Genomic DNA, 144,179 nt, shown 5'->3' with positions numbered 1-144,179 from the left:
GTTTGGGCTGAGTCTGGATAGGTCCCCATGCTTCCGCTTGGGTTGGATGCTGGCTCGTCTGAGATGGCCTTTGTTGGGCAACTGGGATTTCTTCTCCATGTCTCGTATTTGCATCAGGCTAACTGGGTGCATTCTCATGATAGTGCAGGGGTATACGTTTGCTGGTTGATGATGATGATAATGATTGTTGCTGGAGACTGAACCCAGGGACATTCTCCCTCTGAGCTACACCCTTATTTTATTTTTATTTTGAAACAGAGTCTCATTAAGTTGCAGAGGGCCTAAGTTGCTGAGACTGGCTACGAACCTGCAATCCTCCAGTCTCAGCCTCCCAAGTACTGGGATTCCAGGCAGGTGGCACTACAACAGCTTACTGGTTTGTTATAAGGGCTATTACAAAGGAGACTGATGGAGAGATGGGTGGAGCAAGGCATTTGGGAAGGGGCACAGCGCTCCCAAGCCCTCTCTGGATGCACCACTCTCAGAGACTCTCCCCATGTTCAGCTATGGGTAGCTCCAGATAACTTAATAACTCTTATCTAGGAGGAGGAGCCTGTCTCATAGATCTCTGCCAGCTGCATCGCCCCTTCCTTAGTAAGTATGGCACCTAGTGCATGTGTTAAAGCATTCGAGGGTGCTCCTCTACTATATGACATTTCAAGCCATGACAGTGATCCTCAAAGCCCTTCACGATATAGCCATGGCTTCACGTCGATGTTATTTGACCCTTGCCTTCCTTTTCAATCCCACCTAATTCCCTCCTGTTCCCCCAACAGCCCCCGCCCCACACACACCCTAGGCCCTGCCCATGCTGTTAACCCTGCCGGAAGGCCTCCCTCTAGCCCTTCTGTTTTATGCTTGAAAAATTCCCATTGCTTCAAGACCTGGCTCAAATCCCTTTGGAAAGCTCTCGCCAACTGTCTATACCCTTCCCCTGTGTCATCTCCTGCTCCTCTTTCTTACAGTCCTTTTCTCTCTCCTGCCCTCCTTCCATCTTTCTCAACAAAATACCCAGAGTTACCTGGGCACGGTGGCTCATGCCTGTAATCCCAGTACTTGTGAAGCTGAGACAGGAGGATCACAGATTTGAGGCCAGCCTCAGCAATTTAGGAAGATCTCACTTCAAAATAAAAATAGGCTGGGTGTGGTGGTGCCTGCTTGTAATCCTAGTACTTGGGAGGCTGAGACAGGAAGATTGTAAGTTCCTGCCCAGCCTTAGCAATTTAGTGAGGCCCTCTGCAACTTAGACCCTGTTTCTAAATAAAGAATAAAAGCTCAGATATAGACCGCCCCTGGAATCAATCCCCAATACCAAAAGAAAGAAAGAAAGAAGGAAAGAAAGAAAGAAAGAAAGAAAGAAAGAAAGAAAGAAAGAAAGAAAGAAAGAAAGAAAGGATTGGGGTAAATTGCAGAAAGTGCTGGGGTTGCCGGGCGTGGTGGCGCATGCTTGTAATCCCCACGCTTGGGAGGCTGAGACAGGAGGATCGCATGGGTTCGAAGCCCGCCTCAGCTACTTAGTGAGGCTTTCAGCAACTTGTGAGACCCTGTTTCCAAATAAAATATAAAATAGGTCTGGGAGTATAGCCTGGAGGTAGAAAGCCTCTGGGTTCTACCCCCAGTACCACAAAAAAGAAGAAGAAGAAGAAGAAGAAGAAGAAGAAGAAGAAGAAGAAGAAGAAGAAGAAGAGGAGGAGGAGGAGGAGGAGGAGGAGGAGGAGGAGGAGGAGGAGGAGGAGGAGGAGGAGGAGAAAGTGCTGGGGTAAGCCTTGGGTGGTGGCACATGTCTGTAACCCTAATACTTGGGAGGCTGAGACAGAAGGATTGCAGGTTCAAGGCCAGCTGCAGCAACTTAGACCTTGTTTCAATTTATTCCAGGGGCATTCTACCTCTGAGCTACACCCCCAGCCCTATTTTTTGTTCTTTATTTTGAAACAGAGTCTCACTAAATTGCAGAGAGCCTCACTAAGTGGCTGAGGATGGCTGCCAACCAGCAATTCTATCTCAGCCTCCTAAGTACTGGGATTACAAGCTAACATGCCCGGCATTATTCTTTACTTTTTTGAAACAAGATCTCACTGAGTTTCAGAGGGCCTCGCTAGGTAGCTGAGGCTAGCTGCGAACCTGCAATCCTCCTGTCTCCGCCTCCTAAGTACTGGGATTACAAGTGTGCACCACCACACCTGGCTTGTTTTACATTTTAAAATAGAAAGGGCTCAGCCACACATGACAAGGTGTGGTGGTGCACACTTGTAATCCCAGTACTTGGAAGGCTGAGATGGGAGGATGGCAGGTTCTTAGCCAGCCTCAGCTACTTAGCCCTCTGCAACTTAGTGAGACCCTGTTTCAAAATAAAGAATAAAAAATAGGGCTGAGGGTGTAGCTCAGAGGTAGAATGGATTCAATTCCCAGTCTCAGTCTCTCTCTCTCTCTCTCTGTCACACACACACACACACACACACACACACACACACACACACACACACACGAAAGGGCTCAGGGGTAGAATGCCCCTGGGTTCAATCCCAAGTACAAAAAGAAGGAGGAAGAGGAGGAAGAGAAGGAGGAAGAGGAGAAAGAAAGAGAGAAAACACGGAGTCTCCAGGGTCCTCCAAGTGAAGAGCCAAGGGTAAGAGTCCTGCCACAGGTCAGTGATGATGCTTTAAGGAGCGCATGTGTAAGCCGGGTGTGGTGGCGCACACTTATAATCCCTGTGCTGGGGAGGCTGAGACAGGAGGATTGTACAGGTTCAAAGCCAGCCTCAGCTACTTAGTGAGGCTCTCAGCAACTTTATTTGTTTCCAAATAAAGTATAAAATAAATCTGGGAGTATATCCTGGAGGTAAAAAGCCCCTGGGTTCCACCCTCAATACCACCAAAAAAATAAAAAATAATAATAATAAAATAAAAAAATTAAGAGCACATGTGGAGCTGGGTTTAGTGGCACACACTTAAAATCCCTGTACTTGGAAGGCTGAGACAGGGAGATTGCAGGTTCAAAGTCAGCCTCAGCAACTTAGTGAGGCTCTTAGCAACTGAGACCCTGTTTCAAAATAAAGAAATAAAATAGGGCTGGGAGTATTGCTCAGAATTAGAACGCCCCTGGATTCCATGCCTAGTAATGCGCACACACACACACACACACACACACACACACACACACACGCAGCCCCAGCCTGGCACTTTGCTGATGCTTAGATGTGTTGAACCAATGAACATGTGTTGAGCCAATGATATCTGTAGTGAATTGAATTGTGCCCCCCTCCCTTCCCCCCCATAAAGTTTAAGTCCTATCTCATCCCATTACCTGTGAATGAAAGTGGCCTTACTTGGAAATAGGGTCTTTGTAGATGTAATCAAGATGAGATGAGGTCATCCAGGATTGGACAGGCTCTAACCTGATGGCTAGTGTCCTTATGGGAAGAGGGAAATTTTTTAGTTTTTTATTTTTTTGGTGGTACTGGGGGTGGAACCCAGAGGCTTTCTACCTCCGGGATATACTCCCAGACCTTTTTTATATTTTATTTGGAAACAGGGTCTCACTAAGTAGCTGAGGCTGGCTTCGAACCCGTGCGATCCTCCTGTCTCAGCCTCCCAAGCGCAGGGATAACAAGCATGTGCCACCACGCCCAGCGGGAAGAGGGAAATTTGAGCCAACAGACTCACAGGGAAGACAGCCATATGAAGAGACGTGAGTGGTGCAGCTACCAGCTAGCCAATAACACAGTTGTCAGCAGCCACCCAAGGCTTGGGGGAGGCAGGACTGAGTCTCCCTAGAGCTTTCAGAGGAAGCAGGCCCTCTGGACATCTCAATTTCAGACTTCTCCAGAATTGTGAGGTAATACAGTTGCTTTATTAAACCACTCTTGGGCAATTCATTGTACCAGCACTAACAACTGAGTAGAGTCCACATGGGAATCTATTTTCCCTAGACCCCCTAGGTCACATCTTCCCACCCAGAGCCCCAGCTGCTCAAAACTACCTGGCATAAGCAGAGGGCCACCTCCTCATCTGACACTAGATGGCGCCAGTGGGCTGGGCCAACCTGGTTTCATGGGTACCAGGCCCCTAAGCAGAATCCTGCTTCTGCTTCCACACCGGCCTGATCCAAGATGAAGGTCAGAGAGAACTTCTTTAAAAGACAGTGTCTTTTGTCCTGTCAGAGAGGAGAGTGGGTCCTTTCTCTGGCAAACTGTCCTATTTTCTGAGGCCTCGGCACTCTGCGGCCATGGAGGGCACCGTCCTTCTGGCATGGACTAGTCAGAAGGCGCTGAGGGCTGGGGCCTGCGGGACGGAAAGGTTTGCCTTGAGGCTTTGGGGTGAGCCAGCGCTGGACTTCCTGGGTGGGGGAATGCAGTGGGGAGGGGAGGCAGGTGGAGGATCTCCTCTATCTACCTGGTCTTGGGGTTTCCGTTCCCAACTTGAGGCTCTCGTCAGCATTTCCATCTACTAATGCCCAGCTCTAAACTCTCAGTCCCTCCCGTCAAATCCTTGCCAGTCTCCTGCATCTCAGAGAGCCCACCCAAAGTATGCCAGTACTTTATTTTATTTTATTTTATTTTATTTGTACTAGGGATTGAACCCAGAGGCAGTATACCTCTGAGCTGCACCTCAACCCCTATTTTATTTTGAAACAGGGTCTCAGTTGCTGAAAGCCTCACTAAGATGCCGAGGCCGGCCTTGGACCTGCAATCCTCCCGTCTCAGACTCCTGAGTACCTGAATAGGTGAATAGGTGTGCACCAGTGAGCCCTGCGTAGTTTTAAATTTTGAAATAGTCTTGCTAAATTGCTGAGGATGTCACTAGACTGCTGAGAATGGCCTTGACACTTACAATCCCAAGTACTGGGATTACATGTGTGTGCCACCACGCCCAGCGGCGAGTCATTCTTGATACCTCTCTCTCTCTCTCTCTCTCTCTCTCTCTCTCTCTCTCTCTCTCTCTCTCTCTCTCTCCTTCATCCTATCCATTGCCAAATTCTGGAACTCTGCCTTGAAAAAAGGTCTGGGGTTAGCCCACTTGTCCCCATCTCCCCTGCCAGCCCTGGGTGAAGGGATAAGCCCCTTGCTCCTCCAGGTGTGGTCTGCAGCACAGAACTGGTGTGGGGAAAATGCAGAATGCAGAATAAGGACCTGCATTTTGTGTGTGTGTGTGTGTGTGTGTGTGTGTTACTGGGAATGGTATCCACGGGCATTCTACTTCCAAGCTACACACTCAATCCTATGTGGAACCCAGGGGCTTTCTACCTCCAGGCTATGCTTCCAGACCTATTTTATATTTTATTTGGAAACAGGGTCTCACTAAGTTGCTGAGAGCCTCACTAAGTAGCTGAGGCTGGCTTCGAACCTGTGCGATCCTCCTGTCTCAGCCTCCCAAGTGCTGGGATTACAAGCGTGCACCACCATGCCTGTCTTATTTCTTATTTTGAAATAGGGACTTACTGAGTTGCAAAGGGCCTACTAAGTAGCTGAGGCTGGCCGCGAACCATGATTCTTCTGTCTCAGCCTCCCAAATGCTGGGATTACAAGCGTGTGCCACCACTCCCGGTTTAGGACCTGCATCTTAGCAAATTCCTGAGTGACTCCTGAATTCTTGTGCTAGCATTCTGTGCACCCACGTCTACCCTCCTCCATGCATTTTCAACACAGTAAAAAAGAACCTTTGGGCCAGGTATGATGGCTCATGCCTGTACAAAAAAAAAAGTAAATAAATTTTATTTGTTCATAAATTAATCAGTCTAAGAGATTGTGTCATAGCAACAGGAATGAATTAAGGCATAGAATTTCCAAGTCAAGGTGCATTGTAAGTGTGTATGTGTGTGTGTGTGTTGCTAGGGATTGAACCCAGGGCATTCTACCTCTGAGATACACCTTCAGCCCTATTCTTTATTTTTTATTTTTATTTTTTTACGGTGCTGAGGATGGAACCCAGGGGCATTCGACCTTCAAGCTACACCTCCAGCCCTATTTTTTAATTCTTTATTTTGAAACAGGGTCTCACTAAGTTGTAGAGGGCCTCACTGAGCAGCTGAGGCTGGCCACAATCCTGCGATCCTCTTGTCTCAGCCTCCTTGTACTGTGATTACAAGTGTGTGCCACCATGCCTGGCTCTATTCTTTACTTTGTGTGTGTGTGTGGGGGGGGTACTAGGGATGGAACACAGGGGAATTTTACCTCAGAGTGACATCCCAGCCCTATTCTTTTTTTTCTTTTTCTTTTTCTTTTTTTTTAATGGTACTGGGGTTCCTGGAAGCCCTTCTACCTCCGGGCTACACTCCCAGACCTATTTTTACATTTTTATTTGGAAACAGGGTCTCCTAAGCCAGTGCGTGCGGCTGGCTTCGAACCTGTGCGATCCTCCTGTCTCTGCCTCCCAAGTGCGGGGATTACAAGCGTGCGCCACCACGCCCGGCTCCCAGCCCTATTCTTTATGTTTTGTTTTGAAACAAGGTCTTACTGAGTTGCAAAGGGCCTCACTAAGTAGCTGAGGCTGTCCACAAACCCGGATCCTCCTGTCTCAGTCTCCCAAATGCTGGGATTACAAGCATGCACCACCACGCCCGGTTTATTCTTTACTTTCGAAACAGGGTCTCACTAAGTTGCTGGGGGTCTCCCTAAATTGCTGAGGCTGTCCTCTAATCTGCAACCCTCCTGTCATGGGAAAACACAATAACTTCTATAGGTTCTTGTCAACTTGTCAATCAGAGATAAAGGCAGAGGTTTTACTTAGGAAAAAATGAGAGATTTGAGGGGGAAGGAAGGCCATTTTAAGAGGTGGAGAATGCCAGCTGTGGTGGCGCACGCTTGTAATCCCAGCACTTGGGAGGCTGAGACTGGATGATCACGGTTCACGGACAGCCTCAGTACTTAGTGAGGCCCTCTGCAACTCAGTGAGACCCTGTTTAAAAATAAAGAATAAAAAATTGGGCAGGGGGCGTAACTTGGAGGTTGAATGCCTCTGGGTTCCATCATCCCCAGACCGCCAAAAAAAAAAAAAAAAAAAAAAAAAAAAAAAAAAAAGAGGTGGAAGAGCTTCTGCTTTTAGTTCTTTTACAGAACTTCCAAGAGTTGGTGGGTGGGATCCCACAGTGGCGGTCTGGATTTCCTCTTGATCTTCAGGTTCCCCTGGCAATGGGGAAAGTGGAGGGTGGCTGGTCTCCAGACCTTTGTCCGGTGGGTGGCTGGTCTCTGGACTCTACTAAGCAACCCAGGCAACTCAGGTGGGGAAAAGAGGCCACTGTGATTAAGAGCGCGGGCTCTGGAGGCTTCTGCCTGAGACACACCCTGTAGGAGTTAGAGATGGTGACCTTTCCAGATTTTAAAACTATATTCTCCTTTCCTTCCCGATTTGTCTCCTTTCTACCTAAAATTTTATTTCTTCTATTCTACCTCCTATCTCAGCCTCCCAAGCACTCGGATTACAGGTGTGCATCACCTTGCCCAGCTATGTTGATTATTTTTAATACCGCTCATGAAAAATATAAAAACGTGTCAAGGGAAGAATGTTGTAGCTGTGCCTAACTACTCTCTCTGTCTCATGTTGTGCCCTCATGAAAACAAAAAAAGGGGTTAATGTGTGACATCAAAATGGCCGCCTGGCTCTTGCTGGCAGAAGTTTAGTTGCAAAGTAGTGGGTGTCCCTTCTGTCTGTCCAGATGAGCCAGTAAAAGGGCCTGTGCCGGGGACTTGGACAGTGCAGGAGCCTTCTGACGACACGAGCCGGCCGGTTATGACCAGAAAGAGCGACTCTCAGTGCTTTTTTTTAGTAGAAAATAGACTCCTAGACAGGAAGACTCTAGGGTGTTCTGAAGTTTCTTTCTCATGATTAAAACTATTAAAATGTAGTCTAACTCAGAAAAGAAAGGCAATTCTTTGTGTGTGTGTGTGTGTGTGTGTGTGTGTGTGTGTGTGTGCGTGTGTGTTACTGGGGATTGAACCCAGGAGCATTCTTCCTCTGAGCCACACCCCAGCCCTATTTTACTCTTCTATTTTGAAACAGGGTCTCACTAAGTTGCTGAGGCTGGCCTCAAACCTTGGATCCTTCTGTTTTAGTTTCCCAAGTACTGGGATTACATAAATATGCCACCACACCTGGCTAGAAAGGGCATTTCTTATTTGAGCAGCTCTTAAGACAATCATGTATTAGATTGGAATTGTAACTGACTTTTTTTCTTTTTTTTTTAACCTGCAAAAATGGCAGTTTCTTGAGGTTCCTAGTTTAGATGTTGCTCCCTTTTTTCTGGCGAGTCTTTATGGCCTGAGAAGTTCTCTTCTTCCCACTTTACCCACAGCCTCTCCTTCCTTCCTCGTCTCTCAGGATCCAGAGCAAGCCACATCTCCCCTGGGACTCTGTCACCCCCCAAGGACAGGAGCTCCACCAGGTGCTTCGCTGCTCTGGCATTACAACCTTTTGTTTCCTTTCTTCTTTTTTATTTTTTATTTTTTGGTGGTACTGGGGGTGGAACCCAGAGGCTTTCTACCTCCAGGCTATACTCCCAGACCTTTTTAATATTTTATTTGGAAACAGGGTCTCACTAAATTGCTGAAAGCCTCACTAAGTAGCTGAGGCTGGCTTTGAACCCGTGCGATCCTCCTGTCTCAGCCTCCCAAGCGCGGGGATTACAAGCGTGCGCCACCACGCCCGGCTCTTCTTTTTTATTTTTTATTTATTTATTTATTTATTATTTATTTTTTGGTGGTACTGGGGTTCCTGGAAGCCCTTCTACCTCCGGGCTACACTCCCAGACCTATTTTTACATTTTTATTTGGAAACAGGGTCTCCTAAACCAGCACGCGTGGCTGGCTTAGAACCTGCGCGATCCTCCTGTCTCTGCCTCCCAAGCGTGGGGATTACAGGCGTGCGCCACCACGCCCGGCTCTTCTTTTTTATTTGAATGGGCTAAATATTGTAGCTTTTATTGTTTGTATCTTTGCTTTGGTTTCTTAAACTCTGCCTTAAGTTTTAGGTCGCTGAACCAGGTGTGGCAATGCACACTCGTAATCCCAGTATTTGGGAGGCTGAGACAGGAGGACCACAGGTTCGAGGTCAGCCTAGGCAATTTAGTGAGACTCTGTTTCAAGGTTAAAAAAAAAAAAAAAAGTAAAAATGGCTGGGTTGTAGCTCAGAGTTACAATGCCTCCGAGTTCACTCCCTAGTACCATCAAACAATAACAATAAACAAAGAGTTTTAGGTAGCTGTTTAATCTCTTCCCTATTAGTCTACAAACCCTTGGAGGGCAAAGACTAAGTCTTACCCATTACAGTGCCCCAAGAACCTAGTATCCAGCTTTGTATAATGTCAGATAAAGTTTGTTGACTGAATTAATAAATGTATGAATAAAGAAAGGATTGAAACAGGAGTGTGGAATGGCCATCCCACAGAGAGGCTCTGGCACCAAAAGTCCCAGTCTTTGCAACTCAGCTGTCCTAAGACCTCTAGAGACAAATCCCAGACACTGGGCAGCCCCAGGCTCAGTATGTTTGTTTTGAGACACTCCCCAAGTCCTTCCAGAAGTTCAGCCTCAGCCGGCAAGCTTAATCTACAAACCGCTGCCTGGCTGGAGGCAGTGCTACTGCTCCCCAGCAAGCTCCACCACGGGGGTGTCCGTGCTTGCCAAACCCTGTGCCGCGCAGGCTCCCCCAGGCGTAGGACGTCTAAGCTGTACAGACAGGCTGCTCGGGACATGTCTATGTTGTGAAAGTGCCTTTTCTAGCAATGCCGGGGTGTCGCGGGAAATCTGCAATGCCTGGCAGGTATTTTCCCACGGGGTGTGAGAGGGGACACTCCCTGGGTGATGCTCCATGTCACCAGCCAGCTTGGAGGAGGTCCAGTGGGGAATGTCATGGCTTACCCCAAGGTCACAGTCAGGTGAACTTCCCTGGTTGGTAGTGAAGAGAGAAAAGCCTAGCAAGTGCCCCTAGCTCTAGGTCTTTGGGGGATAAAGGAGGCCTGAGTGTCAAGACCATCCTCCAGTGCAACCCCTCAGAGCGAGTCGGGCCCAGAGAACAGACAGGGGCTGCATCCTTTCACGGCTCACCAGACCTTTCCAGGGACCCAGGACCCATCCTGACTGCTGAGACAGAGTTGAGTGGCCAGACTGCAGGTGCTGCCATTCTAAACAGGACCGTGTTCTGACTTTGGGAATTCATGAGAGGGATGCTTGGGGCAGGATAGGGTAAGATAGGGTGAGGTACAGAGATGTTTCCAAAGAGTAGGGACCAGGAAGGCCGGGACAGAGAAGAGGCAAACTGGAGAGCAGCATGGGGTTCAGGTGAGCTGGCGTGGAGGTGCACACTGTAATCCCAGTACTCGGGAGGCAGGACAGGATTGCAGGTTTGCAGCCTGCCTTAGCAACAGAGTGAGGCTCGCCACAACTTTTAGTGAGACCCTGTTTCAAAATAAAAAATAAAATGGGGCTGGGGGGTGTAGCTTGGAGGTAGAATGCTACTGGGTTCAATACACAGTACCACAAAAAGAAGGAGGAGGAAGAGGAGGAGGATTCAGGGTACGAAGAAGAGAAGAAGAAGAAGAAGAAGAAGAAGAAGAAGAAGAAGAAGAAGAAGAAGAAGAAGAAGAAGAAGAAGAAGAAGAAGAAGAAGAAGGAAGGAGGAGGAGGAGGAGGAGGAGGAGGAGGAGGAGGAGGAGGAGGAGGAGGAGGAGAAGGAGAAGGAGGAGGACAAGGAGGAGGAGAACGAGGAGGAGGAGAACGAGGAGGACGAGAAGGAGAAGGAGGAGAAGGAGAAGGAGAAGGAGGAGAAGGAGGAGAAGGAGAAGGAGAAGGAGGAGAAGAAGAAGAAAGGAGGAGGAGGAGGAGGGGAGGAGGTGGAGGAGGACGAGGAGGAGGAAGAGGAGGAGGAGGAGAGGAGGGGAAGAGGAGGAGGAGAGGAGGGGAAGAGGAGGAAGAGGAGGAGGGGAGGAAGAGGAGGGGAGGAGGAGGGGAGGAGGAGGAGGAGGAGGAGGACTTATGGTTGTTCAGGGTGCACACAGAAGAAGGAGAAGGAGAAGGAGAAGGAGAAGGAGAAGAAGAAGAAGAAGAAGGAGGAGGAGGAGGAGGAGGAGGAGGGAAGAGGAGGAGAGGAGGGGAAGAGGAGGAGGGGAGGAAGAGGAGGGGAGGAGGAGGGGAAGGAGGAGGGGGAGAGGAGGAGGGGAAGGAGGAGGGGGAGAGGAGGAGGAGGAGTTGTTGTTGTTCAGGATGCACACTTGGATTCAAATCCCACCTCTTTATCACCCATGTGGTCTTGGTTTGTACTTGAATCTTTATGAGCTTTAAGTTCTCCACCTTGCAAGAATGGATGAGTTGATTGAAAAGAATCTTTTATTTTATTTTATTTTATTTTGGTACTGGAGATTGAACTCAGCCTTCTAAGTACTGGAATTATAGGCGTGTACCACCTCACCCAGCTCAATAATATCTTTTATTTGTTGTTGTTGTTCCTAAAGATTGAACCCAGAGGCATTCCACCGACAAGCTACACCCTCAGGCCTTTTTATTTCTTTTCATTTTCATTTTTATTGGTTTCTGGCACTAGGGACCGAATCCAAGAGAATTCCACCTCTGAGCTATATCTCAGCCATATATATTTATTTACATATATATTTATTTACTTATTTATTTTGAAGCAGGGTCTTACTAAGTTGCTGAACCTGGCTTTGAATCTGTGATCCTTCTGTCTCACCCTTCCGAGTACTGGGATTATGGGCATGCACCACTGCACTGTTCTTAAGAATAATATTCTTAGGGGGGCATAGTGGCGCACACTTGTAATCCCAGCATTCGGGAGGCTGAGACTGGAGGATCACGGTTCGGGGACAGCCTCAGCTACTTAATGAGGTTCTCTGCAACTTAGTGAGATCCTGTTTCAAAATAAAGAATAAAAAATAGGGCAGGGGGTATAGCTCGGAGGTCAAATGCCTCTGGGTTCCATCCCCCAGACCCGAAAAAAAAAAATTCTTAAGGCATCTTACCCCTGCCTGAGACCCTCATAAGTGTTCAGCAAACAATCAGGGAAGGGCAGGGAGTGGAGGGCTGTGTGGCAGATGCCCTATATCAGCATGCCCCATATCACTCTCTTCCCCAGACCAATGTCCCTACTGGGGCACAACTGTACCCCCCACCCCATCACCTCTCTTCCTCAAGACAGACCCGAGACTCTCCCCGTGGGGACTGGACTTCTTGGCTGCTTGGGCAGAGTTGGAGCAGGGCCACTTCCCGCAGCAGAGGGGAAGGCTGGCCAGCCAGCTCCAGCCATGGGTGGTCCACCCAGAGTCCCTCTCTGTCCCTTCTCAGTCCAGGCTCAAGGGAATGAAAAGGGCAACTCCTTTCAGCAGGGGCCTTGGACCCCCAGACCAGGGGCTTCTCCAGCACAGCCTCTAGCCTGAGGAAAGTGGCAGTCCCAGCTCCCTTCTCTCTTGCCCGCTTGGAATACAAGAATTTGCTTCTTCCAACCCAGGGGTAGAGACTGCCTGCGGCCCAATGGGCAGCTCCCTCCTCTGCCCTTAGGCCTTCTCTCCTTGGTCCAAGCTGCAGATGAGCCTTGGCCTTGGGCCCAGAGGTCTAGCCTGGAAGAGGAAAGACGGGAATTAAAATGAAAGTATTGAGCTGGGCATGGTAGCACAGGCTTGTAACCCCAGCATTTGGGAAGCTGAGACAGGAGGATCAGGATTTGAGGACAGCCTCAGCTACTTAGCAAGGCCCTTTGCAACTCAGTGAGACCCTGTTTCAAAATAAAGAATAAAAAATAGGGCTTGTGGTATAGCTTGGAGGTAGAATGCCCCTGGGTTCCATCCCCAATACCTGTGTTGCCTCAGATCTTGGGCTCTGGGATGCATCGCTCCCCACCCTGGGGCTCTGTCTTCTCCTGCCTCCCTTCCAGCCCTTTCTGAAGGAACCAGGGAGGAAGAGCTCTGCAGGTCAGACAGACAATTTAATCTGCTCACAGGGCCTCCTGGAACCCAAGGAGGTTCATCCTTCCAGCCCCTCTGGCCTCCCACAAACAGGGTGCAGCAAGTGCTCCCAATGCAGAGGGAAGCTGGGCTGGAGAAGAGATGGAGCAGCACTCAAAAGCCAAGCAAGTGTGTGGTGGCGCACACTGGTACTCCCAGTACTTGGGAGGCTGAGACTGGAGGATGGCAGGTTGGAGGTTGGCTTCAGTAACTTAGCCAGTCCCTCAGCAATTTAGTGAGACACTGTTTCAAAATAAAAAGGGCTGGGGATGTAGCTTAGAAGTAGGATGCCCCTAGGTTTAACCATCAATGTGAAGAGAGAAAAAAAAAAAAAAAAGGCCAAGCAGAAGAGTGGGCTGGCCAAGGGCGATGGGATGGGCGCGCGCTGGCCTGGACAGGGGCCTAGAATTTCACCTCAACTCCATTATCAACTGGCCATGTCGCCTTGGACAATCAGTCAGTGAGTGACCACACACATCAGTGTCCTCATCTGTAAAGCTGGACATTTTGTAAATGACCCCTGGAGGCTTGTGGCTTCTTGTCTTTCCTGTTCTGGACACTGAAGAGGGACTCACTGAGAGTTAAAAAAAAAAAACAAAAAAAAAAAAAACAAGATGCAGTCATTCAAGCCATCCTGGTAGAGCTAGTGAGCTGGGTGCTGTGGTTCTAGCGACTGGGCTTCTGTTTTTCCGTCATACGGAAACCTGAGCGTTGTGGGCAGTTTTCTTTGGGGCAGGTATTAGGACACAAGGGCTGTGAGGCAGTCATGTTTGAATCCCAGCTCTCGTGGTTTCAGAGCTGTGGGATAAAGCTTCCCTTCACAATTTCGAACCTGTTTCTTCTTTGCAAAGTTAGGATTAATCACAATACCCCCCCCACACACACACACACAACACACACACAGACGGAGGTTGCAGGGACAGGGGATTTACCGCAGACCAAGGGCCTGGAAGTGCCTGGTACACAGACAGCACTTGGTGGATGCTCTGTGCCAGCTATCTTTGGCTTCTGGCGCCCCCAAACACAACCCCACCAGCCCTCCCTGAGCTCCTGCCCTCTGACCTGTGCCTCAGGATAAGCAGAGTGTTCCGTGTTGACTCAGCCCTCACTGTTTTCTTCCTGAATCCTTAGTATTTGGGGAGCCATCACCACAGTTTTTCATCCCCCCACTCTTGCTCCAGGACAGCTGCCCTTTCCAGAAGGCCATCCAGAGGTCTGCGTGGCGAACCCAGTTCAAACGCCCTCACTGCCCTAATGGGCTTCTGCCCTGTTGGAGTCTCTCTTTGTTGTGGGTCCCGGCTTTGCCCAAGACCCCCCCACCCCCGACAGAAACACAGACAACACTCACACAGGCCCCTAAGCTTTGGGGACCATGTCTCTTTATGTTCTAGAACCAAACCAACCTTAGATGGTTTGAGAAAACTTAAGTATCAGATGTTTTCTTAACATCAAGTAGGAATGAAACCTATCGGGAAACTTTGTCAGGAATGAGTGACTCCGAGTCTCAGGGGTCACAGCTTCCTACTTCTTGGCTGTCTAGACACACTTCCTCAGAAACTCTGTGCACTGGGAAGGAGAATCACTGCTGTTTTCCCTTTCCTTTCTACTTCATATTGTAGTTATATTGTGCGTGGATATACAGAAGTCTGTAAACCCTTTGAGGGCATGTACCCTTCTACCCTTTGTACCTCTCAGGGAACCTACTACTTTTTTTTTGTACTGGGGATGAAACCCTTCTACCTCCGGGCTACACTCCCAGACCTATTTTTTATTTTTATTTGGAAACAGGGTCTCTTAAGCCAGCGAGGCTGGCTTCAAACCTGAGCGATCCTCTTGTCTCCGCCTCCCAAGTGCGGGGATTACAAGCGTAAGGCACCATGCCCAGCTCTCCCAGACCTATTTTATATTTTATTTGGACAAAATTTTATATTTTATTTGGGTGTCACTAAGTTGCTGAGATCCTAAGTAGCTGAGGCTGGCTTCGAACCTGCGCAATCCTCCTGTCTCAGCCTCCCAAGTACTGAGATTACAAACACACGCCACTATGCCTGGCTGGAACCTAGCACTTTTTTTTGTGTGTGAAGCACTGGAATTTGATCTCATTGGTGTTCTACCTCTGGGCTATATCCTCAGCTCTATATTTTTTATTTTATTGTAGTGCTGGGGATTGAACCCAGGGGCATTCTACCTCTGAGCTATACCCTGAGCCCTATTTTACCTTTTATTTCAAAAAAGGGTCTTGCTAAGTTGCAGAGGGCCTTGCTAAATTGCTGAGGCTATCCTCAAACCTGCAATCCTTCTGTCTCAGTCTCTCAAGTACTGGGATTACAGGCATGTGCCACCATATCCCAGCTGGGTTTTAATTATCACCTCAAATTTGGACTTCATGATTTTCAAGATGACTTTGTGTGTGTGTGGGGGGCGCTGGGGATTGAACCCAGGGGCATTCTACCTCTGAGGTACACCCCCAGCCTGATTTTTTATTCTTTAGTTTGAAATAGGGCTAAGTTATGAAGGGCTTCACTAAGTAGCCGAGGCTGGCTGTGAACCTGGATCCCCCTGTCTTAGCCTCCCAAGTACTGGTATTATAAGCGGGTGCCACCATGCCTAGCTCAGGATGCCTTTGTTACAAACAGTAAGTAACATATTTTATTTTTTATTTATTTATTTTTTGGTGGTACTGGGGGTGAAACCCAGGGCCTTTTTCTACCTCTGGGCTATACTCCCAGACCTATTTTATATTTTATTTGGAAACAGGGTCTCACTAAGTTGCTGAGAGCCTCACCAAGTAGCTGAGGCTGGCTTTGAACCAGTGGGATCCTCCTATCTCAGCCTCCTAAGTGCTGGGATTACAAGCGTGCACCACCACACCTGGCTTAGTAAACATACATACATGTATGTATGTATGTATGTATGTATGTGTGTATGTATGTATATATATATTTGGTACTGGGTGGGGGAAACCAAGAGGCTTTCTACCTCTGGGCTATACTCCCAGACCTATTTTTTATACTTTATTTGGAAACAGGGCCTGAGTTGCCTCCCAAGTGCAGGGATTACAAGCGTGCACTACCACGCCTGGCTTCGTAAACATATTTTAAAAACTCAACTTCAGCCAGGTATGGTGGCACAGGCTTGTAATCCCAGCATTTGGGAGGCTGAGACAGGAGGATCTGGGTTCACGGCCAGCCTCAGCTACTTAGGCCCTTTGCAACTCAGAGAGACCCTGTTTCAAAATAAAGAATAAAACATAGGGTTGGGATAAAGGTATAGCTTGGAGGTAGAATACCCCTGGGTTCCATCCTCAGTACCGCAAACAAAAAAAACCAAAACCAAACCAAAACAAAAAAATAATCTCAACTTCAATTCAATTTTAGGCATGGTGGCACACACTTGTAATCCCAGTATTTGGGGGCTGAGACAGGAGAATGGCAAATTCACAGCTAGCCTCAGCTACTTAGTGAGACCTTGTTTCACTAAGAATAACAAATAAAGAATAAAAAATAGGGCTGGGGGTCTAGCTCAGAGGTAGAATGCTCCTGGGTTCAAAAAACTCCAGAAAAATTAAAACACTCAACTTCAGAAATAATGGAAAAGAGTGAATTAAAACAATATCATTTTCTTTTAACTAGTTTATTAAAAAAAAAACCCCACAAGTCTCACTACTGGAGATATTGTAGGAAATTTGGAATAACTACTTGGTGGGCAATTTGAGATACATCAAAACTCATTAAGAGATGGACGTGGTGGCATATGCTTATAATCTCAGCACCTGGGAGTCTGAGACAGGAGGGTTGCAGTTTGTAGACAGCCTCAGCTACTACTTAGTGAGGCCCTTTGCAATTCAGTGAAGCCGTTTCAAAAATAAAATAATTAAAAATGGGGCTCATGGTGTAATTCATAGGTAGAATGCCCCTGGGTTCCATCCTCAGTATGTGCAAAAGAAAACCAAAACAAGCCGGGCGTGGTGGCGCACGCTTGTAATCCCAGCATTCGGAGGCTGAGACCTGAGGATCGTGGTTCGCAGCAGCCTCAGCTATTTAGTGAGGTCCTCTGCAACTTAGTGAGACCCTGTTTCAAAATAAAGAATAAAAAATAGGGCAGGAGGTGTAGCTCAGAGGTCAAATGCCCTGGGTTCCATCCCCAGACCCGCAAAAAAAAAAAAAAAAAAAAAAAAGAAAACCAAAACAAACAAAAAAAAAACCTTTCTCTTTGACCTAGCAGTTTCATTTTCAGTACTTTATCTGAAGGATATAATTTATAGATTTCTTAAACAGTCTTGAAATCCTAATTACTAATATTATATAGTCATTAAAATGATTGATGATTAAAGACTGCAAAAGTTTTTTAAATTTATTTTTTGTGGTACTGGGGATTAAATCCAGGGACATTCTACCTCCAAGCTATACTCCCACCCCAATTTTATTTTCTACTTTGATACAGGGCCTTGCTAGGTAGCTGAGAGTCTCACTATTTGGTGAGGCTATCCTCAAACCTGTGATACTCCTGTCTCAGCCTCTCAAGTATTGAGATTACAGGTATTCACCAGCATGCCTGACTTTACTGCAAAGGTTTTTAAAAAATTCATTAGCTGGGTATGGTGGCACCTGCCTGTAATCCCAGTACTTGGAAGGCAGAAACAGAAGGATTGCAGGTTCTTGGTCAGCCTCAGCAACTTTAGGGAGACCCTGTTTCCAAATAAAAAATAAAATATGGCTAAAGTTGTAACTCAGAGGTAGAATGTCCCTGGGTTCAATTCCCAGCAAAACACACACACACACACACACACACACACACACACACACACACACACAATCACAGTACTTGGGAGGCTGAGACGGGAGGATCACAGGCCCTCTGCAACTTAGGTCCTGTTTCAAAGTACAGAATAAAAAAACAAGCCAGGCATGGTGGCGCACGCTTGTAATCCCAGCATTTGGGAGGATGAGACTGGACGGTTTGCTGACAGTCTCAGCTCCGTAGTGAGGCCCTCCACAACTTAGTGAGACTGTTTCAAAATAAAGATTAAAAAAATAGGGCAGGAGGTGTAGCTTGGAGGTCGAATGCCCCTGGGTTCTATCCCCAGTACTGCAAGCAAGCAAACAAACAAACAAACAAAGCTGGGTATAGGTGTAAGACAGAGGTAGAATGTCCCTGGGTTCAATCCCCAGTATCTAAAGAAAAAAAAAATCACAAAAATACTACTAAAAAGCGATCTTTTATAAGAAGTTATACATAGGCATATAGAAGAAAAACAAAATATATACAACATAACCAGTAGTAAGTGATACCATGGGTGATTTTAACTTTCCTTCTAGATACCTAAAGTAAATATGTGTTACTTTTGTGTATTTAAGGGTACTTGCAGTTATTGGAGAGATTGCTATTTTTTTTTTTTTTTTTTTTGGTGGTACTGGGGATGGAACCCAGGGGCATTCTACCTCTGAGCTACACCCCCAGCCCTAATTTTTTATTCTTTATTTTTGAAACAGGATCTCAATAAGTTGCAAGGGGCCTCACTAAGTATCTGAGGCTGTCTGTGAACCCCAATCCTCCTGTCTCTACCTGCTGAATGCTGGGATTTCAAGCATGTGCCACCACGCCCAGCTGAGATCGCTACTCTTTGTTCTGCAGCAGGGCAGGAGATTCCTTTTCTCTTCAGCCATATTGTTCACACTTAAGTCAACAACTCAGAGGGCCTCTGTCCCATGGCTCTGCAGCTTCTGTGGGCCTTGTGACCTCTGCCCCTCCTTGCCCATTGGCCTCTGAGGAAGGCAAGGGCCCAGGAGGACCTGGTGTGGACAGTCTCCCTTCCCCATTCTCCTCCCCTGCCTGTAGGGCGGGCATTCCATACCTGCCGGTCACCTGTCTGCACCTGTTTCCAGGGACAGAGGAGACCCTTCTGTCACCGAAATCAATGACACTGATATCTATTTTTTTCTTATGGAAGAGTAATGCCTGTTGCCCTGTGGCTTATTTATCATGTTTTACAAGGCTTAAATCCTCCACCTGGATACCATGCTGGGCAAGAGTGTGTGTGTGTGTGTGTGTGTGTGTGTGTGTGTGTTACTGGGGATTGAATCCAGGGGCATTCTATGTCCAAGCTATACCCCCAAGCTGTCCTTGAACCTGCAATCCACCTATCTCAGTCTCCCAAGTACTGGGATTATAGGTGTGTACTACTATGCTCTGCAAGCCCCATTCTTTACGATTTTATTTATTTACTTTTCTTTTCTTTTTTCTTTGTGGTACTGGGGGTGGAACCCAGGGGCATTCTACCTCCAAGCTACACCCCCATCCCTATTTTTTATTCTTTACTTTGAAACAGGGTCTAAGTTGAGAAGTACCTCACTAAGCAGCTAAGTCTGGCCATGAACCTGTGATTCTCCTTTTTCAGCTTCCCAAGTACTGAGATTACAAGTGTGCTCCACTACGCTGAATGTGCAGTATGTTTTATCCTCCTAAATCTACTCTTCTAGGTGAAAGCGCACCCACACACACAGCAACACACATGCACACCCCTTCCTAATGCCCTCCTGGCGCAGTGCTGCCCTCCATCTCTGCTGGTGAGGGCCCTCTCCCCTTGGCCGCTTCACTTCTGCTCCCTTGACCCCTAAGCACAGTCAGGTGCTGTTGTTTACCTTTGTCATGTCAGCCCCTCACACCTCAGCTCAAATGCCATTTCTCTCAGGCGTCTCACTGCCCCACTCGACCTGTACTTTACACACCCAGGTTGTATCACTCCTGGCACACTTTGAGGCTGTCCTCTGCACATTGAACACCCCATGCAGGCCCAAACCACCTCTACCTTGCTGCTAAATCTCTGCCTGAGCACAGTGGTTGGGATCCTCAAAGTACTTGAACCAGAAAAGAGGCAATGGGTTTCCACTGCCAGGGCGGACCACGCCCCTCCCACCAAGGCCACGCCTTTCCCAGGTCCTCCCCCACCCCCAAGCGCTTCATCCCTCAGGACTGCTTACCCACATCCACTCTTTTCCATCTCCGTTACTGCAAAAGCCTCTGGAAGGATCACATCTCCTACAACTGCCTTCATAAGAACTTTTTATTATTATTATTTAGAAATGCAGTTATATACATAGAACAATTAAAATTAAATTAAACTTTGTACAAATATTAAAATACTATCTTCACACCCACTGCAATGTACAGGATACCAAAAAATATATATATATAAAATAAAATAAAGCAAACCCAAACTGATTGAGTGACATCCTGCACAGTCAATTATGCATGTGTTGTTCTAAACCATTACATAAGTACCATTCTGCAAAGGATCCCAGATCTTAAGCCTGGGCAGGTGTAAGCGCTGCCATGCAGCCTGCAACTCTCTCTCCACCCTGCTTGGCAACCCGGGTGCTTTGCCCTGAACCCCCTGGGGCTAGCTCTGCTGATTGGGAGATGGCTCAAAATTGGGATTTTTGTTCAATATTCTACTGGAGTTTCAAGTGGAAACGAAGAGTCACTTCCCAGCAAAGCCGGGCCTGCCTCCTTTTCCCTCTCTAGGAACCAGCTACCTCACCACTCAGCCCAAACATCTGCCAAGAACAATACTCTGCAAGCCTTGTAGGAGACCCAGCAGGCCCCATCAGAGAAATCCCATCTCACTGTCCTTGACAAGCACATTTGGAATTAAGCTCTGAAGCCCATATGCCGCTTCCTTCTAGCCCCTTTTTGATCACTGAGGAGGGGAGAGAAAAGGAGTTTGCAGTATATTCCACTCTCTATGCAAGGATGCTCCCCAGAAATGGAAGCAACATGTTATGTCGGAAGCAAGTGGTTGGGAGCTCAGCTGGGACTGGAAAGGAAAAGGTTGCGTGTCACCCTTAACTCTCCCCAGCCACTGCTCCCGAAGCAGAAGGTCTACCCTGTCTGTCTTGCTGCCTGGCTTCTCCATGAAACTTTAAAGCTGGGAGTGGGAATAGGAGGGCAAGACGAATGGGGAAAACAATATTCACTTAAATTCTGTTTGCAAATGGAGTGCTTGTCGAACGTACATTGAAATGCCTTGTAAAACCAAACAAACTCATAAAGTGGCCAGGACTTGGCCCATCTCACAGTTCATACCCAGTGAAACAGGAACACAGCACACAAAATACAGAAATGGCAAAAGACAGTCTACCTCCTAAGCTAAGGCAATGGGAGGGACGGAAATTTTAAGTGATTTCCACCATAGTCTGGCCCTTGAAAATCGCTAACATGTGACTACAGTCACTAGGATATAAAACCCGCACTGAGTCAGCTCAAGTGTGCAAAAAGAAGAGAGAACAGAAAGAAAAGAACCTCTTTCTACAAGTGCTTTGGTGCTGAGCTCCCCCTGGACTGCTGCAGGACTCCCCTGGAGGCAGCCCAAGAAAGCAGGCTGTGCTTGCCGCCTCCTCCCCTGTGCTCCAGGTTTCGGATGCCTCCTTCCTGGCAGCCTGCGCCCAACTCTGGCCCCGTCCCTAGCCAGGCCCCATCTCCAGGCAGCTGCAGAGTTCCCAAAGCCCATTAAGAAGAAAGCCCGGGAGCTCCAGGAACAGCAGCAGCTGGCTGACACTAAGGGCTGCTTTGGGGAAAGGACGTGACTGCAGGGAGAAGTGGTCCCGGGCCCCAGCTGCAATGTGGGCTGGCCGTGGGGCCGGCCAGGGCCCGGGCTGAGCTCCTTGCTCTCACTTCTTTCTACCAGGTGGCTGGCCAGATGAAGACTCACTTGGTGAAGGAAGGGCGTTTACTTTACCAGGGGCAAAGCCAGTCACTGATGTGGCTGAATAAACCCCAAACAAGAAGTATAATATCTTAGGGGCAAAACCCCAGAGTAACTAGATAGAAAAGGGTAGGATCTCCCATTTAAAAAAATATCTTAGAATTCAGGTTTTGGAAGAGTGGAAAATGAAAGCTGAAGGCTCAGCTGTGAGAAGTCAGCCCCGCCCCCACCTCCCCTTCCTTCTTCTGGAGAAAGACCAGGGTGCTTAGTGGGAGGGGGAAAGCCAGGTTGTAAGGCGGCTGGGTCCTTAGGTGGCCCATGTTGGCAAGTGCCAGCGTGCGGCTAACCTCCCTCAGGCTTCAGGCTTCTAGCTCTAGCACCTTCTCAACTCATTCCCTGGCAAACCACACCTGCCTGGGCTTTGGGCAGAGCAGACAGGGCTCCAGGGCAGGGGAAACGGAGGAGTGGCCAGCTGGCACCGCCCTTACCCTGAGAGGAAGGAAGACAGGGGTGGCAGGAGTCCGGGCATGGCCGGGAGTAAAGTGCATTGTGAGAGTGGAGGCTGAGGGTGGCGGGCTGGGAGAAGGCCATTCCCCTATCTTGGAGGCCACTCAACCTGGAGCTAACCCTGCCAGGTCAGGTACTGAAAATACATTGGGCTTTATATTATTTTTACCACCCCAGAGATGCTCAGGGGAGGAGCAGAGGTACAGCACAGGTTCAGCTTAAAAGTTTTCCAGCCCCAGTGTTTCGGGGGGGGGGGGGGAGCAAAAGCAAACATTCCTTAATGCCACATCTATCTTTTGAAGACAGTAGCAGCCAGGCGGAGCTTGTCCGTCCAGCCTTGTTAGCATTCAACAAAAGGGCCAAGAGAGGCCCAGGCAGAAGCAGCAGGAGCACCCCTTCACCAGCACCCCCAAGGGACTGCACCCCAGGCTTCAGTCGAGGGGCCTTGGAGCTGGGCGCCTGTCTGCCCACCTCAGTCAGTAAGGCCATGGGTACGCTGGACCATTTCTCAGCCCTTCCCTTGGGTGCAGGGCAAACAAACAGGGGCTCATCAGCCATGATGAATGAGGGGTCCAGGGAGGGGTGGAAGTAGGAAAAGTGGCTGTGTAGCAGGGAGCAGGTCACTTCCTGGGCACAGTTACTAAGGCACGTGACCGTGGTGGGGAGGATCCTCAGGACCGGGCTGGAGCTGCCTGCAGCCACCCGGAGTCTTGGTCTGTGCCTCCCAGCCTCCCCTCCATCACCACAAACCCGGAAAGGGGAACCTGCCCAGACTGCCAGTGACCAGAAAGCACTCGATGGCATCTCGACTCCCCTGCCCAGGCATAATGTCCTCAGAGCCTTGTGGTGGCAGGGAAGCCAGAGATGCCTGGGATAAAACCCAGAAGGCAGCATACAACTTCTCCTTACCTGGGCAAACGGAAAACCCTAGGCCAAGGTGGCCAACCCAGAAGCAAGAGCTTGCATATGAGAAAGACAATCACTGTCAGCCACCTTCCTTCCCTCCCTGGGGATCTTCTGGGTGCTTCTTAGAAACTCTCAATAGGACCTGGAGCCTGAACCTGAGCTGGACAGCTTTGGCATGATTTTCCAAATCCTCCATTTTTAGCCAAGGAAATGTGCCACCAGGGTCAACCCAGGAAAGCCTAGGGGCCCATGCTCCCACCCCCATGGGAACCACTACTGCCTCCAGAGCTCTTACTTGATCTGTTTCTGTGAGGGGCAGCGGTGCCAGCCCAGGCCAGTCACTGAGTGCAGGGGCAGCAGCCACTGAGCCTGTGGACAGCAACACACCTGCATGACAAGGGCCCAGGAGGGGCAAGGGAAGGCACGAGGGAATGGAGCGGCGGGCGCTCAGGCCACACGGGCCGTGAGGCTGCCTCCAGAGGGCTGGCTAGAAGAAACCCAGAGGCTCAGGGAAGGGGGAGTTCAGTCCAGCACATTCAAACATGTCCCCAGCAGATGGGAAGGCTGGGCCAGGCAAGAAGCCAGCTCTTCCAGCTGTCCAGGCAGATGGTGAGAATCTTCCTTGAGTTTCCAGCGAGGTGGCCTGTGGCCTTCAGAGACACAAGTGGCTATTCAGGTGTCCAGATGTGGTGGCTGGAGAGTAGAGGTGCTCAGGCCCAGGAAGAGAGGGAGGAAGGGCAGAGAGGACCCTTGCAGAGAGCAGAGCAACTGGTGGCAGCCCTCAAGCTTCTTTCAACAGTGGGATATCTGCAGGATGATAGGGAGAGAAAGCCCAGTGGTCACCAACGGTGGCCTCTCCGCAGCACTCCTCATCCCACTGCTCCACCTCAGGGGCCAACACGGAACCCCTAGTGGAGAGACAACACCCCACACATACACTTCTGGCTAGTCAGACATTCCCTTTCTGGCTCATCTCTCCCACCATCTGTGTGATGAAATCGGAACATTCTGCCTGGCATTCAAACTCCTTCTGTTCCCACCAACGCAACTACTCCTCTCTGCCTTTGCTCTGATCGGGTCCTTTCCATTTCTTTTTTAACATCTCCCTGCTGGGCCACAGAGTCCTGCTTCACCTTAAAGCCATCCACCAGCTGTGTGACCTTGGACAAATCATGTCCCCTCTGGGTTTCAGTCTTCTCATGTCAATGTCAAGCTTCTGCCTTTCACCAGTGATACTCTTAGTTCCAGACAGGCATGGCCTGCTATGACTCACTAGGTGACATGTCTTTTTTTCTGAACCCCTCATTTTGACAAAAACCTTACTATTCCTGGTTCCATTATTTCTCTGGTATAGTGCCTGCCGTCTTCCAATTGACTGATGCTCCACGCAGCAGAGGGAGTACTTTCTATGTCTTTGTGGCACTCACTCCCCAATTCTCATCCAGCCCCAAGTACAAGATGGGCTCACAAAAATGCTTGTTCAATACACAAAGCAGGTACATGAGGAAGAAAAGTGCAGGCTCTACCTCAGCTCCTTAGGGAAGAAGAGGGCTGCAGTTTACCACCAGACAAGTGTCCTAACACGCATGGACGACTGTCTAGGGGGTCACTGGCTTCCATATCCAAACCTGGGTCAACTATTTAAAAGTCCCTTGCCAACCAAGAAAAGAAAGAAGGCAAGCTGGTGATAGGTGGGAAACCACAACCATGATCTGTGTTCAAGAATTCCCAACTTTTTTTTTAATATTTATTTTTGGTGGCACTGGGGGTTAAACCTAGAGGTATTCTACCTCCAAGTTATACCCCAGCCCTATTTGTGTGTGTGTGTGTGTGTGTGTGTGTGTGTGTGTGTGTGTGTGTGTGGTACTGGGGATGGAACCCAGGGGCATTCTACTTCCGAGATATACCCCTAGTCCTATTTTTCTTTTTTTTGGGTGGTACTAGGGTTCCTGGAGACCCTTCTATTTCTACCTCCGGGCTACACTCCCAGACCTATTTTATACTTTTTATTTGGAAACAGGGTCTCTTAAGCCAGTGCGGCTGGCTTCGAACCTGTGCGATCCTCCTGTCTCTGCCTCCCAAGCGCGGGGATTACAAGCGTGCCGGCTCCTAGTCCTATTTTTTATTCTTCATTTTGAAACAGGGTCTCAACTGAGTTGCAAAGGGCCTCACTAAGTAGCTGAGGCTGTCTGCGAACTTCCCAAATGCTGGGATTACAAGCGTGCACCACCATTTATTTTTTATTTTTTATTTTTTTGTGGTACTGGGGTTCCTGGAAGCCCTTCCACCTCCAGGCTACACTCCCAGACCTATTTTTTAATTTTTATTTTCAAACAGGGTCTCACTAGGTTAATGAGACTCTTACTACTTGCTAAGGCTATCTCTGAACCCGCGATTCTCCTGCCTTACCTTCCCAAGTACTGGGATTACAAGTGTGTGCCACCATGCCTGACTAAGAATTTCCAACTTTTAGACATTCACTGTACCACAATGCCCAGGGGCAGGCCATTTCTTCTCAAGCTCTCCGAGAGAGGTTTTATAAGGACAGAAAGCATCCTGTTTAAAGGGAAGCCTCTAGGCCTAGTCTATCTGCATTCTGAACTACACTGGGGTTTCTCTTAAAGTTGTATTTTACAGTGACAAGCGTAAGCCCAAGGTAAACTCTCCAGGCTCTGGCAAAAATGTCAGGAGGCAGTAATTTCACTCAATGGCTGGTTTGCCACAGAGGAGCCAGAGTGAGCTGGGAGGCAGCATGCACCGTTGGGTTAGAAATGCAAGTTTTGGAGCCAGAACAATCTGGTTTCAAATTCCAGCTTGGTCATTTGCCAGTAGGCAAGTGCCTTACTCTCTTCTTGGGTCTCATCTTCCCCATCTGTAAATGGGGACAGTAATAAAATACCTACTTTTCAGGATTATAGGAGTACACCTATCTCATTACACCTCCTGTAAGGAAAGTAATGAGCACAATACTTACTTGGCACTCTCCTGTTTAAAATCAAGTAGCTGTCTTCTCTAGAACGGACTGGTTCTTGTTCCTATTCTCTCTACAATAGAACCCCAGGCCTCCTTGTCATTCCAGGAACATAAAAATTACACAAGGACAGATTCCATCTGTCTACCTTTTGATAAAAACCACAGCCCTGTGGTTATGAATAGTTTCAGAGACTCTAAATTATCAAAATTCATAGCCAGCTAGGCATGGCGGGTACACCTATAATCTCAGTACTCGGGAGGCTAAGACAAGGAGATCATGGGTTAGAGGTCAGTTCAGCTAAATTTAGCAAGACTCTCAGCAACTTAGCAAGACAGCCTGTTTCAAAATAAAAAAAAATAGCTACACTCCCAGACCTTTTTTTTTTGTGGTGGTACTGGGGTTCCTGGAAGCCCTTCTACCTCCGGGCTTACACTCCCAGACCTATTTTTACATTTTTTAATATGGAAACAGGGTCTCCAAAGCCAGCGCGCGCAGCTGGCTTCGAACCTGTGCGATCCTCCTGTCTCTGCCTCCCAAGCGCGGGGATTACAAGCGTGCGTCACCACGCCCGGCTCCCAGACCTATTTTATATTTGGAAACAGGATCTCTTAAGCCAGAGAGGCTGGCTTCGAACCTGCACGATCCTCCTGTCTCTGCCTCCCAAGCGCGGGGATTACAAGCGTGCGTCACCACGCCCGGCTCCCAGACCTATTTTATATTTGGAAACAGGATCTCTTAAGCCAGAGAGGCTGGCTTCGAACCTGCACGATCCTCCTGTCTCTGCCTCCCAAGCGCGGGGATTACAAGCGTGTGCCACCACGCCTGGCAGGTTTTTTGTTGTTGTTGTTGTTTGTTCTTATTTTTTTTTTTTTTAAGAGTTCTTTAAAAAATAAAAAGGGCTGTGGATGTAGCTCAGAGGTACAATGTCCCTGGGTTCAATCCCCAATACCAAAAAAGGAAAAATAAAATGAAATTCATAGTCACTAGGAACAAATCTCCCTAGATAAAGTCGAAAGCTTTTACCTACTTGGTGTTCTGAGTTTAGCAAAATTCTGTTTTGTAGGCTAATACCCCAGGCATTATCTTTGCCCAAAATATACCAATTATTCAAGAGGACCACAGTCCTTCACTCCCAGCAGGACTCTAAAGATCTCATAATTCATAGTCAGCAAAGACCACCTACCATCTGTGTACTCCTCCGATGTGAGGGATAAAAGGCTTTGTATGTCACTGTTCTCTGAATCCGCCGCCTCTTTGTGTGCCAGTCGGCTATTCCCTGAGCCGGCCACCCAGGAAGAGGTGGTTGCCTGATGCACCATCACAGTCTCTGAGCCGCGGGAGCCCCAGGCTTCACACAGTCCCGACTGGCCTGGGGCCTCGTCTTCTCCACCAGCAGGGGAGCAGGCACCCTGGCCCTGTGGCTGCTGCTCCCTTGGCACACTCCTCCCACTGGGCCCAGACCCTTCTGACAGCACAATCTGTACTCTGGGGTCAGCGGGCGGCAAGCAGTGACCTGAACTGCCGTACACAGCCTCCTCGTATGAAGGGAGTGCAACCTGGACTCCATCCACCATGATGGAGACCTGGTCCCCTGACACCCCCTGGTCACGCCTGGATTGGGAAGAAAAAACAAAGAAAGAGTCAGAATAAAACCACAAATAAATATCATAATACCAACAAATGTCCTCATTTTTGAGTACTTCTTAGATAGCAGGCAAAACACTAAGCACTTTAAACACTTTACAGGTCTGGGGGTGTAACTCAGTGGGGGTAGGGTACTTGCCTTGCAAGTATGAGGCCCCAGAGTTTATTCCCAGTAAAAAAAAAAAAAAAAAAAAAAACACAAAACCATACCCAACCCAAAACCACTCTACCATACTGGATCTTTACTTGAGTTATTTCAGGTAGGGACTCACCAAGAACACAAATATGGTTCAGAGAAGTTAGGTAACTTGCCCACAGTCACAGAGGTGGTAGGAGAACCTGGGATTTGAATCCAGTTCCACCCACCACCCACTTCTAGAGACTGTGTTTTGTTTCGTGTGCGTGTGTGTGTGTGTGTGTCTGTCTGTCTGTCTGTGTGGTTCTGGGGACTTAACTCAAGGGCATTCTACCTCTGAATTACATCCCAGCCCTATTTTATTCTTATTTTGAAACAGTGTCTCACTACCTGCTGAGGCTGTCCTCCTGTCTCAGCCTCCTAAGTACTGGGATCACAAGTGTGCACCACCATGCCCAGCTATTTGTGTGTGTGTGTGTGTGTGTGTGTGTACGAGCACGCGTGTAGTACTGGAAAGTGAGTCCATTTAAACAATAAGCCATAGCCCCATCCCTTTTTATTTGCTGGCTTCAAAATTATGATCCTCCTGCTTCAGCCTCCTGAGTAGCTGAGATCACAGTCATGTGCTACCACATTCAGCCCAAAAACTGTATTCTTAATCTGTGTACATATAAGTACCTGAATTTCTATGCAAAAGCTAATAGCCAAGAGATCTAGAAATAGAGCCATTCAGTACAGCTAGTGTAAGAAAAGCGATAGTAGCACAGACCATGAATATACTAAAAACATTTCACTGTACACTTTCAGGTATAGGAATTATATCTCCGTAAAGCTGTTAGAAAGAGAGAAAAAGGGGAGGGAGGGAGAAAGAAGCACTGTGGTCTTGAAATGGGATACCGGCAAGGAACTCAAGAATTTTGTTCTTTCAAGTTGACCACTTTTGCCCCTTTAAAAGAAGTTTCATAAACTTAAAATCAAACTCTGCTGCCGTAGAATGCCCAGGGTCTACCCAGTCACCCCTGCTTCTCACCATTCCAAATAATGGACCTGCATGGAAATCACCGCTTTGGAGAGGACTTCCGGGAAGATGGCGACCGAGAAAAGCGGGGCTTAAGAGCCCCGCTAACAACCAGTCTCCATTTCAACAAAACCAGCGCCTTTCATAGCCAGAAAACACCATCACCAGAAAAACAAAAAAACCACCAGGCTCCAGAGAGAAAGCGGACTGAGAACAGAGCTCAGGGCCACAGAGGAGACACACGCGCCCGAGGACGCGGCAGCAGCGCCATACTGCCGGCGGCAGTGGCGAACTCAACGGACGGCTACAGCAAGCCGAGGTGAGCCGCTGCGGAACAGCCAGGCGGGATCTTTCGGCGCAGAGAGCATTTAAAGCTCCCAGTGACCGAGCTCAGCACACGCTGCAGGGATTCAGAGTGGAAATCAAAACCAGAGAAGAAAAAATACGCCAGCCTCACGGCCGAGGGCGTGGCAGCGGCGCCATATTGTTACCGGCGGCGGCAGCAGAAGTGAATTTAACGAGTCCAGTACAGCTACATCTGCGTACTCAAGAACAGTGAGTCAAATTGCGGGCCACAGAGGAGAAATCCCAGTACTGTACCTCCTGGGACTGGACCCAGTGAGAGAGTGGTGGTGGCAGAGATATCACACCATAGGAGAACATGCAACCTGGCACCCCCCATAGTTTAAAGCAGCCTCTATCGACTCCCTGGGTCGGAGACTCTGTGATACAACCCAGTAAAGGAGTAGTGAGGTCTGAGATAATACAGACTCGAGATCCAGAGCACCTTAAGTGAAGCCATAGTGACCCAAGGGAAGAACCCAGAGAAGGCACAAACCTCCGAAATCATGGGAAAGAGGAATAACACTGGAGTAATGAATATGCACAACCCCACAACACCAGAACCCGATAAAACAGAAAATCAGAGATTTCTAGAAGATCAAATCAGGAAATAACTGTAGAAATAATAGAGGTGCTTTGAAAAGAACTCAGAGAGAGCCAAAAAGAGATAAAGGATGCAATTAATGAAGTAAAGGCCTCAATTCAAAGCACAAACAACCGATTAGACCACATGGAGAACAGAATCTCGCTCTTAGAAGATGAGCAATCCAAAAATGAACGCATAGTTTCTAATCTAGAAAAAAATATCCAACAGCAGGAATCTGACATTGAAGAAATATGGGCCCTTCTTAAGAGAGCTAACCTAAGAATAATTGGAATAGAGGAGGGAAAAGAAAGTGAAACTAAAGGGATCAACAATCTCTTCAAGGAAGTAATAGCAGAAAATTTTCCAAATATAGAGCAAGAGGTTGATACACAGATCCAGGAAACTTATAGAACTCCCTTTAGACAGGATCGGAGAAGAGGATCCCCACGCCACATAATTGTCAAAATGACCAATGTGGAAGCCAAGCAGAGAATCTTAAAGGCAACAAAAACAAAGGGCCAAGTGACATTCAGAGGCAAACCAATTAAAATCACTCCAGACTTCCCAAACCAAGTCATGAGAGCCAGAAGGGCTTGGAGTAACATATTCCAAACTCTGAAAGAAAACAACTTCCAGCCAAAAATTTCCTATCCAGCAAAACTTTCTATCAAATTAGATGGAGAAATAAGAAGCTTCCATGACAAACAGAAACTGAAGGAATTTATGTCTTCAAAACCAGCACTAGAGAAAATACTCAAAGAGATTAACTACAAAGAAGAAATAGGTAACACTCACCAGAACCAGAGAAACAAGATTTTCCATCCAACAGACAACTAAGATTGGTTATCTGTGGAGATTCATTACTTATGTTAGTCTTTTACCTATCTCTAAAGGGTATTGTTTGCCTTTATTGTTGTTAATTTTTAGGATTTCTAGTTGGAATATTAATATACCTTCAGATATAGCATTTGGAAATATTTTATCCAATTCTGTTAGTAATTTTTAACTCTGTTTACATTGTTTTTGGATATACAATTTTTTTTTTTATTTTTTAGGGAGTTTGTATATTCTTCTGTTGCCTGTGCCATTGAAATCATATCCAAGAAATCACTGCCTATTTCAATGTTGTGAGGTTTTATGACCCAGATTTTCTTCTAAAAGTTTATAGTCTTAAGATTTATATTTAGGTCTTTTATCTATTTTGAGTTAATACTTGTATGTGGGATTAGGTAAGGGTCCAATTTTATTCTTTTCCATGTAATTATTATTTTTCAACAATATTTAGTTAAAAGATTATTATTTCCACCACCAAATGTTCGTGGAAACCTTGTCAAAAATAACTTGACAATATAGGGAAGAATTTAGCTCTAGGCTTGTATTTAACTCCAATGGTTTATATATCTGCCTTTAGAACAGTACTACACTGTTTCAATTATTGTAGCTTTATATGGTTTGAAATCAGAAAATATATATCTTCTAGCTTTGTTCTTTTTCAAGATCGTTTTGGGTATCTAGAATTCATATTCCATATTAGGATAGATTTTTTTCTGAAAAATAAATATATAAATATATGATAGTTTCACCTAAAAAAACAGAAAATAATATGCTCTGGTAAGAAAGAAAGCAAAAAGAAACATTGAAATGTTATCTTTAAATCATCAAAAGCTTGGTATCAGACAAATGAAACTGTTATGTGAGATTATCATTTTTAATTTTGCATAAATTGCTATAATACTAGATGTCAACCACTAAGCCAACCATGGGAAGGAGGGATGGGGAGAGAATGGGGTGGGGATCGGGTGGGGGCTGACTGGGCGATGTGTGCATGTATGTCTACAAAAGTTTGTATCCCACTATGATGTATGAATATAGTGCACCAATAAAATAAAATTAAAAAAAATAAAAAAATAAAAAATAAAAATTGAAAACACAAAAAAAATAAATAAAAATGTAATTTAAAAAAAAAAGAAATCACCGCTTTGCTTCTTATTTTAATAGTTTTACTCATTACACACAAATACTATAGTTTAGGTTTGCATGCTTTTGATCTTTATATGAATCAGATATGGTGTAAATTTGTGTGTGCGGATATGTGCGTCTTTAGCATCTTTTACTCAGTATTATGCATATCACTCACACACACACACACACACACACACACACACACACACACACACACCTTTATTTCTGAGCCATTTGAAAATAAGGTAAGGATGATATGTAGTGTGTACTTTCTCAGCACTTCCTCCTCTCCTGGATAAGTGCATGAACATCATATCCCCCAAATTTAACACTGGCATAACAATGTAATATAGATTTCCCAAACTGGCCCCAAACATATCAATTACAGCTGTGGTCTTTTTTGTTTTCATTTAGGATTCACTTAAGAATTTTGTACCAGTTGGGTACAGTGGCACAAGCCTATAATCAATACTTGGGAGGCTGAGATGGGGGTGGGGGTTCAAAATTTCAGGTCAGCAGCAACTTAGTGAGACTGAGACCCTGTCTCCAAATTAAAAAAAAAAAAAAAGCCGGGGTCATAGGTTGGGGGCAGAACGCTCTGGGCTCAACCGCGGCAGCCACCACCCAAGCAGACACACGGCGCTTGCACTGCATTCAGTTGTTCTGTCCCTTTCATCCCCATTATTTTAGAGCAGTCCACTCTAGTGTTTTCTTTTATGACACCGACATTTTCTGAAGTCCAGGCAACTGCCTTGCAGGATGTCCCACAACCTGGATGTGTCTGTTTCTGCAGAACTGGATTCAGGTGGATTTTGCCAAGTGACGCTGTATCCCTTCAGCTCATTGCACCTGGCACCCATCATCTGTGGCCAGACCATGCTATTGTTCCTTTACAGCTGTCAGTAGCCCTCAATTTCCCTACCTGCACTTGCAGATAAAATCTGTGCTACCTAATTCAAATGACATACACACTGTGAGGATAAGAGAAGCGGCACCCTTAACAGTGCTCAGAGGTTTCTGGAAGGAAAAGAAACTTTGATAGCAAAACGGGAGAGAATGAATACTGATATTTGCTTGCCTTCTGTTATTTAAAATAAATTTTTGTTGTTCTTGCTTAAATAGTAATGTGTACATGGTACAAAATTTAAATTAGGTCCATAATGAAAACCAAATCCCCCTTTTACTCTAGTCAGGCAAGAATGAACTGGCTGGTTACTTTTCACAGACTTGCTAGTTGTGACTCCCTAACCTAGATGAAATGTGGATTAGACTGGTGTGACTTCATATGGAAAAAGATGACTCTTTGAAGTAGAGTCCCCTTCAAATTCTCTTTATTCTATTAATAATCTTTAAAAAATAGCCGCGATTCCTCTCCCTCCAAACAAAGCAAAGTAAAAGGAAGAAAGAAAAACCATACACAGTACAGAGATTAAATTTAGCCTGGTCCTTCCTTGTCTCCAAGTTCCAAGCCTAGAGTATTTCACAGAATGTGGTTCAGCCTGGCCCACCATGCTTGTGGGCTCTAACAGTGACTGGTACAGGGCTGTGAATGAATACACAAGATGCACTGTGTAAAAGGCAGTGAGGGATGATGGTAGGAGGGGCATCTGGGAGAGCCCTGACAACCTGGGAGAGAAAGTCTGCTGGTCAGGGATGCACCCAGGATCACCCCACGGGGTGAAGAGATTTAGTTCAAATCTCAGCTCTGATGTCATCTAAAGATATGACCTTCCACTTCTGACTCAGTTTCCTCATCTGCAATGTTCCTATGAAGATAAAGATAAGGTATGCAAAGCATCAAACAGTGCCAGACACATCGACAAGTCCAACACATGCCAGGGTCCTCCTGTCCCCTCCCCAGAACAAAAAGACTATTGGAGGCCAGGAAGCCACCAGCTTTCCTTGTCCTGGCCAGCACTACACACACAGTGAAGCCTGCTGTCTGCCCAAAGCAGCATCAGAGGCACCAGGCTCACCTGCTGTGGTGGAAGGACTTCAGCTTTGGCTGCAGCAGCACAAACAGCACCACGAGGAGGAGAATGAGTGCCACAGAGCTGGCAGTGGACGCCACTATGGACAGCGTGGGGACTCCAAGTGATGTGTGGGGTTCTTTGTCTGTGAAAACAAGCCCTCGTCAGAAGCATTTGTACCCAACACAAAACGTGGCCCCAAAGCGGATAGTCAAATGCTTCCTGCATGGAGGCAGAGAGACACAGTATGGCCAGGCCTCTGCAGGAAGATAATGTACACATGGTGCTCCTGTGTACACATGGTGCTCCTGGAAATGGACCATTTTCTTCTATTTCATGACTATAAAATGTCTTTCACTTCTAGCTTTTGGGGGCAGCCTGACACCTAAACTCAACCCTGGAGAGCTTACCTTTAGGAACCACTCTGATCTTGCTCTCAAGAGTAGGTTAATGAACATCAACCATTAAATGGGATATTGCCCCACTACTTGAGTTCCACTCATGTGACAGGATAGTTTAGGGCTGAGCCGTACCAAGCCTCTGTTCTAAGGTCTCACAGCTTTGGTTGTAAATCTCATGCCAGTTCCTACCCTTCTCTGGGGTGCCATAGGTTAACCATGTTCTGGTCTAAAAGGCCAAGTATAAAACACAAAGGCAGTCAAATAACACACACTTTCCTTCAGGTGGCTGGATTTTCCTGTCATGCAAGATAGGAGGAAGCAGATGGAAGAGGGGGCTTCTGCCCAGCTGGGCTGTAGTAGCTCCATAACTAAGTAGTTCATTTCCACTCAAGGAAAAATGAAAAAATAGTAGAGAAGGTGTTGGCATTGTGCTGCTGTGCTAGCAGAGCTCGGTCAAAGGTCACCAGAATTGGCAAGGCAAACAAGAGGTCCTGAACATCAAAGGGGCTCCACAGAGCAGGGCAGATGCCTCAGTAATGATACAGAGCTCTGGGTGGCTTGGTGGAATGCAACGGGACATGCAACAGCAACCCCAAGGTCTTCCATGAAGACATGAAATCCCAAAGGAAGGGAGGCCTCAGGGCGTCAAGTGCTACGCTGCAGCACAGGCGCCCTCGGGAGGCAGCCCCAGTGACTAGGTGAAAAAAACAGCCCACAGCACCCCTTCTCATCTGCAGACTGACCCTCATTGAGATGGCAGCTAATCTCCATGGCCGGCTTCCACTCGCCATTCTTACACGTCAGGTACTTGTAGTCACCCTTCAACACGTAGCCTTCTGCACACAGATACTCGATGACGCTGCCAGATGTTAGGGGGTCTCTGCAGGGCCGGGGGTGGCAGATGTAGCCACCATTCTCTGGCTCTGGGGGCAAGGGGCACACTGTAAAGACAAGAGAGAGTGATGAGACTTTCAGTTGGTGTCTGCTTGGTGATGCAGCTCTACAGGCCCCAACAGGAAACACACGAGGACAAAGAGTCATCCTGGGAAAGACTGCTGACCAAACCCACTGACAGAGGGGGAAGTCCACTGACAACAGGAGGCCTGGCTGCCTGCAACATCCTCCTCTCCCTCCCCACCATGTCTTAAGAGAAGTGTCTATAACTGTACGGAGACTCTGACAAAGTCTTGGACCTGCCATGGTCAAAACATGGTTCTAATAAAAACCTACTAACATGATAAGAGAGAGAGAGGGTGAGAGAGAGAGAGAGAGAGATATCAAATACTGGTAGCTCATGAGGGATTAAATGTTGTCCTTGTTTCTGGCATCAGTGGCAGAAAGGATAATAGAAATGTGCATTCTCAGGCTGAGGGGATTTCTGATGGGTTTCCCGGTAGGCTTCCCAACCCTGTGCATCTTCTACTCCGATGTGCATTGCTCATCCCCATCCCATAGTAAGTCCCACACTTTTCATCCACATGTGAAATCATCTAGTTTTATTTACTTATGCATTTTTTGGGTACTGGTGGCCAAATCCAGGGGCAGTCTACCTCTGAGCTATGCCCCCGGTTCTAATTTTTTTTCTTTTTGTGGTACTGGGGATTGAACCCAGAGACATTCTACCTTCGAGCTATACCCCCAGCCCAATTTCATTTCTTATTTAGAATCAGAATCTTGCTAGGTTGATGAGAGTTTCAATACTTGCTGAGGCTGTCCTCAAATCTGCGATCCTCTTGTCTCAGTCTCCCAAGAGTTATAGACACATGCCACCATGCTCACGTGAAAAGCATGTAGTTTATAAAAGCACCTCATCTCCTGCCTTGCTTATTCGTCCTCACACCTCTGTAGGACAGTCATCACCTCCCTCCTTTGGATATTCTCTTCTTCAAGACACTGAGGCCCACACAAGGGGAGTGGCCCTCAGCCAGATTGTAAGGCAGACAGACCTGTGACCTGGGTCAGGTCCTTATTCTACACCTAAATTCTTTCCTCCAGCAGATGCTGCTCTCTCTTGCCCCACGTGCAGGGGGGGTCGTGCAAGTGTGCACATCCATTGTGTACCCTTCACCTCTTCGAACTGGTCGGCTGGAGAGATTGCAAGTGGGTTCCAGATATGCTGTACTAATAAGTCAGATGACAGGAAAGGTCCGAGTCATCCTCAGGAGGAGAGGGATGGCCTCTTAGATTATGTTTGAAAGACCAGGTGAGGGGGAAGACAGGAAGACCAGCCACCCTGAACTTCAACTTTTCAAATATAGATAGACCAAAGTTTTCCAAAGGAAATTCAACCTTCTGACCATACCCTATCCCCCTCCTAGATATTACAAAGACTTCTGCATGAGAACTAGAATGGTCATTTTCTTTCTGTTACTTCCTCTAATGGCCTGGAGTGACTGGGAGTCCCACTACAGTGCCTGATTCCCCAAGATGAGGTGCTGGCTCTCATCCCAAGGCCCTCACTGCTTCTCCCCAATATACCGTCCTCCATTAGAGAACACTGTTAAGTAGGCTGAATGCCAGCTGGGCCAGGATAGATACCAGGTAGAAAGAAGGGCTACAGTTCCCTGGCTTTAAGCCACACATCACTGGAGATGGGGAAAAAGGACAACATCTTCTTTCATTTATTCATTTATTATTGGTGGTGCTGGGGATCAAACCCAGGGCCTCACACATGCTAGGCACACACTGTGCCACTGTGCTATACCCCTGGACCTACCACATTTAAAACACTGTTAAGCCGGGTGTGGTGGCACACGCCTGTAACCCCTGCGCTTGGAAGGCTGAGATAGGAGGATCGTGCAGGTTCGAAGCCAGCCTTAGCTACTTAGTGAGACCCTGTTTCCAAATAAAATATAAAATAGGGCTGGGAGTATAGTCCGGAGGTAGAAAGCCCCTGGCTTCCACCCCCAGTACCACACAAAATACATACATACATATATACATACATACATACATACATACATACACACATACATACACTGTTAACAACGTTAGGCTGAGTGCCAAGGGCTCCAGAAATCTGGCAGCTTCTCCAAAGCTGGGAGGTGAGCCCAAATACTCCCCCCGCCCCCATAAACCCCATGTTCTTGAAGGACTCTGACTCTCCAGTCTGTCTGGCTCAAAGTTCCCGGGAGGGGAGCAGATGCAAAGACTCCTGTGCTGCTCCTTGGCTATAGCCAAGTGTTCAGAGAGCTGGCCAGCAAACTGCTTTGACCCACCGCTTTCCCTCTTTTGTTCAGGGCAGCAAGTCTGCTACAGACCTCCCTGACTTATGCTGGCTCTCCTAAGACTGTGTCTAATTGGTTCGTTTCCTGGGCATAATTAATGCTGAGCACTCAAGCAGCTCCTGAGAGCCGGCAGGACCCACATGTGCAGCTAGTGTGCTGGGAAAGTGGCTCTCAGGGGAAGGGCTGCGGATTTTAGCGCCTCCCCCACTCTGCTGTGTATTTCTGCTCATATACTCACAGAATGTCACACTAGGTCCCTGGGTCACATAGCATACTCATTTTATAAGTGAAGAAAGTGAGATCTACAAAGAAGTGACTTGCAATTTAATTTTGTTTCAATTCAACTAATATTTATTGATTATTGTGTAGAGGTCATTGTGCTATGTCTCTAAATTAGCATAAAAAGATAAGCTCCTTTGACACCAAATGGCAACATATCAAATAAGTGCACACATGCATTTAAAAAAATCATTTGCAGCCGGGCGTGGTGGCGCACGCTTGTAATCCCAGCATCTGGGAGGGTGAGACAGGAAGATCATAGTTTGCAGACAGCCTCATCTACTTAGGTCCTTTACAACATAGTGAGACCTTGTTTCAAAATAAAGATAAAAAATAGGGCTGGGGGTGTCACTTGGAGGTAGAATGCTCCTGGGTTCCAGCCTCAGTACTGCAAAGAAAAAAAAAATCATTTGCAGTTAGGCATGGTGGTGCACACTTGTAATCCCAGCATTTGGGAGGCTGAGACAGGAAGGTTGCAGTTTGCAGACAGCCTCAACTATTTGACGAGGCCCTTTGCAACTCAGTGAGACCCTGTTCAAAATAAAGAATAAAGAAATAGGGCTGGGGATGTAGCTCGAAGGTAGAATGCCCTGGGTTCCATCTCCAATACCGGGGATGGGGTTTGGGGTTTGGGGTTTGGGGAGAGGGAATAATTTGCTTTATGATATCTGGGATTCCTGTTTGGGTTTAAGGACATTATCCCTACCGAGAGGTTATAATTATACTCTCCAATATTTTCTTGTAACTTTTTAAAAAGTGAGTTTTGTTTCTGGGGATGGAACCTAGGAACATTCTACCTCTGAGCTATACCCTATGCCCCCCCCCCCTTTTTTTTGGTGATACTGGGGTTCCTGTAAACCCTTCTACCTCTGGGCTACACTCCCAGACCTATTTTTTTATATTTTTATTTGGAAACAGGGTCTCTTAAGCCAGCAAGGCTGGCTTCAAATCTGTGTGATCCTGTCTCTGCCTCCCAAGCGCGGGGATTACAAGCATGTGCCACCATGCCCGGGCCTATTTTTTTTTTTTTTTAATGATTTATTTTGAAACAGGGTCTCACTAAGTTGCAGAGGGCCCAAGTGGCTGAGGCTGTCCATGAACCACGACCCTCCGGTCTCAGCCTCCCAAATGCTGGGATTACTAACCTGCACCACCACTCCTGGCTGAGTTTTTGTTATTTAAGTAATACTTTTTCCAAAAACAACTCATGGGAAATACACACACACACACACACACACACACACACACACACACACACGGTATAAAATTTCAAAGGAAGGCTATATACAGTGAGAAGTAATCCCCTTTTCTGTGTCCTAGCAGCTCGGCTCCTCTCTCCAAAGGCACTGCACCAATTTCTTCTGTATTCTTTCAAAGATATTCTGCATGCAGATTTATTCCAATACATGTCAGAGAATATGACTCATGCTCCAGAAAGAAAAAGCTCAAAGTAGAAAAGGTTGCATCTTGCAAGAATGGCTCTGGTAGAAAGTGGCAACTCAGATGGGCTTTATTTTATCAGCAAGGGAGGTGGCAACCTGAAGCAAATGCACTGTAGTGGGGAAATGCAGGTTAAGCACAGAGAACATCAAGCAGCCGGGCTTAGCTAAATTGAATCATCTCAGAGGCAGTCTACCTCTGAGTTACATACACCACTAGCCCTGTTTTTTATTTTTATTTTGAAACAGTGTCTCACTAGATTGATGAGAGTCTTACTACTTGCTGTGTCTGTCTAAACATCTCGGCTGGGCCACCATGCCCGGCTGAGATGTTTATTTTATATTCAAAGAAAAAGGAGGAATCCTTAAAAGTTCTTAAGAAGAATAGCACTATAAGCAGAGATAAATTTGATATAAGGTGGGCCAGAGGTGGAGTCCCTTATATTTTGTTATCAAAGCTGGGCATGGTGGCTTACACCTGTAATCCTAGTACTTGGGAGGCTGAGATAAGAGGAAACAGGTTGGAGGACAGCCTCAGCAATGTAGCGAGACTACCAGTAACCTAATGAGACCTCACTTCAAAAAAAAAAAACAACCAAAAAAACAAAAACAAAAAGGCTGGAGGTGTAGTTCAGAGGTAGAATGCACTTAGGCCTTCAGGAGGCTGAGGGTGCCTGGCGCACAGCAGGCATTTAGTTAAAGTCCACCCAGCCAGCTGTGAGGGTGCAGATGGAAGAGAAGCAACATGACCTGGCCCAGACGTCCACCTCAGTGTCACTGTATCCTCCTCAAAATCCAACGAGAGCCAGGTGCAGTGGCACATGCCTGCAATCCCACTACTTGGGAGACGCAGATGGGAGAAGCCTAGGGAACTTAGTGAGGCCCTCTATAACTTGGTGAGGCCCTGTTTCAAAATAAAGGGGTGGGGGAGACTGAGGGTATAGCTCAGAGGTAAAACATCCCTGGAGTTCAATCACTACTAAGACACATACACAAACCCTCCACGACCCCCTCATTGGTCCTTCCATGTTGTGCTTTTGTTGTTTCAGGGTGTAGCCTTTGAGGAGGAAGAGGCAAAACAAACCTTTTTTTTTTTTTTTTTTTTTTTTTGCGGGTCTGGGGATGGAACCCAGAGGCATCTGACCTCTGACCTCTGACCTATACCCCCTGCCCAATTTTATTTTATTATTTATTTTGAAACAGGGTCTTACTGAGTTGCAGAGGGCCTCACTAAGTAGCTGAGGCTGTCCGCGAATCGCGATCCTCCGGTCTCAGCCTCCCAAATGCTGGGATTACAAGCGTGTGCCACCACGCCTGGCTTAAAAAAAACTTTTTTTTTTTTTTTCAGTATTGGGGATGGAACCCAGGGGCGTTGTACCTCTGAGCTATACCCTTAGCCCTATATTTTATTTTTTAATTTTTTCTGAAACAGGGTCTCACTGAGTTGCAAAGGGCCTTGCTAAGTAGCTGAGGCTGTCCACAATCCTGGGGTCTCTACCTCCTGAATGACATCTCATAATAAGCACTATAAAACAAGTCCCAGAAGGGCATGGTGTGGCTCACGCTTGTAATCTCAGTGCTTGGGAGGCTGAGAAAGGAGCATCTCACAGGTTCAAAGCCAGCCTCAGCTACTTAGTGAGACCCTGTTTCCAAATAAAGTATAAAATAGGACTGGGAGTGTATAGCCCGGAGGTAGAAAAGTCCCTGGGTTCCACCCCCAGTACCACAAAAAAAAAAAAAAAAAAAAAAAAAAAAACACAACAAAACAAAAAAACCAAGTCCCAAGAAAGGCCCTGGGGTCAAAGCAATGAGTTTAACAAAGGGACAAATATTTGAGCCCTTCAAAACAAGGCCTACTCCCAGCATTTGGGAGGCTGAGACAGGGGGATTCCAGTTCACAGACAGCCTCAGCTACTACTTAGGCCCTTTGCTCAGTGAGACCCTGTTTCAAAATATAGACTAAAAAAATAGGGCTGGGGGTGTAGCTCAGAGGTAGAACACTTCTGGGTTCCACCCCCAGTACTGCAAAACAAACAAACAAAAAACCAACCAAACAACAACAAAAAAACCCCACCAAGGCCTAGAACATCCAAGTAGCTAGAACTGAGTAAGGGAGGCAGATACCTCAGAACCTAGTGCATTTTCAGAAAACTCAACAAAAGAGGTTCCTGGCTACCCAACAGTTACCAAGAAAACACTACACTCCCTCACACAGGAACTGAGGACTTAAGAAAATGTATTGTGACAAAGAAAGAAAGAAAGAAAGAAAGAAAGAAAGAAAGAAAGAAAATGTACTGTGTCAGGTATTCACTCACAGGTCTGAAATAATGTAGTTTTAGACTAAAACACCAGAATGTTAGTGATAGGTCGGGTCCCTCCCTTCCTCCATGGGACCCTGCAGCAGGGACAGGAGGCAGAACCCCAGAAGTCAGAAGTAGAGATATTTTGAGACTCTAGGTGTCTCAAGACTCCAAACATTGTGAGACAGACTCCATAAATCCTGAGACTCCAGATGTCCTGAGCGAATCGGCATTCCCACACTGCTATCCCCACCTCTGCTTTAAACATCGGTACTTCCGCTCTACCGCGCAACTCTGCTGGCGGACCAGGACGACTGGCCAACTCAGCTGACCACATGGCTCATTGGTCCCTTCCTCCACATCCAGCAGACCCACCCAAAGGTACCGATTGATTAGGCTGATTAAAGCCACTTTTAATAAGCTGGTTGGTATTTGCCTCCTTCGCAACCCCCCAGCTCAATTTCAACATTACAGTTAGCATTTGGGGCATAAGGGGGCACAGAGAATTTGGTATTTAAAAAGGGTATTAAAAGAAAGGATGTTCCAAGAGTTTTCCTGAAAATTCAAAGATGTTCCCCCCAAACCCAACTCACTGCCCTCTGCAGATGTAATCATTAGAAGCACAGCTGAGGGGGGTTGAAAATGTCTTCACTGACTATAATTTCAGTATTAATCTAATTGTCCCTCTCCACACACAACTCTCTAGGAGGCTATAAAGGTTAAGTGTGGCAGAGCCTCACAGGGCTTATGATCTAGAGAAGACAGACATATATACTGCTAACACTCAGCCAAGTCAATGCTATCACATAAGCTTCTAGAATGTGAGCATTTCTATGAGCCCAGTGTGACAGACTGGGGCAAAGAAGGGAGACGGGGCAAGAACAAAGGAGTGGGTGGGAAGAGATGGAAATCACATCCTAGCAGTGTTGTCCATAGAACTCTAACATAATTTTAAATTTCCTAGTAGGCATGTTAAAACATAAAAGGAAATAGTTGTTTATTTTAATAATATATTTTATTTAATCCAATATAGGGTTATGTCTGAACAAATTCTTTGTAAACTGAAAATAGCATTAAGTCACGGAAAGTAATATGGAACTTCCTTAAAAAAGTTAAAATAGAACTATCATTATGATCCAACAATCCAACTTCTATTTCTAAATGAAATGAAATAAGTATGTCAGAGACATCTGCACTCTCATGTTTATTATAACACTAATTAATATAACCAATAAATGCTGTTCAGAATAACATACTATTGTGTGCTTGCTCTCAAAACCCTTTCCTAATATATAAAGGTCTAATTTCTACTTCTAGCTCCCAATGGTTAGAAGCAGAGAGCCAGAAAAAGACAAGGGAATACAGAGAACAAAATGCTCAAATGCAGTTTTATTTGTTGTTTTGGACACAAGACAAGAAAAATAGTGGTTACTGTACAGCAGGCATACACCTGTGCCAAGCACTCTTAAGAGTTTTCTCTACATGAAGTAGGTTCTCTATCCTCTCTATTCTATAGCTGAGGATGGTGAAGTTCAGCTGAGTTGAGCAGATTTGCCCCAAGGCATGAGTTTAACCAGGAGCAGCAGATTCAGCAGGCACTCGGTTAGTCTGGGCCTGGGGAGGAGGGCAGCACAGCAGGAAACCTGCCAAGTTGTTCTCTGGTTCATCCCTGATGAACTTGGCCTGAGCTCTGGGAACACCAAGATCCTTTGTAAGTAAAAGGGAAATCATACTCCATGTGAAATGCCTTGTTCAAGGGCAAGTGATTTTCCCCAGTAAACTAGAAAAAGGCCTCCCAAGTAAGCTAGAATCAGAGCATTCCAGACAAAAACTAAAGGGAGAGGAAAAGTGAGCATCAGATTCGTCAAAAGGTTTCTTTCCTCCTTTAGGAAGCTCAATAGCAACAGCCTCTGTTTACAGACCACATGCCAGGCACTATTCTAAGCACCTTACATGTGGAATGCCTCTTAAGCTTCAGGAAAACCCTGTAAGAAACAACTCTTAAAATACGCTGCAACTCTTAAAATATGAACACTTTGGGCAAGGGAGGTTAAGACACGTGCTCAGCTCATCCACCAGGGTAAGTGGAACAGTATGATTTGAATCCAGGAAGCTGGCTTCCACTCCTGGCACTGGGCACATCTGAGGGTCTTGGAGCCTGGCTTCTCCAGCAACAAGGACAATCTGAGTACCTGAGTGCCTGTGGATACTGCTCTCCCTGTGCTTCAGTTTCAAAACAGGAAGACAATGAACCAGACCAGACCACCTCTGAGGTCTACTCTGACATTTGCAAATATGAATAAAGTTGGCTGGGTGGCTGACCTCACTGCTTCTCTGAGGTTCATTTGTTAAAAGTGTGGCAGCCATGTGGTTCTTCTAAACTGAGCACAGGGTGCAAGGCTGGAAAGGTCTCCTGTCCATGCAGAATCTCCTTCACTGGGGCAGATTCTTGCCAGGAGCAGGAATGCAGGCAGGAATCCAGTTATTTAAGAGATTTCCAGTGCTGCTGCTGATGGCTCTGCTAGCAATCTGCCCTGCTAACTCCCACTCAAACAGTTAAAACAGACCGCAGAGAGGAGAATGCGAAGATTTCTCATGCCATTTGCAACCTTCTCCTCCTATGAGACAAACCTTCCCAGCAGTCAGACAGGAAGCCCATTGTCCAGCCAGGATCCTTTTTCTCATGAGAACTTCCACACGCGGTAGGGAGGGCAAGTCTACCCTATCTCAAACCATTCTCGGTGTGGCACTAGTGCTGGGGTGGGAGGACACAGGCAGAAACCGGGGAGGCTCTGTTGTTCCTTGTAGACCCCTCCACTGCCACTTTCCTAAGGGAAGGGAGCTCAACTTTTGCTTCAGAACATCAGTAACTGATGGGTGGGTCTGGCCCAGGGCCCATCCATTTTGTTTCAGGCCTAGGCCCCTCACTCCTTCCTCCCCCTCAAAGCCAACAAGAAGGAGGAACATTTTTCTTATTGCCCCAAACATGGAAACTCTTGTCACGTGGAGAGAGTCACAAAAGTCCTTAGCTATTCAGAGAAAAGTGCTGTTCCTTTCCTTGGCCTGAAATTCCCAATCCGAAAGCACACAGAGTCAGCTGAAACCCTACCCTTGTTGGCTCCAAAGTTCCAAGGCCGCCTGCTCCAGCACACCTCCCCAGGCGTCCTGGAGAGAATGAGCAACACAGGCTTGAGAAGGAGCCAGCCAGCATGCGCCTGCAATTAGACACCAGGTTGCCTGTTTCTCGGAGTTACTGGCTGTGCAGCCTTAGGCAGAGTTTCTATTCCTCAGTATCCCCATTTGTAACAAGAGGATAGAAAAAGGCATCTATCTCTTGTTTCTTGTACAGATTAATCACAATTACACAGGACAGGCACCTGGCACTGGATCTACCATACACTAAGTGTTCAATAGATAGCTTTATTTTTCTTCTGTGTCCCGTATCTTCACTGCTCTCTATGAACTACCACCATGCTGTTGTTTTTTGCAATTATTTTCTCACAGGTTGCCCTTCTCCTGTCTCCCCACTAATACCGACCCATGCTGTAGGGTAGAATCTTGTTCTGCTTATTTTTGTATCCCCAGTGTTTGGCATAGAATCTGGCAGACAGTAGCTGCTTAGTAGAAAATGCAATGGCTTGCAAAATCTTCTCCATTTGAAATTTGTGCCGTTTTTAACTACAATGGTCTATAATGATTTCTGATATGAGATGGATCAATAATAGATAACAGAAAAAGAATCCCTCTCCAGGATATATCTCATAATTTTTAAATTGGGATCTAACCATCCTAACCATGAAAATATCCTGTCTAACAGGATCAGGCTGCATGGGGTCAGATAGACAAACCTAGGTTTATCCCAGAGCCTGCTCCATAGCCTGTTACTGAGACTGTCCTGTCTCCCTCAGCCTTACTCAACAGCAAAACCCAGCATTGTGGGGTTTTTGAACAGACTAATAACCACATATGTGAAAGTGTTTTGTATCAAGTCTGGCATATAACAGACATTGAAAATTTTTTACATTTATTTTCACAAAGCAAACTAAAGCCTTCTCTCTGATTTTTGAGATCGGGTAAGGCAAAGGCTTTTGCAAAGCTATTTTCTGGATCCTGAAGAGGAGGAAGGCAGAAAAGAAGCAGTATGAACACTGTGTGTGTGTGTGGGGGGAGTCTTTCTTTCCTCTCCTCTGCTTGAGCCCAGCCACAAGCCAGCTCCCTTCACTACTTCCTTTCTCAGCTATACAGCCCAGGCTGCTCTTGGCTGACAACTGGCCTCCATATGGTGTGTTACCCTTTCACCCTCCTTGTTCTCACAGCTCAGGGGCCCAGGGGAACAGGATGCCATCTGGGGCTCCTCCCCTTCCTTTATTATGACTGCTAAGGAAGGGGCAGGCAGGAGGGTACTTTCCTTAACCCTGCCGCTCCAGGTGCAGGCGTGGGCCACTCAGTGCTAAAGCCAACCCCTCCCAGGATAGCAGAACCCACAGCTGTCCCTTACTTCCAGCCCCAGGACGGGGTGATTACAGAGTTAGGGAGCCAGGCAATTGCGTGTGCGTCAACAAACATTACCTTGTTTCCTTTGAGAGTGGAGAGGACTAAGTTTATACTTCCTTCATCAGCAATAGCTGCCTGCTCTTATCTACAGTCTACCTAAGCTGCCCAGCTGTATACACTCTGGCCCCTGAGAATGTCATATCTGAAGAGAGCCCCAGTCAGTGGTTTAGGAACTATCTAACCTCAGAGGGTAACTATGAGCCGATGATAGTTAACTGAGGGCTTAGAGTTTAAAACAGGGTTGAGTCCTGGGTAAACAGGTCAAAGTTGTGGTTTTGTTTCCAATTCTTCCATCTAATATTAACTCCTCAGGCCAAGTCTAGTGCCAAACATACACAGCAGGCCTTCAAGAGGTACACATTTAAATCTTCAAGTGGGGGGAGGGCTACCAAGTGCTGTGTGCATGTATGTCACTGTCAACATTATGATTTACATTATAATGTGAGACTATAATGTGCCAATAAAAGCATATTAAATAAATAAATGAAAAATAAAGAATTCAGAAAAATATCTTCAACAGGGTGGAAGTAAGGAAAAGAATTAATATTTATCGTCAGGTACCACACTGCTGCCACAAAGTTACCATCATGTTCAATCCTCCCACCTACAAGAAATGTGGTGTGATACTCTGTTCAGATGAAGAAAGGAAGGCTCTGAAAGCTTGATCAATGGTAGTAAGTGTTGGAGTCTGGATCTGAATTCAGGTTTGCCCCTTTCCCTAATACAGGGAAGCTCCTTGATTACAGATGTCACTGGAAAACTTACCCCAAACAAATTATAATATGAGAGTAGGGGACATGGACGAAAGCTGTTGAAAATCCTGTCTGAAGAATATGGAGTTTACTTGTGCACAGATGACTTGGTTCATATCTCAGGGGCCACATTTTCTGAGTAGTGAAGGGGAAAGGCCAGTATCCATCACTAGTAAAGAATGGAGCTATTTAAGAGTCACAGATACCAAAGCTGTAATTAGGAGAAGACACATGGGCATTTTCAGCCAAGAACACAAGTCTTCTAAGGGGAATGTATGAAAAGAAGGGTGACACCAAATGCAGAATGAGGATAGCATCTGGAACTAGAGCCACTAATGCCACAGCCCCAAATCAACCCCCCAACCCCCCACCCCACAAACCAGGTAATTCTTGCCTCTCCCAGGTGTTCAGGAGGTTTGCTGCTCACAGAGGTCCCAGCAACTGCAAAGGTGAAACACTTGGTAACCTCTAGTTACAGGTAACCACAGAGATCTGCTGAGGCCTAAGCTCTGCAAAACACCACAGGTCTTGAAAAGCACTCCCAAGTAGTTGAAGCATAGAGGTCAGAGTGGGGTTTGTTTTTATTATTATTATTTTATTTATTTATTTATTTATTTATTTATTTATTTTGCAGGTCTGGGGATGGAACCCAGGGGCATTTGACCTCCGAGCTATACCCCCCAGCCCTATATTTTATTCTTTATTTTGAAACAGGGTCTCACTGAGTTGCAAAGAGCCTAAGTAGCTAAGGCTGTCTGTGAACCGTGATCTTTCTGTCTCAGCCTCCCAAATGCTGGAATTACAAGCATGCGCCACCATGCCTGGCTTATTTTTGAGACAGGGTCTCACTAAGTTGCTGGGGGTCTCGCTAAATTGCTGAGGCTATTCTCAAACCTGTGACCCTCTTCTCTTATCTCAGCCTCCAAAGTACTAGGGATTACAGGTGTGTGCAACTGGCCTGCCTCCAGGGTAGGTGTCTTTTTGTTCTTCCCTTCTGTCTACATAGGAGAATCATGGAGATGATCACAGCATTGTTCAGCACACAATGTTCCTAGAAGATTCCTTTGTTTCTCCCACACTCTTTCTTGTGAATCCTTCCACATGATTTTCTCTTAAGCCTCTTGAAGGATCTTTATAAACGATAGGATTCTTTTTTTTTTTTTTTTTTTTTTTCTGGTACTGGGGACTGAATCCAGGGATATTCTACCTCTGAGCTACACCCCAGTCATTGTTTTATTCCTTATTTTGAAAGAGGGTTTCACTAAGTTGCTGAGGGCTAGCCTTGAACCTGTGATCCTCCTGTCTCAGCTTCCCAAGTACAGGGATTCCAAGCGTGTGCCACCAAGTGTGTGCCACCAAGCCCTACCGAAAGGAATCCACTCTAATGCACGGCAAAGTCCAAAGCTAAGTGCCTGGCCTTCAAGGTCTAGAATTTACATGTGATGTTATTCTGTATTTATCTCTCTGGCTCTGACACACTGTCACAGCAACTTGATCAGTGCATAAAGCAAAGTCAAAATACCAATTCGTGAACCTTGAGCCTCAACAATGTTTTTATCTATCAGGCTGAGAATCACACCCTTCACCTGTCATGACCTCTCTTGTTCTTTGGACACTTGATCCTGATTATTATTAATTAATTAAAAATTTTTTTGGTGGTACTGGGGTTCCTGGAAACCCTTCTACCTCCGGGCTACAATGACAGACCTATTTTTTAAAATTTGGAAACAGGGTTTCTTAAGCCAGCGAGGCTGGCTTTGAACCTGCGCGATCCTCCTGTCTCCGCCTCCCAAGCGCGGGGATTACAAGTGTGCGCCACCACACACAGCATTATTATTTTTTTTAAGACCAGGTGCCACTGTGTTGTCCATGCTGGCATCAAATTCCCCATCCTTCTGCCTTAGTCTCCTAAGCAGCTGGGACTGTGGGCATGGCCCACTGTGCCTGGTTTCTCACAAGCCTCTTTTGACTAACCAGCCAAGAGTCTAGGTCAGAAGATACTGCCTGGTACAGCCTCACCCACTCTGCATGTCATAATTTACAAGGACCACATGTTAGTCACAGCAGTGAGCAGAAATACTCTACCCAGAAGACAGTAAAAAAAAATTATAAGCCGGGTGTTGTGGCATAGGCTTGTAATCCCCGCACTTGGGAGGCAGAGACAGAAGGATCGTGCAGGTTTGAAGCCAGCCATGCGCGCTGGCTTAAGAGACCCTGTCCCCCCCCCAAAAAAAAAGTAAAAATAGGTCTGGGAGTGTAGCCCAGAGGTAGAAGGGCTTCCAGGAATCCCAGTACCACCAAATAAATAAATAAATAGATAAACAAACAAACAAACAAACACACACACAGACAGCTGAAAGGTTAATCATCAACATGTTAGTACAGTAATTTAAAAAATTTATAAGTCTACAACTTAGTGAGACCTTATTTCAAAATAAAGAATAAAAGGTCAGGGGCTGGAGGTGTAGCTTGAAGGTAGAATGCCCCTGGGTTCTATTCTCAGTACTGAGGGAAAAAATTTACAAGGGATAATCTTTTTATTTTATTTTTTGGGGTACTGGGGGTTGAACCTAGAGGCATTTTACCCCCAAGCTATGTCCCCAGCCTAATTTTATTTATTTAGAAACAGGGTCTCACTATATTTCTGAGAGCCTTGCTGCGTTGCCAAGGGTGGCTTTGAACCCACAATCCTCCTGTCTCAGCCTCCCAAGTACTGGGATTACATGTGTGCATCACCATGCCCTGCTTACAAGCGATAATTTTATTGTGTCTGGATTTTATTTTCCTAACAAATTCCTTCATTAATTTAACAAGTATGTCAGGGTAGTGATAGTCAAGAGCAAACAATTCAGAGTCTGTCCTTGAGGAGACTTCAGTCTCTGTGGGGGTACAGATAAGGAGCCCCACCCAGGTTATAATAGTAACTTCTACTCTGTTTACCTCCCAGAGTTCACGTAAAGATTTTACTTACCTATCTATTCTTTAGACAAGATTTTACTTCTTACCAAAGCACTATGCCAGGCAATAAAGTAAGGCAGGTGGAATGACAAAAAAAAAAAAAAAAAAAAAAAAGCCCTACTCTCTAAAGGCCTACTGTCAAATAAGAGACCACAACAGAAACTAATGCAGGCCAGAGGAGGTTCTGAAAGATTCATCCAATGGGGATGAAAGAAATGGTATTGGAGTTCTGATATGAGAGAAAGCTGGGTTGTAACCAGGATAAAGCAAAGTGGCAAGGATTCACTACGGAGAGATAAGGGCACAAGCAAAGGCAGGGAAGCAAGAAGAGATATTCTGTGTAAGAGAAGCGGCAGGTGTTTCCAGGGCTGGAAGGAGACAGATTTAGAAAATCAGCTGGTGTCAGGGAAGGCCCTGAATAAAGGCTAAAGAATGTAAAATCTTGGGTTCCTCCTCTATGAGATAAGATTTTAAGGACCCTTCTAGTCCTAAAACACAAAGCCATGTTATTTGTAAAAAAAAATTAAAGTCTGTTCTATAGTACCAATTCTGCTAAAGAAGCCAGCCATAGCCGGGTGTGGTGGCGCACGCTTGTAATCCCAGCATTCAGAAGGCTGAGACGGGAGGATCACAGTTCACGGACAGCCTCAGCTACTACTTAGTGAGGCCCTCTGCAACTTAGACCCTGTTTCAAAATAAAGAATAAAAAATAGGGCAGGGGGCGAAGATTGGAGGTCGAATGCCCCTGGGTTCCATCCCCAGACCCGCAAAAAAAAAAAAAAAAAAAAAAAAAAAAAAAGCCAGCTATATGAATGTGCCTGCCTACTCTGAAAACTAGTGTTTTTCCAAAGGCAGTGTATGTACTGATGAGTGAAATGGGAACAGGTGAAGAATACGGAAGAGTCACGTGAGTCTTCCAGTATGGATGCCCTGCTTCTCAGGTTCGCTATGTGAGAGGGGACACAACAAAGAGAAAGAGAGAGAAAGAAAGAAAGAAAACTGAAGGGGCTGGTACAGAGAAAAATACAAAGAGGTCTTTTGGCCAATTTCTTCCCTAGGATTTTCTCACATGGCAGCAGATGGTCTATCCCCGGAGGACTTGATCCCAGGAAGCAGCTGCCCCCAGGTCCTGGCTCTAGCAGCTGGGGTCACAGGTCCTCTATGCAGAAGCTGAATGCTAGAAACCAATGGGTCCCACTGCGCTTGCCCATGACCAGGCACATGTTCTGTGCCTGCCTGCCTGCAACAGAGGACTAGGAACAGTAACACTAAACACTTTGAAAGACCATAATTGCAAATTAATGAAAAGACAGAGCATTATAAAATCCAATTTTATATAAATGACCTCAACTTTGAAACTACTAGGACCATACTGAGATGTTAATTATTTGGGAGCAAAGGATATGTCTATAAGGAGGAGAGGAGACAACAAGAAGGGCTTATCATAATCAGAGGAAAGTTACCAAATGCCTCTGGTCCTCCTCTTCCTGTCCAAGGCTTAGAGAATTCTGGCCCCAACCAAAAAAGCAGGCTAGATGTTTCATGTATTAGAAAAGGGGAAGAATCCATAAAATGACATGTGTGTACACAGAGAAGTAGAACTGTATGATTACATAATTAGGCACATTAAAGTATTTATTCTCCTCAAACTAAAAGCCCCTACTCAAAAGCATTCCACCAAAGTTGAAAGGGGAAAGAGAAAATAGAAAATAAAGCATCTAATTGCAATCTTCCACAAAGCCAGACATCCCCAGCTGGTGCCACAGCTGAATTCTCTTAATTAACATGTTGTAATGGCAAGTATGGAAGACTCTGTATGCTTATCAGCTCCATGCAGTGGCCAGCCAGGCATGGAAGGGGCTTGTTATAATTAGAGATTTTTTTTTCTCTTTTCTATAATAATGGTATCCCAATGTGGGGTGTTGGCTAGTTTTTCCTAAAAACTGTGTTGTTTAAAACACATACATAAGAATTCTATACCAGTGCCACACACATACAATCACTTGAACACTTGGGAAATGTATCTAAGTGGAATAAAGATGACAGAAATACAATAAGGTGGGCAGCAATATGCAGAAAGCCTACGTTGACAGGTAATATATCCTAGAGAACAGACTCTCACAGTTTTGGAAGGGCTTTGTACACTTACAAAGAGGGTTGTTTTTACACAATTTTAAGTCACAGTAGAACCTGTTCCAGGTAGTCCTCCCACTTCCCTGAAAAGGCTCCTAAAGTCAAACAATAGATTTATATATTATATGAAGGTGCTGTTCCCAAGAAGCAAAAGAAGATCACAAGATGCCCAACACATGCTGCCTCTTAAGACAGTCTTGTACAATGTCATCTGGGCATGTTAGACATTGTTTTCTAGGGATGTGTGTGTGTGCGCGCGCGCGTGTGTATTTCTTCCTCATTAGCTGAGCAGAGCTGTTGACTTAGTCAAAGTGTTCCACACATACTGACTCTGTCACACTCATGAATTCCAAAACCTCTCCATTATGTCAACTGGAGAAGACCTGCCCCTCATGTAACTTCCATCAGAAATTTCCTTTTCCCATTTTCAACTCAACCTCACAAAAACAAGGTCCAATGATTCAAGTTCCTGCTGCAGCATACACAGTCACACAAATGGAACCAAGGCGCTGTTCCAGTGTGCACTGTTTAGGCTGGCAGGCGGCCACACCTCACCACCACTAACAGGTTATTTCTCAGCTGCCACACAAAAGTCTAAATTCATTCCACAGAGGTGGCTGGGTATCCATTTACAATGCCCCAAAGTACTGGTAGTTCCTAAAACTGATATTTAGAACCAGATGCTCAATGTTACCTCAGAACCCCCATCAAGTTTATATCCCTTGCCCCTCACTTCCCTGGCCCCAAAGACCCAGAATCATTCTTGGTGAACCTAGAAAAAAAGTATATTCGTAAGTAGGCCTGCAAGCAAAAGTGAAACCTGTCCAATACCAGGGATCTTGGCACTCAGCACACACACCTGCATTTTCAGAGGCCAGGCCTGCATCCAGCTGAGGTTTGCAGCACTGCACCCAGGGAACTCAAGCCAGTCAGCACCTGCACAAGCCTGTTACTCACAATGACAGCTCATGTTTCCTGGCCTCTATGCCTCGTTGATGGAAAAGATTTTTCAAACCTGCCATCAGGACCCTACAGACTCTGCAAATGCCTCCAGCCAGATGGTGTGGTGGAGTGACATTAGTAGAACAATGGTGGCCTCTGGTAAACAGAATCAATGTGCTTTACCACTCCAGGAAGTGGATATTGTCCTCTACAGCTTGAGCCTTTCCTCTGCAAAGCCAAACAAACCCACCCAGCTCAAAAGGGCACTGATGCTACAGAGCATCTGCTTCTGAACACCAGGACTGGTATTCTCTCCAGCAACTCTTCCAGAATTTCCTCCAACTACCCATCTCAGAAGCACAGAAAAAAGCAACTTGAAAAGGCTCACAGACTTCTGCAAAATGTGAGCAGAGCCACCCAAAGTCAATCACTTTTTGGAGGGCACCTTGATACCAACTGTATCAGGGTGGTCTATCTCAGAATGGTCTATCCACTAACCACCTGAAACTGCAGCTTGCAAGAAATGAGGGAGAAAGCCCTGCTCTTTAATAAGGGCAGAAAATGAGGTGCAAGTAAGCTTAAGGCTGCCCCTCAGCCCCTCTTCTGCCATAAAACCCCCAAACTCTTTGGTGGAGGTCTCTGAGGTTGGCAGTGGACCTTCTGCCTGGCCTGCGTTCCGGGCTGGCAACAGTTGGGGCCGATCCCCAGCGAGAAACCGCTCACTTCCCATGGCTAACTGCCATGACCATGGGTCTGTGCCAGGCGCTTAGGGTGGATCTGTTGGGAGTGGCCCTACCCAGACCCAGAAGCTGAAACTGAAACTGTCAATCATTTTCTGTGGGCAGTACCTTCCACTGGCAATCATTTACTTTGACCACTTCGACAGGAAATTAATAGATCTTAGGATAAGTATTCCATGCTTATACTTGTTTGTTCCCACTAATAGAATCTCTCTCAATAAATATTTTCCCTATTTCTGTTTCTCACCAAGAAAAACTGCTAGATACTCTATTAAAAAGAATACTTTCTGACTGATCCTCTTTTATTTTACTTAAATCCAAAGTTACCCAAATTTCTTAAAATTTTAAGGAGCCAGCGTGGTGGCACATGCTTGAAATCTCAGCATTTGGGAGGCTGAGATAGGAGGATCGCGGTTTGAAGACAGCCTCTGCTACTTAGTGAGGACCTTTGCAACTCAATGAAACCCTGTTTCAAAAAATAAAGAATAAAAAATAGGGCTAGGGTTGTAGCTTGGAGGTAGAATGCCCCTGGGTCCTGTTCCCAGTACCGCAAAAATGAATAAATAAATAAATACAAATAAATAAAAATTTAAGGGGGACCATAGCATAGAGAAGATAATGTCCCCCAAAGCCAGCTGGGATGTGAAAAAATGGCACTCTTCTGCTGCTGCTGAGTCAGGAGGGCCTGACAGCAAGCCCGGATCTATCTCATACCACAAGAGCCATGTATGCCAGATCCCAGGAGGCGGCCACCAGAGGCCATCCCTACTTTGAGCAGAACCTTGGTCACAGCTTTAGTTACGGTTGTTCCCCAAAACTGATCCTACTCAACCATCAACAACCACGGCCTCAGGAGGCTGGGTCCTGCCCAGGGAACTGGCACCACCACTGTGGGACCATGCTCACTCAAGACAAAAGACATGAGCAGCAGCCTTCACCAGGCACTCTTCATTCCCAGTGCCTAACTGCACGTCTACCTTCCAAGCTAAGAAAGAGATGGTCCCCCTTCTATTGCCTACCTGGGGGCAGACTCTAGTTTACCCTTATAGGCTAATTCCCCCCAATACATTTTTCCTCATGATACTTTCTTTCTGGAATCTCCCAATGGCTATCAGTTTATTTCTGCAGACTTCAGTACTTCTGTTACATATGCAAGTCACACTGGTTTGTTCCATTTCTCCAATCCAGTCCCACAAGGCTAGCCCAAGGGCATCGCTCATCCATTATCAAGGCCTTAGTCAGTCCTCTGGCTCTTCTCAACTCCTGTTCTTCACTCTCCCCCAATATCCTCTATTTTTTTCTCCATCAACTCAAACCCAACCCAAATTCAAGGGTGGATCTTATCTTACTATACGAATCTACTCCCTTTCTGAACTAAAACATTCATGTCTATACAACTTAGCACAGTTACATATCATTATATTCATTCGCTGTTTCTAAATGTGAACAGGTCTTGCCTTTTCAGAATACCAAAAGGATAGAGCACCCACCCTCACCATCCTGGGTACATTTAAGGCACTAGACAAATGCCTGATAAAGTTTGCATTTAGAAGTGCTGGGACACTCATAACATAACATAAAGCTGGGCGTGGTGGCACAAACTTGTAATCCCAGCATTTGGGAGGCTGCCACAGGAAGATTATGGTTCGTGGCCAGCCGCAGCTTCTTAGTGAGGCCCTCTGCAACTCAGTGAGACCCTGTTTCAAAAAAAAAAAAAAAAATAGGGCTGGGGGTGTAGCTCAGAGGTAGAATGACCCTGGGTCCTACCCTCAGTACCGCAAAAAAAAAAAAAAGAAAAAAGAAAAGACCATAGCACTTGCTTCCCAGGGAGTCTCTCCTCCCGACATTCCACTTCTGACCCAGTCCTGGCAAACTCAGACTTCTGCCTACAGAAAGCCGGCATTCCAGCTTGCATCAAAGCATCAAACAAAGGATTTCACAACACCCCCGCTGCAGGCTCCAGAGCACTTAAAGGGCACACTGTTTAAACAAGAGGTGCGGTATACTTTTGGGAAATGATGAAGCAACTTCTCATAAGAGGAAAGAAAAAATTCCCCAAGTACAAAAAAGCTTCTTGGAAAACAAGCAGAACAGCTTCCATGCTAGGGCAGACAGAAAAGAACTGACATCCAGGCCCTTCTTATCTAGGCCTGCTGGTTGTGTTGGAACAGGGACAGGCACTGCAGGAGAAGCAGGCAGCTCCTATGGCCAGATGTAGAACTCAGCTCAGCTTTCATAGTCCCAGGCTCCATCAGACACTACATTTGATAGTGACCAACATGCCTGAGAGTCTAGCCCCTATTTCCTCTTCCTCTTTTACATACCTTAAACAATAAATGGGATCCAAAAAGCTGGGTGGGAGTAAGTACATATTTTAGATACATCAAAGCACTTGCTATTTAAAAACAACTGCATAGCTGGGTATGATGGCTCAAGCTTGTAATGTCAGCATTTGGGAGGCTGAGACAGGAGAATCAGTTCTCAGCCAGCCTCAGCTACTTAGTGAAGCCCTTTATAACTCAGTGAGATACTGTTTACAAATAAATAAAAAACAGGGCTGGAGGTATAGCTTGGAGGTAGAATGCCCCTGGTTCCCATCCCTAGTACTGCAACAACAACAACCACAAAAAACAAAAGCAAACAAACAAAAAAACTGTATAGGGCTGTAAATGTAACTCAGTGGTACAGAGCTTGCCTACTATACCTGAGGCTGTGTTCAATCCTCACTACCACAAAATAAATAGGCAAATATATATATTGTATATATATATGCACACACACATATATATGTATATTGTATATATATTGCATGTGTGTGTGTATATATATATATATATATATGCAAAAAAAAAAAGGAAAAAGCAGTGACTCCTTTGGAAGATGGTAAAATCACTTTTAAAAATGGGGGGAGGTAGCTAGGCATGGTGGTGCATGCTTGTAATCCCTGCGCTTGGATCGCTTGGGTTCAAACCCAGCCTCAGCTACTTAGTGAGGCTTTCAGCAACTTAGCGAGACCCTGTTTCCAAATAAAATATAAAAAAGGTCTGGGAGTATAGCCCGGAGTTGTAGAAAGCTTCTGGGTTCCACTCCCAGTACCACCAAAAAAAAGGGGGGGGAGGGAGGTGTTAATTTTGTGTTTTATACATTTGTTTTGATTATATAATTTGTTTTCTCCCATCTATTTTAACTATATTTTCTCCCTGCAGGCAAAATATGCTGGGAGACAACTAGGATATATTAAACCCTGAAGCATTCTATCTTCGCGCTATACGCCCAAACCCATTTTATTCCTTTTTTTTTTTTTTTTAATGTGGTACTGGGGATGGAACCCAGGGGCATTCAACCTCCGAGCTACACCCCCTGCCCTACTTTTTTATTGTTTATTTTGAAACCAGGTCTCACTGAGTTGCAGAGAGCCTTACTAAGTAGCTGAGGCTGTCCGCGAACCGTGATCCTCTAGTCTCAGCCTCCCCAATGCTGGGATTACAAGCATGCGCCACCACGCCCGGCTTCAGTCTTTTTACTTTTGAAACAGGGTCTCCTGAGTTGCAAAGGGCCTCACTAAGCAGCTGAGGCTGTCCGCAAACCACGATCCTCTTGTCTCAGCCTCCAGAATGCTGGGATTACAAGTGTGCACCACCATACCTGGCTTTATTCTTTATTTTGAAACAGGGTCTCACTAAATTGCAAAGGGCCTCACTAAGTAGCTGAGGCTGTCCGTGAACCACGATCCTCCGTGCACTACTTTTAAAATATGCCAGATGCCAATTTATGATTTTTCTAAGTGAACAATAAGTGAATTGGTGGTGGGGAAGGGGTAGATTGTTTTCTGCCTCTATTCAATGCATTCTCTGCCCGAGGGCAAGATATGTTGGGAAACAATTTATTAGGATTTCTATATCAGCTCCTTGAACACAAAAAGAAATCCACTTCTCTTACAGTTACTAAAGAACTGGACTGCAAAATGACAGGGGCCAGTCTTTATAGAATTTATGGAGAAGGAACTGAGATATCAACTTTCTTCCTCTAAAAAAGCCACAAGTAAAACAAAGATTCACAGAAATTAACTCTGAGGCTTCATCATAACTGGAAAGGATGAGTTGGTGAAAAGACTTAGTTATCATCCTCTCAGAATTCATATTTGTTGAGTGGGGTCTAAGAGGAAATAAAAGAGCTCCCAACAATCAGGGAGCAACACTGAAGTTGGAGGGACCAAAGCAAGGTCATGGTGGATGAAGGGGAGAATGAGATGCCTGAAAAGATTAGGACAGAAGACAGGACAGGGAAAGTGGTGCAGGGAAGACTGACAGCACAGAGGAAGGCATGCTGTGACCTTCTGCAAGTCGTACAGGGAGACCTGGGTGTGCTCTGTAAGTTACTCTGGTAACATGATGAAGGCAGATTTGTAAAGAGAGGAATGGAGAAGGCACTGGACACAGGAAAATAAATCAACAAAATAAACGATGAGATCTCAGATGTCAGCAATGGTATTTTTTTGCTTGGAGGGGGCCACTTATATCTTCAACTGCAGCTGGCTGACTGGCTCCGAACACCAGTAGAAAAAGTACCAGGAATAAAAATACGGTTGCCTCTAAAGAAACTCAAGTGCACAGTGGGAACTGGGGGTTTGATTCTAGAATCACTGTCACCGGTAGGTTCTGGGCCTCCAGACAGCAAGTTACAAAACCAATGAACCCAAGCATCCAAAATGAGAATGTGTAAGCCGGGCGTAGTGGCGCACAGTTGTAATTCCCATGCTTGGGAGGCTGAGACAGGAGGATTGCCCAGGTTTGAAGCCAGCCTCAGCTACTTAGTGAGGCTCTCAGCAACTTAAGTGAGACCCTGTTTCCAAATAAAATATAAAATAGGTCTAGGAGTATAGCCTGGAGGTAGAAAACTCCTGGGTTTCACCCCCAGTACCACACACACACAAAAAACCCAATCCAAAATGAGAGTGTGGACCACCTCTAGAAGAAACTGCTGTCTGCAAAATGCTAGGAGATTCCCCTTAACAAAGGGGGTCTGGAGAAGGTGGCCTACCCTATTCCCATTCCACACACACACACAAAAATAAAAATTCTATTATGTGGACAGGTAATAGAAAATATTCGATTCAGACTATACAAGTGTTTCTGAGAAGGTATAAAATTTTTAAAAAGAAACCATTACTGGACTAAGGAAGTAAGGTCTTGGGTTCAATTCCCAGCACACACACACACACACACACACACACACACACACACACACACACAAACACACACACACCTCCCTCCCACCTCTCTCCGCCCCCCGCCCCCTCACACACACACACACCTTAGTGGCTGAAGGGCCTGGGAAATGACAGGTAACAACCATAAAAGTACATTCCAGGCCGGGCGTGGTGGCGCACGCTTGTAATCCCCGCGCTTGGGAGGCGGAGACAGGAGGACCGCGCAGGTTTGAAGCCAGCCGCGCGCGCTGGCTTAGGAGACCCTGTTTCCAAAATGAAAATGTAAAAATAGGTCTGGGAGTGTAGCCCGGAGGTAGAAGGGCTTCCAGGAACCCCAGTACCACCACCACCACCAAAAAAAAAAAAAAGTACATTCCATTATTGGACTAGGGATGTAAGGCCTTGGGTTCAATTCCCAGCACACACACCACACATACACACACACACCCCTACCTTAGTGGCTGAAGGGCCTGGGAAATGACAGGTAACAACCATAAAAGTACATTTCAAAACTGTCAAACAAAATATAAGAGCCCATCTTTATGAAGTTTAGATAGGAAATATATATATATATTTTTTGTACTGGGGACTGAATCCTGGGGCATTATACCTCTGAGTTATACCCCCAGCTCTTTTTAGTTTTTATTTTATTTTATTCATTTATTTTGTGATGGTACTGGGATTCCTGGAAACCCTTCTACCTCTGGGCTACACCACTCCCAGACCTATTTTCTACTTTTTATTTGGAAACAGGGTCTCTTAAGCTTGGAACCTGTGCGATCCTCCTGTCTCCGCCTCCCAAGTGCAGGAATTACAAGCGTGCACCACCACGCCCGGCTAGTTTTTATTTTAAAATAGTGTCTCCCTAAGTTGCTGAGGGACTCACTAAATTGCCGAGGCCCCCCCTGAATCTGATCCTCCTGTCCCAAGTTCTAGGATTACAGGTGTGTGCCATCACCCACAGTGGGAAGAATGTTTTAAACAAGACCAAAAAAAAAGGGAAAAAGTATTAACAAAATTAATACTGTAAAGCAGCAGTGGTTCTCATAGTTTTGTCTCAGGTTTCTTTAAACAAATAAAAATTATTAAAATCCCCAGCACGCTGCACTGCTGTGTGTGAGTGAGTGAGAGAGAGAATAAAGAATAAAAAATAGGGCTGGGGCATAGCTTGGAGGTAGAATGCCCCTGGTTTCCAACCCCAGTACTTTAAAAAAAAAAAAAAAAAAAAAAAAGAAGCAACAGCTAAGGCAGGAAGAACACTTGAGCCCAGCAGTTCAAGGCCACCCTGGGCTACATAGTAAGCCCCTGTGCCTCTCTCTTTCTCGTGTGTGTGTGTGTGTGTGTGTGTGTGTGTGTGTGTGTGTTATTAGGGATTGAATCAGGGGTATTTTACTTCTGAACAACCCCAGTTCTATTTAATTTTTATTTGGAAACAGGGTCTCATTAAGTTGCTGAGGCTGGCTGTGACTCTATAATCCTGTCTCAGCTTCCCAAGTAGTGGGATTACAGTGTGTGAAAATAAAATTTAAGAACCACCAAAGAAATTTGTTTGTCTTACATCTATTGATACTACAGTATTTCTAAATAGAACTAAAGTTTTAAAATATTTATAAATTCATATAAAAACAATAGCAAACCCTAGTCTTGACATATCATGTAGCCTCTGTAAATTAAACTATATACTCATGAAAGAATGAGTGGAGCCAGCCGTGGTGGCACACGCTTGTAATCCCAGCATTTGGGAGGCTGAGACAGGAGAAAACGGGTTCGCAGACAGCCTCAGCTACTTAGGCCCTCTGCAACTCAGTGAGACCCTGTTTCAAAATAAAAAATAAAAAATAGGGCTGGGGGTGTAGCTCAGAGGTAGAATGCCCCTGGGTTCCATCCCAGTACCGAAAGGGGGGGGGGAGAATGAGTGGGAAAAAAGGCAAATAGTATCTTGGTTTTAATATGAAAATAGTTTTATTTCTATCAATCCCCTGAAAGGACCTCAAGGGCCACTGAGAACCACTGTCAGAGAAAAAATTAAAGTAACACTAGGTACTGTGGCTCTCACTTATGACCTCAATACTGACAGGAGGCGGAGACAGGAGATTTGAGCCAGCCTCGGGAACTTAGCAAGGCCCTGTTTCGAAATAAAAAATAAAAAGGGATTGGGGTGATATAGCTTAGAAGAAGGCCCCTAAGTTCAATATCGGCACCAAAAAAAGTTAAAATATCTACATATTGGAGGAGATAACCAAGGAAATACAAAATTAAAGTCCCACGGAAAGTTTCATTTCATGTTCATCAGATTGGCAAAAAATCAGTATTTAAAAATACCAGTTGTTGCAAAGCATGTGGGGAAATAAATATATTGGTAGTGGTATAAACTGGTTCAAGTACTTTGGTGGGCTTTTTGGCAATATATAAAAGGTTAAGGGTTGTACATTTCCAACAATCAGCAACACTACTAACTAGAAGTATACAAAAAAGTCCTGTATATGTGCATATGGCACATGTACAAGGATGCTCCTTGTACCATTGTTTGTAACAGTGAAAAACTGGAGTCACCTACAGATCCACCAATGAGAGAATGATTTCAAATATTTTCTTATTAATAGGATGATATACCATATCATTGAAATTAATTATAATTTTAGTTGTAATTTATAGCCATAAGTTATCATTACAAATACAACTGTAATATTATAACTATATATTAACGAATGGAATGCTACACAGTATGTAAAATAACCATATTAACATTATAAATCTTAAAACAATGATGAGTGAAAAAGATGCTATGGAAGGTAACTACATCTTTAAGTACCTAAAAACAATATATTACTTAGCAATATATGTGTAAGTATGTAGAAATACATAGAAACTCAGAAGGCTGCATATCAACTTAGGATACTGGTTATCTATGGAGGAAAATATCTGAAGCAAATGTGGCAAAATATTGAAGGTAGGTGGCAAGTACCCAGGTATGATTATATATTAGTACCTGTCTTTCTCGCTTTTTTTTTTTTTTTTTTTTTTTGAGATGGGGTCTTATTATATTGCCCAGGCAGGCCCAAACCCCTGGGCTCAAGTGATCCTCTTGCCTTGACTTCCCCAGTGCTGGGATTGTAGGCATATACCATTGTACTAGGCTCTAAGCTCTGTATTTTTAAAATGTCTTGCATTGAAAAGCTGAAAACGAGGCAACATTTGAAATGGTATTGCCTTTACCTTGAACAAACTACATATTTAAGTTTTCTCTTCATCAAAATTTACAATGCCCCCAAACTAAGGCATTTCATTTCTTTAAAAAGGTATTTGGTAGCCAGGTGCATTGCCGTACATACGCCTGTAATCCCAGTACTTGGGAGGCTGAAACAGGAGGATCACAAGTTCGAGGACAGCCTCAGCAAGTAGATTCTCATCAATCTAGTGAGACCCTGTTTCCAAAAATTTTTAAAAAAAGCATTTGGTAAATTGGTAATTGTTTTCTTTTTTTTTTTTTTTTAATTTTATTTTATTGGTGCACTGTATTCATACATCATAGTGGGATACAAACTTTTGTAGACATACATGCACACATCGCCCAGTCAGCCCCCACCCGATCCCCACCCCATTCTCTCCCCATCCCTCCCTCCCATGCTTGGCTTAGTGGTTGACATCTAGTATTATAGCAATTTATCCAAAATTAAAAATGATAATCTCACATAACAGTTTCATTTGTCTGATACCAAGCTTTTGATGACTTAAAGATAACATTTCAATATTTCTTTTTGCTTTCTTTCTTACCAGAGAATATTTTTTTCTTTTTTTTTAGGTGAAACTATCATATATTTATTTTTCAGAAAAAAATCTATCCTGATATGGAATATGGACTCTAGATACCCAAAACAATCTCGAAGCAAAAACAAAGCTAGAAGATGTATATTTTCTGATTTCAAACCATATAAAGCTACAATAATTGAAACAGTGTAGTACTGTTCTAAAGGCAGATATATAGACCATTGGAGTTAAATACAAGCCTAGAGCTAACTTCTTCCCTATATTGTCAAGTTATTTTTGACAAGGTTTCCACGAAGATTTGGTGGTGGAAATAATAATCTTTTAACTAAATATTGTTGAAAAATAATAATTACATGGAAAAGAATAAAATTGGACCCTTACCTAATCCCACATACAAGTATTAACTCAAACTAGATAAAACACCTAAATATAAATCTTAAGACTATAAACTTTTAGGAGAAAATCTGGGTCATAAAACCTCACAACATTGAAATTAGCAGTGATTTCTTGGATATGATTTCAATGGCACAGGCAACAGAAGAATATACAAACTCCCTAAAAAATAAAAGAAAATATTGTATATCCAAAGACAATGTAAACAGAGTTAAAAGTTACTAATAGAATTGGATAAAATATTTCCAAATGCTATATCTGAAGGTATATTAATATTCCAACTAGAAATCCTAAAAATTAACAACAATAAAGGCAAACAATACAATTTAGAGATAGGTAAAAGACTAACATAAATAATGAATCTCCACAGATAACCAATCTTAGTTGTCTGTTGGATGGAAACTCTTGTTTCTCTGGTTCTGGTGAGTGTTACCTATTTCTTCTTTGTAGTTAATCTCTTTGAGTATTTTCTCTAACGCTGGTTTTGAAGACATAAATTCCTTCAGTTTCTGTTTGTCATGGAAGCTTCTTATTTCTCCATCTAATTTGATAGAAAGTTTTGCTGGATAGGAAATTTTTGGCTGGAAGTTGTTTTCTTTCAGAGTTTGGAATATGTTACTCCAAGCCCTTCTGGCTCTCATGACTTGGTTTGGGAAGTCTGGAGTGATTCTAATTGGTTTGCCTCTGAATGTCACTTGGCCCTTTGTTTTTGTTGCCTTTAAGATTCTCTGCTTGGCTTCCACATTGGTCATTTTGACAATTATGTGGCGTGGGGATCCTCTTCTCGGATCCTGTCTAAAGGGAGTTCTATAAGTTTCCTGGATCTGTGTATCAACCTCTTGCTCTATATTTGGAAAATTTTCTGCTATTACTTCCTTGAAGAGATTGTTGATCCCTTTGGTATCACTTTCTTTTCCCTCCTCTATTCCAATAATTCTTAGGTTAGCTCTCTTAAGATGGGCCCATATTTCTTCAATGTCAGATTCCTGCTGTTGGATATCTTTTTCTAGATTAGAAACTATGCATTCATTTTTGGATTGCTCATCTTCTAAGAGCGAGATTCTGTTCTCCATGTGGTCTAATCGGTTGTTTGTGCTCTGAATTGAGGCCTTTACTTCATTAATTGCATCCTTTATCTCTTTTTGGCTCTCTCTGAGTTCTTTTCGAAGCACCTCTATTATTTCTACAGTTATTTTCCTGATTTGATCTTCTAGAAATCTCTGATTTTCTGTTTTATCAGGTTCTGATGTTGTGGGGTTGTGCACATTCATTACTTCAGTGTTATTCCTCTTTCCCATGATTTCGGAGGTTTGTGCCTTCTCTGGGTTCTTCCCTTGGGTCACTATGGCTTCACTTAAGGTGCTCTGGATCTCGAGTCTGTATTATCTCAGACCCTACTACTCCTTTACTGGGTTGTATCATAGAGTCTCCGACCCAGGGAGTCGATAGAGGCTGCTTTAAACTATGGGGGGTGCCAGGTTGCACGCTCTCCTATGGTGTGATATCTCTGCCACCACCACTCCCTCACTGGGTCAAGTCCCAGGAGGTACAATACTGGGATTTCTCCTCTGTGGCCCGCAATTTGACTCACTGTTCTTGAGTACGTAGATGTAGCTGTACTGGACTCGGTGAATTCACTGCTGCTGCCGCCGCCGGTGGCAATATGGCGCCTCTGCCACGCCCTCGGCCATGAGGCTGGCGTATTTTTTCTTCTCTGGTTTTGATTTTCACTCTGAATCCCTGCAGCGTGTGCTGAGCTCAGCCACTGGGAGCTTTAAATGCTGTCTGCGCCGAAAGATCCCACCTGGCTGTTCCGCATCGGCTCACCTCGGCTTGCTGTAGCCGTCCGCTGAGTTCGCCGCTGCTGCCGGCAGTATGGCGCTGCTGCCGCGTCCTCGGGCGCGTGTGTCTCCTCTGTGGCCCTGCGCTCTGTTCTCAGTCCGCTTTCTCTCTGGAGCCTGGTGGTTTTTTTGTTTTTCTGGTGATGGTGTTTTCTGGCTATGAAAGGCACTCTTTTTGTGGTAATGGAGATTGGTTGTTAGCGGGACTCTTAAGCCCCGCTTTTCTCGGTCGCCATCTTCCCGGAAGTCCCCTGGTAATTGTTTTCTCATCTTCACAACTACCCTAAGTTCTATTTAGTCCCCAAATACAGACAGAAATGCTAAGACTCACCAAGACTACTATGGCCAGATCTATTTCTATTCACCCACTGACTGACCCTGTCCCTGCTCCAAAATACACTCATTGAAAGCTGAGCCACCAGACTGAAACTGTAAAGACACCTGCCTTAACAGAGTAACATGAACAACTGCGCAGCCCAGAGCTTTGTTTGAAGGCTCTCAGTCTCCGTGCTCCCCACTTGTCTCCAAGTCAGGTTGGTAGCCAGATGGTCTCAGCTGCTGTCAGTCACCTGCGCACCCATTCTTTACTGCCCACTCCTGCCATTCCTCCTCAGTCCCATCCTAAACCCAATTAGGACTCAGGAGGGAGACCTCCAAAATGTCAAAACCCAGATCCTTAATCCCTGATGCTTCCATAAGAGAGGGCATTAGAATGCCCTGGAATCCCAGCATGATCCATGCAGGCCACCTGCCATAGGGCGATGAGGGCAGATGGCTGAACAGTTTCTGCCTCTGAATGGAACAAATAAAATCTGTACCTGTTTCTTCTCTTCAGTGTCAGACTTGAGGGGCTAGGAGACTTTCACATTATTAAAAAAAACAATTACTAAAGAATGCAGATTGCTGGGCTATATCTCAGATCCACTGAATGGTTCTTTATGGACATGGGGTATGGGAAATTGATTTTAAAAGCACAGAAAGCTGGAGAGGTATCACCCTAATGATGTTGGTTCTGTACGTCTAATAAAAAGACTCAGCAGCATGTCTACATCCAAATACTAACCAAAACTCCTCTTCCCAGTTCTCCCTTACTTGGATCCTGTCTTCTCACCAGGCCCAGCTGAAATCTCAGCTCTTCTAGAAGCTTTCCTAGATACAAGTCGTTCAGTACCAGAACTATTGGAGGGGAACTAACAAATGCTCTGTCTTATTTCCCTCACCCCACTCCTATACACTATAAAGGCCCTCCTTGGTAGACCCCGTGCATACATACATACTGGGGTTCTTAACAATTAAGTGGTTGAAGTAATATTGCAGACAGTGACATAAAAGGTCAGCTTTAAAACAGACTGCAGGGTGTAGCAGTCACATTTTTAATTCCAGTACTTGGGAGGCTGAGACAGGAGAATCACAGGTTCAAGGGCAGCTTCAGCAACTTAGTGAGACCCTGTTTCAAAAAAGAGGTGGGAAGATGGGCGTGGTGGTGCAGGCTTGTAATCCCAGCATTTGGGAGGCTGAGACAGGAGGATCCAGGTTCACAGCCAGCCTCAGCTACTTAATGAGGCCCTCCGCAACTTAGTGAGACTCCATTTCAAAATAAAGAATAAAAAATAGGGCAGGGGGTATAACTTGAAGATAGAATGTCCTTGGGTTCCATCCCCAGACCCTCAAAAAAAAAAAAGGAAAAAGAAAAAGAAAAGAAAAGAAAAGAAAAAAAGAAATAAAGGTAGGAACACTAGGGGTTAACACTCCTGGGTTCAATCACGAATCCCAAAAACAAACAACAACAACAAAAAATCAAACAGATGAGTATAAAAAGTATTTGCTTTGCAGTGGGAGTACCTGTTAGAATTTCAGCTTGGTCTTTATGGGCTACAATAGGATTATGTGAGAATGAGATATATAAGAAACTGGCTGAGACAAAGGATTAAAGGGTTGAAGCCAGCCTTAGCAATGTAGCAAGACCCTGTTTCAAATAAAAAAATAAAATGGGGCTGTAGGTGTAGCTTGGTGGTAGAAAGACCTTGGGAAGCCAGGCATGGTGGCACACACTTGTAATCCCAGCACCTGAGAAAAGAGGATCACAGGTTTGTGGCCAGCCTCGGCGAGTTGTGAGGCCCTCTGAAACTTAGTGAGACCCTGTTTTAAAACAAAGAATAAAAAATAGGGCTGGGGTATAGCTTGGAGGTCAACTGTCCCTGGGTTCGACCCCCAGTTCCACAAGAAAAAAAAAAAAAAAAAAGACCCTGGGTTTCATCCCCAGTATCACCAAAAAAAAAAAAAAAAAAAAAAAAAAAAAAAAATTTACATCTTGTCAACTGTCAACAGTGGTTAGCTGTTTTGGCTATTACTACTACCTGTTATTTCTTTGGCCTCGAGTAGTTCATATTACTTATTCCTCTTTAGGGGAGAAAAAAGAGAGAGGCACCAATACAGAAATTACAACATTAAAAGACACAAAGCAAGACAGCCCCAGGGACTAGAGGTTCCAAGGTCTCCATACAGCCCCTATTCTACTGGAATCTCACCTGCTTATGTCTCTGCAGTGGCACCCAGGCCCAGAGGAAATGCCAGAGACACACTCAGTAACAGGGCAGTGCCAGGCACAACCTGAGAGGTCTATAAAGTTGAGTGATTAAAAATGGGCATGATAGTCGGGCGTGGTGGCGCAGGCTTGTAATCCCAGCATTTGTGAGGCTGAGACCGGAGGATCGTGATTCACGGACAGCCTCAGCTACTTAGTGAGGCCCTTCAAAACTCAGTGAGACCCTGTTTCAAAAAAAAAAAAAAAAAAAAAAGACTAAAAAAAAATAGGGGTGTAGCTAGGAGGTACAATGTCCCTGGGTTCCATCCCCAGTACTGCAAAATGCGGGGCGGGTGGGGGGGGGCAACAAGTCTGGCACTATGGCTCAAGTCACTAATCCCAACTACTTGGAAGGCTGAGACAGAAGGATCATAAGTTTGAGGCTAGCCAGAGCAACTTAGCAAGACCTGTCTTTAAATAACAATTAAAAAGGGTGGGGAAGCCGGTCGTCGTCGTGGCCCACGCTTGTAATCCCCGCGCTTGGGAGGCAGAGACAGGAGGATCGCGCAGGTTTGAAGCCAGCCGCGCGCGCTGGCTTAGGAGACCCTGTTTCCATATAAAAATGTAAAATTAGGTCTGGGAGTGTAGGCCGGAGGTAGAAGGGCTTCCAGGAACCCCAGTACCACCAAAAAAAAAAAAAAAGGGTGGGGAAACGTAGCTCAGTATTAGACTGTCCCTGGTTTCCATTTCCACTACCATGTTTAAAAGAAAGCTTGCAAATCACTGGGACAAGAGAATGTTCTCACGGGACCCCTCCCCACTTGCTCACTAAGTAGTAGTCTTACAGAGGCAAGGTGAATGACACTGAGGACCCAGGTGTGTGTGAACTCAGGCACAGCAACCATCTCAGCTACTAGAAATAAAGTCAGTCATTAAAATCATTCCAAATCATTCTTGAGTAAATGAAGAAGCAGAGTGCAGTATCCAGCTGTCTCCGATTAAAGCAGATTGGTGGGAGAAATGAGAAAAAGCCAGGATTTCCAATTACTGCTAACAGGAGGGTGTTCAGAAGGGAGGAAATTAATGGAATCATCAGAAGGCTCGTGATTTTACTTAAAATGAATTAAATCAATCTGTCTTTCCCCATTTCAACACAGACCTCGGGCTAGTCGGTGCTTGAGCTACATAAAAGCTGCCCAGGCTAGATCAGAGAGGCTAAGCGACAATTAACCAGGGCCGAGAAATCTTCCTTTGGTCCCTTCATACCCAGGCAGGAAGGACAGGACCAGACAATGGTTCTGAGGCAGAGCGTGCTAATTTTCTCCCAGCCAGGGAGCCCTTTAGCTTGCCAATGCAAATACCTTCAGGCTCCAAAGGGACATAAAGCCAGAAAATGGGGTCAAACCTGCAGAACAGCAGGACAAAACTTTCTGTGATTCACAGATACCCTGGATAAAGAGAGCATAGGAGAACAAAGACTGAGAGAGCCTTGAAGAGACCCCTTCAAACAGGTGGCTCATGCAAGAGCCTTTAGCGATGGCCCTGTGCACACCTCAACTCCCAACACACTCAACACACATGGTCAGTCTGCCAGAGTGCTGAGGGGTTGATGAGTACTGGGTTGAGGGAATGAGGAAATGGAGGAAGACAACTATACCAAGTTAAGAAGGAAGAAGCTGCAGGAAAGAAAAGGAGGTACTTGGACACAATCCCCTATTCCATCAACCCAACATTACGCAGGTCTTCCATGAACCAAGTACTATGCCAGGCAGCACAGAATGTCAAATGACAATCCTGGGCACCCTGGAAATGAAAACGCATCACACAGTCTTTTAAGACTCACAGTGGAGTGTGGTGATCTCGAACCATGGCACAGGTTTTAGGAAAGAGCACAACTAGTTCTACTTTTGGCAAGCCAGTCTTTGGCTAGGATTCTATTTCAATACTGTTATCAAAAGAAGTTCTTACACAGAGAAAAAATTAAAAGCAAGCAACAAGCAAGCAGAATTCCTGGAAGGGAGGGGAGGGAAAAGAGGGGAGGGGACAGCAAGGAAGCTACCTTAGCATTAAAGAGTCCAGGGTATCATCATCCCTGAGCAATGTGAGATGATCAGTTGTCCGTGAAGAAAAATTTCTTTTTAATGACCCATCTCTTTCTCCTCTTACCTTCTTTACTCCCAGAAATAAGGAATCATCACATTTAGAAGTTCAAGCTCTAGATATAGACTCCACAGATTTGAGCTGGAAACTCACTCAAGATTTGAGGCTCTGTTGGAAAATTTACTTTACTCCTACGTACTAAAAGGACTACTAAATGCCAGCCTCCTATCAAGGAATAGGTGGTAGATTAACCAGTTAGTGTTAGTGAAGTGCCCCGAGTAATTCAGAAAAGAGATGCCAACAAAAATAAAATTAAAAAGAGCATTATAGTAATCTCTTCCACTGATTTACAACATTTTCATAGCAGAACTAGGATTCAGACCAGCTGGTCTAGAAGAACTGCACTTTTTTTTTTTTTTGGTGGTACTGAGGATGGAATCCAGGGGCCTTCTACCTCCAGGCTATACTCCCAGACCTATTTTATATTTTATTTGGAAACAGGGTCTCTTAAACCAGCCGAGGCTGGCTTCGAACCTCCAGGATCCTCCTGTCTCAGCCTCCAAGTGTGCGCCATCACGCCCTGCTGAAGAATTGCATTCTTAACCTTCCTATGCCACCCTGCTTCTCATGCCCACCAGCCCCTGCTTGCCTCAAGTCTTGGTGTAGACTTCTCTCTCTTAGAAAAGCCATCCATTACCATTCCAATGTGAGTCCAGAGCCCCTCCTATGCACATTCCAGTACAGGGAAAAGGACAGTTGTACTTGGTGAGCACCTGCTGAGTGCCAATGCTGTGCCACTGCTGAGACTATACCTCCTGCTGTCCTCCCAGCCCACCTTATGTTAACATAAACTTGCTAAAGGGCTTAATACTGACTATGAAAATACCAAATCCTATCTGTACCGCAGTGACCCTGGCAACTCTGGGATAAAAGGGTTTGGAGCAAATCTACAAGGTTTCTATACCACAGTCTACAGAACAATGGACTCAGGTTTACCTATGCTGCAGTTCCCCAAAGTCTTAGAAAGCTGTCCAATCCCTTCAAATTAAAGACAGTGGAGATTCTAAGCATTAGAATCTTGCTAGGAAAAGCCGGGCATGGTGGCGCACGCTCAGGATCCCAGTACGTGGGAGGCTGAGAGAGGAGGATGGCAGGTTCGTGGCCAGCCTCATCAACTTAGTGAGACCCTGTTTCATAATAAAGAATAAAATAGATTAAAAATAGGGCTGGGAGTGTAGCTCAGAGGAAGAATGCTCCTGGGTTCAATTCCAAGTACCAGAAGAGAGAAAAAAAAGAATCCTGCTAGGAAAATTTTTCTGACATCCTTTCAAGGGAAAAGGATTGGGGATAGAAACTCCTATTGATTCCTTTCAAGAAGTACACACAAAGCCTACTCTCTTTCCTCAGCCCCTAATGGTATAGGTGGTGTCTCACAGAGGAGGCAACTCAGAACTAGCCTTTGGAGTGTAAAGCGAAATATGGGAGACAGGAAGAGGTGGATTCTAGCTGTGGTAAGAATAGGATGAGAATAGGCTTGAAGGTGCTAATGTTCAAGGACAGGAGAAAAAGGAGTCTCTTTTACCCTGCCCTTTAGGAACAAAGGCTAGGGAGACAAAGGAAGAGAAAGCTGTAGCTGCAAAGGCAAGGAAGGGAAGTCAAGCCCATCCAAGCTGCATTCCCTGGCCCCTCTCCAACGTCAGAATACATTTAGAGACAGCATAGTTCCCACCTACACTATCCCAGCTGATCTTCATTCCCCATGGGGCACACAAAGGCTTATCTTTCTTCTCAGCACGAGGGACACTCCCTGGGTTCCAAGACCCTCATTCAGGCTATAAATTATGTGAAGAATCCTGACAACCTGGCTGGGTCCTCTCCTTTTCCCACAAAAGAGCCCTATCACCTGCATCCCTGTGGCAGAAATATACTTTCACAAACTTCTCAACTTCCTAGCCAGTGGCTGGGAACAAAAATCAGCAGGGAAGACCCCAGGCTGCTGTTTCCCACAAGGCCTTGGACTTGGAGTCCTCACACAGAAGGCAAGCCACAATCCTGCATAATCCTCCAGGGTGTAACCCATACAAGTTGCACTTTCCTTGGGACAATTATTGGCCTGGTTCCAGGAAAAGAGCAACACACAACTTTTTCTCTACCTTCAGTGAACTTATGGACAAAGAACAGGGTTTTTTTTTTTTTTTTTTTTTCATTAAAAAACAAGAACCAAGAACTAAGACTGAGACACAAATATCAAAGACTTTGAAGCTCTGAGATCAAAAGGGTCTCCTGGTCCGGTGTGGTGGCACATGTCTGTAATCCCAGTACTTAGGAGCCTAGACAGGAGGATTGCAGGTTCAAAGTCAGCCTCTGCAACACACACACACACACACACACACACACACACACACACACACACCTCCTGTGTGAGGGGTATAAAGCAGAGAGCCACACAGTCTACCCAAGTCTCCAATGACTTCAAAGGTCACAAACCAGCAAGTTTGAGCGACTGGTAATTAAGGAGCCTTAATGAAACTGCAGCAGCTCAAGACACCTCTGTGTGTCCTCTGCGATCCAGCCTCTATAAAGTACTGAGATCCCCAGGTACAAATGGTACACACCTGTAATCCCCGTACTTGGGAAGCTGAGACAGAAGGATTGTAGGTTTGGGGCCACTTCAGAAACTTAGCAAGTCCTTGTTTCAAAATGAAGAATAAAAAGGGCAGGGGTGTAGTTTAGAGACTGAAGCAGGCCCCTGGTTCAATCCCTAGTACAAACAAAACAAAAATAGTGAGATCAACTGGGCAGAGGAGAGATCCAGGGCTTTTTTCCTGTCTGTCCCCAAACCTCTCCAGGCCCAGTCTCACCCTCAGGAAACACTGGCAGACTGCTCTCATGCCCACTGCTCTGGACTGCAATAGTCCCAACAACATTCTCTTGTGCCTCCTGCAACTCCAGTCAACAAGGCCAAACTGCCAGAACTCAAGCCAGTGAAAGCAGGCACATAAGTTCCACCCTCTCCCAAGGAGACACATATCCAAGACAGGTGAAGAACTCATCTGGACCTTTGGACTTCAAAAAGAGTCATTTGTTACTCAGAATTAGAAAGGCCACAGCAGAACTGTTTTATAACCCAGCTTGTACTCAGCAATGAGTTCTTGAAACCCATTTTGCATCCCCCCCCAACTCTTTGGGGGCTAAAATGCCAAAAATACTTTCATGAATTTAAAAAGGTGGGCTTTACAAAAAACAAATCTTAGAGGGAATTTATTTATTGTCCCTGAACTGCTCTCCTGAATTTTGAATGATAAAACAATTATACTTTAGAAGACTTAGCTATAGGTAAAGTAAAAAAAAAACTCAACAAGGAGAAAATCTCCATCCCTGGAAATATTCATGAATCTGTATAGAAAGAAGCTGTTAAAACAAAAATATTTGATAAATATAGCTAGGAAAAGTAGGAGGAGGCAAAGGGGCAACTGAATAGAGGGCAAAGATTTCTTTCTCTCCCTTCCTCCTTTCATTCTTTCTTTCTAGTGTCGTATTGAGTCTTCTAAAAATAAAATCCTTCAACTGCATCACTGTGCTAATATCTTTTTTTTTTTTTTTTTTTTTTTGAGGGTCTGGGGATGGAACCCAGGGGCATTTGACCTCTGAACTACACCCCCTGCCCTATTTTTTTATTCTTTATTTTGAAACAGGGTCTCACTAAGTTGCAGAGGGCCTCATTAAGTAGTAGCTGAGGCTGTCCGCGAACCACGATCTGCCAGTCTCAGCCTCCCAAATGCTAGGATTACAAGCGTGCACCACCACACCCGGCTGCTAAAAGAAAACGTTCTTGGCATTTCAAATTTAATATGCAAGGTTACAAAAATGATTCTGGCTGTGAACAATAGTAAGTGCCTGTAATCCTAGCTACTCACAAAGCAGAGGCAGAGGGATAGCAAGTTTGAGGCCAGCCTGGGCAACTTAGCAAAACCCTATTTCAAAAAAAAGGTGGGGGGGTGGTGGTGGGAGGTATAGCTCAGTAGTAGAGCATTTGCATAGTATGTACAATGCTTTGGTTTTAATTCTCAGTATGGGGGGGGGCAAAAATCCCCAAAGTTCCTAACAAATAGCAGCTCTGAAATGCCAACAAAACAATCTCACTGAAGAGATCGACTCACTATGAGACCATTTAGCTGACTTCCAAATACCAATATCTCAGAGGGCTATTATCTGCTCTTTTCTACTGTGGTCATGTATAAGATACCTACATGTGGTACTTGAGAATTTAAAGACTTAAGAATATGAATATCAGGGGGTCTAACTCTACTCAGAATTGTACTGAATTGAATCAAACAGAATCCAAGAGATCCAGAAGAAACAAGAAACATCTTCCAACCCTGTATTTCTCTGAACCAACATGGCATAGTAACATAAAAGCCAGTAGTATAGTATCAATTGGTACTAGAATGTGATCTTCCAATATGGAATTACTTTTTTTTTTTTTTTTTTTTTGCGGGTCTGGGGATGGAACCCAAGGGCATTTGACGTCCAAGCTATACCCTCTGCCCTTTTTTTTATTCTTTATTTTGAAACAGGGTCTCACTAAGTTGCAGAGGGCCTCAATAAGGACCTGAGGCTATCGGTGAACTGCAATCCTTCAGTCTCAGCCTCCCAAATGCTAGGATTACAAGTGTGTGCCACCACACGCGGCTTACGGAATTACTTCTTTGTGTGCCAGACAACACTCCAAGTGCCTTACAAGTGTTGTCTTATTTAATCCTCACAACTTGCCGGGCGTGGTGGCGCATGCTTGTAATCCCCGCGGCTTGGGAGGCTGAGACAGGAGGATCGCACAGGTTCAAGGCCAGCCTCACCTGGCTTAAGAGACCCTGTTTCCAAATAAAAATATAAAAGAGGTAGAAGGCTACTGGGTTCCATCCCCAGCACCACTAAAACAATAAATAATCCTCACAACTTCATGAAATAGGCACTATTATATCCCCATTCTGGGGAAACACAGAATTTAGTGAGGAAAGCTATCCAAGGTAACAGCACAGGTATCAAGGAATAGAGACAGTACTCAATGCCAGAAGGCCTGGCTCCTCATTTCACACTTTTAATCAGACTATGCTGCCTCTCTAAAAACCAAGGTAGGGAGGTAAAGCATAATGATACTAAACATAATACTGAGCTATACTAGTTATCTCAATGGCTTCACGGGAGCTGCAGTTGTGTTTGCTATTTTAAGGCATATATAAACTGGATCTTATTCTACCAGTGAGGTGGCTTAAGCAATTCTAGGGACTATCCTTTAAAAAAAGTTATACTCTCACCCTCATCTTCTAAGGAATTCAAATTTTCACTTGCTAAAGTGGCTTAAGCCAGGTGTGGCAGCACACACTTGTAATTTCAGTACTTGGGAGGCTGAGGCGATTGCAGGTTTACAGACAGCCTCAGCAACTTATGAGACCCTCTGCAAATTAGTGAGACCCTGTTGTAAAATAAAAAAATCAGTCTGGGGGTGTTCAGAGGTAGAATGCCCCTGGGTTCAATTCCCAGTACCACAAACATAAATAAATAAGTTGGCTAAGATAGGGTTGATGAGTTCAGCAGGAAGTGCACCTTGCATTCACACTGCACACTGGAAAGGCTGTCTAATGCTGCTATCCTTCCGGGCCCTAAAACTAAGCACGAGGCTGGCCAAGGCCACAGTCCTGGCAGCCAACACACCAGCACAGGCCACCCGAAACAGGAAGGCTTTTTACACTCTGCGGGATCACACTTTTGAGAGACAAGGAGGAATGGACTCTTCCAGTGGGTAAAGGTAGAGTTCATTTGGAAGCCTATCTAGAATTATTAAAAACTCTTGAGTACCAACTCTATTTTTTTTTTTTTTTTTTTTTTTTTTTTAGCACTCTGTGATCCCTTTTTGCTTAAAGATTTGGGCAGGTGAGCAGGTAAAATTTGTGTTCCATGAGGGGTTTAACCCAACAGGGACCCAGGTTGGTGTATATTTTGATGGACTCTAGGTATCTTTTATTAGAAAGTTATACTGCAATAGCAGTACATTGTGCTTGTAATGTTTGAAACAGGACACAACAATTAGTCTGCAGAGGGTAATTTCTCAATGTCTTTTCATGACGCCAGGGTTCAACAAGCCCTGTAATGACCCATCTGGCCTCCTACCACAATCCCCAAGTCTTTTTATAGTCACAGGTAATTGCCCCATGGAGAGATTACATCACTTTGGTCAGCAGGGTTTGCAGCTGACAGGAAGATGCTTTGCGGATGTTTTGGGAACTACGTCCTCATTTAGTAAACACTTTGTTATGGTCCCTATTGTTCCTTTCCAAGAATAGAACCACCTTGGCAAATCTTGTGCCTGAACTAGATCCAAACCACCAAGAGCCACTGTGGATAAAAAAAGAAAAAACCAGAGAGAAACATGGCAATCCAGAGATGACTCCTACTGGGGATGGAAACAGGGGTACTCTACCACTGAGCTATATCCTCAGCCCTTTTTACATTTTTATTTTGAGACAGAGTCTTGCTAAGTCACCTAAGTTGACCTTGAACTTGTGAACCTTCTGCTTCAGCACCTGTCCTGAGTAGCAGGCATGTGCCACTGCCACACCTAGCTCAAGTCTTTCCTTGATCAGAATAATCCTCAAGTCAGGCATGATGGTGCACACTTGTAATCCCACCATTTGGGAGGCTGAGACAGAAGGATCACAGTTTGCGGACAGCCTTAGCTACTTCTGAGTGAGGCCCTTTGCAACTCAGTGAGACACTGTTTCAAAATAAAAGAATAAAAAAATTATTAAAAAAATTTTTTTAAAACATCTTAAATGTTTTGTTTTTTTTTTTTTTTTTTTTTTTTTTTGGGTAGTGGTACTGGGATTCCTGGAAGCCCTTCTACCTCCAGGCCACACTCCCAGACCTATTTTTTATATATTTTTTTGAAACAGGGTCTCTTACACCAGTGCAGCTGGCTTCGAACTTGCGTGATTCTCCTGTCTCCGCCTCCCAAGCGTGGGTATTACAAGCATGCGCCACCACGCCCGGCATCTTAAATGTTTTAAACATTTTAAATGCTGGGGGTATAGCTCAGAGGTAGAATGCCCCTGGGTTCCATCCTCAGTACCACAAAAAAATGAAAAAGAAAAAAAAAAGAAGAATCCTCTGAAGGCTGGTCTGAGCACTTCAATCAGGAAATATAAGAAAGAGGTCTCAGTGATGCCTGCCACTCAGCACAGGTAGTATGAGTCCAGAAAAGACCACGGGCAACAGAGAAAGACAGACTGGCCACACACCCCACCCACCTGGCTCCACCACTTACAATCACATCTCCAAGTAAGCAATCTGACATCTCTCTGCCTTGGTTTTCTTTTATAAAATGGTTTCATGAATCAGGCATGGTGGTACGCACCTATAATCCTAGTACTTGGGAGGCTGAGACAGGAGGACTGCAAGATTCTACAGCTGGAGCAAGTAATGAGAGACTCTCGGGAACCTCGTGAGACCATGTTTCAAAATAAAAATAAAATAGGCTGAAAGTGTAGCTTGGAGGTAGAATGTTCCTGGGTTCAATCCCCAGCACCACACACAAACAAACAAACAAACAAACAAACAAAAATGGTTTTATGCCCCCCTACCTTAGGTGTTCTGAGAGCTTTATATGGGTTATAACATAGAGCCTGACACATACATGATGTTCTATAGGTGTCAGTTTCCTATCTGTCCTTTCTTCCCAGCCCAAAGCGTATTATCTGACTCCAGGTCCCTTTGGAGATGGTGAGGTGAGCCAGGGCCATCTGCCAACATTCCTCCGCCACAACAATGCTGAAGGCCAAAGCAATGTCATCTCAGAGAACCTGATTCTCAACATTTTCCATCTTCAACAAAAACTAAGTGCCTAACTTTCTCATTCTGTCGTACAGAAATGTACATGATTAGCAGGGCGTGGTGGCGCATACTTGTAATCCCAGCATTTGGGAGGCTGAGACCAGAGAATAGCGGTTCGTGGACAGCCTCCGCTACTTAGTGAGTCCCTCTGCAACTCAGTGAGACCCTGTTTCAAAATAAAGAATAAAAAATTGGGCAGGGGATATAGCTCGGAGGTCAAATGCCTCTGGGTTCCACCCCCAGACCCACCAAAAGAAGAGGGGGGGGGGGAAGAAATGTACATGGTTGCTTTCCCTGGTATTTTAAAATTGCTTTAGGTGACTGTGATGTTTAACATGGCCTCATGTGTCATGACAGCACTATAAAACAAAAAATTCAGAAACGAGGAAAATAGTGAGTTTGTTCAGTAAATATGCTCAAGAAGGAGAGAGAAGGCAAAGCAAAAGCTTTTTTTATGAGTCAGCAAGGCAGGTGGGTTGAGATAATCAAACTATATAAACATGAACTTTCTACAAGGCAAAGGAGATTCCTGAAATAACCCTTCTTCACTGGTCTCATTTGACACCTGTTCCTAAATCCCTGATCCTCAACTCAGACAGTGGCTTTGCATCTTCAGTTTTGTTTTTATGACAGCCAAGAATGTCATCTGTCTGAAGTCTCCTGCACAATGTGAGTCAACAGCAGGTCATATACCAACTCTGCTGTTGTTATTATTTGGAAATTATATCTCATCTTTTATATGCCAAGTACCCTCCAATCATTTTTATTAGTCTATACAACACCACAAACCTAACATTTTTAAGGATCCTACTTTATAGGAGACATGAAGAGGTCAAGTGATTTCCCTAAGTTTACAGTAGGTTTCTTAAGACCACAAGCAGAGGAAAAGAGCTATGAGACCTGGTAGAGACCATACACAGCTAGGATCCTAGTTCTTCCTTATTCCAAGAAAGGCAAGTTGGGTAAGCATATGCATACATCTTATTTTTAATTCTTGTTTTCCCATTGCATATGACTGGGTATGAAGAATAAGACATACTTCCTCTTGCCACTCCTAAAGAGGAATCTTCAATAATTCTCTTGATTTAAAGGAAAGTCTTTCTAATACCTTCTCTGCTGTAACTCCAAATTCCAAGCTGTAGCTAAGAAAAACTAGTATAGAAATTGATCTCCAAACATGATGTAATTCTACCCAAGAATTCTCAAATGCCTCTTCATACATAATTATTTTCTAAGAATCTGAGACTATGAATAAGACTGGAGCATGACTGTGGTTTTGCTACTTGTTTTTTGCAGTACTGGGGATAGAACTCAGGAGTACTCTACCACTGAGCTATATCCCTAGCCTTTTTAATTTTTTAGAGACAGAGTCTTGCTAGGTTGCCCAGGTTGGCCTCGAACTTGCAGTTCTCAGGCCTACCCTCCTGAGTTGCTGGAATTACAGGCACGAAGCACCATCCCTGACAGACCATGGTATTTATGATTAGAGACTATGCAGGCAAGTTGCCCCCCTGAGGAAGCCCATTCATCTATGATCTAGTACTATTCTCAAAGTCATATATGTGCATGACACATGAGACTGTCTAGGATCTACTACAGCCGAATGAGTAATATGGATGTATATTTTAAAGGCAACCCAGTAATCCCAACTATTTAGGAGGTTAAAGCAGGTGGATCACAAATTCAAAGCCAGCTTGGGCAACTTCATGAAACTGTCTGAAAATAAGATTAAAAAGAGCTGGTATGATGGCATGCACCTGTAATCCCATTAGTTGGGAAGCTAGGACAAGAGAATCATAAGTTTGAGGCCAGCCTCAGCAACTTGGTGAGCCCTGTTTCAAAATAAAAAATAAACGCCGGGCGTGGTGGCGCACGCTTGTAATCCCCGCACTTGGGAGGCAGAAACAGGAGGATCGCGCAGGTTCGAAGTCAGCCCCGCGTGCTGGCTTAGGAGACCCTGTTTCCAAATAAAAATGTAAAAATAGGTCTGGGAGTGTAGCCCGGAGGTAGAAGGGCTTCCAGGAACCCCAGTACCACCAAAAAAATAAAAATAAAAAATAAATAAATAAAAAATAAAAATAGAGCCAGGCATGGTGGCACACACCTGTAATCCCAGTACTTGAGAGCCTGACAGGAGGATCACAGGTCATAGCCAGCTCCAGCAATTTAGCAAAGCCCTTAGAAACTTAGTGAGACCCTATTTAAAATAAAAAAAAAAAAGGTACTGGAATGTGGCTCAGAGGTAGAATACCCCTGGGTTTAATCTCCAGTGCCACAAAGTAGATAGATGATGATTAGATAGATAAATAGGCAGGCCGGCCAGGGAGTATAGCTCTGTGATAGAGCACTCCTGGGTTCAATTCTAGTACCACAATAAATTTGTTAACGCGTGTGTGTGTGTTGCCAAAGATTGGACCCAGGGACTTCCTACTTCTGAACTATATTCCCAGCCCTATTTTATTATTTTTTTTAATTTGGAAACCAGGTCTCGCCAAGTTGCTGAGGCTGGCTTCGAACCTACCATCCTCCTGTCTTAGTCTCCCAAGTACTGGGATTATAGGCATGTACCAGCACGCCTGGCTAACTAATTAATTAAAAAGTAAAAAGGGCTGGGAATGTATAGATCAGTGGTAAAACACCCCTGGGTTCAATCTCTAGTAACACACACACACACACACACACACACACACACACACACACAAACACAGTTTCTGGAATGAGTATTCAAGAGCAGCTACAGGAACAGGTAAGAAATACAGGAAGGGGAAGAAGGGGCTTTTCCTGAATGGAACTCCCTTTCCTTGGCTTTGCAGATCTCAGAACCTTGGTTTCCTGGCAAGCTTGCTTGGCACACTACACATGGAAGGCCTGGCCATACAGCTGTGCTCTGTGTTTCAGGCCAAGAAGTGGGCATCTCCCTCCCCCAGGAGCCACTCCAGAGAGAGGGGAGAACACTGAAAGCAACCTGATGCGCTGGATCTGAATAATGTTGAGATCCCTCTCCCTGCCTGCTCCCTGGTTCCTGCCAGTACACGTGTTTTATGGGGACTAGGAAATACTTGGAGTTTGGAGTGGCAGGGAGGGGGAGTCTTTATGATGGGGGAGGGGAAAGAACACAACAGAGCCAACTTTCCCATCCTGGTCTGAGCCCACACTACAAACATTTTTTTTTCCAAACTGGAAAATAATAATCCCTTTATCCAGCCAGTTTGGAACCTGATAATTGATTGCAGACCCTGGGTGGAAAGTTGGGAAGGTGTGGGTAGATGGAAAATGGGGTGGAGAATAGAAGGAAGGAAGGCTGGAGCCAACAAAAAGGAGGGCGGGGTAGATGGGATGGTTTAATGAAGTCAAAGAGGCTAAAGACTTATGGTATTCTGACCCTACTCCTGCTGCTACCTAACATGCCTGGGCAGCTTCCCTGGAAGAGGCAGATCACATCAGTGTGCCAGGCACTAGGCCAGGCCACAACAAGCCTGTCCATTCAGCCTTCCTTCCTTCGTTCCTTCCTGTTCAAATGTCATTCAATTTATACACATATCTATCCAGCACCATTGGTTCTAGGCTGACTGGGGGCTTATGAGGGTAGGAGGGAGAAACTTTTGTAACCCCCATATATTTAAACCATGAACAGTTTACATCTTGCAGACCATACAGTCTTTGCCACACTTACTCAGCTTTGCCACTGTAGCACAAAAATAACCATAGTGAATATATTCAGGAATAAGCATTGCTATGGTCCAATCAAACTTTATTTATGGGCACTGGGATTTTAATTTCATATCATTGCTACATGTCATAAAATATTATCCTTTTAATTTTAAATATAATTTTAATACATTAATATATTAATTGTATTATATTTGTATACATATACTTTAAATGTAATGATTTTAAATATACAGAAGCATATGATGGACAAGATCTGGCCTGTGGTCCATAGCTTGCTAACTTCTGCTCTAGAGATGTAATAGTGAGCAAGAGGCTCTTTACACTTTCTGGTTCTATAACTGCCTCTTCTAGCATGCTCCCCTGACTTTGGAGTGACCAATGAATGTAGGCCCTGGTTTGTTTTGTTGCACACTGATGTAATCTAGTCTCCTTTTTCTCTGAAACCTCCTCCAGTCATCATGCCCATACTATGGAATCTCAATCTGCAGGACTCCAGGGGTTGTGCCAGTGCTCCTCATGGCTAGGGAATAAAGGCTTGGGCATGGTGTAAGAATGGGTGAAAGAAGAGGCAGCAGAGAAGGAAATGTGTATGTGTAGGATAGAGAAGGCTATGACAGAACAACAACAAAAATCAACAACTGTTTCTTCAAACAATTCAGAAGAAAAAAATAAGATTAGACTATTTTACATCATTATATGTATTGGGTAGTGAATGACAAAGGTTGATAGAAAGGTAATGAAAAAGATAGCACTGAACTAAGGAGACTATAGCCACAGCATTCCACTCCTTCACCACCAACTCTAGAATCTAGCTCTGAGACCCTTTTCCAGGGACCTCTATCCAAGGAAACAGCCAGCCTGGTAGAAGCTCCACTGCTGTTGAGCTCAGTGATGATACCAGGACTCACAAATAGGGTGCAGGCTCTGGCACATCACTCAAAATGTCCTTTTTGAAGACGATGCCAGGTATAAAGAACCACATGAAAAGAAGCCAAAAGGGTGTTCAGAGTATTGTCAAAGGCAACAAGGAAGGTTAAAAACTCAAAATGGCTCACTGCTATATTCCCAACCTCTGTCAGGCATTTCTATCTTCAACTGCCAAGTCCTTAGAATCAGGAAAGTACAGAATGAGGGAGATAGGAGAGAACATAGAGGTTTGCCAGGTGAACCCCCTCATTTAACAGACCAAGAAACTGAACCTCAGAATAGTCAAGTGGCTTGTCCAAGACCTGTAGTCAGTTACCAGACCCTACTTTGATTAAAATCACAGTATCTCAAACCATATACTTATTCTGAGAAAATTGGAAAGAAACAAAGAGAGAGGGAGAGAGAGAGAGAGAGAGAGAGGGAGAGAGAGAGAGGGAGAGAGAGAGAGAACCACCACTAAGTGTTTATTGTGTTATCTTTGTTATCTTCACAACCATCCTGTGAAGTAGCTCCTATTATTATCCCACTCAGAAGTTGAAGAAGCCTGAGACTCAAAGCAGAAAAGCAACTTGCTCAGAGTCACAAGTAAGCACAGTAGGAATGGACTCTGGACTCAGTCTGATTCCAGAGCCCCCTTCCCTGTACATCAAACCCTAGATTCTATACCTCTAGCCTGCCAGGCAATGACAGCTGGGAGAAAGGCGCAATAATGTTATTTCCGGCAGGTTCCCATGAACTAGAGCTTGACCATATGGCACAGTACAAGGGCCCTACCCTCTTCTCTCCCCACAACTGGCTCCCAGGAGAAATAATGGTATGAAGTCTGTTCCCTCCCACATGCAGCAGGCAGGTGGGGACTTACCAGAAGCAAGTCCGTCTCCAAGAAGGGTGCTAAGGATCACCAGTGGAAGGAGCGCTCCATGTCCCACGGAGGCCACGGCAAACACTGAGCTGCTCTTTGGTGCTATCCTGCCATGGCACATCTTTTATCCGTCCAAGTTTTTTTAAAAAGAAAAAAATTAAAATCCAGAAGAATCCTAAAGCCAGCCACAGGGTAGATTCACCTACAAAAAAAAAAATAAATAAATAAATAAATAAAAAAAGGGGTTTAAGTAATATGAAAACTTCTGTCACAAGTTAGTTAGAAGCAAACATATCAGTAATTTAGCCATAATCACACACAATGTAGAAGAATTCTAGCAACTGAATCCCTCCCTACTGCCAGAAGACAGCACAGAAATAGCTTTTCAACTCCTCCTGCGGAAGTACCAAGGCCTACAGCTAGCTGCCACTGGTGTCCTGTCCTGGAGCCAGATCCTTGTGAAGGCAGGGAGAGAGCTCCAGCTCACCTCACCTGGACATCTTTCAGGCACAGCAGTGCTTTCCAACTGCGACTGCTCGGCTCGGTCCCACGGCAGCCTTGGAGCTCCAGTAGAGGCAGCTGTTGACACAGAGCTGCTATACCATCAGGTTCTGCCTTTGCCACTTGGACTCAGAACAAGTTCAACAAACCAAAGGGGGAAAAAAGTAGCAAGCACGTGTCTTAAGAAATACCCCGCCTAGAGAAGGAATGTAGCAGCAGGAGCCAAGGCCTGGCAGGCCTGCTCCCTAGCCAAAGGCTGGAGGAGCCCTGAGGATCTGACTCGATAGCTATGCATCTTAAAAATGGACTAATTAAGGCTCAGTCAACACACCTGTGACTGGAGAGGCCACACTTCTATTGGCTGGCTGTCCCTGACAATGGTGGGGGTGGAGGACAGGGTGTAGTTGTTAATTAGCCCCACTACCACTCTGGTTCAACCTTCAGAAGAATAGAAACCAGTACATTTATTTATTTATTTAGGCAGAACAGGGGATTGAACCCAGGGGCATTCTACCTCTGAGCTACATCTCCAGCCGTGTGTGTGTGTGTGTGTGTGTGTGTGTGTGTGTGTGTGTGTGTGTGTTCTACCTCTGAGCTACATCTCCAGCCGTGTGTGTGTGTGTGTGTGTGTGTGTGTGTGTGTGTGTGTTACTAGGGATGGAACCCAGGGGCTTTTCTACCTCTCCAGGCTACACTCCCAGACCTATTTTATACTTTATTTGGAAACAGGGTCTCACTAAGTTGCTGACAGTCTCACTAAGTAGCTGAGGCTGGCTTTGAACCTGTGCGATCCTCCTGTCTCAGCCCCCCAAGTACTAGTATTACAAGCATGTGCCACCATGCCTGTAAAGATACTGTCTGAAACCAACTAGTATCTTAAAAAAAATAAAAACAAGCAGGGGTCAAGCTTTGTGGGCCTTTTATGTTTTAGTTAAATAATTTGACTTCTTCCCTTGATTCTTATATTCTAGTTTATAATAGGTATTTCAAATAATATTATACTTCCTTTTTAAGTTTTTGCACACTTCATTCTTCACTAATAAGGCTTCATGCACATAGATATGGGAGGCTAACATCTACGACCCTAATAAAAGATGCCCCTGAGACACTGTCAGATATTAACTCAATATGATCTTTGTCTAAAATATTCAAACACTTTATTTATTGTGGTGCTGGTTATTGAATTCAGGTGCATTTGACCTCTGAGCTATAGCCGTAGTACTATTTTATTTTGAAACAGGTTCTCATTAAGTTGCAGGTAGCCTCACTAAGTTGCTGAGGCAAACCTTGAACCTGGGGTCCGTCTCTCTCTGCCTCTTAAGCACTGGGATTACAGGTGTGCATCACCACACCCTGCTTCAAATCTGATCAAATTCACATCTGAAGTCTCTACTTAGGTCTATGTCCCCTCCTTAGGAAGACAAATGCAAAAAGCAACATGAGTTCTCTCTAGAGGAGGAATAGTTCTAAGAGTTTTTGAAATAAGCATCAAGGGATCAAGACAGAGACAGCCACTGGTCCTCGCTCCTTCCCTCTCAGTACTAGACCATGCTATATCTTCTCCCTCCCAGTTTTTACCCAGATCCTGACAGGAGCCTTTAAGGCTAGAGAGAAAGTGGTTCATGGAGAGGTCTGGGGATAAAAAGTCCATGAGTGACCCAAATAGTACCCAAAACTGTATGTGGTACTGGGGATGGAACCCAGGGGCTTCCTGGAACAGGAGGGTCAGAATGCCTATCAAATCTGTTTCCTCTACTGTGACCTTATGTCCAAATCCTAAAACATTTCTTAGCTTCAGTCTTCCCACCTGGGAAATGAAGACCGAAATCATACTGTTTTTGTAGGACTGATGTAAAGATTGGGCTTGAAGCACTTGGCAAGTGCCTGGCCCTTTGTAAGTCCTCAGAAACCCCTAGCTGCTGTTGCTGTCAGGGCAGAGCCGTTCAAGTTCATCAAGCTCTACCTTGTTATTGACAAATGCCAAAACCAAGGTCCAAAGAGGTTAAGGGATGTGCCAGGGACCCAGCTGACTAGTGACAGATTGGCAATGGACATATGGGATTGATGTTTCAGGTGGGCCACACCAGGTAACCTACAAGGTAGTCATCATCCCCTCAAGGCAACAACATGTGGATCACTGAGAATACCATGGGCATGTGCCAGAGCACATATATAAGTGGTGAGGTGAGTGGAAAAGGTAGTACTTGGGTGTTCAGTGACAAATGCAGGTAGTCAGGAAAGACTATCTAGAGGAGGCGATGATATGCTAAGTTATAAAAGATGTATAGGATGTAACTAGTAAGTAGAAAAGGAAAATAAGAAGATATCAAATACAAGTGGATCTGGCCAGACATGGTGGTATATACCTGTATTCCCAGTACTTGGGAAGCTAAGATAGGAGAATAGCAAGTTCAGGGGTTTGGGAGGCTAAGTCAGGAGGATAGCAGATTCAAGGGCATTCTCAGCAACTTAGTGCGACCCTCAGTAACTCAGTGAGCCAGCAACTCAATGAGGCTGTTTCAAAATAAAAAATAAAAATAGGAGCTGGGCATGGTGGTGCATGTAATCCTGTTCTTGGGAGGCTGAGACAGGAGAATCCAAGTTTCCAGATAGCCTCAGTTACTTAGGGACACCTTCTGCAATTTAGTGAGACCCTGTTTCAAAATAAAGAATAAAAAACAGGACTGGAGGTAGAACACACACACACACACACACACACACACACACACACACACACACACACCTACTAACTAACCACTGCCTTTAGGGAGGACATCTAAGTGTTTAATGGCCATGGAAGGAGAAAAACACTTTTCACTAGATGTATTCCCTTTTAATAGCACTGTCCTTTGAATCATATTAGCCATCAAATATAAAATCAAGTTAATGTAACAAGGCCTTCCTATAGACAGCCTGTCTCCTCTCTCAACAAACTGACATTAAATACATCTCAACAGCCTGCTTCCTCCCTCCACCAGGAATAAAGTCACTTTAAGACTCAGTACAAAGGTGCCTCCAGGAGGAATCCTTTCCTGACTCTTCTACCACCAGCAGAGGTGGCCCCTGTGATGACTCTACTGTGACTGTTCCTTTAACAGGTTATTACATCTCTTTGTTTATCTGTCTTACCTTACTGGACTTGAGAGTTCCTGGAATGCAGGGATGATTAATTACACAACTTGGAATCTTCAATAGCTAGCACAAGCTGGATAGCACAGGAAGGCCAAAAATGTTTGCTAAACTGAATACTGTGGGGAGGAGCCAGTATGAAACTGGGGAGGAGAAACTGTATACGATTTGTTTCATTTTATTAAAAGAAACAACTAGCTCCTTTTTTACTGTTTAAGCAGCCACCTGAGCTAAGAGACTCATTGCACCATGAGGCCTAAAATCTAGTCAAGTACAGAATGGACAGGGTAGTGGGAGTGGGGCTTTGCAAAGAAAGAGAAAAGACAAATGGAGGGCAGTCAATGAGCATTCACAAGCAAGGCTGGACTAAGGGATACTGCCTCAAAAATAATACAGAGGAAAGCCAATCCCCCAAACCCCAGAGTATCACCTAAAATTGGAGAACCTAGCTACTGTGGAGGAAAGGCCACACTATAAAGCTGGCCATTTTGAGAAATGTTCTAGCTGGGCGTGGTGGCGCACACTTGTAATCCCAGCATTGCATTCGGGAGACTGAGACTGGAGGATTGCCGTTCATGGACAGTGAGGCCCTGTTTCAAAATAAGAATAAAAAATAGGGCAGGGGGTGTAGCTTGGAGATCGAATGTCCCTGGGTTCCATCCCCAGACCCACACACACAAAAAATGCTCTGCTTTGAACAAAGAATCTTTTTTATTCCTCAAGTTGTATCCTTAGTACTCTAAGAAAAAGAGAAAAACATTTCAGAACAAATTAATACTGGCTACTAGGTTAGAGATATAGCTTAGTGGCAGAGTGCTTGCTTAGCACACATGAAATGCATGAAGCCCTGGGTTTAATTCCTAAAACAGAAAGAAAAAAAAAAAGATTTGGGTATTCATTATTCCTACAGAAATACTGAAGTTCTCAAACTGTTCAAAAAAGGTAAGATCCATTTTACTTTAGTACTTTGGTACTAAAATACTAAAATACTTTAGTATTTTGGTAATGTTAGTAACCACATCCTCTCATTTTCGCATTTTAAAAACTTATTATTGCCGGGCGTGGTGGCGCACGCTTGTAATCCCCGCGCTTGGGAGGCTGAGAAAGGAGGATCGCATGGGTTCGAAGCCAGCCTCGGCTACTTAGTGAGGCTTTCAGCAACTTAGTGAGACCCTGTTTCCAAATAAAATATATTAAAAAAAAGGTCTGGGGGTATATCCCAGAAGTAGAAAGCCCCTAGGTTCCACCCCCAGTACCACCAAAAACAACAACAACAAAAACTTATTACTGAAGAGGACACTGGAACTAAGCCTCATCTTCCATGTTAGCATTATTCACAGAAAAATAACATCTAAATCTACAGGTAAGCTGAGAGGAGGTTCTACAGCTGGCTTAGCCTCTCTGTCACCAGCCAGCTGAGACTGGTTATTAAGGCTCTCTGGCTTCTGCTTCCAGTTCTGAAAAAGGCCATGGAATTCTTCACCACTTCCACACTTCTCTTTATATAGTTATTGTCTTCCTAGAGCAGCTCTTTTCTCCTCCAAAACACCTGATGAGGAGGAAACCTATAAACCTGTATGTATTCTCCTTCCTGGTTTCCTTTCTTGGGAACGAGCGCTGCTGCCCCAAAAGCAAGCTCCAGCATTGGGAAGACCTTGAGCTAGATTATCAGCCCCTCCAGGAAAGGCACTAGTCTTTCCCAATGAGAACCCAGAACAGGAAAACGGGCAGTAGCACATTGCTGAATGTGATGGATACCTGGACACGCATTTCTAACCCACACTGCCCTTGAGCCATGCCCTCTGACCTTGGAGAAACTACTTACCTCATCTCTGCCTGTTTCCTCATGTGTAAAGTGGGACTGTTGCTTGCTTTAACTATCTCAGGCTCTGGTAAGGCTCAGTAGAGTCAAAGACAAGAAAATGCTCTGTAAACTAGAAAGACCCGGGGCTTAGTTTACAGTCTTAGCCAGAAGCCAAAGCAACAGAGGACTGAGGAGCTATTTCAAGTACAGAAGCTTAGGAAGCTAAGAAGAACCTACAACTCAAGCACAGGGTTTACTTGCTTGTTGCCATAGATGCTTCCAGATTAACTCAAGAGCCTGCTAAGATCTGAGGTACCCTAGAGTCACCTTCAAAACTGGCTCTTGACCTAGAGAGGCAGCAGCAGGTATAGGGCTAGCCATAAATCAGCCAGGGTACCCAGTTCCCTAGGTAACCCATTGCCTGACTGCCTTGGGGAGAATACCACAGTCCTACAGTTCTCCACAGAGGCAAAGGGGGCCAACTCAATCAAGTTTGGCTCTCATGTGCTGGGTGAGAAAAATTAGCCTCAGTTCACATGTAAATTTTAGGACAAATTATTTTCTAAAAGCATGGTTATCTATCCATTACGAGATGAAACTAGAGAGAGAGAAAACCCACTTAAATTCTTTTCAAACTAACCCAGAAAGTGGGCAGTTGTAGTAGTGTTGATAGTTTATTCCTTCAACCAACTTCACCAACCCCCTTGCTACTATAGATCAGGTCAAATGTGAATGGAATTTAACCAGACAATTACATTTCAAAGTGTAAGGATAAGAAGTCCTAAAAAGTGTCTGGCTACTCAAGCCTTCCTTTACCTTTTTCCATTTCTTCCCTTAATGTCTTTAATGTCAGGCTACACATCAAAAGATCTCTAAATATCTCATAGAAGAATAATTTTTATATTAAGTTTGATGCCTTCTATTTCTTCCTCCTGTGCATCTATGGTTTTTTGCAGTCTTACTAACTTCTACTTCTATTGTGCCATTTATACCTGAGTGCTTCAACAGCCACACAAACATTGGTACTTGAGATCCTTGTGTAATATTACTTTATCCCTTTCCTTTGAATTGACAGCTTTTAGTCCAAAAGGCACAAACTTTTGTTCAAATTTAAGGTCCCCCTCTCATAAAAAACTAGTTTCAGCTTTCCTCTAAAGCAATCTAAGCCTCTGTAGGGTGCTAAAGGTTTTAGTGAATTGCTTTGATAGTCTTTGCACTTTTGTCTTGCCCCCCAGAATCATCACAACCTCTGGGCATCATCACACTTCCCCCATCAGATTCTCCAAGCTTCACAGCCAGCACACCAGCACACACACACTACCTCCCTACACCATCTCCTGCAACTTCCAACACTCTTTTTAAGACCTACCAGCACCAAGACTGTAGAAAGGACCTGAAAGCAGGAGGCAGCTAGATCCCTGCTCTACCACTAAGTAGTGGTTTGGCCTCAGGCAAGTCAGTCACTTTTCCTGGTGCTCAGGGGTGGACTTGAATGATCCCCAAAGGCCCTTTCAGTTCTAAGGAATATGGAATGTCCTCTAGAGAATAGGAGGGACCCAAAAGTATTTCCTCTGAAAATGTAAGTCAACAAAAATTCTAACTAGAAGGAAATGTTAAACCTCTTCTCATTGTTCACGAATAGCCCTTTCCCCTTTCATCTTACAAGACCAACCCTAGCATCTATCTCCCTCTTCATTGCAGCAAACCCAGAAGAGTCCACTTTCCCTTTGAGAGTTTAATCAATCCATCAGCAGATTTGTATGGGCCATCAGTACACGGTGTTCCTAAAGTGTTTCCAAAATTAACAAATGTCTAAGCAAACATCCAGCCTCCACACACAAGAATCACTGCAGAGCTGTAGGAATCCAAAGAGAAGGAAACAAAAGATGCAAAAGAAAAGGGTAGGAGAGGAGAACAAAACAAGGCACACTCAAGAGGAAAGGAATGGGAGAGGGAGGCAGAGGGCTTGTGAGCAGGAGCTTGGCCTGCCATGCATTCTGACCTAAACACAGGAAACCATCCCCCTGGCCCAGCTTTGACTCAGACTGATGATCCTATATCCCACACTTCATTTCCCATGCTTCTGTTTCCTTATCAGTAAAAGAAAACAGTTCAATTAAGTATCTCTCAGGGAGTCTGGGATCATGGAAAGAATCTGACAATCTCTGGTCTGCTCACATATTATAATTGGGTACTTCGGGCAAGTTATTTTCAATTCCCATCTATAAATTGGATAAATTATACCCATCTCATTAGACTGCATGAGACACAGGATGATGTCTAAAACTATGGAAACTCAAGTTGGTGCGAGAGAAGGCCCCCTCCCCTTTTATCAGGCTGGGGCTGACTCCCACTGAACTCCCAGAGGCTACTCTTCTAGCTGGCTTAGAAGTATATCCCTGACACTTGGCTCAAAAAAAGTCAGTATGGGGTGAGGGTGGATTGACCAATGGAGGTTTAGCAAGGGAACCTCCCAGATTCTTTCCCAACAAATTCCAAAAAATTTTAAAGAATTTCTGCTACCAAAATTAAATACCTGTTTGTGCCTTTTCTAAAGTAATAATTAAGCCGGGCATGGTGGCGCACGCTTGTAATCCCCGTGTTTGGGAGGCAGAGACAGGAGGATGGCTTAGGAGACCCTGTTTCCAAATAAAAAAATGTAAACATAGGTCTGGGAGTGTAGCCCGGAGGTAGAAGGGCTTCCAGGAACTCCAGTACCACCCAAAAAAAAAAAAAAAAAGTTAATGTATGGGAAATATACACATGCACACACATTCATGTTCTCTCTCTTCCCTTTCATAGGTGCTATTACCCTCATACGGGTAAATGAATCTAAGGGATCTAGAAATCTTTCCTCCCCCTACTTCCAGATTGAAAAGAGTTTCCTGTTTTTTTGTTTTCTAAACAAAAGGTCAAGTTCAGTTCCATCTCTTCTGGGAAAACTTTTCCTCACTTCAGCTACAGCCCGAGAAGGCTCTTATAGGTCCCTACCATCACCACAAACTGGACCGCCAAGTACAACCACCCCCCAAACCCACTCACAGCTACTGACTGTCCTATGCCACATTTACCACAGCTAAACAATGCCAGCAGAAGCCACCAACTCTTCTCTATGTCCCAGAGTGATCAACACACGCATGTTGAAAAAAGGGTTAAAAAATAAATTCAGAAGACTGCTTTGAACAGGTTTTAATACCCACTTTGCAAATAAAGTTCAGGAAGCTGATTTGCTCAATCTGACTTTTTATGGCTCTGTGTTTCCAATGACTACACTGCAATTCTGCAAATATTTTCTGGCTGTCTTCTGTTTAAGGTTTGGGTGATCAGAGATGAAGTGGGGCACTGTTCTTACTCTCAAAAAATTCACTGTGACTGGGTGTGGTGGCGCATGCTTGTAATCCCCAAGCTTGGGAGGCGGAGATAGAAGGATCACGCTGGCTTAAGAAACCCTGTTTCCAAATAAAAATATAAAAAAATAGGTCTGGGAGTGCAGCCCCGAGGTAAAAGGGTTCCATCCCCAATACCACCCAAAAAAAAAAAAAAAAAAATCACTGTGTACAGAAAAGAAAATACATATTTACCTATAAAGCACTCAAATTGTTACTTGGGCCTTTAATCCCAGTACTTAGAAGGCTGATACCAGCGAGTCCCAGGTAAGACTGTTTCAAAACAAAAAATATAAAGGACTGGCTGGGGATATAGTTCAGAGGTAGAATTCCCCAGGGTTCAACCTCCTGTATCACACTAAAAAGGGGGGTGGGCAGCAGATGGAAACAAAGACTTCTAATGGGAAGGTGGGGGAAGGAAGAGGGAAATGGAAAGGTTTGAGCTGGACCCATACTCACAGGCCTATTAGTGGGATCCCAAGAACAGTGTTTTGCATGCAGAAAGCCAATTAAAAAGACAAAGAAATAGAACAATTCACCTCAAAGGATTTGGGATGGAAGGGCTGATAATTACGTCTACCTAGAACTACTGAATGCTGCGATTTGGTAAGAGGTATCTGCCAGGTGGTATACCCCTGTAATCCCAGTGACTGGGGAAGCTAAAACAGGAGGCTCTTTAGTAGAGGGCCAGCTTGGGCAAATGAGCCAGACTCTGTCTCAAAATAAATAAACCGGGCATGGTGGTGCATGCTTATAATCTTAGTACTTGGGAAGCTGAGACATGACGATCTCAGGTCAAGCCGAGCTTCAACCACCTGTGAGACTCTCAGCAACCTAGGAAGACCTTGCTTCAAAACAAAAAATTAAAAGGGGGCTCTGGGTCTAGTTCAGAGGTAGAATGCCTCTGGGTTCAATCCCCTTAGCAAGAATGAATGAACAAATGAATGAAAGAATGAATGAATGAATGAATGAGTAGCTCAATGACAGAACAACCCTGGGTTCAATCCCCAGTACAGAAACAAAAAAGTATATATCTATATACTTACACTCAAGGCTTTATGTTTAGAGCTAGAGTCTGGTTTTCATAGTACTTATGCCATGATAGCGTACACTTTGTAATCTCAGCATTTGGGAGGCTAAGATTGGAGGATCACAGTTTGCAGATAGCCTCAGCTACTCAGTGAGACCCTGTTTCAAAATAAAGAATAAAAAACAGGTCGGGAGGTGGAAACTGGAGGATCGTAGTTCACAGACAGCCTTAGCTACTTAACCAGGCCCTTCCCAGCTCAATGAGACCCTGTTTCAAAAAGAAAAGACTAAATACTAGGGCTAGGGGTGAAGTTTGAAGGTACAATGACCCTGGGTTCCATCCCTGGTACTGGAAAAAAAAAAAATTAGTGCTGGGGGGTGTAGCTCGGAGGTAGAGTGTCCCTGGGTTCCATCCCCAGTACTGCAAAAAAAAAAAAAAAAGCACTTATGGCTGTGAAGAACACACCTCTTCTTCCAGGTCAAAAATAGCAAACTCAAGGGAACTGGCTGCTGCAGCTATGTTTACTTTTACCATCTCTATGGATGACTTTCCAGAGATACCCAAGTAGGATGGTATAAACAGGTCTGTGTCACTTCCTGGTTCTCAGGCCTTCGGCTACATTCCCAATCAGTCTGGGAAGGCTGCCTTTTTTAAAAATAAACTAAAAACTCACCAAAAACCCCAGCTCAAAGTCACACTTCCTTCTTATTTCATTCAATTTCACTGAAATTAAAAGGGGCAGAGAACAAGAATAAAGGGGAGGAAATGATCACAGAGAATAAATCCTCAGGTCAAAACAAAGAAATATGTTTTCAACTGAATTCAAGGTCACCAGACTTGGATCTTATTTGTGTTAGAAAAATTGAGCTTGAGCAAGCAAGATGCTTCATCTCTGCATAATAGCTGCTTCTGCATAATCTTAATTCCAACCTAGTTATTCAACCTCTGGACCTCAGTATTCTTGTCTATAAAATGGCAAAATAAATCTGAGTGTGATGACACACATTTGTAATCCCAGTACTTGGGAGGCTGAGACAAGAGAATCACAGGTTCAAAGCCAGCCTCAGCAACTTAGCAAGAGTCTATTTCAAAATAAAAGATAAAATAGGATATGGCTTAGAGGTAAAAATACCTCTGGGTTCTATATCCAGTACCAAAACAAAACAAAACAAAACACAGTGGCATAATTGTGAGTCACCAAAACTGGTAGGTATTATTTCTTTTTGTTGACATCATTATTGAAAATATAAGGTTAGAGTTGGGCACAGTGGCACACACCTGTAATTGCAGCTATTCAGGAGGTTGAGGCAAAAAGATCCCATATTTAAGCTCAGGCTGGACAATTCAGCAAGACCATGTCTCAAACAAACAAACAAAAAACTAAAAAGGGGAATGGGAAATGGCTCAGTGAAACTCTTGCTTGCCTAGCATGCCTGAGGAGAAAGGGCAGGGGTGGGAGGGAGGGAGGGAGGAAAGAAGGGGAGGGGACAGGTGATCTCTACTTGAAGAGCATCACTGTCTCTAAATCTTATCATTCTTTAAGTTACTTTCTCCACTTATTTATTTATTTATTTATTTTTGGTGGTGCTGGGTGTGGAACCTAGGGGCTTTCTACCTCTGGGCTATACTCCCAAACCTATTTTATATTTTATAAAACAGGGTCTCACTAAGTTGCTGAGAGCCTCATTAAGTAGCTGAGGCTGGCTTTGAACCTGTGCAATCCTCCTGTCTCAGCCTCCCAAGCACTGAGATTGCAAGCGTTATTTTTATTTTTCTAAGGGGGCTAGAAAAAGGAGATAAACTACACAAAGCATGACAATTCAACATATATCTTCAGCCTATATGTTAGAAACAGGATGTGATTAGGAAATCATCAAAGGGTAAAATGGGGCACATCATCCCCTAGTGTAAAAGTCTCAGCCATTTCCTGCATTAACCCGCAGCACTGGCAGGCTTACCCCAAACCCGCTGCCTGTGCTCATGAGCACTGGGGCAGACAATCCCTTGGGCCAACACAATCTAACTGTACCCATCTCACCTTTAACTATATAAAGATTTTCGCAGCAGCTCCTGAAGGTAGCCCTAAAAGAGAGAACAATGGCCAACCCACCCATTTCTAATAATTAATCCTTCCACCAGGTATTTGTTTTAAAGAGAGACTTCTCTTTAATGTAACTTTAGTGTGGCTAAAGATCAAATGCCCTTCCCAAAAGTTAGAGTATAACCAGAAGTATTCGGCTTTACCATGGGCAAGGTTCAACTGTAATTAAATGAAATAGTTAAATGTTTGTTTTCATTTGTTTATACATTTATTCAGTGTCTGTGATGTACCAATTGTTACAGAAGATGCCAAAAACAGGATGGGTGAGTGAGTGAGAATAATAACGGATGACACTGTTTTGGTCTGTTTTCTTTTTTTTTTGGTACTGGGGATTGAACCCAGGGGTGTTCTACCTCAGAGGTATATCCCCAGCTCTTTTTTTAATTTTTATTTTGAAAGGGTCTCACTAAGTTGCCGAGGATCTTGCTAAGTTGCTGAGGCTGGCCTAGACCTATGATTCTCCTGTCTCAGCCTCTGCAGAATCCTAACCAGCAAGAAGGACTCAACAATTGTGACCATCTGATAATAAACTTCCCAGCCTTCAAAACTATGAGTTAAGTAAATCTTTATTCTTTAAAAATTACTCAGTCTGGTATTCAGTTGTAGCAGTAGAAAATGAACTAGGAAAACAGATGAAGCCGTGGTGGCACATGCCTGTAATCTCAGTACTGGGGAGACTGAGACAGGAGGATGGCAGGTTTGAGGACAGCCTTAGCAGTTAGGGAGACTCACATGAACCTGGTTAAACCCTGTTTCAAAATAAAAATTATAAAAGGACTGGAGGTGTAGCTCAAAAGTAGAATGCTGCTGGGTAAAATCTCCAGTACTCCCCTAAAAAGGTTTAGGTAAATTAGAAATTAGTATAAAAAGCCGGGCGTGGTGGCACACGCTTGTAATCCCCGTGCTTGGGAGGCTGAGACAGGAGGATCGCACAGGTTCAAAGCCAGCCTCAGCTACTTAGTGAGGCTCTCAGCAACTTAGTGAGACTCTGTTTCCAAATAAAATATAAAATAGGTCTGGGAGTGTAGCCCGGAGGTAGAAAGCCTCTGGGTTCCACCCCCAGTACCACCAAAAAATAAAGTAAAATAAAATAAAAAATAAAAACAAAACAAAAGAAATGAGTATGAAACCCTGAAGAACACTCAGGTTGGGACATAGCTCTGGCTGAACAGATTACTCACCAAAGTGAAAGGGGGAATTTTGGGAAGAACATTGTAAGAGAATACAGAGGAAGGAAAGCCTACAAAAGACACTATAAAATGTACAGAGAAACCAGGAGTCTGTGTATTACAGACACTAAGGAAGGGACAGAGACACTTAAGGAGGATGTGGGGTTGGGTGGTAAAAGCAGCAAAGGTTCAGTAAGATGAAAACTAAAAAGCCCAATGGACCTACTACTAGAAAAATCATTGCTGACCCTATCAAGAGCAGTTTCATTAGTGGTAAGGGAAGATCAATGGCTTTGATGTGAATTTAAAATGAGAAAGACACAAAAAGGACAAAGTTATTTGGGAGGAAGAATTGAAAAGGAAGGAAACAGACTGGATGATTGCTGGAGGGCAGTATTTGTGTCTTACAAGGTAAGCCTTCTCAGTTAACCCAAGGCTTTCTGACCCATCCAGGCAGCTCATAGAGGCCCTCACAGACCAACATGACCCGACACTTCCACATACTCTGGTTGCAAAAACTAGTAAGAGACTAAGGATGGACGTTAGAGAGGTGTCTCTCTAGCTGGGCATGGTAGCGCACGTCTGTAATCCCAGTACTTGGGAGGCTGAGATCCTGTTTCAAAATAAAGACTAAAATTAGAGGTGGGAGTGTAGCTTGTATGTGGAATGCCCCTCGGTTCAATCCCTAGTAGAGGGGAAAAAATGACTCTTTCTGTCCTCTTCCTCACAAATCACCCAAACTTCCTATATGCTATCAAGGGTAGACTGTGAAGCTCAAGCAAACACAAAATGTAGGAACTTGCCAAGTGTTTCTTCCCTTTAATTAGTGCCAGGCCTCTGCCCCATCTATGCCCTTAAACGACCCCTAACAGTACAAAGTCCCTCCACTAAAGCCTATATGTTCTAGTTCTACCTCCAACCATACTTCCAGTTTGCTCAATGTAGGGCCCTAACTCAGGAACCAAAGAATTAATCTAATTCACAAGAAGAGATAGTCTCTTAAACCTTCATATGAGAATTCCAAAAATAATTTCAAATTCGCCAAAGTTCAGGGAGAGACACCAAAAGAACTTAATAAGTCTACATAATATCCTAGAAGATGTTAAGTGGGGTTGTAGTAAACAAAAAGCCAATGAGAAAGAAACACGATAAATTAATGAAGGAGCCAGATACAGTGTGCATACCTGTAATTCCAGTATGAGAGGTTGAAACAAGAAGATCACAGATTCAAGGACAGCCTCAACAAGGCGACCTACTGAGACCCTGTTTCAAAAAGGTGTTGGGGGCCAGGCTTGGTGGTGCATACTTGTAATCCCAGCATTCAGGAGGCTGAGACCAGAGGATCATGGTTCACAGACAGCCTCAGCTACTTAGGGAGGCCCTTCACAACTCAGTGAGATCCTGTTTCAAAAATAAAAAGAATAAAAAATTGGGCTGGGAGTATAGCTCAGAGGTAGAATGCCCCTGGGTTCTATCCCCAGTACTGCAAAAAAAAAAAAAAAAAAAAAAGGTATGAGGGAGAATTGGGGTATAGCTTGGAGGTAGAATGTCCCTGGGTTTAAACACCAGTGCCACAAAAATAATAATAGCTGGGTGTGGTCGTGCACACTTGTAATCTCAGTACTTGGAGGCTGAGACAGGAGGACAGCAGGTTCGCAGCTAGCCTCAGATACTTAGTGAGGTCCTCCACAACTTAGTGAGAAACATAATTACAGGGTCAATATATGTGATCTAATGACTTTTTAGAGTTACACAAAGAGAACTTCAAATCCTGACTGCTTCTCCCTTCCACAGTGCCCTGCATGCTGCTTTACTAGTGAGCCTTTGTTTTGTCACAAATAAAACTGGAGTAATGGTACCTATTTCATAAAATTGTTGAGTCAGTGATTCACACATTTTTGAAAAGTTCAATACAGTATCTGACACATAGTAACATCAGGTAAAATGGAGGGGTCTGCCATACATAGACACAGTGCTCTCTACCCTGACACCCACAGAGCTTTCTGGGCCTGACTCAAGGATAAGTGCACACTTGTAATCCCAGAGCTTGGGAGGCTGAGACAGGAGGATCGCACAGGTTTGAAGCCAGCCTCGGCTAACTTACTGAGGCTCTCGGCAACTTAGTGAGACCCTGTTTCCAAATAAAGTATAAAATAGGTCTGGGAGTATAGAATGGAGGTAGAAAACCCCTGGATTCCACCCTAGTTAACACACACACACACACACACACACACACACACACACACACACACACACAAAATTAAAGGAAAAAGAGGGGCAGGGTGTAGTCTGGAAGTAGAATGCTCCTGAGTTCAATACCCAGTACCAAAAATAAAAAGCAAAAATATAATAATGATAATAATAATAATACAGGCGAAATTATAGATTATGCCAGGTGGAGCTGATACTGGGTCATGCCGTTCTTTTGGATATAACAGGTATTCAATGGCTATTTGGCAAATGACATGACCTACAAGGTAAAAACTCAAGGGGAGACCTGAGAGTTCAATCTCTGCCTTGAGCTAGAAACCTGGAGAGGCCAAAGTGGCTAGAATGTGCAGGATAAAGTAACTGAGAAGAGGTAGCTGTAAAGTGAAAAACTCCAGAAATGGACAGAGGATCCCACTGGGGCCTGGCATTGATCTGTGCATGTCTGTGAGGAAACCAGCAAGGCTGGGGAGATAACCAACCACACCAGAGTGCACTCAGAGACAGAGACAGAAACAGTTCATGTTGCTACCAGCCAGAGCTGAAAAATCTCCTAACACACAGAGTACTGGGTGGATTCTTCAGAAGAGTTTTACCTTGTAGGGGGACATCTTCGCCCTAGACAAAGCTGTCCTGCACTGGCCACAACAAAGCATAAAAATATGCCATGAAAGGCTCAAACCAATTCTATGTAACTGAATTGCTCATGAGAACAAAGGTCAAAAGCACATATTTACAAGGAAACAAAAAGTTTCTGCACTTAGCAAGGTAAAACTTCACTCTGCATTCTAACAAAAATTAACAAGTATTCAAATAAAGAAAAATATGAACCAAAACTAAAAGAACAAACAGACCAAAAAGTTACACATGATTGAACTAGTAGACAAAGACACTAAAAATCAAACTTATTAACTTACTAATCAAAACTCCATGAAGAAACACAGAAAGACAACACGAGGCCATTATAATAAAAATGTCAAAAACTGCAAGACATAGTGGCTCACACCTGTCATCACCAGTATTTGAGAAGCTGAGACAGGAAGAGCGCAGGCTCAAAGCCAGTGTCAGCAACTTTGTGAGGCTCTCAGCAACTTAGGGAGACCCGGTTTGCAAGTTAAAAAAAATAAAATAGGGCTGGGGGTGTAGGCCAGAGGTAGAATGTCATTGGGTTTAATCGCTAGCACTCCAAGAAAATAAACAAAATGTTGAAAATATATTCATCACTGTTGAAAATCAGTGATAAAATGAAAACCTTAAAAGCAGCTGGGGAGTTAATCTTAAAAGGCACACTGCATACAGAGAAATAAAGAATCATAGCAGACTTAATGGTCAGAATAATGTAAGACAGAAAGCAATCCATGGAGGATCCATTCAATCATTAATGCTTTTTGTATGCTGAAATATTTCAGGGAGGTTTAGTGCTAAGCACAAGGGCCTTAAAAACATTTGTTATACGTAGAGTAGAATTTGAAGAGGGAAAAGAAATAGATTTCTTAGACTCACGCAAAAGAGACTTACCTATATCCTCAAAACATTACAGACTATAGCCCTATATCTTATAGCAATACTACTTAACACACTGTAAAGAGACAGGGAAGGTCTATTGGAAGATTCATCTCATCATAAAATAAAATCAAGTTAGAACTTTAAAAACTAAACCAGGTGTGATGGCACACACTTGTAATCCCAGTTCTTGGGAGACTGAGACAGGAGAATCACAGATTTGCAGCCAGTCTCAGCAACTTAGTGAAGCCTTCTAAAACTTAGTGAGACCCTGTTTCAAAATAATGAATAAGAAATAGGTCTAGGGGGTGTAACTCAGAGGTAGAATGATCCTGGGTTCAATCCCCAGTATCAAAAAAGAAAAGAATTGGAATCCTGCCAAGGGGTTAGGCCGGTGCAGGGGCCAATGGCCAGCATCGGAGCCTGGCATGAGGCAAGTTCACTCCTGCGGCCTCCAAGGCCGGGACCAAAGCCAGCTTAGGGGTTAGACCGGTGTGGGGGCCAGCGAGACCAGAACTGGGGCCTCCCATGAGGCAAGGCCGCTGCTTGAGCCAGCGAGGTCTGGATCAGTCCACTGAGTAGCCAGGCCACTACTGGGACCATCAAGAGTGGGATCGGTACTTGCAACGCAGCATGCACAGAGAAATATCGCAGAAAATATAAATCAGACGCTTCTCTTAATCAGCAATAACTAGGAGGAAAAGGGCAACAGGAAGAGGTTGAGCTATAGAAAGGGCCCTATAGTGAAGCAACTAATGTGACCAATCAGAGGGTATGTAATACTGAAGGACAGAGCCTCTTTAAAACGCAGGAGGTACATAAACAAATGTATCAAAGTAAATCACCAAAGAAGCGTGGGATGGAGGGAGGGGGAGGGAATGGGATGGGGGCTGGAGGAGGGCTAATTGGATGATGTGTGCTTGTATATCCTCTCAAGTCTTGTACTCCAATGTGATTGATATATGACTACAATGCACCAATTTAAAAAATAAATTAATAAAAAATAAAGAAAGAAAAAAAAAAGAAAAAAACTTTAAAAAATAACAATAAACCAGGTGTGATGGCACACACTTGTAATCCTAGTACCTGGGAGGCTGAGACAGGAGGATCGTGGTTCTCGGACAGCCTCAGCTACTTAGTGAGGCCTTCTGCAACTTAGTGAGACTTTTTTTTTTTTTTTTGGGGTGGTACTGGGGTTCCTGGAAACCCTTCTACCTCCAGGCTACACTCCCAGACATATTTTATACTTTTTATTTGGAAACAGGGTCTCTTAAGCCAGCGTGGCTGGCTTCGAACCTGTGCGATCCTCCTGTCTCTGCCTCCCAAGCGCAGGGGATTACAAGCATGCGCCAGCATGCCCAGCCGAGACCTTGTTTTAAAAACAAAAAATAGAAGCCAGGTGTGGTGGTGCACATTTGTAATCCCATCATTTGGGAGGCTGAGATAGGCAGATCAAGGTTCACAGATAGCCTCAGCTACTTAATGAGGCTCTTTGTAACTCAGTGAGACCAGGTTTCAAAATAAAGAATAAAAAATAGGGTTGGGGGTATAGCTCAGAGGTAGAATGCCCCTGGATTCCATCTCCAGTACCACAAAACATTATTATTATTATTATTATTATTATTATTATTAATAATAAATGAAGTAGGGCCTGGTAGCACACACCTATAATCCCAGTTACTCAGTAGGCTGTGACAGAAGGATACAAGTTTGAAAACAGTCTCAGTAACTTAGAGAAACTCTGTCTCAAAAAATTTTTTTTAATTAAAGGGTCAGGGGTGTAGCTCAGTAATAGACTTGCGTATCATGTAGGAAGCCCTGGATTCAATCTCTAGTATCACAAAAATAAATAAGTATATAAATAAGTAATGAGATAGCCTACCAGCATCAAGTGTAAGTAGGCCTCCTTAAGTAAAGACATGTATTTGTTAATGTGTCTGACTGGGCCTCTCCAAGTTCTGATAAAATCATTGTCAAAATGGAAGAATGCTCCTTGACATAGGCAGATAAGAATAACTCAAGATGGGAATGAGTTATTTAATTCTTTGCTGTGCAATCCAAAGAGAGCAGCAAAATCTCCTTCTATTCTTCAGAGTCCAGCCTGGGGCTCTACATTCCTAGAGGGGCAATGCAGGTGACAATTCATTGTTCCATGAACTTTGGTCTGGTTTCCTCATATGGCAGTATCTAGAGGTTATCAGTTTTGTCATGACTTGCTACTGGTATCTAAAGGTAGGGCCAGGGATGCTGCTAAACATTCTACCATGCACAGGTCCGCCCCCCTCCCACACACTCCCAAAAGAAAACAAAGGGCCGGGCCTGGTGGTGCGCTTGTAATCCCAGAATTCCAGAGGCTGAGACAGGAGGATCATGGCTCACAGTCATCCTCAGCTACTTCATGTCCTTTGCAACTTAGTGAGACCCTGATTCTAAATAAAGTATAAAAAAATAAGGCTGGGGGTGTACCTCCAAGGTAAAATGTCCCTGGGTTCCATCCCCAGTACAAAAAAAAACAACCCCAAAAACAAAAAACAAAGAATTATTTGGCCTAAAATGTAAACAGTGCTGCAGCTGAAAACCCTGGAAATGCATGGCTGCAGAGATGTCCAGAGGTTTACCTTGGTGGTGCATATAGTACGAAATTCCTCACACCACTGGGAAGACTTCTGTCCCACCTTCAGGTGCCCAAATCAACATTTTGAGTCCCTAACTGGAGTTTCTGGTCTCTGAGAGAGAAGCTTGAGAATGAAGACATCTGGCTTTTTACCCCCGTCCTACCACTGGCTGAGATTCTGGATGTGATCTTGAAACTTTTCTGAGCTTATTTCCACCTAAGCGGAATGAAGAGGTTAGAAAAAACGGTGTAATGTTCTTCTGATTCTACCATTCTATTTTAAATGGTAGGTTTGGTCTCATCTATTTACAATGAACCACAGAGAAGAGGCTGATAAGTAAAATGAAAAATTATGTGAGTAAAATAAAAAATAATGTGAGTACGGCGGAGTGTGAAAAACACGAGAGAGGTCCGGTACACATGGCATGTAAAGTTTTAATGGCACGGCTCGGCTCTCCCGGGAATCAGGGCGAGGCACCCTGGGGCCCGCGTCTATTCGAAGCTAGAGGACCTGGGGGTTTCAGCCCCTCCCTTGCCCTGCAGAGGTCGTGTGACACAAAGTCACACGAGTGCTGGACCCAACTTATCAGAGGCAAGGAGCCAATATTATGCCTATGCATGGTCCATCACTGAAGGACAGAGGTACAGAGGTTCTTTTATAGTGAAAACCAAACTGAACCAGAGGAGTGTAGAGAAGCCCAGGAAAGAGGGCCCCAGGAAAAAGCTCAGCAGATACTGACCAGCTCAGGCCCTCCCTTGAGTTTAAAATATGAAAGTTGGTACTGGCCTCCCTCCTGTCAATCTCTTTGACCAAGTATTAAGAGGAAGGACAGGGCCTTGCTATTCAAATTAAAATGTTCATTAACGGGCAGCAGTGCCGGGCATGGTGGCGCACGCTTGTAATCCCAGCATTTGAGAGGCTGAGACAGGAGGATCGCCGTTTGTGGACAGCCTCAGCTACTTAGTGAGGCCCTCTGTAGCAACTTAGTGAAATCCTGGTTTGAAAATACAGAATAAAAAATAGGGCTGGGGGTGTAGCTCAGAGGTCAAATGCCCCTGGATTCCATCCCCGGACTCGCAAAAAAATTACTAAATAAATAAATAAATGGCAGCACTGGCATCCCCTGGGTTTTTTTTTAAGAAACTAAACCTCTACCTTCTTCCCAGATCCACTGAATGGGAATCTGCATTTCAGCAAGGTTCCCCAGGAAGCCCTACTTTAGCATACACTGATTTTCTAGTCCCTGATTTGTCACCTCTTCACTTACTAAAATTGGCTTTTAAGATTCTGTCCATGCCCCTGCCCAATCCAACCTCCTTGCACAGTTTATACACACACTCCCTCAGAACCTCCCAACCCAGAGTTACTAAGAGATGGGAGCAGGTAACTTCCCTTGCCTCTTTCCTTTGTCCACACAAGCCCAGAGAGCCAGGCAAGGCATGAAGCACAAAATAAATTACAGCTTGTTCAAGAGAGTGACTTGGCCCACCCTTGTGGTTCAAAGATTCTCCAGGAGACTGTAAAACAAGGTAGTGAACCCAAAGGTAGGGAAGAGATTCATCATTTGCATCTGAGCAGAGATCAACAGGGTTCCAAAGTGGTGTGTGTGTGTGTGTGTGTGTGTGTGTGTGTGTGTGTGATACTGGGGGTAGAACCCAGAGGCTTTCTACCTCTGGGCTATACTCCCAGACCTACTGTATACTTTACTTGGAAACAGGGTCTCACTAAGTTGCTGAGAGCCTCACTAAGTAGCTGAGGCTGGCTTCGAACCTGTGTGATCCTCCTGTCTCAGCCTCCCAAGCGCGGGGATTACAAGTGTGCGCCACCACGCCCAGCTCAAAGTTTCATTTCTAAAGGTTTCTTCTTTTCTTTTCCTGCTGCTGTCTTATATAAAGATTCTTGGGGCCAGAGCAAGGGGCAAAGAACATACACTGAGTAAACAAAAACACAGCAAGGGTTCTCCCAGCAGAGTGCTGGGAGACAGCAGCTGAAACAAAACCAAGACTTGGAGGAAGAAAGCCTTACAGAGCAACGAACAGGAGATGGAGAAAGGGGAAGGGAAAAGGGACCTGGACCCCACCCTGCACCTGTCCGCCCAGGACATTCCATCAGTGGTCAGTGTCTTCAGTGTCCTGACAGAGCTCAGAATGCTACACACACCAGACTCCCACAGGGGCACTCACCACAAGCACCACATGGCCCAACCCCAGGCAGCTGCTAGGGGACAGCAACCTGCATATGCCTGCAGGCTGCTCCCCCAGGACTGGAAATGGAGAGAAATAAGATCAAATCAAGGTCCAGGGAGGTTTGCAAGAGCACCCAGGGGGTGGGCATGGCTACCGCAGCCTGTCCCAGGAAGCACAGCCTCAGAAACAATGCTCAGCAATAAACAAGGTTCTCCAGCACCCACACAGCTCAGAAAAACAGCCTGAGTGGAGTGAGGAACCTGGGGTTGAAGGAGGACCCAGCACAGCTCCCAGAGCACACTGGGGTGTGCCAGCCCAGAGGGGCCACTCATTCAACATTCACTGTGTATATACTACACTCTAGGCACTGGACCAGCAACTCCAGTAACAGGTGATACCAAGACAATCTGCCCTCAGGAAGCTCATGTGTGAGGTCAGGAGAACAAGGAAACAGATGGTAATACAGTAGGGAAGTACCGAGCACAGGGCAATATGGCACACAGAAGAGAAGAACTAGACAGTCTAAACTAAAAAGAGGTAGGTAAAGAAGGGATTGGTGGTGCTGGTGATAATGAGGGATCCAAGAAGAAATAACACAAGCCAAGGCTTGGAGGCAAAAGAACTGGGAACTATGCTACCTTTGCTGCCTCTAGTCACTTGGCTTGTCAGGAAACCCCACCTAATACTACCTAAAGGAATCATGGGTCATTTTGTAAAGTCCAATCTATCCGTGTGTGTGTGTGTTTCCAAGGATTGAACTCAGGGCATTCTACCTCTAAACTATACCCCCAGCCCTATTTTATTCTTTAGTTTTGAAACAGTCTCACTAAGTTGCTTAGAGCCTCATTAAGTGGCTGAGGCTGGCTGCAAACCTGTGATCCTCCTGTCTCAGCCTCCCAAGTACTGGATTATAATAAGCATGTGCCACCATGTCTGGCTCTAATCTATCCATCTTAAGAAGGGGAAACTGTGCCCTAGAGAAAGATCATGACTTGCCCAGGGATACAGGGGCTTACAAATGGCTGAACCAGAACCCAGTTCACCTATCTCACACAAATGAATTCCCAAGGATATCTCCCAATCAGAATCTGACTGCTACACAGAGACAGACCCAGTGCAGCTCTTGTTGAGCTAGGTTTATTCTGAACACCCAAGAAATGGTTCCCATCCAGGCCAGACGGAGAAGTTAGCAGCAGCTGCCTCCAGGACTCCAGCATGGCAGGAGAGGCTCAAGAGTAAACAGGAGTGGCTGCCTGCCTCCTCTGGAACAAAGGCAGACGGTGTACACAGCAGTACCCGAGGTAAGCTGTGTGTGTGTGTGTGTGTGTGTGTGTGTGTGTACGTACACAGTACTGGCAGAAATGGGCTGCCCTTAGAAATGAGGAAGGGTTGTGGTTGTTCTAGAGCAGAGGGGAATTATCTGCCAGTACAGAACAGGAAGTGAAGCTGTGGTGTGTCAAACCAGGCAGGCTTAATTAAGACTCTTCCCTGGGAGCCCACCCCCCTCCTCTGGCTGGTACACTAATATAGCTGTGAGAAACAGTCGTTTGGGGAAAGCTGCTGGCTTCCCTCTCTGCCTAGCCTTAAGCATAAGGGCCCATCTGCCCTCCCTGTAACCTCAATCCCCACCTTCAACAGCACTTGCTCTACTGTGGGCCCTTGCCCTCGGCCTGCCACCCACTCTGGATCAGAGCAGGTGTAGAGTAGAAGTAAGCACTCATTAACTTTTTTTAAAACTTTTTTTGTGTGTGTGGTACTGGGGATGGAACCCAGGGGCATTCTACCTCTAAGCTACAGCACCAGCCCTATTATTTATTTTAATTAATTAATTAATTTATTTATTTATTTATTTTGGTGGTACTGGGGTTCCTGGAAGCCCTTCTACCTCCGATCTATACTCCCAGACCTATTTTATTTTTGGAAACAGGGTCTTTTAAGCCAGCGCAGCTGGCTTCGAACCTGCGCGATACTCCAGTCTCCACCTCCCAAGCGCGGGGATTACAAGTGTGCGCCACCATGTCCAGCTATTTTTTATTTTTTATATTGAAACAGGGTCTCACTGAGTTGCAAAGGACCTCATTAAGTAGCTGAGGCTGTCCATGAACCACAATCCTCTTGTCTCAACCTCCCAAATGCTGGAATTACAAACTGGGATTACAAGCGTGTGCCACCATGCCCAGCTCAACTCATTAGCTTTGAGTATAAACCCCTCCATAGAATGTAAGTAGAGTGGTGGCACATGCTTGTAATCACAGTACTCGGAAGCTGAGACAGGAGGATTACAGGTTCTCAGCCAGCTTCAGCTACTTAGTGAGGTCCTCTGCAACTCAATGAGACCCTATAAAGAATACAAAATAGAGCTGGGGGTGTAGCTCGTTGGTAAAATGGCACTGGGTTCAATCCCCAGTACTGCAAAAAAAAAAAAAAAAGAAAAAGAATTTAAGTAGAAGGCATATTTATTCAACTGCCAAAGCAGAATTCCTCCCCTGCTCATAATGAAACAAAGATGCATGTCAACAGTTGGTCAAAACTGTGCAGAAGGAGGCTAAGGGGCACTGAGGTTAAAACCATTTACTAACCCATTTTCTGCCTGGTGAACCTCAGCATCAAGACCTTGAAGCAACATTCGCTTGTAATTCCAGTATTTGGGAGACAGGAGGATTGAAAGTTCAAGGCCAGACTTGGGTACTTAGTGAGGCCCTCCACAATCTGGTGAAGTGAGACTCTGTTTCAAAAAAAGAATAAAAAATAGGGCTGGAGGTGTAGCTCAGGGACAGAATGCCCCTGAGTTCAGGCCCAGTTGGGGGGGGGGAGGGAGGGAGGGAGGGAGAGAGAGAGAGAGAAAGAGAGAGAGAGAGAGAGAGAGAGAGAGAGATCTTTGCCATCCAAAATGACCTCATAGGACACCTCTGTATACTCCAGTGCAATCTCCAACGGCTGGCCTTGGGCAGAAATGTGGCTCAGTGTCAAAACACTTGCTTAGCATGTACCAGGCCCCAGGTGATAGACTCCCAGCACGTATACCCCCCCACCCCCCCCAAAAAAAAGAAAATCAGGACATTTTGCAAAGGCTGGTTCTGGCCTTCAGGGCAAATGCCAGACAGGGATAATCAAGGCAAGAATGTAGCCTGCCAGATTGACTTTCCCTCTTTGGTCTAGAACAACAAAGGGGTCATCAGGGGCATCAGGGGTACCTTGTGTCCCAAACTCTTTCATTTGCCAGAAAAAATGTATGGGTGGATTTAGGCACAAGTATAGGGGCACATGGGTATACAACTGTGTGTGTGTGTGTGTGTGTGTGTGTGTGTGTGTGTGTGTGTGTGTGTAACAGATAGATGTAACACTATGCTCAGACTTCCTCCTCTCCAAACAGCAACTATTTTATAACTTGCTCTCCTGAAAGGCAAATGCAATTCTGATTTCCTGAGAATTTCTTCTCTGCTTTTGAAAATAGATGAATGCTCCCCTTGGGGAAAGACAGCTGTACACACAGGAGAGGGTGGAAAAAGAAGCCTGCTATGAGTTCCAGAGGAATCACTGTACTATGTAAAGCCCTTCTCAAAAGAAGCAACACACCCTATTCTCAATAGAAAACATACAATTTCACTCAAATTCCTTCTCTGAAGTGCCACATTTGGGTAGAGGATCCCTCCACTGTCTAGGGCTACTTCCTCCTATACTTGAATTTAAGACTCTCTCCATACAACATGAGCTAGCAGATTTCTTCCTGGAAGCCTTAGAAAGAACTAGTCCCCAACAGAGTTTATCTGATACTGAGTGGTCCATCATCATCAACCATTAAAGGCCTAAAATTCATTACCAAACTGCTACAGACACACAGATAAATTTAAGTCATTATCTTTTTAAGTGGACTAAGGTCAAAGTACTCACTAGTTGAGAACAGACTGAGAAGGTTATTAATCTGAAACAGGTGGGCTGACTTCTGCACTTGTTACTTTCCAAAAGCAACAGCAATTTTCAAAGGCTCAGGATTCTGGGAGATTCCTCACTAGATTATATCCCTCCATCAAAACAGAAGTGGGTTGCCACCCCAAAACCCATTTACCAAAAATAAAAGATATATCTTACAGAAAGTATATTAAAATTTTAGCTGGTTTTATTTTCATATGTTATTATTTAAATAGGCTGTGCTTTTGCAGCCACACTTTTTTTTTTGCAGGTCTGGAGATGGAACCCAGAGGCATTTGACCTCCGAGCTACACCCCCTGCCCAATTTTTTATTCTTTATTTTGAAAAAGGGTCTCACTGAGTTGCAGAGGGCCTCACTAAGTAGCTGAGGCTGTCCGCAAACCGTGATCCTCCAGTCTCAGCCTCCCAAATGCTGGGATTACAAGCGTGCGCCACTATTCCTGGCTTGCAGCCACACTTTCTACCTGGAATTCCAGTGAATTTAGATGTACCCATAGATTTAAACTGGTTATCAAGGAATTTATCCAACACTACACAACTACAGTCCTCCGCTCTACCAACTGAACTATCAAAGGAGACATTATCAAGGAACTTAAATGGCTAAAACTGGTCCCATCCCACAGATGTTACCAACATGCTCCAGCCCTGGGTCAATCTAAGAAATGAAAGGAAGGATGAGAAAAAGTCAGTATGACACAGAAAACTCTCCCTCCAAGGCAAAAGTAGAGGATACTGCTTTTAATTTCATGCAAGAGTCTATTATTCAAAGAAAATATGCAACATAAGCCCAAAACCCTATCAATGACAAAGCAAAGAAAGATGTTTGTATTTGCAGACTACATCCAAATTCCCAAACTTCCCAGAGAAATCAATACAAATGCCAGTAGTACAAGTATATCAAATCCTCAGTCTGACAGGCTAGTCAATGTTGTCCCTGTCTATTTTCCTTAAGCCTGTGTCCAGGAACTTTTCATACCTCCTTTTGAGGTGATTTACCACAAAAAGAACCTGGATTAAACAGAAGTATATGGTTTCACCATCATGTGCCAAGAAACATAGTCACTACTATGAACACATTTTCCATGTGAACCCTAGTCAACTTTTAGGAGAATCTCAAAGTGGGACAAACTCTTGAACAAATCTGACCTTTCTATTTTCTCCTAGGTTTTAGTTCCCAGCCTCCAGTCCCCTGCTCTGCTCCGAGCCACCCAAAATCCTGCTAGGAACCATATTCCCTCTCATTTCTGATGGTTCCCCTTTGTCTGCCCCCACCTCATCATTTCCTAAGAGTCTTCTATGTATAGTTTGCAAAATGCAAAGAAGGCACAGTCCATAGCCCACCAGCAACTTTCAATGAAGTAAAGGAGGCTGCCTGCCTAGAGAGCAAACGACCAAGAACATCCAACAGGCAGGATTATCTATGGCAGTATTTGATGTGTGTGAAATTAATGCTAAATCACTAGATATGAATAAATTTTTTTTTTTTTTTTTTTTTTTTGGTGGTACTGGGGTTCCTGGAAGCCCTTCTACCTCTGGGCTACACTCCCAGACCAATTTTTTTTTTTTTTTGAAACAGGGTCTCTTAAACCACAGCTGGCTTCTAACCTGCACGATCCTCCTGTCTCCGCCTCCCAAGAGCGGGGATTACAAGCGTGCGCCACCACACCCGGCAAGATATGAATAATTTAAAAATAAGAAAGAATAAGCAGCAGCTACTTGTGAGCTGTGGGCAAAATAATGGAAAAAATAAAGAAAAAGTTATCTAAACCAATCTAGTGAAAGATGAAAGAGGGCTTTAAAAAGGAAAGAAGGCAATCCAGGCATGGTGGTGCACACCTGTAATCCCAGTACTTGGGAAGCTGAGACAGTAGGATAGAAGGTTTCAAGCCAGCCTCAGCAACTTACCTAGGCTCTTAGCAACCCAGAAAGACTGTGTTTCCAAATAAAAAGGTAAAATAGGAGCCGGGCGTGGTGGCGCATGCTTGTAATCCCCGCGCTTGGGAGGCAGAGACAGGAGGATCGTGCAGGTTCGAAGCCAGCCACGTGCGCTGGCTTAGGAGACCCTGTTTCCAAATAAAAATGTAAAAATAGGCCTGGGAGTGTAGCCCAGAGGTAGAAGGGCTTCAGGAACCCCCCCCCCAAAAAAAAAAAAGGTAAAGTAGGGCTGGGAGTGTAGCACAAAGGTAAAAATGTTCCTGGGTTCAGTCTCTAGCACCAAAAAAGAAAAAAAAGAAAAAAGAAAAGAATAGAAAAGAAAAGAAAAAGGCATGCAGGACCTGAAAACCTCGAAGCCTAAAAATACAGAGAAGAAAAGAAAGAATATATGAGGACTATTTAAACCAGAGCAAGCACAGTATTAGGGAAGCTGAGGCAGGAAGATCACAAGTTCAAGGCCAGCCTGAGCAACTTAGCAAGACCCTGTCACAAAATCAAAGATAAAAAGCAGTGGGATATAGCTCAGTGGTAGAGCATGCCTGAGTTCAATTCCCAGTCCCACCAAAAGAAATTTTAAAAAGAGAGAGAAAGATTATATATGTGTGTGTGTATACATATATACATATACATATACATAGAGAGAGGGGGAGAAGGAAAGAAAAAAGGAAGAGAGAACACTCTTTCTCAGGCAGGAACACTGAAATAAGCATGCCAGATGTGAGGAAGACCATTCTAAAATTCTTTAGAGCAAGGGTCAACTCTTACTGGTTTCTGCCACCTAGCAGACTTTAGTTATGCACAAAATATTTAAGTGGATCCTTAAGGTATGGCCATGAAAAACAGGCAGAGAAATCCAGCCTCGGGTCAGTAGGTAGCAGGGACGGACCCATGATGTTCCTGAGGGGGAAAGCTGACAGAATCTAATCCTACAGCACTTCCTACAGAGGCCCTCAAGGAGCACCTGACAGGGAAGGGACAGCAGTACCACCTCAGACACAGAGGGTTGCAGTCTCTTACCTAATCCCCAGAGACAAGCACTGTGTAAAAGAGAGAGAAACCAAAGCAGCTGAAAGGCCAGCCAGGATGTTGGTAACAGGAACTGCAGAAGTGGCCAGAGCTGGTCATAACTAGACTAGAGGGGCTCAGAAGAAGAGTGCTGGAACAGAAGACTCAGGTTTCCATTCCCAGATAGAGCCATTACCTTCAAGAAATGACAGGCTCCACAAAAGCCAAATGCTAAGGTCAGTCAGCTCTGCTATTCTGCCTGTTTCTGGGAATGGCAGAAATACACTCCATCCTTCCCATTTGCCTGTGGTTTGTTATGCTAGCTGTGATTTCCTATAATTCTCAGTTGTAAAGGGGTGAAGGGGATCGATGGTAAGATAGAGACTGGAGGTGCTAAAAATTCCTCCATCCATCAAAAAATGATGAACACCTCTCAAGAGTCCTACGGTACAGTTTTACTGGCAATTTTTATTCTGGGAAGAAGAGAAAGGGGGAAAGAAGCATTATGTTTTGAAAGCCGTAAGGGAAGTGCTCTCAAGGTTTCCTCTTCTACTTTTTTTTTTTTTTTTTTTTTGGTACTATGGATGGAACCCAGGGGCATTCTACCTCTGAGCTACCCCCAGCCCTATTTTTTTTTTAATTCTTTATTTTGAAACATGGTCTCACTAAGTTGCAAAGGGCCTCATTAAGTAGCTGAGGCTGTCTGAGAACTGTGATCCTCCTATCTCAGCCTCCTGAATGCTGTGATTACAAGCTTGCACCATCACACCCAGCTGGGTTTCCCCTTCTAGCCAGAGCCTCTCCACTGTTAGGGATGGAAGAGGGAAAGATTAGCCCTGAGAGCAAGGACCAGTACCTGCAGAGAATTCTCAAGAATTCCAAAATTCCTCACCACCTTGGCCATGTGAATAAAAAAATGACCACAAGTGGCAGGCACATTGGTGGTACACACTTATAACCCCAGTACTTGGGAGGCTGAGACAGGGGACTGCAAGTCTGAGACCAGTTGGGCAACACAGCGCAGTAGAACACCCCTGAGTTCATGAAAGCAGGAGAACAGCATCAACATACACCACACCAAAAATGCTTCTGAGTACCCAGCACCACTGCAAACAAAGACTGCCTTCCACAGTGACTGTTCTGAAGGGGAGAGGACACATGGGGCATGAACACTGCTGCCAAGTGCTCATACCAAAGCAGGGCTGTGATGGCAGACAGCTATGGAGCCCTAGGTGAGCCAGCTTGGCTCCTACAAATATAGCCCCTCCCTGTGAAGCCCAGCATCCTTCCCACCACTCTGCCATCCCTGACCATCCTGGAGCAGAGAAGAGAGCAGCATAAGAACAGGTGAGCTGGGACAACCTCTGGAACAGCTAGGACTAAACTACATTTCCTCATCTTTCTTCAAGAAACAAGCCTTACTTGTGAGTTTAAAAAAATTTAAAACTAGCCAGGCGTGGTGGTGCACGCTTATAATCCCTGCGCTTGGGAGGCGGGGACAGGAGGATCACGCTGGTTTGGAGCCAGCCTCACTGGCTTAACAGACCCTGTTTCCAAATAAAAAATATATAAAATAGGTCTGGGAGTGTAGACCGGAGGTAGAAGGGCTTCCAGGAACCCCAATACCAAAAAAAAAAAAAAAAAGCCAGTTCCAGGGGGAAACAAATTTGAGATGTGCATCTTTACAAAGGAAAAGTGCAATTTGGCCTTCTTTCCTAAACATTAAACAAGCATAAGGGAGGAAGAATCCAGATTGAATGAGAACAAATTGTTGGTCATAACAACTTGCTCGATTCCCTGACATTTTCTAAACAAGTACTCCCTTCCCACCTGTCACAGATTTCAGCTACCCCAGAACAGTTGTGCTTTCCTTTGACACAGGGGCCTCAGAAAACCCAAACTAGACTGTTACCTCAAGCATTAATTCCAGGGTTAAGTCCCTCTCGGGTGGCAAAAGTCTTTAAGCCTGTGGCCTGACAGTGCCAGTGCAAAGAGGGGTGTTTTGTCAGCCTACTGGATCTGATTCTGTGACTGGAGTAGTCATAATTCCACCCAATCACATGAAACCTCAGGATAATAAAAATGCCATCATTATTAACTGGCATTTGAGCTTATTCATTGGGCATGGCTCTAAGCTTTTTACATCTAACATGTGACTTAATCCTGACAACCTTAAAAAGTAGGCACTATCCTTATTTCCATTTTAGGCAAGGAAACCATTGCAGAAAGATTAAATAATCTGTCCAAGGTCACACAGATAGAGAGTGATAAGTGAAAATTTAAAACTGAGCAGTCCAACTCAAAGCATGCAATCTTGGTAGAAGTCCAAATTTATTCCCTGTCACATAAATGAAATTTATTTTAAGTGTTAATATTATCCTAGATGTACTGTGCACTAGGAAGCATCATCATAAAAACAGAACAGTTAGTTCTGATGACTGCTCACACTGCTGCATACAGCTATCTGTTCTTTAGAGGTGGAGTGGGACTTGGCTTCCCAGCTGTACTTCAGAGCTCTTGTTGAACTCCTGGTTGCTAGGGCTCCACCTACAAGGGGACTGATTTTGAAGGTTTCTGGAAGGCCAGGTGATTCTAAAGCACACTCTGTGACCCTGCCTTGGAGCACTCTAGGAGACTTCTGAAGGCACCACATGACTTGGGAGTATAGGTCACTGGATGCTGGATAATTCTCCTGAACTACTAATGAGACAGATACTCACTTTCAGGGATAGGTGCCACACGTTAAGAAAGCCCTTGACAAAATGGAGTGGAATGACAGATTAATTCAGAGATATTACCTCTGGAAGCTCTCTTCACAGACATCTGAGAGTGCCTTTTCCATGATCTGCATTATGTTTGCCCCCAGTTTTTCACATTTGAAATAGCCTGGCTGGAAGCTGCCTCAAAAAAACAAGCTTGATTTTTCTAGAAAATAACTGCGAAAAGATGAATCCACTGGATTAAAAAAAAAAAAAAGATAATCAAATTTAGATTTTCCCCCCTGGACCTGGGGATTGAACCTAGCTAGCAGCACTCTACCTAATTTAGCTACATGTCCCAGTCCTTTTTTATTTTGAGAGATGGTCTCACTACATTGCCCAGGCTGTCCTGAAATTTACAATCCTGCCTCAGTGTCCTGAACAGGAGAGATTACATGTGTGCACCTGACTCAATTTTTTTTTTTTTTTTTTTTAGTGGTATTAGGGGATTGAATCCAGGGGCATTCTACTTCTGAGCTACATTTCAGCCCTTTTGAATAAAAGATCGATTGATTGGAAATGGGGATTGAACCTAGGAACATTCTATCTCCAAGCTACATCCAAGCCCTTTTTATTTATTTATTTATTTTTAAACAGGGTCTCACTAAGTTGCTGAGGTTGGCCTTGAACCTGCCATTCTCCTGTGTCAGCCTCCAAAGTGCTAGAATTATAGGCCTGTACCACCATATGCAGCTTTAGATATTCTTAATAAAAATTTCAATAGGCCAAGTGTGATGGTGCACACTGGTAATCCCAGTACTTGGGAGACTGAGACAGGAGGACTGCAGGTTCAATGCCACCCTCAGCAACTCAGCAAGGCTCTCAGCAACCTAGTGAGACCCTGTTTCCAAATAAGAAATAAAATTGGGTTATGGGTGTAACTTGGAGGTAATGCCTCTGGGTTCAATCCCCAATACCAAGAAGAAGAAAAAAAAAAAAATTCAACAGAAGAGGGCTGAGAGAAAAGTTTTTTAGTCTGTTTTTTGTTTGGTTGGTTGGTTTTGGTTTTCTGAGGTACTGGGATGGAACCCAGCGGCATTCTATCTCTGAGCTACATCCAAGCCCTATTATATTTTTATTCTTTATTTTGAAACAGGGTTTCACTAAGTTGTGGGAGGCCTCACTAAATACCTGAGGCTGGCCGCGAACCTGCAATCCTCTGTCTCAGCCTCCCAAGTACTGAGATTACAAGCATGTGCCACCATGCCCGGCTTTAGCGTGGCTTTTAAAAATGCATTCTTTTAGAGTTCAAACAAAAAGCATGCTGTTGGGCCGGCACAGTGGCATGCGCTTGTAATTCCATCATTTGGGAGGCTGAATCAGGAGGATCGCGATTCACAGACAGTCTCAGCTACTTAGTGAGGCCCTCCACAATTTAGTGAGACCCTGTTTCAAATTAAAGAATAAGAAATAGGGCAGAAGCCGGGTGTGTTGGCGCATGCTTATAATCCCCACGCTTGGGAGGCTGAGACAGGAGGATCGCACAGGTTCGAAGCCAGCCTCAGCTACTTAGTGAGGCTCTCAGCAACTTAGTGAGACCCTGTTTCCAAATAAAGTATAAAATAGGTCTGGGAGTATAACCCAGAGGTAGAAAAGCCCCTGGGTTCAGCTCCCAGTACCACAAAATAAATAAATAAATAAATAAATAAATAAATAAATAAATAAGGCAGAAGGTGTGGCTCAAGGGGCGAATGCCCCTGGGTTTTATCCCCAGTATTGGGGAAAAAAAAAAGCATGTTGTTGGAGTCTCTGCCTCATTTGCAAATTGAGTAAAGACCTCTGTGCTTTGGTCAGTGTGTCTATCTACATATGTGAACTCACTAATTTTGTCCTTCCTCCTCGCTTAAATTATCTATTTCAATTGTATTACTCTCCAAGAAAGATGGCTCCAAGCTCGGAAACAGTTTTGACAATTTAATTGAGCTGTGCAGAAATGCTGATGCTTTCTCTGGCACCAACCTGACCTTCCTCTGTTCATTTATGTTTCTTCAGGATAAGCCCTGGCTGCTGCCTTCCCTTTGGGTAGTTTCCACAAGGTGGGCTGCTACTTATCAGCTGTGCCAGCCAAGGTGTGCGTGCGTGCGTGCGTGCGTGTGTGTGTTATTGCAGACAGAACCCAGAGGCGCACGCGAGCGTGTGTGTGTGTGTGTGTGTGTGTGTGTGTGTGTTATTGTGGACAGAACCCAGAGGCCTTCTACCTCGGAGCTATCCCCCAGACCAATTTTATTTCTTATTTGGAAACAGGGTCTTGCTAAGTTACTGAGTCTTACTAAGTTGCTAAGACTTGCTTCAAACCTGTGATCCTCCTGTTTTAGCCTCCCAAGTATTAGGATTACAAGCGTGTGCCACCACACCCAGCGCCTTTATACATACATACATACATATATATATATACACACACACACACATGCATACATACATACTGGGGATTGAACCCAAGGTCTCTACCTCTGAGCTATACCCCCAGGCTTTATTTTATTTCTTATTTTGAAATAGAATCTCGCTAAATTGCTGAGGTTGGCCTCGAATCTGAGCTCCTCCTGTCTCAGCCTCCGAAGTACTGAAATTACAGGTGTATACCACCACACCTGACTGGGCAAGCTTTTTAAATCCTCTTTTAACTGTAAAATGGATATACATAAGCACCTTCTTCAAAATTACTGTGAAGATTAAGTAAACTAATACATACAAAGCACTAACAGTGTCTGGCACATAGAAAACTTTCAATATATGTTAGTATTTATCATCAGCCTATCTTGGATCAAGAAAGTTTTGTATAATCTAGGGCTTTATACTTTCCAAAGCAGTCTCAATTCATTATAACTACATTCAACCCTCACAATAAACATGTAAATTAGACAAAACTGAAAGTTCATGGACAGTTGCTACTATGAGGAGCCAGCCAGCTGCAGGAGTTGATTACTCACCAGTCTCCTTCCTGAGCTCAGAGACATCTCCATCATCTCTGTATACCACCCCAGACCCACACATACTTGCAGGCATTCCGTAAATTCATGCTGAACTGGACTGACAGCAGGGTTGGTTAAGCTGTAAACAGAGCAACCCCAACTTCACAGTAAGAGGCTGGGGAAGAAACCAGAATCATCATTTCTGGGCAACTTGAACACAGGCAGGAGGGCTACCTTTCCCATAACTAACTCCAACTTCTCCCCAAAAGGAAAGGCAGCACCCATTGGTCACACGGAGAGAAATGCCAGAACTCCCCCAAGAACTGTCCCTGCATGACCTCCGAGGCAACAGGAAATGGGATGATGTAGCAAAGCACTGCCCAGGCCCTCCTGCTGGGCCAAAAGGGAATCCACTAAGGTGGCCTTTCAAAGGCAGATAATACTGCCCTGCTAACCAAAATGGGTGTTGCCTTTTAGTACAGGCCAGTCTATAAATATCAGGGATTAAAAGGCTTCCTGTAGGACTCAACTGCCACCTGCCTAAATACAGAGGTTATGTGGTCCTCCAGTCCCCAAGCATACTCCAGTGCGTCCCACAGGGAAGAGCTCATCATCCAGCACTGCGCGCGCACACACACACACACACACACACACACTTCAACTTCTTTTCCTTTTTCTTTTTTTTTTAATTTATTTTTATTGGTGCATTATAGTCATACATCACATTGGAATATAAGACTTGAGAGGATATACAAGCACACATCATCCAATTAGCCCTCATCCAGCCCCCATCCCATTCCCTCCCCCTCCCTCGATCCCATGCTTGTTTGGTGATTAACTTTGATACATTTGTTTATGTACCTCCTGCTTTTTAAAGAGGCTCCATTCTCCCCTATTCCATACCCTCTGATTGGTCACCTTAATTGCTTCACTATAGGGCCCTTTCTATAGCTCGACCACTTCCTGTTGCCCATTTCCTCCTAGTTATTGCTGATTAGGGGAAGCATCTGGTTTTAATTTTCTGCAATATTTCTCTGTGCATGCCGCGTTGCAAATACCGATCCCACTCTTGACGGCCCCAGTTGTGGCCTGGCTACTCGGTGGACTGATCAAACCTCGCTGGCTCAAGCAGCAGCCTTGCCTCATGGGAGGCCCATGTTCTGGCCTAACCCCTCAGCTGGCTCCGATCCCGGCCTCGGAGGCCCCAGCACCAGCCTTGCCTCACAGCAGGCTCCGATGTTAGCCGATGGCCCCGGCATCGGCCTAACCCCTCAGCAGGCTCCGATCCAGGCCTCGGAGGCCTCAGTAGCGGCCTTGCCTCACGGAAGGCTCCGATGCCGGCCAGTGGCCCCGGCGCTGGCCTAACCCCTCAGCTGGCTCCAATCCCGGCCTCGGAGGCCCCAGCACTGGCCTTGCCTCACGGCAGGCTCCGATGTTAGCCGATGGCCCCGGCATTGGCCTAACCCCTCGGCAGGCTCCAATCCAGGCCTCGGAGGCCCCAGCATCAGCCTTCCTCGTGGCAGGCTCCGATACCGGCCTCGCTGGCCCCAGCACCGGCCTAACCCCTCGGCAGGCTCAGATTCCGGCCTCAGAGGCCTCAATAACGGCCTTGCCTCACGGAAGGCTCCGATGCCGGCCATTGGCCCCAGCACTGGCCTAACCCCTCAGCAGGCTCCGATCCCGGCCTCGGAGGCCCCAGCACCGACCTTGCCTCACAGCAGGCTCTGATCCCGGCCACGCTGGCCCCGGCACCGGCCTGACCCCTCGGCAGGCTCCGATCCCGGCCTCAGAGGCCCCAGCACCGGCCTTGCCTCACGGCAGGCTCCGATCCCAGCCTCGTTGGCCCCGGCACCGGCCTAACCCCTCGGCAGGCTCCAATCCCCCCTCCCCCCTGCACGCGCGCGTGCGCGCGCGCACACACACACACACACACACTTCTTTTTATTTTTTTATTTATTTATTTATTTTTTTGCGGGTCTGGGGATAGAACCCAGAGGCATTTGACCTCCAAGCTACACCCCCTGCCCAATTTTTTATTCATTGTTTTGAAACAGGGTCTCACTAAGTTGCAGAAAGCCTCACTAAGTAGCTGAGGCTGTCCACAAACTGCAATCCTCTGGTCTCAGCCTCCCAAATGCTGGGATTACAAGCGTGCGCCACCATGCCCGGCTTTCCCACCCAACTTTCTAATATACAAAGACTTTATCAGACATGAAAGAAATACAGGCTTTTTTTTTTTTGTGTGTGTGTGTGTGTGTGGTACTGGGGGTGGAACCCAGGACATTCAACCTCCAAGCTATACCCTAGCCCTATTTTTTATTCTTTTTTTTTTTTTTTTTTGATAGTACTGGGGTTCCTGGAAGCCCTTCTACCTCCGGGCTACACTCTCAGACATATTTTATATTTGTATTTAGAAACAGGGTCTCTTAAGCCAGCACAGTTGGCTTCGAACCTGCTTGATCCTCCTGTCTCTGCCTCCCAAGTGAGCGCCACCACCCCCGGCTTTATTCTTTATTTTGACACAGGGTCTCACTGAGTTGCAAAGGGCCTCACTAAGTAGCTGAGGCCACAAATCATGATCCTCCTGTCTCAGCCTCCCAAATGCTGGGATTACAAGCGTGCGCCACCACGCCCGGCAGAAATACAGGCTATAGATAGAATCACTCCAACTGCAGCTCCAGCTCCAACACAGTATATTACGGTACTTAACGTTGCAAAGACTGGTCCTCATCTATCCAGTGAAGACCAGTCCACCTAGGTAAAGCACCTAGCACAGTACCAGGTACTCAATACTTCCTTATCCCAATCCTCAGGGGACTTTCTTCTTCCTTTTCTGGGCAACTTACACATAGCCATTTTTTCTAAATATTATACCTGCTAAATCCAAAAGTCTTAACCTAAAGGAGTGACCCAATGATGACCACATGAGCCATCAATGCTATCTCTAGCCAGCACATGGTCTTACTAAAACCTCAACTTCTGCTGCAGAAAAGGCTTTGTATCTTCCCCAGCAAATGACCCAGCTGGAAAGAGAACGTACTCAGAAAGGAGATGGCAGAGTTAACCGCCACTAAGTCTTTGTAGTGCAAGAGCAGCCCCTCCACATACAACAAACCCCCAAAGAGAGAGTCCTATAAGCCCACATTTACATGTAAAAACTTTTAATTCTGACAGCAAGAATATCTGCCAGTTTTACTACAAATACCCTCTGGTTCATTTCTGATAAGGCCCAGGCATGAATTCCCACAGGCCAGGGACTGTCTACAATGTGGCTCCCAAAGGCAGTGTCCTTGATGACAGCCCCGCAGCCCTGTGCCGTGACTTGCTCCCCGTGTGCTGAAACTGCTCCTGCAAATGCATGATTCGCTCTGAAATAAATAACTTGTTTGTTGATTGTTTGTTTGTTTGTTTGTTGTGGGACTGGGGATGGAATCCAGGGGCCTTCTACCTCCAAGCTACACCCCCAGCCCTACTTTTTATTCTTGACTTTGAAACAGGGTCTCATTGAGCTGCAAAGGGCCTCACTGAGTAGCTGAGGCTGTCTGCAAACCACAATTCTCCTCTCAACCTCCCAAATGTTGGGTTTACAAGTGTGCACCACCACACCTGGCTTGGTTCTTTCTTTTTTCTTAATCAATTATTTGGGGTGTGTGTGTGTATGTGTGTTGCTACTAGGATTGAACCCAGGAGTGTTCTACCTCTGTGCTACACCCCCAGTCCTATTTTTTTTTTTAATTTGAAACAAAGTCTTGCTAAATTGCTAAAGGTCTCATTAAATTACTGAGGTTGGCCTCGAGCCTCAGATCCTCCTGTCTCAGCCTCCCAAGTACTAGGGTTGTTTTTTTTTTTATTGTTGCTGTTGTTAGTGTGTGTGTGTGTGTGTGTGTGTGTCCATGCCCACATATGTGTGCACACACACTTTAGTGGAGATTGAACCCTGGGGCATTCTACTTCTGAGCTACATCCCTGGCCTATTATTTATTTGAAACAGGGTCTCACTAGATTGCTGAGTCTCACTAATTGCTGAGGCTGTCCTCTAATGTGCAATCCTCCTGTCTCAGCCTCCAAGTACTAGGATTACAAGTGTGTACCACCACACCTGGCTCCAAGTACTAGGATTATAGGATATACCACCATGCTCCATTCAGAAATGTGGAGGGGGGGTTCTAGGGAGTGAACCCAGGGGCATTCTATCTCCAAGCCACACCTCCAGCCCTTTTTATTTTCTGTCTGAAACAGGGTGTCACTAGGTTGCTGAGAGTCTTGCTATATTTTTGCTGATCCTTACTTTAAACCGGCAATCTACCTGTCTCAGCCTTCCAAGTACTGGTATTACAGGTGTGCTCTACCATGCCCAGCTATAGAAAAAACTTATTTGCTGTTAGTTAAGAGTAAAGAGTCCTTCCAGGAAGTCTTTAAGAACTGAGCCAACAGAAGTGAAAACAGAACATTTGGTTGGTATTAAGTATTAAAAATGCACTAGGCACCAGATGTGATGGTACATGCCTGTAACCCCAGCACCCCAGGTGGCAGAGGCAAGAAGGATCGTAATTTCAAGCCCAGCCTGAGCAATTTAGCAAGACTTTGTTTCAAAAGGGTTGGGAATGTAACTCAGTGGTACAGCACCCTGGGTTCAATTCCCAGTATTGCAAAAAAAAAAAAAAAAAGGTATGAAAAAGTGGGTGACTTAAGGGTAGGCCCCTCATGCTTTCCAGATCCTGCTGGGGAATAAATTAACAATGAACTTATCACCCTGTAGGAGATACTCCAAAGAAAAATGAATTACAGGGTTTGCCAATCACCAACAAATGGAAATTTGGCAAAAGGTGTATTTGGAACACATGTAATCAATACAAAAGCGATCGAGTACAACAATCCGTACAAATACGCACACTCTTTCTTGATGTCCACTATGGAGACTGGTAAAACTTGGCATTGTGTTGCTTGCATTCTCCGATTGGTATCCATTACCTCTGAGAAGAGAGACGGGAGCAGAGCAAATGTGGAAGTGTTTGACAAAGAGAGAGCAGAGAGAAGGCAAGGGTAAGAACTGTACTGTGAAATCCAAGGTGAGAAGCTGGGGACTTAATCAGCTCACCCAGGACTGCGTTTGGAAGTGAGAATCTCTTAGTCTTTGAAAACAATACTGAGCATAAAGTGAGGGGAAAAAAAGAGGTTTTTTCCTCTCAAAATGTTGAATATACAGGCTGGATGTGGTGGTGCACACCTGTAATCCCCGTACTTGGAAAACTGAGACAAGAGGATGGCAAGTTAAAGGTCAGCAGCTTGTGGTAACTTAGTGAGACCCTGTTCCAAAATTTAAAAATGGCTGGGGGTATAGCTCAGAGGTAGAACACTCCTCGCTTGCATCCAAAGAGGGGGGGGGGGCTGGCTAAGTATATGGAATGGAAGCCCACAGCGACGTTCAGAACCTATTTTTGCACCAAGAATGACTTCAGTTCCACCTTTCAGTGTCCCAAACAAGCAGTCACAGGAGCAGGCTGGACATCATCGCAGCACTAAAGTGGATGAAGAGGGAGGCCTTGCCCTGGAGAAGCTGCCTGTCCTGTGCAGGCCTGCTGGGATGAAGGAGGAAGAGAATGTACAGGCTTTTGAGGTGTAGTTGTCAGGGTGGCCTCTAGCCTCAGGGACAGCTTCACAGAGAAGACCAGACTTGAATGCTCTGATTATGACAGTTCAGAGAACTCTTACCACAATAAGGGCAGTGGTAGAGTCTGCCACCCCCCCAAACAGGGAGGATGTGGAAGATAAAGAAGAGGAAATACCCCCCCTTTAGTCACTCAGGATGTGGTCCATATGCCCTGGAAAGGAGGGAAGGATGTGGTCCAAAGCTGGCCTCGGCCCCACCAAACAAACTGACCCTCGTTAACCCCTCTGTCCAGACCAGCAGTGCTCTGCTGCATTACTGGCCAGTGCTCCTCTGTGCATGCCTGCAAGAGCTCGGGTTTACAGCCAGCCACTCTAACAGAGCAAGCACTGAGACCATGCAGGAACCAGCCCCATTTCTGCTGTAGCCCAACATCGGCCTTTTCAAAAATCATTTAATTACTCTGTGCCTCACTTTTGGTAACTTTAAAGTGGGCACAAGCCAGGCATGGTGGTATACACTCATAAACCCAGTGGGTGGGAGGTGGAGACAGGAGGATTGAAAGTTCGTGACTAGCCTCAGCAATTTATAGCAAGAGCCTGTTGCAAAAATTAGTGAGACCTTCTTTCAAAATAAAATAGGGCTTAGGGTGTAGCTCAGAGGCAGACTGCCCCCACAGTTCAACCCTCAGTTCCTCAGTGTCTGCCTGCCTGCCTGCCTGCCTGCCTGCCCCTCCCTCCCTCCCTCCCTCTCTCTCCCCCTCTCTTTCACACACACACACACACACAAAAAAAAAAAAAAAAAAAAAAAAAAAAAAACCTGAGTGTGGGGCTCATACCTGTAATCCCAATACTCAAAAGCCTGAGACAGGAAGATCTCAGGTTTGCAGCCAGCCTCAGCAACTTAGCAAGGCCCTTAGCAATTTAGTGAGATCTTGTTTCAAAATAAATAAAATAGGGCTAGGCGTAGAAGCTCAGGGGTAGAGTACCCCTGGTTTCAATCCCTGGTACTTCACACATAGTCATACACGCAGGAAAAAAAAAAAAGTTATAGTCAGCAACTTAGCAAGGCCCTTTTTCAAAATAAAATAAAAAGAATTGGTGATATAGCTCAAATGCCCCTGGGTTCAGTCCCCAATACATGGTCATCCAGATGGTGAGTAGAGCTGAGAATGAAAGCTGGGTTGCTCTAATTCCAAAGCCTGCCACCGTCCACTCCTTTCCACTCAGTACCCACTTCTGAAACAACTGTCCATTTTCACTGGACACAGGAAGGGCCTATGCCTGGCCCAGTCAGTATTACTCCTCCACTCTCCCAACTAAATGGAAAAAACAGACAGGCCGTCAGAGCACATCCCTGCCCCCAAGCACATTAGTGCTGCTTCATATTCCTCCAACTCTAACTCCTCACTGTCCACACAGGCTCGCCTCGGGCCTCTGAAAACAAGAGCAGGGTGAGAGGGAAAGCCCTGGCCTACAGGAGATGCTGGGCTCCCTGTGCCAGGAGCAAAGGAAAGGAAATGCTTTGCAAGTCTTCAAGTTCTGAGGCAAGGAAGCTCCCCTCTGGGAACTAGACTCACCATGCTGCCTAGTCAGAACATGTCTGCAGGATGGAAAGATGAAGATTCCAACAATTTCTGTTACAAAGCTGCTAAAAAAAAATCCCTCCAGCATAGTCCTTAGACCCTCAAGGACTCAGAATTTCTGCTCTGGTTTACTCCCAACTGGACCCTCTAATAACCTGTCAACTACAAAGATTCCTAGATAGGAGGGTTTTGTCCCTATGACCTTCCCCCTCCAAACAAATAAAAATAAAAACATCTTTTACTGTATGAGAACATTTTTCCTAAGGGTATGAAGGCTACCCTTTCAAATTATTTTTTATATTTTTAATTTTATATTTTATTTTATTTATTTATTTAGGTACTGGGGTGGAACCCAAAGGCATTCTCCCTCAGAATTACACCCCCAGCCTCATTTTATTCCTTTATTTTGAAACCTAGTCTCACTAGGTTGCAGATGACCTCACTAAGTTGTTGAGGCTGACCACAAACCTGTGGCCCTCCTGTCTCAGCCTCCCAAGTACTGGGATTGCAAGCATGCGTCACCACACCTGGGCCTTTTGAATTATGAACAAACTTCTGTCCCATCAAAATACAAAAACATACTGACCTTGGGGTACCTATGTTGACATGGTGGTTGGGGAACACAGAGGGAGCTACTGCTATTCTACTGCTGTTGCTCAGCAAATAAGCTTACCAAGTCTGCAATCCCCCAAGTTTCCCCACTTCCCACTGTGAATTACTAGTGTCTGATTTAGGGTTTGGGCCCCAGCTGATTCAGTATCCCCATTATATAAGTACAGCAGCTGCTAAACTCCCACTGGTTGCCAAATTTGGGTCTTCTCTTTCCCATTTGAAAAATGGAACCAAAATCTTCCTCACTATATAGTGAGTTGTCCCTTAATATTCACAGGAACTGGTTTCAAGACCCTTGTAAATAACAAAATCTGCAGATGCTCAAGTCCCTTATATAAAATGGTACAGTACTGTCACCCAGCTAGCTCAGTCGGTAGAGCATGAGACTCTTAAAATGGTACAGTATTTGCATATAGCCTACACATACCCTCCCTATAAATGAAGTCATCTCTAGATTACTTTTTTTATGTGTGTGTAGGTCTGGGGATGGAATCCAGGGGCATTTGACCTCTGAGCTACACCTCCTGCCCTATTTTATTTTGAAACCAGGTCTCACTGAGTTGCAAAGGGACTCACTAAGTAGCTGACACTGTCCATGAACTGTGATCCTCGGGTCTCAGCCTCCTGAATGCTGGGATTACAAGTGTGCACCACCACACCCGACTTCTAGATTACTCTTAAGCACTTTGTAAAACGAAGACAGTTTTTGTTGTATTGATATGAATGTGCAGCTTGAATATTAAACACGAAATAAACTAAACCATCCCTAAGTTATTTGAAAGCTATAAAGAGAAAAGACTAACCAAAACACTGGAGTACAATTCAAAAAATGCATAATAAATATTAAACTGTGTTCTACAAAGAATCACTGCGGGGAGATAACTACATGGAAGAGGACATTCAATGAATACTTGTTCAAAACAAATGAGGTAGCCGGGCGTGGTGGCGCACACTTGTAATCCCCGTGCTTGGGAGGCAGAGACAGGAGGATCGCGCAGGTTCGAAGCCAGCCGCGTGGCGCTGGCTTAGGAGACCCTGTTTCCAAATTTTAAAAAAATGTAAAAATAGGTCTGGGAGTGTAGGTCGGAGGTAGAAGGGCTTCCAGGAACCCCAGTTCCACCAAAAAAAAACAAAAAAAACAACAAAAAAAATGAGGTTGGATGCACTACTTGAAAAATTCTTGCTGGGCATGGTGGCACACGCTTGTAATCCCAGTACTTGGGAGGCTGAGACAGGAAGAATGCAGGTTCAAAGCCAACCTCAGCTACTTAATGAGGCTCTCCACAACTTGGTGACACCCTGTTTCAAAATCAAGAATAAAAAATATACATGGGAGTGTAGCTTGGAGGTAGAATGCCCCTGGGTTCAATCTCCAGTACAGCAAAATAATAATAATAATAATAACAATAATAATATTTAAGTAGAAGATATGTTTATTCATATACCAAAGCAGAATTCCTCCTCTGCTCATAATGAAGCAAAGAGGCTTATAATCTCAGCATTTGGGAGGCTGAGACAAGAGGATCCAGGTTTGCCCACAGCCTCAGCTTCTTAGTGAGGCCCTTTGGAACTCAGTGAAACCCTGTTTCAAGATAAAGGATAAAAAATAGGGCTAGAGGTGTAGCTCAGAGGCAGAATGCCCTGGGCTCCGTCTCCAGCATGCAGAAAATAAATAAAATCTTCACTCTGCCACTTTAACACCATCCTACCAATATCTCCCCTACACAGTGACGCCAACAGCAAAAGCTCTGAAAAAAATGCTACCACTGTTCACATGTATTCCTAGCAAAGCACATCACCATCTGTACAGAGCAGCTCCTCTTTCAAAGATGTGCTTTTGAAAAAGCACACACAGACCATCAAAGGAGATGACCCACGCAATTATATTTTATCATTCCAGAAGCAATAAAAGTGCCGCCAAAAGAGGTCAACTCTGGAGAACAAAAAGAAAAACAAGTGATCATGTATTAACTACTTCCTTGCCTGCAACTATTTCAAATTGGATGCTAAATATATTTATTTCTCCAAAGTGCAGAAGCAAATGTGTAAACTGCTTTTAGGATATGACTGATGCCTTCTGAGGCATTTTCATAAACAACAGAATTCTAGAAACAAAGACCTGCATGTAAAAATTAGCAGGGATGCCTCTCTGGTCTTTGACCACACTATAGTTTGTTGTTGACTGGCCTTGCTAACATTTGGATGACTTCCTATACCCCTCTTTCCTTTTCCTCCCACCACCAGTTCCTCAACTGTCTTCTCCCCTTTATCAGTCAGGGTGAACTTGTTGAAGGCCAACATGCTTCTCTTTGTTTACATTTGTTTTTCATTCAAAACAGGTCTGCTTCCAAATGTCTGCATTTTTGGAATTTTACCAACAATATCACTGTTCCACTCCTCATCATTAACACCTATGGCCTAATGTTACTTTGTCCTCTTGTACTTTTGTGTGTGAGCAGTACTGGGGATTGAACCCAGGGACATTCTACCTCTGAGCTACACCCCAGCCCCATTTTATTCTTTATTTTCAAACAGGCTTTCACTAAGATGAGGAGGGCCTCATCTCCTACACTTATTTTAATTCTCTACTCCTGGTCAAACACTTACTAGTCAAGTGATTAATGGAAGAATAGGTACAAAGAAGTGGACACGATAGTAACTGACCTCAGGGAACTTCTTATATCAGCCTGGAACCTGGGACTGCACAAAGATGTCTACCCTACAGGTAAAATATGTGGGAACCTAGCTGGGTGTAGTGGCACACACTTTCATAACCCTAGTACTTGGGAGACTGAGACAGGAGGATCTCAGGTTCACAACCAGCCTCAGCTACTTAGTGAGACAACACACAAGTTAGTGAGACCCTGTTTCTAAATAAAAATAAAAAACTGTGCTGGGAATATAGCTCAGAGTAGAATTCCCTGGGTTCAATCCCCAGTACCACCAAAATAGAAAAGAAAAATTGGGAAACTACTAGCCTAAGTATTTTACTGCTCCAAAGGGTTATAAAACCACAAAAGCACAGAAATCAGGGAAAGAGGTATCACAAATCAACATTTCTACCTAAAACTGAGGCCAAAAGTGGTCGCCCACGCCTGTAACCCCAGTCCTTGGGAGGCCCTGACAAGGGGACCACAGCTTCAGCGGGACCTCAGCAACTTAGTAAGACTGTTTCAAAATAAAAAAATAAAGTGAGACATGGTGGCACATACTTGTAATCCCAATATTTGGAAGGATGAGATAAGAGGATCACAAGTTAGAGGACAATCTCAGCAAGTAATGAGGCAAGACCCTGTTTTCAAGATAAATATAAAATAGGGTTGGGGGTATAGCTTGAAGGTAGAATGACCTTGGGTTCAATCAATCAATCAATCAATCAATCAATCAATAGGGCTAGGGTGTGTATAGTTCAAAGGTATAATGCTGCTCCAGAGCCCAATCTCCAGTACCAAAAAAATTCATACCTCTGATTCTGTCAACTTTCTTTTCCCAATTTCTTACTGACAAATTTTCATCTGCTTTTCTCCCTCACACCTCCTTCCCTCTGCCTCTCTCCCTCCTTCCCTCCCCCTCTCTCATTTTCACCTGCTTTTCTCTCTCTTTCTCCCCCCTCTTGTGGAACTGGGTTTGGAACCCAGGAATTCTATCTCCAAGCTATACCCCCAGCCCTATTTTTTATTCTTTATTTTGAAACAGGGTCTCACTGAGTTGCAAAGGGTCTCACTGAGTTGCAAAGCGTGTGCCACCATGCCTGGCTCTAGCTTTTCTTTCTTTAAAAAAAAAAAAGGAAATTCAGGGCCCCCAAAACACCCCAGATTAAAATTTGATTGGTTAAGTAAAACAGGACAGCAGGAATCCTCACACCAGACCAAACTCCTATACCAGCTCATGCTACTGAAAAAGACAAGGTGCTTTCTTGCTAAGGAGGCCAGGGGAACTCCAGGGCTATTTCTCCAATCCTCCTCCTCTCTTCCAGAGTGACTGCTCACTTCGAAGCACAGAAGACACCAACAAAGCCAGAGGAGTTGGACCAAGAGTCCACTGCATACAAGAGTCTCCAATAGTACCTCAAATTAAGTTCTGGGTTCCTCAGACTGCTGACTCCATGCAGACAAGGACTGTGCCCACTTTGTTCTTTGTCACAACTGTATACGAGTGTCACCCTGCACAGGCATTCACTAAATGTGCCAAACAAATGACTACATTTACTTCCTTTGGTTTCTGCAGCAACCACCTACCTGCCTCCCACCAGCCCAGTGTCATAGCCCAAACAGACACTCAGCTCACCAATTATCATGACTTGAGGGTACACATGAAGGGGGAGGGATGAAGGATCAATGAACTCTTAGGAAACCCAGAGCCTGTTTTTCTTGCTATGTTGCTGTGTAACAAGCAAAATCCCCACAGGACTGAAACAAGAAGGTAGAGAGCCTTCCTACCACAGAGTTTCTACCTGGAGGCGGGATGAGAAATCAAAGATTGATGAAGGTGTGGACCAGCCAACATACCATGTGTTAAGTCTCTAGTAATGTCTTGAGCATGTCAACTGAAACAACAGCACCCACTGAACACAAAACTTCGTTCACTGGCTTTCTGGGACAGGGAAAGCCAGCATACACAACCTATTTCCTTCCTGGCTAGTTAGAGATACAGTTAGAGATGTGTGTTCACACTGCATTTGAGTGGGTGGCTGATTCCACATGAAAGAAGCCTGAGAAAGTCAGACCCTGAGCTGAGAAGGGTTTGGCCTGTACTGGGTTGGGTGGGGTGAAGTGGGGGTGGGGGTGGCGGTAGGGGACAGGATCAGCTCTCCCAGAAGGCTGATTATTATTTCCAATCTTCAATCCTACTATGTCTAAAATGCTGACAGGACTTGCCACTGTCTCACCTGGGCAAGGAGGCCCCAAAGGAAAAATGAAAAAAGTGTTACCCAAAGGAAAAAAGTGTCCTGGGGTCAGGTAGCAGCTTTTTGAGTTGCAAAGAAACCCAGCAGGAAGTAAAACAGTTGAGAGGCCCAGGCTAGGTACAACTGCACCCATTTTAAGAATAGTACTCCCTCAGACAAAATGACTAAAAAAAGACTCATTCCCCACTGTAATCTCACTACTAGAATCAAAACCACAATCACAAAAGGGAGTGAGCTTATTCAAAATAATATGGACTGTTAGGTGCAGTAACGGATATCTGTAATTCAGTACTTGGGAGGCTAAGACAGGAGGATCACCAGTTCAAGCCCCATCTAAGCAACTTAGCAAGACCCTGTTTCAAAATTTAAAAAAGAATTTTTTAAAGGATCGGGGGTATGGCTCAGAGGTAGAACACCCCCCCCCCCTCACACACACACACAAAATTCTGCTGGGCTCCCAGTCCCCTCTACTGGGATGGCCAAGAACAGAAGAAATACGGTGATCGTTATGGAGTAGAAAAGGCACTAGACTAGGAAACAGTAGCCACCTTCCCCCAGCCCTTCACCTCTCAGGCAAACCAGCTCTGAGCCTCCATTTCCCATTTTCTTTTCCAAAAAATGAGGCAAAAGAATAAGTCAATCCCCAGTCTCATTTGCACAACTCTATAGTGTTATGGGCCTACAGTCTCCTCTCTTCATTCTTGTTTGTTGTATAAGGAGTTTTGGTAGCATCTAGATACCTAGAGTCAAACATCTGAATCTTTAGATAGTGTCTGTTGTGTCACCTCGGCTAGCTTTTGTTTCTTTGTGGTACTAGGGATTGAACCCAGGGGCATTCTGTCTCTGAGGTACACCCCAGCCCCATTTTATTTTTATTTTAAGATAGAGTTTTACTAGGTTGATTAGAGTCTGACTACCTGTGGAGGTTATCCTTGAACTGGGGATCCTCTTGTCTCAGCCTCCCAAGTACTGGATTGCAGGCGTGTGCCCCCTATGCATGGCTCACTTAGCTTTTTGAAATTTTAAGACTTGGCATTAGCATTTGTATTAACAGGCAGGGCCTGCTCCAAATCCCAAATTTCGTACAGGGAATTTTGGCAGAGATGTTATGACTACGTTCACACATTTACACACGTGGAAGAAGGAACTTTCTAAAAGGACAAATTCTTGGACTTGGTTCCACACACAAGGACCAGAGAAGTCAAGCTCTTTATTTTGTCTCTCTTGTTAGACAAAGGGCATGTGCCCTCTCCTACATGTGTAGCTGAAGTGGAACCATCCTGACCCTCTGTATACCTTCCAGAGCTTTTAGCAGGGATCTAGAAGCAGGGAAAGGAAGACTAGCTATTGATCGTGCATGCTAGTTCCAATTAGGACAAGGGCAAAAGAAGACAGGCTGTTGCATTATTCCAGTAAAATAGCTGGCATAATGTAAAACCACCCAGGGGTAGATCCTGTAGAGGAAATGACAATCTCAGCAGCACCATCTGCTCTTCTTGGTGTCTAGCCTGATCTATATTTTTAACCTCGGGTACAACCAAGGTCCACCTGTGAAAGCTGTTCTAAAGAGCATTCTTTCTCAGTCCTGTATTTTTACAGCATGCACAGCCAGCCCCTCTCCTTCCTCTCCCTACCGTGCTGGTTGGCTTCCCAGCCTAGCAGAAGCAGGAGCACAGAAACCTGGCATGGAATTTTTCACAAGGAAAGGAAAAGCTGCTGAGAACTATAAATTACATGTGCTAAGGCTTGTGTGGTGCATGATAGGGTTCTCTCTATAAAATGCAATGACATGATTTAAAACTGATGCTTCAGCCGAGCATGGTGGCACACACTTGTAATCCTAGTACTTGGTAGGTTGAGACAGGATGATCACAGGTTTGCAGCCAGCCTCAGCTACTAAGTGAAGCAACTTCGTGAGACTCTGTTTCAAAATAAAAAATTAAAAATCAGGCTAGGGTTTAGCTTGGAAGTAGAATATCCCCGAGTTCCATCCCTAGTGCCACAAAAACAAAAAAACAAACAAACAAAAAAAAACAACGATGCTTCTCTCTCTCTCTCTTTTTTTCCTCCCAGGTCTGGGAATGAAACCCAGGGGCATTCGACCTCTGAGCTACACCCTCTGCCCTACTTTTTTTCTTTAATTTGAAATAGGGTCTCACTAAGTTACTAAGTACCTCACTATGGAGCTGAGGTTGCCTGTGAACTGCAATCCTCCTGTCTCAGCTTCCCAAACGCTGGGATTACAAGTGTGCACCACCACCCCCGGCTCTCTTTAATTTTTTAACTATTTATTTATTTATTTATTTATTTATTTATTTATTTATTTTGGTAGTACTGGGGGTGGAACCCAGAGGCTTTTCTCTTTTTTTTTGGAGGGGGTGGTACTAGGAATGGAACCCAGGGGCCCCTACCTCCGGGCTATAATCCCAGACCTATTTTTTATATTTTATTTGGAGACAGGGTCTCTTAAACCAGCTGAGGCTGGCTTCGAACCTGCACGATCCTCCTGTCTCAGCCTCCCAAGCACGGGGATTACACGCGTGCGCCACCATGCCTGGCCAGAGGCTTTTCTAACTCCAGGCTATACTCCCAGACCTATTTTTGATACTTTATTTGGAAACAGGGTCTCACTAAGTTGCTGAGAACCTCACTAAGTAGCTGAGGCTGGCTTCGAACCTGTGTGATCCTCCTGTCTCAGCCTCCCAAGCGCTGGGCTTGCCATCACCACGCCCGGCTTCTCTTTAATTTTGAAAATAGTAAATGTACACTGAATTTAGGTACTGTGGAATCTGTCAACTCTCACTGAGGTACAAAATTCTGGACCAAAGATTTAGTAACAATGTTACTGGAGAATTCAAACTTTATGAGATTTTTTCCCCTCCCAATAGTTTTAGTTTGTTGTTGTTGTTCTTGTTGTTCTTGTTGTGTTTGCAGTCTTGAGGCTGGAACCCAGGGGCATTCTACCTCCAAGCTACAGGGCAATATCTTCAACACCACTGGACCTAAAAATTTTACTATAACATAGTTTTTCCTCAACCATAACCAAGTAGAATGTTAATTTCAAAGTGAAAATATATATTCAGGTTTAAAAATATCTTTCTGAAAAATGAAAACATATGTCCATACTAAAACTTATATAAGGATGTTCTTGGCAACATTATTCATAACTAAAAATAGAAACAACCCAAATGCCCAACAAATGACATACAGATAAAATGTGGCCTATCTTCACAATAAAATATTATTCAGAAATAAAATGGAATAAAATAGATATATACTACCAAAATGAATCTTTAAAAATTTTTAAAAAGCCAGTTACAAAAGACAACTTATCATATGATTCCATCAATATGAAATAACCAAAGAGGCAAATAGAAAAGGTAGATTAGTGGTGGCCTAGAGCTGCGGGGAATGATTGCTAATGGATTTCTTTTGGGGGTGATGGAAATATTCTTAATGTAACAGTATGGTGATATTATATAAATCTACAAATAGACTAAAATCATACACTTAAGTGGGTGAATTTTAAGATATATAAATTACATCAACAAAACCAATTCTTTAATAAAAAAAAAGGTATATATGACAAAACAGAATGCATGTCAGCCACCCCCCAAAAAAAATCTTCCTTGAGCAAACTTACAATTAGTCTAAATATAAAGGAAGGTATTTAAATCGTGACGCATCTATTCTATGGAATACTCTAAAGCCATGAAAAACAATTATAGAGGCTGGGTATATAGCTTAATGGGAGAGCCCTGAGTTCCATTCCTAGACCCAAAATAAGCAAAACAAAAAGTTAGAACCAGGCGTGGTGGTGCACACTTGCAATCCCAGCATTTGGGAGGCTGAGACCAGAGGATCCCAGTTCAAGTACAGCCTCAGCTACTTAGTGAGGCCCTTTGTAACTCAGCGAAACCGGTTTCAAAATAAAAAATAAAAAATAGGGCTGGGGGTGTAGCTCAGAGATAGAATGACCCTGAATTCCATTCCCATTACCACAAAAAAAAAAAAAGTTAAAAACAGTATACCAGAGGAAAGTTTATGCCATATACAAAGAGATTACCACTAATGATGGAAAAAAACAGGATACATAAGAAAGATGAGAATCATTGGGGTATTTTCCCCTCTATCTTACAACTGATTATTCTGCAATCTTGTCCCAGTGTAATGACAATTTAAAAATATATATATATCGGGCATGGTGGTAATGTAATTCCAGTATTTGAGAGTCTGAGACAGGAGGATTACAGGTTTGAGGCCAGCCTCAACAACTTAGTGAAATCCTACTTAAAATGAGGCTGGGAGTATAGCTCGAAGGTAGAATGCCTCTGGGTTCAACCTCCAGTTCCAAAACAACAACAACAATAAAAAAAAACCTCAGTTTCCTCAGACTACTATAATTTATAATGCAAAAACAAGCAAATCCATCTTGTTCTTTTTTTTTTTTTTTCCCAAAAATCCACCCACTTAGTTTATTGAGATCAACGGAGAACAACCCAAAGAAGGAAGAATTGGATAAACAGGATACTATCACATTCCCAGAAGCCGGTTTCATTTTTACTGACTTTGTTAGAAGCTGAAGCCTAGTCTAAGCAAAAGAAAATGTCAGCCAGTTCAGTCTGCATAAAAGATATTTTCACACTCTGATCTTAAACTTCTGTGGGTGAATGCAAGTCACTGTGGGCAATAGGCTGGATTTGGAAAGATTTAGATAGATGTTCTTCCTCAAGAAAGGGTGGTAAGACAGGAAAGGTAGGAAATAGTCCCTATCCCTATTCATGTGTCTTCTCTGAGGTTTGGTTTCTCATCTCCAGCTGCAGGAGAAAAGAATCCTGAATCACTTAATTTTTCACCATCGAAGATCATCTTCTGAGTAATAAAGGATTGTCAGTAACCACCTCTACAGTCTGCAAACCCACTGAAAATCTATTAACTGTCAACAGGAATCCCAGGCTAGCTTCCCCAAAGCAAGTAACGGGGTTCTGCAGAAAATAAAACGTCTGTGTATGGGAGCGGTAACATCAGGGCATACAGCTATCAGGTAATTTTAAGGATCTACTAAACATCATGCACAGGAACAGGGAACTACATCTGTTTCTGCTTGTGAAAATGCTTCGGTAATATCCTGTTTCAGGAGTACTGCGTGAATTCTTGGCACACAGCCTTCAGATGTTAAGGGTGGCTGTTCTCCGATTCTAAGATGTGCGAGCCATGGAGGGAGAGCACATCACAGGCACCATGTCCCTGAAAACAGGTTCAGTTGTCAGGGCAGTTGCTGCACTTCTTGCTGTGTTCTACCCTGTGTCTTCACAGAGGTGCCCCCACACCTCCACCTTCACAGTAGCACAGCTGGCCTTTCACAGCTCCAGTGATCTGCTGAGGTCTACCATGGAGTGGAGACTTTCACACCCAGGTGAGAACCAGAGGATAAAAGAGCAAAGGAATGAATCCTGCTGGTTTCTAGGCCAAAAACTAACAGAGAAAGAAAAAGGACAGCAGTGAGCACAGGCAGGAAGAACACACAGGTGCCTGCTAGAACATCTATCACAGAGAACATTTTTTACGAAGCAATATCCATGAACTTACAATCATCCAAGGGAACAATGACTACTGCTTTGAATCTGAGCCAGGGTCACTAAAACTTCACTATAATAAAATTATTTAAAATTTCACTATCATAGGATATGTGGGTGCTATGATTCAAACACATCCTCTAAAAGTTCATGTATTGGAAGCCTGTCAAATGCATATGTTGTTGATTCTGTTTGGAAGTGGGGTTAGAGAAGGTGGAGGTCTTGGCAGGTAATTAGGATTGGATGAGGTCATGAGGGTAGGGCCCCATGATGGCATTCGTAGCACAAGAGGAAGCAACCCAAGGTGCCACAGTTGCTATTTCACCACATGATGCCCTGCACCACGTTATGATGCAGGATGTGGGTGTCAATCTATTGGACTTCCCAGCCTCCAAAACTGTAAGCCAAATAAACTTCTATTCTTTAATAACTTCTATTTTTCTATTCTAATATTCTTCTATTTCTTTAGCAACAGGAAATGAACTAAGGCAAGAGGTGACCGATACATAGAAGCTATCTTGAAAAGAAACCAGGGGGACAGGAGTGGTGGCACACACTTGTAATCCTAGAATTTGGGAGGCTGAGCAGCTGGCGGACAGCCTCAGCTACTTAGTGAGGCCCTTTGCAACTCAGTAAGACCCTGTTTCAAAATAAAGACTAACAAAAAAAAAAAAAAGAATAAAAAATAGGGCTGGGGTATAGCTCGAAAGTAGAATGCCCCTGGGTTCCATCCCCAGTACCACAAGGAAAAAAAAAAAAAGAAAAAAAAAAAGGAAAAAGAAAAAGAAAAGAAAAGAGACCAGAAAAATCTCTTATGCACACATGCATTTGTCTTAGTGCTTACCTTAAGCCAAAAGTCCTGATCATCAAGGTTCAAGTTTGCAAAAGAGCAATCAAAGCATTCCAAGTTAGAAAAAAAAAAGCCAGCCATGCATGGTGGCACACATCTGTAATCCCAGTACTTGGGGTAGCTGAGACAGGAGTATCACAGATTTGAGACCAGGCTCAGCAATCTAGGGACCCTGTTTCAAAATAAAAACAAAGAGGGCTGCTGCTGTGGGTGTATTTCTAAAGCTGAATGCCCCTGGGCTGAATCCCCAGTTCAAAAAAAAAGCCACAGAATTCCTTCCTCTTTCTCCAATGTTCTCCTACTGTTCGAGGAAATGCTCCCAAAACAAGAATCCCCTAGAGTCCTGGTAGACATTAGAGAGGAAACGAATCCTGCTTGTCAGCTTCAACTCAAGAGCTCAGTAAAACGCTTCACGCATGGCAATTATGAAACCTAGCCCAGTGGATTTATATCTATAAGTGGGCTATATAGCCCTGCTACTGCTTCTTATGAATTAGCCCTTTATAAATGGGGAACTAGAGGGGAAAGACAAGCACCTGTGTTCTCTGGCCAGCAAAAGGTTCTGCTTCATTCTCCCAGTTCACTTATTTTGGTACTGAAATGAGGAAGATTATGTTTCCTCACAGATTTTTGTATGTATTCCTCTAAGCCCACAGAGGATTGTAGCAGTAACCTATTGTCAGGAGAGCTAAGGATATGGAAAAACAGCACAAGAAAGGTTTGAAACAAAAGAAAGTTTTATATGGAGGATGAACAAGTATGTAGAGAATGAAACAATTCATACTGCAATAAACCTGAAGCCGGGTGTGGTGGCACAAGCTTATAATTCCAGCATTTGGGAGGCCGAAACAGGAGGATCACAGTTCATGAACAGCTTCAGCCACTTAGTCTCAGCTTCTTAGTAAGGCCCCTTACAACTCAGTGAGACCCTGTTTCAAAATAAAATTTTAAATAAAAATTTTAAATAAGGCTGGAGGTGTAGCTCAGTGGTAGAATGCCCCTGGGTTCCATCCCCAGTACCGCATAAATAAATAAATAAATAAATAAATAAATAAATAAATAAAGTCTTACTTTTGGAAGCCAGATAGATTACTACCTTGGAGAGTGTGTGAGTGTATGCAGAAGGAAGGGAAGCAGTAAGTACTGCCCCAGCAACGGCCAAGGAGGAAATCCCCTGCCAGGAGATGCACTATTACATAAGAGCACAAGTTCAATCACCACACTGTGGAGACCAGCCAGGAAACAAGCAAAATGCCAAGGTCTCCTCACCTGCCAGCCTGCATCTGTAGACCCTTATGTTCTACCTGTCTTCCTCTTCTCTCTATGAAGCCAAATTCTGGGCTTTGAGAATTCAAAGCCAAAAGTAAGTAAGTATAATTATGGCATTTTTGTGTGTGTGTTTGTTTTTCAGTACTGAGGATTAAACCCAGAGGCATTTACCTCCAAACTATACCCCCAGCCCTATCTAAATTTTTTATTTGGAAACAGGGTCTCACCTTTTGTGAAGGACCTAAGTTGCTGAGGCTGGCTAGGAAACTATGATCCTCCTGTTTCAGCCTCCCAAGTACTAGGATTACAGAAATGTGCCACCACTCCTGGCAAAATTTTTGGCATCTGGCATTGGGTTTACTCTTAGAATTTGAACACTTATCATTCACAGACATCCAGCAGTGAGTGGAAGATTCCTTTCTTTTTTCTTGATACTGGGATTGAACCTTGGGGCATTCAAACTCTAAGCTACCCCCCCCCCAGGCCCTTTTTGTTTTATTTATTTTGAAACAGGTTCTTACTAAATTGTTAAAGCTGGCCTTAAACCTGTGATTCTCCTGTCTCAGCCTCCCAAGTACTGGGATTATAGGTGTGCAATGCCATGTCCCTTGAAGATTTCTTATACTACTTCTACTACAGTAAAACAAAAAGTCACTTGTAGGCAGGAATCCATCTAGAGTTTTCATACCAATACTGTCCTCTATTTAACTTACTGGACAAAAATTCCTTAAGTAGCAAATAGCCACCAATGAAAGCTAACCACATAAACCAAAATAAATTAACTTTGTGAAATACACAAAGACATGGCTGGGTTCTGTCTTATTCACTGCAGGTAATACCTAGCAGTGTCTGGCATACACAAATACCTATGAAACTGAATAAGTGTTGGGCAAACATACCATAAATGTGTATGTTGGAGAGTTAGGGATGCTCATAATCTGAAAAACAGTCTGAGGTAGTAGTGCTTTGAAAAGGTTCTAGGAAGATTCCAGAACACTGTGACCTTGGGTAAGTTATTTAACTTGTCTATCTTCGGTCACAAGTGGAAAAATGGGGATAATAGCAATATCTTCCTAAAAAGCTTGTTATTAAATGAGATCAAAAGTAAAACTCAAAGCCAGGCATGCTGGCACACACCTGTATTCCCAGTACTTGGAAAATTAAAACAGGAGGATAGCAGGCTCAAAAACAGCCTCAGCAACCCAGCAAGACTCTCAAAAACCTAGAAAAGGAGACCCTGTTTCAAAATAAAAAATAAAAAGGCTGGGGATGTAGCCCAGAGGTAGAATGCCTTGAGTTTAATCTACAGTCACCACACACACACACACACACACACACACACACACACACACACGTAAATCTTAAAACAGGCATGGTGAAACAGGCCTCTAATCCCAGTTCTTGGGAGGTAGAGACAGAAGGATCCCAGATTAGAGGGCAGCAGCACGCAACACCCTGTTTCGAAATAAAAATAAAAGAGGCTGGGGGTATAGCTCAGAGTTATAGAGCAGCCCTGGGTTCAATCCCCAGTACAACAAAAGCAAAAAACAAAAACAAAAGTAAATTTGAAAACTCAGCCAGGCATGGTGGCGCACACTTGTATTCCCAGTACTTTGAAGGCTAAGAAAGGACTAGTCTCAGCAGCTTAGTAAGACTCTCAGCAATTTAGTGACTCTGTTTCAAAATAAAAAATAAAAAGGGGTGGGGGTGTTAAATCAGAGGTAGAACCCCTCCCACCCTGGGTTCAATCCCTAGTATCAAAAAAGCAAACAAAGAAAGTTAACTTTAGCACAAAGCTTGATATATAGTAAACCCTTACGATTTTCCACACTGTTGCTTTATTACTAAGGGGCAGAAATACTCCACTGAGAAATTTTTCATTCTGGTTGAATATGCACCTACTTAAAAATGCAAAGTGCAGAAACTGAGAACTCAATGCATGTCTCAACTAGTCTCCACTAGATGGTGACAATTTAGGTGTGGAATTCCCAAAACAGAAAAAATGTGTGTGTACATCAGACATATTTTTTTTAAGCTAGGGAGACTCAAACAGCAAGAAATGAATTAATCACTGTGAAGGGTGGAAAGACACGCTCTCCACTCTGTAGATCTACAAAGAGCGAATCCTTACGGTTTATTTGGACTGGGTAAATAGCCTTCTTGCACTTCTGTACACAGGGCATACACAACCCTATTTAGCAAGAGCAAGAAAACCCCGCACATCTGCACCGAGAGAAAACCCAGCAGCAAGAACAACATTAGGCCTCTTTGCTAAGACGTGAACTTTCTTCCTTTTACCAGCCAAATACTTGATTTTGACGCCTCTTCTCTCTTGGGTCTCACTGTGCCCATAACCAATCCATTACAGGTAACTTCTCCCACTTCGGCAGCTGCACAGCCACCACCGTGCGGAAGAGTCAGACTCAAACTAATATCTGTAGTCTCTAAAAACTAGGCGTAAAAAAAGAAAGTCTATATGTATACATAAAACAGGAAGTGGCTTCGGTGAGTTTCAGCCCAGATAATTAGAAAAGTTTTTGGAGACGCTTAGACCGGACGAGGCGCCGGGGCTCCCGAATGCTCGCGCTCACGTACCCGGGGCTCCTGGATTTCCCCAGGAAACCCACCTCCGCGGAGCCAGCCCGGCCCGGGGCCGGCGCCGAGCTCCCCCGGCGGGAGGGAAATAACAACAGTCCTAGCGAGGGCCTCCGCCCGGCGCTCCGCACCGGCCCTCGGCTGCGGGCCCCCGAGCCCGGCCGGTCCTCCGCGCCCCGCACAGCCCCGCCGCGGCCGGGCCACACCGGCTCGGGGCGGCCGGTGACAGCGGGCCGGCCTCCAGCCCGCGCGCTGACAGCCGGCGGCGCGCCGGTGACACAATGCCGGCCCGGGCCGCGGTGACAACTCACCCGGGAGCTGCGCGGAGACCTCGGAGACCGGGGCACTCGCCGCCTCCGCGCCGCCGGATCCGCTGCGCCGCCGCGCGCGCCCGCAGCCCTTTCGGGTCTCGGCGAGGCCCCGCGTGCCCTTGTCGCGCTGGCGGGCGCTGCGGGAGGAGGCGGCGGGCGGGAGAGGGAGGGAGGGAAGGAGGGAGGGAGACGGCGAGGCGGACGCCCGCTTCGGAGAAAGGAACGCGGCGGCGGCGCCAGCGTCACTGCCCCAGCTGTACCGCGCGGGCGGGGGAGGCCCCGCGCAGGGGGCGGGGCGGGGCCAGAGGGGCGGAGCCAGCGCGCACGCAACCTGCGCCGGCGTCGCGCCGCCGTGACCGCCCCGCCCAGAGGCCCCGCGCGCATGCGCCGTCGCAGGAGGGCGGGGAGAGGCGGCCGAAGTGGGGAGGGCCTTAAAGGGGCGGTAGCGCGTCAGAGGGAGAGGATCGGTAGCGGTGCCGACTGGACTGCGCGGTGTCTGCAGTGTGCTTTCGGTTCTTGTGCTGTTGTTATTATTTAGGTATTATTTGGATTATTGGATTACTCTCATTTGCAAAGAAGTGCTCTCGGTTTAAAAGGAGCCTTGCCTCCTGGGGCTACTTCCCAGTAAATCTATGTGAGCAGTAGGTGCACTGTACAGCTACATCATTTACTTGTGATCTCCCACTGCAGATGAGTCCTTGCATTTCTGTATTTATAAGGCTCCAGCAAGACCCCTTAATGTAAGGAAAAGTGGGATTTGGGGGGGCACTGGAGATTGAACTCAGGGACTTACTACTACTGAGCTACCTCTGCATCCTTTTTTAATTTTTATGTTGAGGCAGGGTCTCACCAAGTTTGGGGCTGGCCTCAAACTTGCAATCCTCCTCCTCCTCCCCAGCCTTCCAGTTCCTGCGATCACAGGTGAGCTATGAGCTAGCAGCCGTGCAGAAGCCACCAAATGTGGCTTTTTATCTTTGTGCCCTAGGCCTTTGAGGCACTTCTACTTGAAAATCTTTGGCAGAGGCTGCATTTAAGTCCGCGGACATCTTCTGTCTCTGCAGCATTTGTCAATCAGACCTCTTCACCCAGATGCTTTTTTTCTCCCCCTTGCAATGCTGGGGACGGAACCCAGGGCCTCAGGCTGCTCTGCGAGCGCTGTATCTCAGATTTTTTTCTTTCTTTTGCTAGAAGCCCTGCAGACAAAAATACAGTCCCTTAAGGTCTCTTACCAGGCCTAGTTCTAGAAGCTGTGAAGTAACTCAACAAGACAAGGAGACACACACACACACACACACACACACACACACACCCTCAAGAGAACCCTCCTCTCTTGGGCCCACAGCAACTTGTGGCAGGTTGCCACCTTTGCTCAAAGCCTATCCTTGCTCTGCCTTCTTCCTTGACTTCCCTGGGGACAATGGACACCTTCCCTTTCTGCTCACTTCTGCCATCTAGCGGGACTGCACTGCCCAGGCCTTTGTGGTTGAAAAGCAAGTGCCACAGATTAGCCCACACCAGAAATTCGGTACTTAAGAGGCTGAGAAAGGAGGATCACTGCTTTGTGGACAGCCTCAGCAACTTAGTGAGGCCCTCTACAACTTAATGAGACCCTGCTTCAAAATAAAATAATAAAACAGGGCAGGAGGTATAGCTCAGAGGTAGAATGCCACTGGGTTCCATCCCCAGTACTACAAAAAAAAAAAAAAAAAAAAGGCCTGGGAAATTTAGCAAAACTGTATCTCAGTAATAAAAATAAAAAGGGATGTAGTTCAGTGATGTAGACTACCTGCCTAGCATGTATGAGGTCTGGATTTAATCCCTAGTGCCACACACAAAAGTAAAGTGTACAATTCAGTGTGTTTTTTAGTATTTATAATGTTATACAAACATTAGCTCAATTGTAGAACATTTTCATCATCCCAAAAAGAAACAGAATAAGAGTCCTCTGTCTCTCACTCCTCTACCTCCCATCCTAAGCAACCAATAATCTACGTTCTGTTTCTCCAGATTTGCTTATACTGAGCATAATAAATATATAAATGAAATCACACAATATGTTAGCTTTCATAATTGATTTTTTTTTGCTTTTTTTTCTGTACTGGGGATTGAACCTAGGGGCATTCTCCCTTCAATCTCACACACCTGGCCCTATTTTATTCTTTTTACTTTGAAACAGAGTCTCACTAAGTTGTGAAGAGCCTCCCTAAGTTGCTGAGGCTGGCGGGAAACTTATGATCCTCCTGTTTCTGCCTCCCAAGTACTGGGATTACAAGCATGTGCCACCACACCTGACTGATATTTTAAATTCTTACACCTAACATAATGAATGTTCAAGTCAAAGCTTTTTTTTTTTTTTTTGGTGGTGGTGGTGGTACTGGGGAATTGAACCCAAAGGCATTCTGTCTCTGAGCTATGCCCTCAGTCTTTTTGGTTTTTCTTTTTAAACAAAGTCTTGCTAAGTTGCTGGTATTGAATCTATGATCCTCGGATCTCAGCCTGCCAAGTACTGGAAGTATAGGCATGTACCATCACACCTAACTCAGAGCTAATTTTTTTATTTTCACTTATTTATTTAGTCCAGTCCTTGCCCATTCTAAAATGACTTATGATGGCTTATCCAGTCCTAGGTCTTTCCAGATATCCAATATATATATATTTTTTTTTGGGGGGGGGTGGAAGCCCTTCTACCTCTGGGCCACACTCCCAGAGGTTCGAAGCCAGCCACGCTGGCTTAAGAGACCCTGTTTCTAAATTTAAAAAGTATAAAATAGGTCTGGGAGTGTAGCCCGGAGGTAGAAGGGTTTCCAGGAACCCCAGTACCACCAAAAAAATAAAATAAAATAAAATAGGTCTGGGAGTGTAGCCTGGAGGTAGAAGGGTTCCATCCCCAGTACCACCAAAAATAAAATAAAATAAAATAAAAGACTAAAATAGGGCTGGAGGTGTAGCTTGGAGGTAGAATGCCCCTGGGTTCCATCCCCAGTACCAATACATACATACATACATACATACATACATACATACCAAAACAAAAAAACCTCAGAGAAAGTATGTTGCAAAACCAGAATTGACTCTTGTCTGTCTATTCCAAAGGTCACACTTTTCCAAATAAACCATACAGCACTTTATATCCTCAACAAAAATAGCAAAAATAACCCAAACTGTTCTTAGGTATCTCCTGATCTCTCTAAAAGTGGTTTTTTGCATACCAGCTGATTTTATCTCTACAACAATCCCATACAATAAAGAGAGACATTATTATGCTTCTAAGTTACCTACAAGGAAGTTGAGGCACCAGCAGGTAATTGGCTTATCTGATCTCACACAGGAATTAGCACAGGTTTTGTATTTCAGTTCGAGCTTCCTTGGGCAACCTTCAAAGACTATGAAAGTCAACCTGCTTGACCCCAGTAGAGGTAAAAAAAAAAAAAAAGTATTCAGTCCAACCTTGCTGCAGAAGGTCAGAGTCCACCCTGAAAGAACTGGGCTGGACTTAGCCTATACAAGGTATGGCTCCCTCCTGAACTCAGGTAGTTATCTGAACTGATCTGGTACCCTCTCCTGGGAGTTTGTCAAGAACCTATAAGGAAGCCCAGCGTGGTGGCGCACACTTGTAAATCCAGCATTCAGGACAGCCTCAGCTACTTAGTGAGGTCCTTTGCAACTCAGTGAGACCCTGTTTCAAAATAAAGAATAAAAGCCGGGCGTGGTGGTGCACGCTTGTAATCCTGGCACTTGGGAGGCTGAGACAGGAGGATCGTACAGGTTCAAACCACCCTCAGCTACTGAGTGAGGCTCTCAGCAACTTAGTGAAACCCTGTTTCTATTAGAATATAAAAATATAAAAATAGGTCTGGGAGTGTAGCCCCCAGTACCACACACACAAATATATATATATATATATATATATATATATATATATATATATATATATATATATAATTAAGAATAAAAAATAGGGTTGGGAGTGTAGCTCGGAGATAGAATGCCATTGGATTTCATCCCCAGTACCTACAAAAAAAAAAAAAAAAAAAAAAAAAAACCTATAAGGGCCAGGCTTCCTCATTCAATCTCTCCAGACCACTGGTCAGAAGAGGCTTT

The 144,179-nt window shown here is 44.7% G+C and overlaps 1 protein-coding gene across 1 annotated transcript; it reads right to left on the bottom strand.

Annotated features, from left to right (window-relative positions):
* Nucleotides 1-23,837: 23,837 nt before the first annotated feature.
* On the bottom strand, nt 23,838-82,940 carry SUSD6 (sushi domain containing 6; the record flags this gene model as incomplete). Its single annotated transcript, XM_080706978.1, has 5 exons — nt 82,597-82,940; nt 34,833-35,030; nt 33,695-33,833; nt 27,214-27,641; nt 23,838-23,863 (listed from the first exon to the last, which is right to left on the bottom strand). Exons 1-5 carry the CDS (start codon nt 82,715-82,717, stop codon nt 23,838-23,840), a joined length of 912 nt encoding a protein of 303 aa, XP_080563104.1. The 5' UTR covers nt 82,718-82,940.
* Between the last annotated feature and the right edge of the window lie 61,239 nt (nt 82,941-144,179).

Source organism: Muscardinus avellanarius (genome assembly GCF_963383645.1).
Source record: "Muscardinus avellanarius genome assembly, chromosome: 12".
NCBI lineage: Eukaryota > Metazoa > Chordata > Mammalia > Rodentia > Gliridae > Muscardinus > Muscardinus avellanarius.
The sequence above is the reverse complement of the archived record's forward strand: the minus strand, read 5'-3'. Positions and strand labels throughout refer to the sequence as shown.